At 35.9% G+C, this 144179-nt stretch overlaps 11 protein-coding genes and 4 pseudogenes across 17 annotated transcripts in view; 10 read left to right on the forward strand and 5 right to left on the reverse strand.

Moving 5' to 3' along the window:
* Positions 1-2282: 2282 nt before the first annotated feature.
* On the reverse strand, positions 2283-4231 carry LOC147478724 (uncharacterized; annotated as a pseudogene). Its single transcript, XR_015208296.1, has 2 exons — positions 4039-4231; positions 2283-3342 (listed from the first exon to the last, which is right to left on the reverse strand). The product of XR_015208296.1 is annotated as an uncharacterized LOC147478724 (transcript).
* A 1073-nt stretch (positions 4232-5304) lies between these two features.
* LOC147478725 (uncharacterized) lies at positions 5305-8756 on the forward strand. Its single transcript, XM_086584568.1, has one exon. It carries the CDS (start codon positions 5508-5510, stop codon positions 6846-6848), a length of 1341 nt encoding a protein of 446 aa, XP_086440694.1. The 5' UTR covers positions 5305-5507; the 3' UTR covers positions 6849-8756.
* On the reverse strand, positions 7921-10442 carry LOC147478726 (Tetratricopeptide repeat (TPR)-like superfamily protein). The gene has a single exon (XM_086584567.1). It carries the CDS (start codon positions 10377-10379, stop codon positions 8640-8642), a length of 1740 nt encoding a protein of 579 aa, XP_086440693.1. The 5' UTR covers positions 10380-10442; the 3' UTR covers positions 7921-8639.
* Positions 10443-13648: 3206 nt separating this feature from the next.
* LOC147478727 (DNA damage-binding protein 1-like) lies at positions 13649-27523 on the forward strand. Its single transcript, XM_086584946.1, is given in 20 exon segments — positions 13649-13806; positions 14495-14543; positions 15057-15116; positions 15209-15300; positions 15875-15926; positions 16605-16667; positions 16812-16861; positions 18766-18841; positions 19165-19374; positions 19488-19594; positions 19776-19884; positions 20239-20439; positions 20528-20743; positions 21400-21510; positions 22449-22724; positions 23454-23728; positions 23817-24168; positions 25425-25709; positions 26688-27069; positions 27072-27523. Coding segments are annotated over 20 exon segments (3267 nt in total). The 5' UTR covers positions 13649-13702; the 3' UTR covers positions 27269-27523.
* A 3120-nt stretch (positions 27524-30643) lies between these two features.
* Positions 30644-34681, forward strand: LOC147478728 (Phototropic-responsive NPH3 family protein). The gene is made up of 4 exons (XM_086583174.1): positions 30644-31423; positions 32037-32106; positions 32291-33517; positions 33835-34681. The coding sequence occupies exons 1-4, from the start codon at positions 31365-31367 to the stop codon at positions 34375-34377; spliced, it is 1899 nt and encodes a 632-aa protein (XP_086439300.1). The 5' UTR covers positions 30644-31364; the 3' UTR covers positions 34378-34681.
* A 960-nt stretch (positions 34682-35641) lies between these two features.
* Positions 35642-39536, forward strand: LOC147478729 (cationic amino acid transporter 1-like). Its single transcript, XM_086581865.1, has 3 exons — positions 35642-35966; positions 37066-37507; positions 37876-39536. The coding sequence occupies exons 2-3, from the start codon at positions 37108-37110 to the stop codon at positions 39219-39221; spliced, it is 1746 nt and encodes a 581-aa protein (XP_086437991.1). The 5' UTR covers positions 35642-35966; positions 37066-37107; the 3' UTR covers positions 39222-39536.
* A 111-nt stretch (positions 39537-39647) lies between these two features.
* AIR9 (Outer arm dynein light chain 1 protein) lies at positions 39648-65424 on the reverse strand. Of its 3 annotated transcripts, XM_086581862.1 has the most exons (38): positions 65251-65424; positions 64056-65036; positions 63812-63883; positions 62570-62635; positions 61375-61446; positions 61204-61269; positions 60388-60450; positions 60220-60285; positions 59989-60088; positions 59707-59808; positions 59363-59595; positions 59134-59248; positions 58575-58695; positions 58261-58436; positions 57789-57924; positions 57068-57168; positions 56910-56957; positions 52018-52202; positions 51740-51857; positions 50753-50880; positions 49758-49926; positions 48638-48756; positions 48250-48418; positions 47141-47225; positions 46948-47024; positions 46715-46834; positions 46324-46519; positions 46127-46248; positions 45442-45649; positions 44989-45062; positions 44102-44240; positions 43839-44020; positions 43000-43155; positions 42220-42351; positions 42005-42063; positions 41050-41082; positions 40811-40939; positions 39648-40098 (listed from the first exon to the last, which is right to left on the reverse strand). In XM_086581862.1, exons 2-38 carry the CDS (start codon positions 64905-64907, stop codon positions 39922-39924), a joined length of 5166 nt encoding a protein of 1721 aa, XP_086437988.1. In that variant the 5' UTR covers positions 64908-65036; positions 65251-65424; the 3' UTR covers positions 39648-39921. The 3 variants fall into 3 exon arrangements, with proteins under 3 accessions (XP_086437988.1, XP_086437989.1, XP_086437990.1); XM_086581863.1 differs by lacking the exons at positions 63812-63883; positions 65251-65424; XM_086581864.1 differs by lacking the exons at positions 51740-51857; positions 52018-52202; positions 65251-65424.
* Positions 65425-68320: 2896 nt separating this feature from the next.
* Positions 68321-69280, forward strand: LOC147478731 (cytosolic sulfotransferase 5 pseudogene; annotated as a pseudogene).
* A 371-nt stretch (positions 69281-69651) lies between these two features.
* Positions 69652-72117, reverse strand: ACD11 (Glycolipid transfer protein (GLTP) family protein). The gene is made up of 4 exons (XM_086582174.1): positions 71782-72117; positions 71542-71714; positions 70499-70644; positions 69652-70079 (listed from the first exon to the last, which is right to left on the reverse strand). Exons 1-4 carry the CDS (start codon positions 71971-71973, stop codon positions 69973-69975), a joined length of 618 nt encoding a protein of 205 aa, XP_086438300.1. The 5' UTR covers positions 71974-72117; the 3' UTR covers positions 69652-69972.
* Positions 72118-77344: 5227 nt separating this feature from the next.
* CPSF30 (cleavage and polyadenylation specificity factor 30) lies at positions 77345-85759 on the reverse strand. The gene is made up of 7 exons (XM_086583205.1): positions 85194-85759; positions 84275-84646; positions 82196-82358; positions 81963-82073; positions 79656-79724; positions 79168-79254; positions 77345-78722 (listed from the first exon to the last, which is right to left on the reverse strand). The coding sequence occupies exons 1-7, from the start codon at positions 85637-85639 to the stop codon at positions 77877-77879; spliced, it is 2094 nt and encodes a 697-aa protein (XP_086439331.1). The 5' UTR covers positions 85640-85759; the 3' UTR covers positions 77345-77876.
* A 2646-nt stretch (positions 85760-88405) lies between these two features.
* On the forward strand, positions 88406-95730 carry LOC147478734 (glutamate receptor 2.2-like). Its single transcript, XM_086586290.1, has 9 exons — positions 88406-88423; positions 89130-89310; positions 89407-90719; positions 92414-92476; positions 92998-93173; positions 93262-93363; positions 94095-94185; positions 94390-95012; positions 95350-95730. The coding sequence occupies exons 1-5, from the start codon at positions 88406-88408 to the stop codon at positions 93058-93060; spliced, it is 1638 nt and encodes a 545-aa protein (XP_086442416.1). The 3' UTR covers positions 93061-93173; positions 93262-93363; positions 94095-94185; positions 94390-95012; positions 95350-95730.
* A 9108-nt stretch (positions 95731-104838) lies between these two features.
* On the forward strand, positions 104839-105828 carry LOC147478735 (glutathione S-transferase U17-like; annotated as a pseudogene). The gene is made up of 2 exons (XR_015208992.1): positions 104839-105222; positions 105305-105828. The product of XR_015208992.1 is annotated as a glutathione S-transferase U17-like (transcript).
* Positions 105829-109123: 3295 nt separating this feature from the next.
* LOC147478736 (general transcription and DNA repair factor IIH subunit TFB1-1 pseudogene) lies at positions 109124-114869 on the forward strand (annotated as a pseudogene).
* A 14152-nt stretch (positions 114870-129021) lies between these two features.
* Positions 129022-131713, forward strand: LOC147478737 (caffeic acid 3-O-methyltransferase-like). Its single transcript, XM_086583750.1, has 4 exons — positions 129022-129504; positions 130625-130935; positions 131130-131194; positions 131303-131713. The coding sequence occupies exons 1-4, from the start codon at positions 129092-129094 to the stop codon at positions 131597-131599; spliced, it is 1086 nt and encodes a 361-aa protein (XP_086439876.1). The 5' UTR covers positions 129022-129091; the 3' UTR covers positions 131600-131713.
* A 12290-nt stretch (positions 131714-144003) lies between these two features.
* LOC147478738 (putative disease resistance protein At4g27220) overlaps positions 144004-144179 on the forward strand; it is a 5588-nt gene continuing 5412 nt past the window's right edge. For 2 of the 3 annotated variants that reach the window (XM_086583256.1, XM_086583258.1), the window contains exon 1: positions 144004-144179. This exon is cut by the window's right edge and continues 3 nt beyond it. The gene's annotated coding sequence lies outside the window, so the exon portion shown is untranslated. The other variant, XM_086583257.1, reaches the window with a different exon arrangement.

The following is a 144179-nucleotide window of genomic DNA, read 5'->3' on the forward strand; positions in this document are numbered from 1 at the left end:
GTTAGGCTTGGGCTAAAAATTTAAAGACCGACTAGGGCTTGGTCCCGGGCTCTAGTTGAAACATTTGAAACTTGGGTTGGACTCGGGTTAGGCCTCAACCCGACCCAACCCTCCCAAGTTCCACCCCTAGAAATAAGGAAATTTGGAGGCCTTCTAAATCTGAGGCCTTAGGCGGCTGCCTAAGTCGCCTTATGGATGAGCCGGCACAGCTTGTTGGTGTCCCAAGTTTCAACTGTCACGGAAAATAAATACGTAATAACAATTCCTTCATTTGAATGGTCGTCGTTTCCAGATGAGTAATCAATCAAACGACTTAAAGCTGGGTTTTTTTTATTTATACTAACCTTTTGGGCATGCTCAATGAGCGTGAATCAGATAGGTGGTCTTGAATAATTTGGTAGAGTTACATGTTTTTTGAGCTTTTTCGTTCATTTGGTAATCAGATAAATTCAAAAATTATCACCATTTGACAATATGTCATTATCTATATATACTAGAATAACTGCAATGCAATCGGGGAGTGAGCGGAGGGTGGAGAAGAAAGAGAGAGAGAGTTGGGGAAGAGAGAAAGAGTTAGGTTTGGTTGAGGAGGGTTATGGGCGAAGGAGAGTCATGGGAGAGGGAACAATTGAAGAGGGGTGTGCGTGAACGGGGGAGTAGTGGCGGGGAAGAGGTCGGCTGGGGAGAGAGAGAGTGAAGTTGTGAAGAAGGAAAAGGAAGACCAAACATGCAACATTTTGCCTAACTTTTCAAACCCAACTCAAAAACGTTTGCTACCGCTCACTTGACTAGTATATTGCTAAGCAGTGAGGGCGTGAGCGGAGAGGGAGAGGGAGGAGTGGAGAGAGAGAGTGCGTGGAGAGGAAAAGGGAGAGGGATGAAGAAAAGAGAAAAGATGAGGACAAATAGACAAAAACCAACCAAACACATTTTTGTCCATTACCCCTTTCCTTTTCGTAACGTTAAGCTCCGCTAACTTGATTATTTAACAACTAATTATCCATATTATAGTAGTCAGCCTTTTTTTGGTTTCAAGATGTATGAAAAACAAATTTCTCATTGCTCAATGAGTAAGTTTCTTATTGAAAAATAAATAAATAAATAAATAAAGAAGAAAAAGCAAATTAAAACATCGTGTACAGAATTCCTAATTGACATATAATTAGAAGTGGAAGTAGGAGAAGGTAGGTTCTGTACACTTTCTTGTAGTTGGGCTATACATCATTGCAACTAGATGAAGAAATTGCCAAGTTATATGATGACTCAAGCCCTTCACTTAACAGGAAATCTTTCCACTTGTGGTGGTTGGCCCTGACTTCTTCACCAACTTCACTCCCTCGATCCATCACAACTTCACTGTTTTGCACATACTCTCTTTTGTAAACCAACCATCTTCCTCCTTCCCATCCACATCCACAACAACTTTTAGTTCTCTAGTCATAGACTTGGCATTTACAAATTGATCCCCAGCATGGGGCACCAAAATTATTTGGCCACCAAGGATTCCCACATAGACACAAAGCCACAATGACTCACAAAACAACCCACTAAAGGGTGACTCAAGATAAGTTCTTGTTGAACCCAGTCTACATGAACTTCCCCTCTTTCACCGATTCTATCTTTAAACCCCTCTGGCAAAGCTTCCTCCATTGTTATCAGTAAATGGTTAGAATAAAGACTATATAGAGTTGTACATAATTAAGCAAGTTGTACATGGTACACGGTCATAAGATTGTTAGAGCTTGATGCATATATCCACCATCATACTCTTATTTAAACCCTTACTGATAGGATGAGAATAGAATGAAAAGAATATATTACTTGATTAATTTCTACAGAGTACACAGTATAGAGTTTACAAGTTCCTAAATCTATCAATCCGTTATATATTGTTACTATACATGTGAGTAGAAATTTAGAAACAAATTAGAAACAATCTGTACAAGCGATGGGTATTGTCCATTGAATGAGAAGGGGAATGTGCCCTTGAGTTGTACTGAATTATAGGGCGTGCGCCCTCTTACTTCTATTACTCCCCCTCAAGTTGGAGAGTGAATGTCAAGAACTCCCAACTTGCCAATTAATCTTAGGAAGTTGTCCTTGCTGAGAGGCTTAGTGAATGTGTCAGCAACTTCAGTGTCAATGTGTCATGAGTATATCATATTAACTTCAGGGTGCCCTAGGAGGTAATGTCTGAGCTTTTCTGAACAACAAATATGAGTGACAAGCATGTTTTCTCGATTGGAGAGTAGTTGAGCTTGGCTCCTTATGGCCTTCGATAATGACAATCACAAAGTAATTAGTACTTTTTTAACCCTTTTTATGTACAGAGTTTGTTGCTTACAAACCCAAGCAACTAGGTGCTCAAGAAATGAAATATGACACTCCATTGTCACCTAAATAGGCTCATTGAACTCAACATTACACAAGAGAAAGATTAACACATCACCATCCACAACATAATACATGCAATAACTAACATTATGTCCCTGTTGAGGACAAAACTCGAGGTAAGCTAAAACTCCGTTGTCTGTGTTGCACAGTCACTTTTCTTTTGGTACAACAGATGAAACTTTTGTTTCCAAGTCTCGTAGCATCTGTTCTAATGCAGACAACTCTTCCTCCATCTCCACATTTTCCTTTCCAGTATTGCGTTGTTGAAAAGCATGAATGCGTTCGAGGCCTCTGACTATTTCTTCAGTCACTTCCTTCATCTTTGCACGGTATCTCGCATTTTCTTCTTGTGCTTCCTTCATTTTTCTTTTTGCTGATCGATAGCCATCAAGGGATTTAAGGAGCTGCTCAGAGAGCTTTTTATTACGATCTTGGAGATGTTCACTCCCTGGGGAGTCACCACCAACAACCTTTTTATCTTTGTGTTTAGAAGCACAAATTTGAACCTTCTCCAACAGCATTGCACTTTGCTCCTTAAGATCATTAAATTGCTCTTCCATGCTATTCAGTTCCTGAACTTTTTTAGCAAGTTCAGCTGACATAATCGATTTTTCCTTCCCCAAGCTTGAAAACATCTTCTCTAGGCTTTTTCGTACAACTAAGCAATCACTGAGCTCTTTTTGTAACTTCTGCTTCTCATCCAGTACTGGTTCTGGCGGCTTCTTGTCCTTGGGCATCTGAGTAGGCTTAAGATCAGTGAAGCATCGACGAATTCAGCTTCCCTTTTCTTGCCAGAAGATTGTGACTTTTGGATTCGGTGTTTAACATCATCAAGGATGGTGAGCATTCCAGCAACTCTTTGCATTTTTCGACCTCCATCTTCTTTAGGGGAAGCACTGTTATGGTCTTGGATTATTTTCAATAGTAGCTTCACATTTGTTGTTAGGCCTACAAAATGGACAATGCCCATAGTGATCAAGTATATAACAAAGCAAACACACAATATGAAGTTCTAACATGGAGTTCTAATTAACAACTGCTCTTATCTAAATTCTAAACTGCCTTATAATGAATCATCGGGAGGAACTTTATATCAATGACACAGATGACAGATGGTATAGCACAAACTTCAGGTGAAACTTTGTACAGACTTGACAATCATTGCTTCTTATGGAATTCAAAATTCAACTAATGCCCATAAATCCATAATTAGTTATTTTGTATTATAACATGTATTTACATCTTTCCAGGCCCATAAGATATTCGACACTATAACTCAAATTACAGCAAAAATCTGCCTAGGTACAGTCCTATACCTTCTTGTACGTCGAGCACAAAATTGACTTAGATATGTGCGTACTCAAACCGTATAAATGTCTAGGATGAGCAAACTATGGAAGCAAAATGTTGGATGACAATGTGAAACATCTCCAGAATAATCAACCAGCTAATTTGCATCAGGTGTTTAATAATGATAGATGCAAATCAAATTCTGTCAAGTGCAAATGTGTGCGCGGTCCTAAATAATTCATATCACGAAGAAAAAAACAAAGGCCGCAAATTTGGTTCATGTCATGCTGATGAATCAAAAATTTAAAATGCAGTTCATGACATGAATGTAATAGAGAGAATGAGATTGATTACCATCTAAATTAGAATCATCTGAATGCTCGGCATTAGTACGTAGTGGGATTAATTCAGGTGACGAAAATGATTGATTCATATTGAACAAAAAAACTTGAAAAAACAGACAAGTGAAAAAAAAATTATATTAAATAAATTTCAAGCTAATATTTGAAACTTGAATGAAAGCAACAAAATGTAGAAGAGACAGAGAACCAAGAGATTTTCTTTCTCGTTTTATCACCTTTGTCTTTTTGGCTACTAGACAGTTACACTCTGTTAGGAAGGGTTGGTCAAGAGTTGTTACATTCCGAAATATAATGGTTGATTTCAACAGTATCTAGATTAGCCCAATGGACTTCCATGAATTCGGGGAATATATTTAGCTAGAGTACCAAATCCAACATACATTCACCAAATCCCAAATTTGGTATGAAGATTTTGCAAAATGATCTTTAATTAGTTAATAGCAAAATGATCTAGAAACCTGAGAATAACCTTATCATACTTGGAAACTTTTGGCATCCTCCAATATCTCCACTCCAAGTAATAAGGGGCACATATAAGTTACCAATGAATGAGTTCTTGTGTGAATGAGAATTCTTTTTTGAAATTGGAGAACAACTATTGTGAATCAATCAACAGTTGCAGGAATGGGTATTGAGTGTTGTTCATGCCTAAAGACTACACTGGAGCAACTTAAGCATGATCCACCATTCATCCAAGTTATGTGATTGTAGCTTATGGCGATAAAAACATAAATCTACATAAATTATGGTGCTTTCAAAGTACGTCCTTGATGATTTTTTTTTTCCTTTTCTAAGGTCACATATCAAAATAAAAATATTAAGGGATCGACTCCAAAAAATTAACGGCGAAGCTTGAATTCCGTTCTGTTGCTAAAGTTAGCTCCTTTCTAATTGATTGGGTTGCTGATGTTGGTGTTAATACTAATGGAGTGATTGCATGTGAATTTTCTTCGTGGGTTGTGACAGTCTTTCAAGATCTTTCATCTACAGCCATGGGTTATTGTTTTTTGGGTGTGTACTGTGTAGCTTCTAGCAGGTGGTCAGTTGATGCTAAATGCCAGGTGAATTGACACCGTTTCTACGGAGAGCTTGCGACAATTTTCTTCCTATTTCCAAAATCTTCTACTTCAAATTTCTGGCAAAATTCAATAGAGTTCAGTACCTAGTGGGTTAGTGCTCGGTTAGTGGGGTCCAATGAATCTATATTCTTTGCTTTGAATTTGATTTGGGTAGTGATGGTGGTTGAAATTGGCTGAAGTTGCTGTTGATCGATTGTTTATTTTTTGGTCTAGTAAATTGAAAATTTTGCTAAAGCTTCTGCACTCAAGACTTTCCAGGATGTACGGATTGATTTTGACATAGGTGGTTATGGCTTTGGATAGAATTTCATGCAGACAATCAATTGGCATTTCATTCAGAGTGTTCATAAACATGTGCAGATCAACAATTCCTTAAGGAGCCATGAGTGTCATATGCTGGAATTGTCGGGGTATGGGTCTGCCCTCGACAATTCATACTCTCAAAGACCATATTAGTAGAAGCAGACCGTTATGTGTGTTTTTATGTGAAACTATGTCCACGGTTGCCAAGTCAGAATTACTGATTTCTCAGCTAGGAGGAGGATGGAAGTATTTTGTTGTTCCCCCTCTAGGTAGATCAGGAGGGTTATGGATGTTATGGGATCCAGCTCTAAATGTTGATGTTTTATTTCACGATCAGTGGATCATCCACTTGCAAATTAACGAAGATTCTTCTACTTGGTTCTTGAGTGGGATTTATGGAAATGCTAAAGCTTCTGTTCGAAAGTACCAATGGCAGACCCTTCCTTTGATTGCTCCTCCAAATTTGCTTTGGTTATGTATGGGCGACTTCAACGATATCTTGTATCGTGAGGAAAAGAGTGGTGGTAACCCTGTGGGAAATCAAGAATCTAAACATTTCATGGAAATGGTTAATATTTGTGGTCTGATTGATTTGGGTTTTAATGATCCAATTTATACTTGGTGTAATAATCAACAGGGGAGGAATAGGGTTTTCAAAAGGATTGATAGATTCCTTGCTAATGCCCAATGGAGAGTTCTTCATCCAAATGCTAAAGTTTTTCACAAACCAAACTTGGAGTCTAATCATAAAATCCTTCTCTTACATCTCAACTCAGCTCAATCAAAACTCAGAAGTCCTTTCAGATTCGAAGTAATGTGGCTATCTGATCCAACTTGTAAATCAGTGATTCACAATGCTATGAACAATCATGTTGAACAACCACAAAATTGCACTCTTGACAGAGTTGCTGACTTTATCGAACCGGTCACTCGAACATGGAATGCGGAGTTAGTCAATACTTGGTGGCCTCCTGAATATGCTCACAAGATTTTATCTACACCATTGGCACTTGAATTCCATGATGATGAGTTAATCTGGGAAGCAAACAAATATGGTCTATATACAGTTAAATCAGCCTACAACTGTTTGCTTAGACAGTGTGATCCAAGCTTGGTTAACCGCATTTCTAACTTCAGTAAGATTTGGAAGCAGAAATTACCGCAAAAAATCAAATTCTTCCTGTGGCAGGGCCTAAACCAAGTGATACCAACTACTGACCTCCTTAGAAGATGCAAGTTCGGGGTGGACAAAACATGTGCATTCTGCGATTCCGATGAGTCACAGTTACATCTTTTTATCCACTGTCCTTTTGCAAGGGCAGTTTGGTTGGGTCTTAACCTACACCAAAAGGTTTTAGAACCTAATATGGTGGACTTCAAAACTTGGCTTTCAGAGATTTTACAAACTCTTTGGCAGTAGGACGACGATTTAAGTTTAACCTTTGCAATGGGTTTATGGCAAATTTGGAAGGATCGTAATGAGAATAGATTTAAATGCAAGCAGTCACGCCCCCCCCCCGTGCAATGTCTTTTCCGAATTAGAAGACTGGTGGAAGATATAAGCAAAGCCTTTTGTATAGAAGATCAGAGCCCAAAATTGAAAAACACTTCTGTAATGGTAATGTGGTCTTTCCCACCTTTGGGTTGGTTCAAACTGAATTCTGATGGATCATGCATTGGGAACTCAGGACCAGCTGGAGCTGGTTGTGTCATAAGAGACGATATTGGTCACTTCATGGCTGGAATCGCCGATCCTATAAGGGTCGGCTCTTCTTTGTTGGCTGAATTCTATGCTTTAAAGTTGGGACTCATGGTGGTCGTTGCATGAAGCTAAATAGAGTGGTGATTGAAGTGGACTCTAAAGCACTATTTCAGATGATCACTAGTACAGCTAGTCATTGTCCAGTGGAGGTTTCAGTGTTACTCAAAGACTTGGCTCAAATTCCTACCACAACTTTAAGCTAATAGGGTTGCTGATGCACTTGCTGGCCATGCTTCTTCAATAGCTATGGATGATCAATGGTGGACCAACTACATACCGACTAGACCATTGGATTATCAGCAAATCTCCAACGTTGTTCCTTCTACCTGTTCATTTTGGTGGCTGCATCCACCATCTTTTGTTTTTGAATGTTTAGATTCTGATCTTCATGGTGTAAAGTTTAAAAGAATGATCAGACAATAAAATGTTGCCTTAACCAAAAAAAAACAGGAACCTTATCTGAATTTCAGAAGAGAAATCCCAGATAACTTGGAGGTATGACAGTTTACACCAAAGTCGGATGTACAATGACGCGAGCCATACTCAATCAAATGCATTTTGTTTCGATTTACGTTGACCTTTTCTTTGCGTCAACGTTTACAAGTCTATATAACCATTCGATAACCCTTTTACTTTGGTCCATGCATCTGTACGATCTTCAAAATAGGCCACTCGATCCAAGTTTGGGTACCTGTCCTACCTGGAGAAATGCCATAACATTCTTTCTCCATACTTAATCAGCCCAGGTTTGGGTATCTGTCAATACCTGGAAAAATTCGGACCTACAATCTGGATACAGGTTATCCCTAAAAGTCTGTATTATACACCTGAAATTCACTGAACGCCTTCGCTATACTACCTCAACTGAGATGACATTCTTCACCGACGAAATTGGATTTCATCAACCATAATGCTCATCATTACTAAGATTGGAATGATAACTTGCTCAGAGGATAACCAATGCATTCCCCTCCCCTCCCCTCCCATTGAACCACCATTTCCTATATCCCTTTCACAAACGCATTGTGCAAACAATGGGACCTTGAGCACAAACAGAACGCCAGAGGTCTCATAGGACCAAGGGATTATTATGACACTCCATGAAGTTTTCGACAGTCCTCATGGTTCATGTTCACAACAATAGAATTGTGCATAGAAATGAAGTTATGTCCCTGTTCACATTCCCCTCAACTAATACCAATTCACACAGATATATCTGGCTGCCCTTCGATTACACATTTCTCCCTGGCAAATGCTCACTTCTTTGCTTCCCTGTGTAGAATTCCTTTCACTCTTAAGCATTTGTCACTAACAGAGGCTCCAACCCGCCCCATCATAAATGAACAAGTAGCACACCAATAATATGGGAACTTCGATGTCCGCAACCCGTAAAACTTATGAACCATGAAAAAAATGGTGTTGACTTCTTTTCACCACCAAATGAGCAATTCACCAGTAATCATTACAGGAACAAGTTCCGCCTTTAAAATGGTGAAATCGGCTACGATCTCTGACAACTATTTCTCTATCGAAGGCCTTTGAAATAAGTTTGATTGCTATGTGGCAATCTTGACACACCCTTAGGTTTTTCACAATCCGAACTGGGGTCTTAGGAGCAGTGTTAATGAGTGCAAAAGCAATTGCAATTTTCTCACTATGATAAGATAGTGTGTTCTCTTTCTCTTCCTCCTCTATATCTGCAAGCACATTTGAAGTGCGAGGCACATATCCTTCCAGCTTCAACTTCTTCATGATCTCCTCTAACATCTTATATATCTGCTCAGTTTGGGGATGCGCCTTATCACCCATGACAAATTCGTGAACACAATTCTGCAGTTCAACTAAACTGTGCCCAGGGCTTTTTTTCACTCCTTCCTTCAACATTGTCCTCCTCACCTTTTGCACATCAGTCCACCTTCTCTCAGATGCATACAGGTTGGAGAGAAGCACAAAGTCACCACTGTGTTTAGGCTCTAACTGAAGAAGCCGGGCTCGTACAGCCTCCCCCAGCGTCAAATGCCCATGTATCGTGCACGCACCCAACAACGTCCTCCAAATAACAGCATTGGGCTGTAATGGCATATCCTGAATAAACTTGTGTGCTTCTTGTACCAAACCTGCTCTACCAAGTAGATCAACCAAACAACCATAGTGTTCTACTTTAGGAGTGATACCATATTCCTCTCTCATCCTCTTGAAGTATCCAAACCCTTCATCTACCATTCCACAATGACTACACGCATATAAAACTCCAACAAAAGTAATCTCACTGGGCAACAACCCCTCTCTCTCCAAATCCCCGAAAAGCTTAAGCGCTTCCTTACCAAACCCATTAACAGCTAACCCCACAATCAAAGAAGTCCAAGACACAACACTTCTAACCACCATCTCATTAAAAACCTTATAAGCTTCCCAAATACTTCCACACTTTGCGTACAAATCTATCAAAGCATTTCCAGCATGCAAATTATCATGCAACCCAACTTTCGCCATATAAACATGAGCCCTTCTACCCAAAGCCAAAGCACCTAGCTCAGCACATGCAGTAAGCAAACTAACCATAGTAAAACCATCAGGCTTAACCCCTTCCTCAAAACTCATTTCCCTAAACAAAGTCAATGCTTCATTAGGCCTACCATTAATAGAAAACCCATTAATCACAGAATTCCAAGTAACCAAATTTCTCTCACACATCAACTCAAACAACTTATACGCATTCTCCGCAAGTCCACATGAACTATAAAAATGAAGCAAAGTATTCTTAACAAACACCAACTCCTCATACCCATTTCTCACCACAACTCCATGCACCATTTCCCCTTCTTTAACTGCCATTAACTTAGCACAAGCTTTAAGTAAAAAAGGGTAAGTATGAGTATCACTCTCAATACCCAAACCATGCATTTCAGCATATAAGCCCAGAGCTGGAAATGGGTTTTCACTCTCAGCATAACCTCTTATCATTGTATTCCACGTAAAAATATTTGGGTTTTGTATTTGTGTGAAAATGTTATGTGAATATAACATTGGGAAATATGTAAGTGACACTAGTTTGAATATAAGGTGTTTCCCCATTTCTTGGTTTGTTATGGGGACACCATTTTTTAGGGAAAATGCATGGATTTGTTTTAGTTTTGATAGTGTTGATGCTGATGTTAGTAATAATGCAATACATTTTTTTATGAACATATGAACGTTTTTTTTTTTTCTAGTCGAGGCCTAAAAAGTGTTATGTTTTTTTCTTTGGTTAGGATTTTGGGACACGTGAGGTCCAATAGTGTGTTTCAATGTTTTTGGGCTTTTTGGGTAAGGGTGGAATTTGAGCATCTTAGGCCTTTACTTATATGAGCCCAGAGCTCGAGCTCAAATAAAGCTAACAAATGGGGTGGTTCAAATAGCTATTTATAAAATAAAATAATCGGGGGCTCGAGCTCTCATCCTCGAGCTCAATTTAAAGCTTCGTGTAATTAAGCGGTAGAGCTTGAGCATGGTAAAACTCGGCTTGTTTAGGTCGAATTCCACCCTTACTTTTGGGACACTTGAAATATTGGGTTGATAATTTGAAATTATGCAAGAGAACATCTTAGGTCTCTTAGTAGGATAACATGGGTTGGATCGAGATCTAAAACCCAATTTTTGTTGGTCTTGGGCTAACATGTTAGATCCGTGGTTCAGGTTTGGTTTTGTAAAATAAAAACCCGAGTCGGTTTTGGATTGGGCTCGAGTTAGAATTGTTAGGAATATACAACTTAAAAAATTACCAAACTAAAAACCTTTTGTCTTGTAAACTTGTACTTTTAATTAAATCCGGTAGGTGTAGATACACTATGTCCTTAAGCAAGGTTGATGGGAAACTATCTCCCAAGATAGAGCGGATTTCCTTCTATATATATGACACAACATAGTATTTGACTAAGAACGTATATCTTTCTCCAAATTTTTCCACTATTTATAGGTATAAAAAATAAAAAGTCACATGTTTGAAAATCTCTTGCAATGATTCTTGTTTTGAACCGAATGCACATTTCGAAGGTCACAGAGAAAAGGTTTTTCTCACATTACGCATCTTGTTTGAAAAAAACCCATTTCATGTAATCAACAAACTAAATATTTCAATTTCGGGCCATTTCATCTTAGCTTCCCTTTCAAACAAACAAATCTCTTTGATTTCATTATAATATTTCAATTTTGGTGTTTTTGGCCTCCTAATTCCAAAAAAAAAACCTGAAAAGTTTGACCAACCCAATATAATCCGACCTAACCCGAATTGGTCTAGCTAGAACTTGGGTTGAAAATTTAAAGACTGGCTAGGGTTTGATCCCGGGCTTAGGTTGAAGTATTTGAAACTCGGGTTATGCCTCAACCCAACCCAACCCACCCGAGTTCCACCCCTACCTCATAGATAGATAGTCTTGTTTTTAGGTGGCACCAATTCTTGAGAAAGAAATATGCCATGTGGACATAGCTAAATAGCCTGGGCATATGCCCGGGTCCAAAATCTTATTATTATTAGCACGACGAGTCGGTGGTATCATCAGTTATGCTTGTTGATCAAGTTTGCTATAACATTGCTTGTAAAGTAAAGGAATGCTTGTTCGTTTCCAATTTCTTATTCAGTTTACTTTTCTTTAGGATGGTTAGTAAAAATTTCAATTGCAACTCTCATTCTCGTTATACTGAGAGGTTTATCTTGGTTGATGGTTTTAAGGTAAAGGAGAAGTATGCTGAATTATATAGGGCCATTAATTCTTTCCTTTAACAAGGTGCAATAACTACAGCATGGATTCCACAAGAATTTCAGGTTCCCCGTTCTTGTTTGAATGATGTTGTCTTCCCAAATGTTGGAGCTCGAGTTATCACTGGTTCTTGTGAGGACAAAAAGTTGGAGCTCGAGTTATCACTGGTTCAGGTGCGTTGATGCAACTGATTTGAATTCCCATATACGTACCGAGTTGTTTTATGCGATATGTACATGTGAATCTCTCTATCTCTATCTCTGTGAAGCATATTGCCTTTAGTCTCAAAATAGATTACCCTTGTTTATTGTTGAAGTTATCCGACCTTGAGCTCATTCCTTGTTCAGCTTGTTAGTTTTTGTTTTTCTTTTCAATGTTTTGGTTAATTCTTTCCTTTATAAACAGGTTATTGAAGAGAAAAAATTGAGGAACAAATCAGTGAGAGGAGGCGTGTCATGTGGAGCATGTGGTCAGGTCAGTGAAATTAGCATTATTTGTGTTATTGCCATTGTTCGTAAAATGTCATAACAACTTGCTACTGGTTTTGCTCAGACGGGACACATACAGACCAACAAGAAATGCCCCTAGTATAAACATTTGGACATACAGGTCAAGAGTACCCATGGGAAATCTAACCTTGATCCTTCTTCTCATCCCAATCACAAGACATTGATGGAGAAGTCAACACTAAGGGACTATGTTCATGAGAAGAATACACCCCATGTCAAAGAAAATGAAAATGATATGGAACCTTTTATCGAAGACCTTGAAAAGTTAATTTATTATTATGTCGAGTTCGATTCATTGGAAAAATACTTGATTTAAGAGACTATTGGGGAGAAGAGGTATAATTAATCTTTCCTTCCTATACATATTACATTCTATTGTTCTTGTTGTATTGTATGTGCAAACTTGTTTCTATACGTGTTTTCTTTTATTGGTTAATCTAATCTTTCCTTCCTATACATATTACATTCTTATTGTTTTATAAGCTCCTCCGTTCCCAATTACTCATTATTGTATGTAACCGCAATTGTTGACAATCTCACTTAATAATTACACTTAACAAAATTGCACACAAACCCTCTATATGTGTCTTCTTTTATTGGTTATTGGTTCCATATATATGGTAGTTTAGAGGTGTGTCATATATATCCTTTTAGAACTCTAGCTCTCTGAATTTTATTAGTGTTTGGTGCATTTAAGGGTTTTATCGGGGTATACGGTGACCCACAGCATATACGGCTTGTGGGTCACCGTTTGACTATGTACATGGCCCCGTCGGAAACAAGATACTCCAATGCGGTTGAATGTGTATAAATCAACATAGAAGTTTATATACAAATATTGGTTTTTCCACCGTATGCAACAATGGGTGGACGGTACCCAAAACATTTGAAAATGGTTCAAATTTTGTGGGAAATTGAAATCTAAAATATTTCTATTGCTTTATAATTTTATATAGATTTTAGATCTTTAATTATTTTGGGTTTTGTTTAATGAAACGATGAAAGGTTGAAAAAAGGACCCATCATACTCAAAATTCATCCCCATCTACTCAAACCATACTTAAATACTTAATTCCACAGTCAAAACTCTAAGGAGTAAATCACAATTAAACAAAATACTAAATAAGCCCTTTACTTACAATCCTCCCAATAACAAGGACTCAACTAAAACTAAAAACACTCCCAAGTCCCAATAAATAAACACAACACTTTAACCTTTCTTCTGCAACATCAAATTTTTTTGGCTCTAGAAATTTCCAGAAGAAGAATGAGTTCATGGAACTACGCAGTAACTGCTCACAAACCAACTAACGTCACTCATTCTTGCGTTGGCAATTTCACTAGCCCACATGAGCTCAATCTCATTATAGCGTACGTTTTTTTTTTTTTTTTTTTTTTTTGTTTAGTTTTTTTTTTTTTTTTTTTCTAGTATTGGGTTTTGAGTTTAATGAATGAGCTTATGTCAAAAATCAAAACTTTTGCATTGATACTATAATGAATATATTTTTTAGAAAAAAATATAGTGGTGGAATAGTGGATTTAGTTTATTTTGATGAATTGTGAAAAAGGCCCAGCCTTTTATTTGCCCATTAGAGTTGTTGAAACAGCTAAATGTTATTGGATTAGCTTTTGAGGAATAAGTGTAATATGAATTTGTGCATTTGGCAGTGAATACTCTGGTATCATCACCCAAAGGTTTTACCGACTTTGCTAGTCGGAATGTAGCTATAAGCCTATAATGTCCTATAATTACCAATTTTGTGTATAATTGTTAAACTTGAATCTAGGAATTTATTGCCACATGTGGACCACTCTTGCTGGAGTCTTATTCATATATTCATCCATGCTGCTAAATATCCGAAAATGGGAGAATGGCGAATAAAAAACTCCAAACCCAAATAGCAATAGTGCATTTAGAATGAGAGCTCACCAAAGCTAAATGTTTCTTACAATATAGAAAGAGCACAAGTGACAGCCATTGGTTGTTGGTGAGGATGATTGTTTTATTCAAAATTGATTTCATTCAGTTAATATTTGTTCTTACTTCTGTTTCACACAGGAAATGCACACGTATCGAGATTCATTTGCTTACTCCTCAAGGATTGCAGGTGACTTTTACTAATTATAAAGTTTTCACTAAGAGCCTTACAGCTTCTACAACTGGATAGTTCTTCTCTTTGTTTGTTATTCTAGTGTCTTAGTCTGGAGAAAGGTTGGGACCTATGTCTAGAAATGTGTAGGATAGTCATGTTTTTCTTCATCATATAGTAGTATTGTGCTACTTGAAACTTCATCGTTTACTGGACTTTTCCAACGTTTTTGTTGAGTCGTCATATCTTTCGATAGCACTTGATAAGTCATATACATGGTTAGTTTATGTACAGGGAATATACATACAAATCAAATACGTGCATAATTTGCATATAATACAGATATTGCTAAATGCATATATAGATATCTACGTCTATGTATAAATAACATTCGATAGTAAAATGATATTGTCATACATAGGTACATGTATTTTTATATATTTAGAACATACATTTCTCTTGCATTTGTCGTGGATTATTGGACTTGAGTGTAAGGAATCAACCAGTAAGTTATTGTATAATTGCTCGCAGGCTATGGTGGATGTTCCGATATATGGAAGGATCGCTACAGTTGAGCTTTTCCGTCCTTATGTAAGTTTTTTTTTAGTTGATGGCTAATAGTTATTTTGTGATACTGTTTTGCTCAGTGATCTGTCTCATTTTATTCCTTTGTATCTACACAGGGTGAAGCTCAAGATTTTCTATTTATAGCTACAGAAAGATATAAGTTTTGTGTTCTTCAATGGGATGCAGAAACGTCTGACCTAATCACCAGGTTATAATTTTTTTTTTTTTTTTTTTTTTTTTTTGCTTGGTAATTTACTTTTTCAGTGCTACTATTGTTGTTTGGGCCATGCGATTATTTTTCATTTGTCTTGTTTCTCTAGTCTTGTATAATGGTATGCATCTCTCCTCTAACATCTGCATGTAACACATTGTTTTTTTCTTGTCACAACCCAGATTTGAATTAGTTGTATATATATATATATACATATATATATGCAATTTGTTTGTCAAACGAATTACAAATGGGTGTCATTTTAAGTTAGTAATTTATCGTACACTTATTCCCCAATGTTCCCATCGTCCTACTCCCTGAGTCCCTGGAATAGATAATATCTGTTTACTCCTAGGAATTTGTTGATCTGAATCTCAGAGAAGGAACATTGTCTATATGCATTTGGAATGATAATTCTTCCCACTCAATAGGTGGAAATATAATTGTTCCTGGATATTGGGAAATCCTGGGGTGTTATCTCTTTGTTATCTATTTTATATTGCTGCCAAATCATTTGACAAGTTTATGAACCAAAATCATACATAAAAGTTGTGCTTTCCATTGCATGCAGAGCAATGGGAGATGTCTCTGATCGGATTGGTCGCCCTACAGACAATGGACAGGTATGTCTCTACCCAATTGTTGTACCTTCTTCTTCTGTGCTTGCTTGCTATTAGACCGACACATCTTACTCCTTCCCCTCTGCGTTGATCTTTTTCTCCCTCCTAATAATGTTTATTATGGTAGATTTGAATACATTGCCAAACACTCTTCCTGGTTGTCTGCTGAAAACCACAGTTGAGTGTAAAAAGTTGATGCTTATCAAATTGACAATAGTAGATTGATGGTTATCAAAGGTTGCTCCTTTTGTGTACACTATCATGTTAGGGAACTAGTCTGCTGCTGTTATTAGGAAACTATAATTATTTCAATTAGGAGTTGCAATTGATTTAGGAAGTTGAGTCCAAGTCTGCTATAATTCTCTAGTTAAAGAGAATAAGTGTAATGTCGGACCAAGTCAGAAAGATTGAAAAAAGTAATTAGTTTTCAGTTCAGAAATAATATGAGTTTAGGGTAGTTCTATCTCTAATCAAAAGATCAATAGGTGGCTTATGATCTCCAATTCAAAAGATCATACTAGGGACCTTGATTAATTTGGTTAAGGAGTTTATTATATAACATTTCTCTGTTCATGTATCATTATTTTCTCTAAAGCAAAGCGATCTCCTCTTGCACATGCAAGTTTTTTTTTTATGGCATTGACACCCCTATATTCACATTAATTCCCTTTCTTGTTTTAGATTGGCATAATAGATCCTGATTGTAGATTGATTGGTCTTCATCTATACGATGGCTTATTTAAGGTATGTAGTTTCCGACAAAAGTACCTTTTCTCCTTTTCTTCTCGAGTTTCTGTTGGAAGCATTCAGGAATTGTCTTTGAATTGAGAGTTTTCGAGACTTTACAAAAAAAATTATGATGATTCCGAAAAATTCAATTGTGTACAGGTTATTCCCTTCGATAACAGAGGACAGCTCAAGGAAGCATTTAACATTAGGTATTCTTTCTTTATTCATCTATTTCCAGTTTGTTTACTTACTATATTTCTTGGTGGAGATGTACTTGCTGTTTGTGTCATATAGGTCAGCTTCATGATAGTGATTGCCTGGTTATATAACTGTGTTATCCTATGCAAGTTTGTTGATTGGTTTGATCACTGGACACTTGAGATTTGCTTCAAGTAATATGTAGCCCTGCAGTTTCCAGTATTAGTAATTCAGTATTGGGATTGTGTTGTATTTACTGTTGGAGCTATTCGCATGAAATGTTTTATAAATTATAATCCAGGCATCTTAGATTTCGTATTATGTTTGAATAAATCCTGTGTTTTCTGGAAAAGAGTTTTTGGATTGTATGAAGCTTCTCAAATGCTGTTCCAGTCCATTTAGAGTTAATTTGGCTAGTGTTTTGTTTAGAAGGCTGAAATCTCAAAACCTGGTTAAGATGTTTTAGTTACCATGCAAGTTTGGAGTATCCCGCTTTAAAAAAAAAGGTTTAGATAGAGTATCATTGAAACCTTAGAGGGGCATTGTGTATGGGTGGAACGATTTTGTGAAAGGTATCACCCTAAACACCCGCTACCATCAAATCTATTTCCTTTTGGGAAGACATTTGGGTAGGAGAAGTCATTGCAAGAGAAATTTAGCGATATGTTTGTGTTGGCCACTAACAAGAAAACATTTATGTCGGATTACATGGAAAGAAGAGAACAAAGAATGGAGTGGAATGTGACTTTAAGAAGAGATTTTTAAATGATTAGGAAATGGAATCCTACGAGTCACTTTTGGCTACCTCTTATCAATAGGAGGATAAGTTTGGGAAGGTGGATGGAAGGAATTGGTTGTAGGACAATAGAGGAGTTTTGGGTGCGGTCTTTTTACCACATGTTTGCTAAGGAGTATGCTGTGCACAACCTAGAAGATGAAGAGATATGGATGGATTTGATTCCGTTTAAAGTGGCTTTCTTTTGTTGACTTGCTTTCTTGGGGAGAATGAAAACATTGACGTCTTGAATAGAAGAGGTATGGAGCTCCATAATGTTTGCCCCTCTTGCAAAGTGAGTGAGGAGTACCTTTTCGGAGGATATTTAGGAAATTTTCTTCTTATCATTCCTTAAACATTGGAGGACGCCTTCTAACATCAAGGAAGCGCTAAGTAGTGAACCCATACTAGATCCACTTTCTAGCAAGGTATCATGGATCGCGGAATACCTTTCTAGAGCTATTGTTTGGAACTTGTGGAAGGAGAGGAACACAAAGATATTCAAGCAACTAGAAAAAGACATCCACAAGGTAGTGGAAGAGATCAAAGAAGAGTTACGTGATTGGGCATGTGCTAACTCATGTTTTGGAGTGCTAACCTGCCAAGATTTTATCTATAATTGGGATGCCCTTGTAATATAAAGGGCTTGTAACTGGGTAGAGGGGATCTTCTTGGGCATTGAGTAGCTCCTTGCTACGTGGCCTATTACTTGCAACAGTATAATGTTATCATATTAGTGTGATCAAAAAAGAAAAAAAAAAAAAAAAAAAAAAAGAAAAAAAGAAAGAAAGAAAGAAAGAAAGAAGACAGCTTACAGTATTCCTCCTTGGATTGTAATGTATCCTCATAAAGAAACTTATTTTCATTGGTAAAGAAAAGAATAGAAAAGATTTTTAAATTGGTAATGGAAAAAATAGAGGATGGATGAGTAAACTCTGATCAGCAGGGATGCCCTTAGGATTTATAGCTTTATAATTGAATTGGTCTGCACTCTGTATTATGTTGAAGACCTTGTCTTCCTTATCATGTATGCATCTTCCAAATCAGTTTCTACTTATAAAAAAAAGTAAAAATATAAAACTGAGTTAGTACTATGTTATTTGTTTTAAACTCACATCATCAAATAACTTATAACTGCAGGCTTGAAGAGCTTCAGGTTTTGGATATCAAGTTCCTCTACGGTTGTTCAAAACCTACAATTGTAGTCCTCTACCAGGTCTGAAACTTGTTCGTACATTCTTTTTTTAGCCTGTAAAATAATTCCTGTGATTATTTACTTTCGAAAAATAATACCTGGTATTTCAAGTCCATTTCTCTCTAAATGTGTTTGTGAGGCCATTATTGACTACAAACTTGTCATTGAGACATGTATGAATATAGATTTCAAGGTGGTTTAATCTGGTCTTGGGTTCCTAGCATCTGGAGTTTACCTTTTGGAATTTAATTGACCATCAAGCTGTGTGCATAACAAACTGCTTCGCTGGTAAAACTAGCAGCACAGCTCATTGAAAAATGAATATTTATTATCCTTAATTTCAGGATAGTAAAGATGCTCGACATGTTAAGACTTATGAAGTTGCGCTAAAGGAAAAAGATTTTGTGGAGGGCCCCTGGTCACAGAATAATCTTGATAATGGAGCTGGTCTTATAATCCCTGTTCCAATGCCACTGGGTGGTGTTATAATTATTGGAGAGGAAACAATTGTTTATTGTAGTGCTACTGCATTTAAAGCCATTCCAACCAGACCAGTAAGTCATAAGATTGCTCTAATCTTCCTCTAGTACTACTCTTTCAAGATGTCATATTTCCCATAGAGCTATTTGAGTTGCATTGTGATAGTTCACCCGACTTTCTCTTCCAGTCCATTACAAGAGCCTACGGAAGGGTGGACGCTGATGGTTCACGGTACTTGCTCAGTGATCATGCTGGACTTCTTCATTTACTGGTTATTACCCACGAGAAAGAAAGGTGCTGCACTGTCTCTAGTTTTTGGTTATGTATCATATTTACTTAGAATAGTTATGTTTCTTGTGGCATCAGGTACCCGTGGTCAAATTTTTATTTGTGTCAATTGGCTTACTGCTTTGATATTTTTTACTTTCTCCCTCTCAAATATACTGAGTTTGTCTTATCTGTGTACATCTTGTAGGGTGACAGGTCTCAAAATTGAGCTCTTGGGGGAGACGTCTATTGCATCGACAATATCTTATCTTGACAATGCATTTGTCTTTGTCGGTTCAAATTATGGAGATTCACAGGTACGCATCCTTTTTTTTTATGATAATGTGTGCATATTATATGCTCCTATTATGTGCATTTTCAAGTTTTTTTTTTTTTGATGGGTTTAAAATGTGTGGGCAAGCCTGTTTTTAAAGAGATCAGTAACTCAATAGTGTGTAGCGGGGTTCGAACCCCAGACCTCTGGTATCATCACCCAAAGGTTTTACCAACTTAGCTAGAAGGCACTTACCATATTCAAGGTTTAGAACACTCTTAAGCCGGTTTCTATGTGTAATTCCTTTTTCTCGTTAATTGTGGTTCCTTTTTTTTTTGTAAAGCTATAATTTCGTGTCTAAAGCTAACCTAATCACACACCAATGTTGTGTGTGCAGCTCATAAAGCTGAACCTTCAACCTGATGCCAAAGGATCGTATGTGGAAGTTCTGGAAAGGTATGTTAATTTGGGGCCTATTGTGGATTTCTGTGTGGTTGATCTTGAGAGACAAGGCCAAGGTCAGGTTGTAACTTGTTCTGGTGCTTATAAAGATGGCTCTCTGCGAATAGTTCGAAATGGCATAGGGATCAATGAACAGGTCTGGTATATCCCCTGCCTTTTTGAATTATTTTGGATATATATATTTGATTTTTTTTTTCAAAATAGCATTTTATGATATATTGCAGGCTTCAGTAGAGCTTCAAGGAATCAAAGGGATGTGGTCCCTACGATCGTCTACTGACGATCTATATGATACCTTCTTGGTTGTAAGCTTTATCAGTGAGACACGAATTTTGGCAATGAACAGTGATGATGAGTTAGAGGAGACGGAGATAGAAGGTTTTGATTCACAGGTTCAGACTTTATTTTGTCATGATGCCGTGCACAACCAACTTTTGCAGGTGACAATCCGAGCTAATGCTCATTATTAGTTAAGTTAATTATTTTGTACATGTTCTAAAAAATTGAATTGTGATGTTTTATATATGTTTGTATGGTATTGGAAAATGCGTAAAAGCATATATAAATTCATCGTACCTGTTGAGGCATAGTGGCTATAACATCTGACCTACCTGCCCATGGAAAAAATAGGAGAAACAGTATTGTATCTTTTTTGATATTCTTTCATTCCTGTTATTCTTTAAGAATGTTATTATGTGTCAGAGACACGTGTCGAGTCAATATGCTTGTGTTTTCCTGTAAATGTAGAACAATTTAGTCTCTAAATGTATGTTACATGGACACACCATATTCTAAAAATAATCTGTCAGATACATATCCATGTGTCCGTGTCGGACACACATGGACACATTGTATGTGATATATCTCAATTTTTGACATTTTACCGTGTCAGACACTTTGTCTCTGTGTCGGATACGGACACGTGTGTCCGTGTCAATGTAACATAGCTCTAAATGTTTAGCTTTTATACATATCATTGATACAGCCATACATGTTGATTTTTGCCATATCATGGTAGGCTGATAGGACTTTGTTAGACTTTTGACAAATGAACAATTTTGACATGAGATGCTGAAAAACAAATCTCATTTTGTAGGTGACTGCAAGCTCTGTACGACTAGTCAATTCAACATCTCGCGATCTTTGTCATGACTGGAAAGCACCATCAGGATTTTCAGTGAATGTCGCCACAGCAAATGCAACTCAGGTTTCATCCAGACTTCTTTAGTTATGGTTTTTCACCATCTTAGATTAAGAGTCATGAACTCTGGTTATTTTGAGAGAACTTTGAATAATACCAAAGAAAGCTTGTGTTGCTATCTGGAAATTGATCCTGAAAGTTGTTCTCTCTTTCTAAAAATATCTGTTACCATCATCAAAGAAGTCTGTTGTGCATTAGCTTATGTATGTTATGCACATGTCATCTGGACACAATATATTTTCTTAGCTTAGTCTACACATTGTTCTAAAGGCAAAACAAATTATTGTTGGTGCTTAGCCAAGTAATCCTTTGATTCTGAGACACGAAACCTACCCGCTATTAACTGATTTGGGTCAAGGCTTCGAGGGGCTGGTCGTAAAACCCGTTAAACTCTTTAAGTAAATGGGTTGGGTCTTGTTTAACATCTCAGCCCGATGTTTTAACCCCGCTTAAATATATACATATTTTAAATTTAAATATACAAAATAAAATGACCTTGTCTTACAATGTTTTAGTGTCCAAGTCCTAAGCACCAAAATCACAAGTACATGATCATTAGTTTCTCCTCTCCTTTTTTAAAATTGTTATTATTATTAAAATTAACAATATTATTATTATTATTTTAGGCAAAATTCACTTTGTTTAGTAATATTAATGATTTGTTACATAAATTACTATGTTTTAGTGTCCAAGTCCTAAGTCCAATGTTTTTGTTTCTCTGTATATGTAGCATATCTTATTCCACCTCTATACAATGTACTTTGCTTTCTGTGAACAAAGAGTATAAAGTACAAGAAAGAAAGAAAATTTATTATTTTGGAGAGAAAACAAGTAGTCCTTGACTGCATATGGTTTCTTTTATGTGCCATAATATGCATTTGTATTCTGTGTACAACCAACAAATAAAACTCATTGGTTTTTTGTGCTTTTTTGGTTATTGACAGGTTTTACTTGCAACTGGTGGTGGTCACTTAGTGTACCTAGATATTGGTGATGGGGTATTGACTGAAGTAAAACACGCTCAATTGGAATATGAAGTATCATGCCTAGACATTAATCCCATCGGTGAAAACTCTAATAGTAGTCAGCTGGCTGCGGTTGGAATGTGGACGGACATGAGCGTTAGGATATTTTCCCTTCCTGGTTTGGATCTCATTACAAAGGAGCATTTGGGTGGAGAAGTTATTCCTCGCTCTGTTCTTTTGTGCGCCTTTGAAGGGGTATGCTTATAAATCTCATTCTGTTGTTTTTTGGTTTAGTTGTAGAACACGTAAAAATCCTTTTGGGCTGGCTTCCATTAATCTGATGATTTAATGATTTATACAAGGATACCATTACCGTATTACGAATTGCTTGCCTGCAAGGAATTGTTTATTCTGGGTATAATGAAACTAAGTGCATATTCATAGCAGATGTAGGAACACAATAGAACTGTGGAAACAGTGTAAAAGTTAATAGGTTTAATGGACCAACTTGATATTGGTTTTAGGGGTCTCCTAGATGGTCACAAAGTACAGGCACGAGTTTAAACTTACCAATATAAAAACTCAAACCAGTGAAATTCTTCTTGGGTGGTAATGGAAAATAATACATAAACGGGCTTGAAAGTTTTTGATGCAGTGCAAAAAATATGTCATTCCTTAAATGCGTTAGGGAGATGTTCTTGTTTCCATACTATCGCACTTTATGACAACCCAAAATCTTTGTTTATTTTTCTTTGGTCTGTTTTATGTAAAGCTTTTTTAACTTTTGATAAGACGGTTCTAGACAGCTTTTCTCTCAAAACTTTGATCTTTTCGTGGTAATGGTGGACTGAATTCAATGTTGGGTTACTTGCATACCTGCTGCTTCTGTACTATTTTCTTATGTGTTTTCATAGTTTTGAACTGGTCTTTTCTCTCTTCTATGTTTGTCTGGTAAAAAAACATTTGACATGCTTTCTTCTTCAGGTGTCATACTTATTATGTGCCCTTGGAGACGGACACCTGTTCAATTTTCTTTTAAACTTGAGTACTGGTGAATTATCAGACCGGAAAAAGGTTTCTCTTGGAACGCAACCGATTACTCTGCGCACTTTTTCATCTAAAAACACCACCCACGTGTTTGCTGCTTCAGATAGGCCAACTGTCATCTATAGTAGTAACAAGAAATTACTCTACAGTAATGTAAATTTGAAAGAAGTTAGCCATATGTGCCCTTTCAACTCTGCTGCTTTTCCTGACAGGTACCTCACATCTTTTATCATGAGTAGATCCATTATTATTTAAATGCCATATTAGGATTTTTTATTGGATTCCTCATTGTGTCAACAGCCTTGCTATTGCAAAAGAAGATGAACTTACAATCGGCACTATCGATGATATCCAGAAGCTTCATATACGAACAATTCCCCTTGGGGAGCAACCAAGACGTATCGCTCATCAGGAGCAGTCTCGAACATTTGCCATCTGTTGTATGAAGTATGGCCAGTCAAGCACCGAAGAATCTGAAATGCACTTTGTTCGTTTGCTTGATGACCAAACTTTTGAGTTCATATCAACCTATCCGCTTGACACATACGAGTATGGTTGCTCTATCCTCAGTTGTACCTTTGCAGATGACAGCAATTCATATTACTGTCTGGGAACAGCATATGTTTTGCAGGAAGAAAGTGAACCTTCTAAGGTAAGAGAAACTTCCGATCTGCTTATTGTAGCAAGTAAATGTCAGGAGAAGTGGCATTATACGATAGGTGGTCATGTCATTTGTTCTTTATCACATTCATTTCAACCCATTAATGTGATCTTACCCAAGAAATTGTTGTAACTAGCATTACTATTTACATATCTTTTACTTACCATTCAAAGATAATGGATATTCGAATAAGTATTTAAGATTATCCTTTAAAAGTTATAAATTTTACATATAATCTCAGAAATGTATTTGATCGCAACTGTCTATTGGGAGGCATCACCCCAATGCTTAATCACTGCAATATGCTGTCATATATTGGTTACTTTGAGTATTTCAGCATTCTCTTGTCTTCTCCATGTGAATGTATATACAGGATACCAACTGATCAAGTTGTTTGATAAAGTCAATCATATCAGGGTGCGTAGTTTGCTTCCACTTAGGTGCACAACAAGATTATTATCGAAAAAAAAAGTGCACAACACGATGACAAAATCCCCCCTTCCTCCCCCTCTCCCTCACTTATTTTTTTTGACTTTACCTCATTATAGCCTCCTTTCTCCTCTCTGATAGGGATAAATGCGTTCCTCAAGAATTTGGAGTCTCTAAGCTACTAGTTACGTACATATCCTCATTATTGTTTGGGATTAAATGGGTTCTTGTTAACTGGAAATTAACAATGAAAAGTTCGATTTTGGATAAATAGAATTTTTTTCATTGACCAACATACGGGTGCACCTATAATTGGTCCTGCTTCTTAGGCCAAGGAAATCTGTTGATGTGGGTGGCTTTGCCATATGTCAGAACTGAAGGAATCTATAGCATCTACAACTAAGAAAGTAGAAGTTCAGAGTCATATATGAAGCGAGTTTAGTGTGCTTTGAAGATCTTTTGTTTGAAGTCTATGCTTTCAGTGTATACAATACTTTGATAGAGTTTAAGAGCTTGCTTGTAGCAAACAAATCCTAGAAACGTGAAGGTCTATGCAGTCAAAGGCTCGCCTAGACCCATTGCCTGTTGCCTAGCTCCTAGGCTGACCTCCAGCGCATAGTTAGTGTATGCGCTTTCAACTGCATGTTCATGATGTCTATGTGACAACTCTGTCTAGGTTTCTGAATCTCTCTTCTTCTTCTTCTCTTTTTAGTTATAGATAGTTCATGAGTTGACTAATTTTCGGACTTAATTTATTCTCAAACTGTTTTTATTTTTCTACTTATATTTGGTTTTACTAACTATAGAAACAATTTCAGGGGAGGATACTGGTCTTTGCAGTTGAAGATGGGAAACTACAATTAATTGCAGAGAAGGAAACTAAGGGAGCAGTTTACTCTTTGAATGCCTTCAATGGAAAACTTCTTGCTGCTATCAATCAAAAAATGCAGTTGTACAAGTGGATGTTGCGAGATGATGGTTCACGTGAATTGCAATCTGAGTGTGGACATCATGGACATATAATTGCACTTTATGTCCAAACTCGTGGAGATTTTATTGTTGTTGGTGATCTGATGAAATCTATCAATCTGTTAATATATAAGGTATGTAGCAGTTTTCTTTTATGTGCTTCCTTGGTGTTTGATCTCTTCCCCGTGTCATGAATATGGTTCCTTGTTTTTTGTCTTTATTGTTGTTCATGTGTTGGGAGTGTGATCCATAAGATGTGTGAAGAAATTTGCAAATTTTGCTATCTATTGCACAAGACACGGACTTGTGGTAGCCGTCAGATACGGGAATCAGGTGTTTGACATGACATCTACAAGAAGCGGAATATCGACACACATTACACAGTTTTATTTTAGCTTATTGCGGTTCAGTTTTCTGCTTACACACACACACGCACACACAATGAGAGATAGAGGAATTTATAAACTCAAAAACATGGTAAAAAAAATGGAATCTACATCAGACTATCTAGTGTTAAACATCTCTATCTAGAGCAACCCTCAACTTGAAGTCTTTTTGTTGAAGATTCTGAAATAAAGGGTTCCACCACCTTATATACCGGTATATATGAGTGTGTCAGGATACTCCCCCGTTGCTGATATGGTAAATATATGGCGCTTGTCGTCAAGGCATTGGCTAGTGAAATGTGTTTTGAGTACATCTCTTATCTTACAGTCTTTTCTATATCAAAACTTAAGACATGTTTCCTAGTTTTTGTTCTCCTTTTTCTTATTATGTTTTATATCTTTGAAGTTTTGGTAAATTCCTGATTTCGTGGCTCCATCCACCCTCATATATAAGTGATATTGGACGAAAGTTAAAGGGGTCGGAACTTGTCCTGAATAATACATTGTTCTTATCTAATTGTAAAGTCATCTCGGTACGAACACTTGGCCTAAGTAGTCAAACTATTGGATTATGTACAAACTCCAACTCCAAAAGATTAAAGATGTGACTTGCATGTTGAAACTCTATTTCCATAGATGATTTTTTTCTTCCTTTTCTGGTTGTGACATTTAGTTATGAAAATTAATAAGCGTCTCACTAATTCTTTATTGGACATCCTTCTTCAGCATGAGGAGGGTGCAATTGAAGAGCGTGCTCGCGACCACAATGCAAATTGGATGACTGCCGTTGAGATTCTTGATGATGATGTCTATCTTGGTGCCGAGAATAACTTCAACATCTTTACCGTCAGGAAGAACAGTGAGGGTGCCACTGATGAGGAGCGGGGGCGTTTAGAGGTTGTTGGTGAGTATCACCTTGGTGAGTTTATCAATCGCTTCCGACATGGTTCACTTGTCATGCGCCTTCCAGATTCCGATGTTGGCCAGATTCCGACTGTCATTTATGGCACCGTTAATGGTGTGATTGGGGTCATTGCATCACTTCCACATGAACAATACCTTTTCTTGGAGAAGTTGCAGTCAAACTTGGTGAAGGTCATAAAGGGTGTTGGGGTTTAAGTCATGATCATTGGAGGTCTTTCAACAATGAAAAGAAGACTGCTGATGCAAAAAATTTCTTGGATGGAGATCTTATCGAGTCATTTCTCGATCTCAGTCGGAAGAGGATGGAGGAGATATCGAAGGCAATGAGCGTTTCTGTAGAGGATCTTTGCAAGAGAGTAGAAGAATTGACAAGGTTGCATTGATGTAGTGAGAGTTTGAGTCTTTGAGATATGCTAAACCCCATGCCTTAAGATCTGTGTTGTCAATGTTATCTTCTCCTCAGCTGTATCTTATTACGTCTTTTCCTATTTTGTGTGTTTTGTTCAATATGAAAGAATGTAGGGATTAGGGAAGCTCATAGGTAAATATTAGTCTTTTCCTATTACGTCTTTTCCTTTTTCATCTCTGTACAAATTCTCAGGTGCAAGTAGGAAATGCTAAATAAACGGCTATGTCAATCCTGCTGTGTGCTCAATTCTATTTGGAGTTTGTATGTCCCAGGTCGTGCTTCTGAGTCAAACAAAAGATCAGTTTGGCTTTGGCAGAGTTTGTGAAAATTCTTGTTTTAAGTTTGTGGAATCCACAAATGAGGGGACTAAGGATAACACTGATCGAACACAAGTAATTTCCTTACTAATTGTGGTTTGAGATTAGATTGTCCAACATCCAATTCTGTAAATAGTGAATCTATTAATTCCCACTATAGTTGTTCCGAGCTACTGAAACACCAATGCTGATCGTGATGCAATTCCTTTCTAGTTGGATAAAAAAGATAGGCTTAATTAGTATTATCCCCAAAAAAAATCTTCCACTAGATTTCAAACACACAGTCAATTTGGTTTTATTGTTAAACAAAAATTTCTGCATTATTTTCAAAAACTTTTAATTTTAATTATTTAACTTTTCATGATACAAATGTTTAAACCAAGTCATTAATTCATTATATCTAACGCAAGATTTATGCACTATAACTTTTAAGGTTATTTGACTGATGATACAAATGTTTAGTCATTAATTCATTATACATCTTTTGGATGATGATACTAGAGGTCTGATACTCGAATCCCGCCATCAAAGAATTACTGATCTTATTTAATAACAGGTTTGCCAATATAGAAATTTGAGAATAGAAGAATATCTAACGGAACAAGTTACTATTCAATTTAAACATCAAGGACGTGAAACCAGCTGCTCTCATTAAATATTGAACAGATATACTTCTCTACAACTATAGAGATTTGGTTAGGTTGAGTTGGTCATATTCCTTTGTATGAGTTATTTATGCGTAGCTTTCGAACATCTCGCATAAGAAAATGCATGGGCGTAATGGCATATAAATATTGTACGCTTAGCTGGTTTATAATTGGACTTTCTTCATTGGTAGTATCTCTGTATCTGTCCACATGGCCTAGCTGGACAAAATAGACAGCAGTTACTCAACGCCATCTGTTAGAATTATTGCTATCAATGTTTTCTACTTGGTGCTTCTAAAGCTCAAAATCTTAGCATATAGTTTATTCCTTGTCGATTATTCAAGTAATAGCCGTGGCCCATGGGTGAAGTGCTTGTGTACTTAATAACACTTGCAATCTTTTATATCACATCAATACAACTTAATAATCTTTCATGTTTTGGAAGCAAACTAACAAACTTTGGAAGCAAGACAAAAAAAAATTGCGCTACGAATTATCTATGGTAGATTTTTTTTTTCTACATTGTGCTCAACAAATCATAGAGTAGATATTATCAAATAAACACCATGATATATCTATCTATATCTTTTTTTCTAAATTGCCTTGTGGTAAATTTTGTAGTATTTCATCAGTTGAATTGATATCATCAACTACAAAGTGTCGATATTGCCAAGAGATTCTCAATATGAAAAATTCATCGCGATGTGTCAACACATCGAATATATTTGCAATAGATATTATAAAATAGATATCGTAATATATAATCTCTATCCATAGTTGATATCATGATAATATGATATACTTTTGTATTATGTTTAGACATCAGTTTTTTTTTCTTCTCACCATGTTTTCATACATTGTATTTTGATAAATTGTAGTAATAAATTGCATTATATCACCAGTTGAATTGATACCATCGACCTCAAATTGTTTTATATCCTTGAGATATCCCCCAATATCATGAATTTAGCGCGATGTGTCAACATATCAAATCTCATGAATTTACCACAATGTATCAAATATTGCATGACTGTTGATATTCTCTAATATATTGTGATTTTATTATTATTATTTTTTCTAATCTAACTCCTATAAAGAAAATGAGGGCTTCAACAGTAAATTCATCACGCCATTCATTTTTTTTTCCGATTTTACCCCTTGCCAAACACAAATATTATAATTTATGCCATTTTTTGTTTTATTTTTTTTTATTTTGCCTTTTTATCTAACTCCTATAAAGAAAACGAAGGCTTCATCAGTCCATAAATTAATGAAAAATAAAATAAAATCGGAAATTGTTAAGGTGGCGGAGACACGTACAAAAGACTAGTATATTATGATAGATGGTCAAAGATTCTACATCAGCTAGAGGAGAGTATGACCTGCTAATGAACCCATTGTGAATTTGGATGTTAATATATAGTATATATATATATATTTTATGGTGAAATATCTAGTATATCTATATAATGGAGTGGGTAACTAATTAAGACTTAAGAGGGCTCGCATTACAATTTTTCAACTTGGTTTTACCAAAAAAATCTATCAGCTTAGAGATTTACCGTCAATACTAATAAGTAGCCATACTGATAAATCATATCCGTGGCTGATATCTATAATGCGTTCTTTGTTTCAGAGCAAGTCTTTTACTAATTAAAAATTTTTGATCCTGATATGCAGTGCTGCAATAGTGATTTATATTAAAAAAAGTGTGACTCTTGGTTATTTTTTCGTGACTGTTTTATCTCTGTAATTTTGTTATAACTACAAATTTATCTCTACACTCCAACCAAAATCAAATAAATAAATACTACATATAAAAAAAATTAAATAAGTAATTCAATTTTTAGTAATTATTTTATAGATAGAATAGCACCAGCAATAGACTAGTCTATATAATTAGAGAGCAATTTTTTCTCCCACACATTAATCAACTCCATGATAGGTCTTCATTTACTCCGTCACAGTTTAAATCCAACAATACCATGGACAAGCTTGTAAACTCCTTGCCTATGTATCATCTCTAAATCACATTGTAAAATGTTTTTTTCTTTAATGGTTTCATAAATCAATTGTTTATGAATGACTTAATTTTTACAATCTAGTCTCATAATTAAACTTACATCAAAACAAAATTGCAGTGAAGTTCATATTTGGTCTTCAATCTTTGTTTTTTGCCCAAAAATTATTAGATTAAAATAAAATCGATAAAAAAAAAAAAAAAAAAAAAGAAATGGTACTAGGTAGCACTCTAGCATTCCTCATTTTCTGTTAATAAATTATATACGTTATATTTCAAAATTTAATTTATAACAGTCCATCAAAAACTTAATAACCAATTAACTAACTTGCCAAAACATTAATGATGACTTTGCTCACTGCACTAGTACTAGTCTCTTTTTCTCAGTTTTTTTTTTCCACACCTTCAGAAGGAAAAAAAAAAGCAGCAATAATCACTGTTTTGAGTTCCCAAAGTATTTGTTGTCTCATTCTAACACATGCCCTGTCTTTCATTTTCAACTCTACTCAAAGTGAAAAAGTTCCCATTCCTCAAAAACTACTACTACTACTTCTTCTCCTGCCTTTTTGTTTTCTTCTTGTTTGTTTCTTTCTTTCTTGGGGTTTTTTTTTTTAAGGTAGAAGAAGAACAAGTCTTTGTTGGTTTCTGAAGACTTGTGGTTGGTTGTAAAAGGTTGTAAGTTAAGAAAAAGGAAGTAAAGTGTGTTTTTTTAAGGAATGTTGTGTTGATTTTAGAAGTGGGAGACAAAATTTGGAATCTTTTACTGGATCCAGAGCTGAATATATGGTTACTAGTATTAGAGTTTATAGGTAAAGATTGAAACTTTGTGATTAAAGTGTAGTGGAGTGGTTTGGGGCTGTTAATCAAAAGCTCACATTGGGTGTTTGAGTTTCAGGTGGAGCTACTGTTTGCTTAATCTGTTGTGGTTTGAGGTTTTATGAAGTGGTATAAGAATATGGTTGTTTTGATGGGTTTAAGATTGTTTGGAGTGAATTGGGGCAGAACTTAGTACATTCTGTTATCAACTGAGAAAATAGTAGAGGCAATTTAAGGTTATTTTATTTCAGTTTCATTCAAATTATTGAAATGGCTTGTATGAAGTTGGGATCTAAAGCAGATTCTTTTCAACGGCAAGGGCAGGCATGGTAAGTTCCTTGATCTTTTAGTTTAGTTTTTTGCCGCAATTTACATTGTCCCCTTAGTTTAGATTACTTGGAATTTTGTGAAATATTAGAATTATGCTCAATGCATAACTGTTTTACAGTAGTTATTGTATTGATGTTCAAATGAACTGATATTGAAAAGATGAAAGTTCTCTTAGAATCATGGTTTTGTAAAATTGTGAACTATACTAGTTTGATATTTCACATTTTACAGCACACATTCATCTAGGCTTTTAACAGATTGACATTTCAAGGTTGAGAACTGTCACTTATACTCAAAGTAGATGTACCTTATCAGGCCTAGATTCTTCTTTCAAGTTGTTGCATTGAAGTTTTTTTTTTCCTGTAAGGCAAATACTTGTTACTTTTTTTAACCATAAAAAATGACACAAATAAGAGACAGGGTTTCACCACATAAAATCTGGAGTTGACCTACTGGTTGAAAACGTGTGCATCAGATTTAGCTAAATGGTTCCTAAAGCCAACTGATTTCTTTTGCTCCCTTTTTTTGTACAAATAGATTGTACATACTTTTTAAACTCGTCATGAAGTCAAAATCTTCATTAACTGACCTTGCTCCGCTGACAAATCATAGGTTATGTACAACTGGCCTCCCAAGTGATGTTGTTGTTGAAGTTGGAGAAATGTCCTTTCATCTTCATAAGGTTAGTTTTCTTTCACATACAGGCTTGTGTTATTTTGTTCTTGGCAAGTTTCATCTAGACTATAGAAAACCACGACTTAGTTTGCTGTTGTACCTTGGACCTACCGATTTCATAGGGCTTTCGTACAATATTAGACTTGATATTGTTACATTATTTACGTTTACATATGAATGATTGCTTGCAGTTCCCATTGCTTTCTCGAAGTGGTGTTTTGGAAAGATTGATTGCAGAGACACCAGATGGAGGAGAAGAGGGTTGTGTTGTACACCTTCCTGACATTCCCGGTGGTGCTAAAACATTTGAGCTAGTTGCCAAGTTCTGTTATGGTGTAAAACTTGAGCTCACTTCTTCAAATGTTGTATATCTCCGCTGTGCAGCCGAGCATCTGGAGATGACTGAAGATTATGGGGATGACAATCTAGTTGCACTGACTGAGCTTTTTCTCGCTCAGGTCGTGCTTCGTGGCTGGAAAGATTCTCTGAAGGCACTCCATACTTGTGAGGATGTCCTACCGCAGGCTGAAAATCTCCAGATTGTGAAGAGGTGCATTGAATCACTAGCGACAAAGGCATCCTCAGATCCAAATTTGTTTGGTTGGCCCATGGTGGAGCACAGTCGGCCCATGCAGAGCCCTGGTGGGAGTGTCTTGTGGAATGGCATAAGCACGGGAGCCAGGCCAAGAAACTTGAAATCTGACTGGTGGTATGCAGATGTATCAATTTTAAGTCTGCCGATGTATAAAAGGCTGATCTCAGTCATGGAATCTCGAGGCATCAATCAGGAGATCATTTCTGGTTCCCTCACTTCTTATGCAAAAAGATACCTACCTGGGTTAAACAGGCGACAGGTTGTCAGTGAGGCTACTACCCATCTCGCCCCTGTGGCTATGGGGGCTGTAGCATCTGAGGAAGATCAAAAACTGCTACTGGAAGAGATTGATAATTTACTGCCCATGCAGAAAGGCCTAACTACAACCAAGTTCCTCTTTGGGCTGCTTCGCACTGCCATGATACTTCGTGCAAGCTCCTCTAGCATATCAAATTTAGAGAGAAGGATTGGGATGCAGCTGGACCAGGCAACATTAGAAGATCTCCTAATGCCCAATTTCTCACATACAATGGAAACACTGTATAATGTTGAGTGTGTACAGCGGATTCTTGAGCACTTCCTGGCCATGGATCAGGTGACTGGTGGGGCCTCTCCGTGCTGTGCAGATGATGACCAGTTGATTGGCTCACCATCTCTCACTCCAATCACAATGGTAGCAAAGCTTATTGATGGTTACCTTGCAGAGGTTGCTCCTGACATTAATTTGAAACTGCCAAAAATTTTGTCATTGGCCGCAGCTGTACCTGACTATGCGAGGCCATTGGATGATGGGCTTTATCGGGCAATCGACATATATCTCAAGGTAATGAATCATAACTTCCACTAAGAGTGGTTGTCTGTACTTAAACAAGTAGGTTTCATCCCTATTCATGTTCCCTATGCATGTTATCAGTGGATTGTGAATGCATATTGATAAAGGCACGATGTACTAAATGGACTCAGTAGTGAGTCATCAAATATGCATCTAAATGGACTCAGTAGTGAGTTATTAAAAATCAGATTATTTCTCAAGTGATTAGTATTTGAAAACAGCTTGACGTATTTGAGCAGTTTGTAGCATATCCTCTTCAGTCAATTGCCATAACCATATGTATAAACACTGATGTTGTAAATCTACAGGCACACCCATGGCTCACGGAATCTGAGAAGGAGCAGGTATGCAGGCTGATGGACTGCCAAAAACTATCATTAGAAGCTTGCACGCATGCTGCCCAGAATGAAAGGCTTCCCCTCAGAGTAGTAGTCCAAGTACTCTTTTTTGAGCAGCTCCAGTTGAGGACATCAATTGCAGGCTGCTTCTTAGTCTCTGAGAACCTAGATGGATCTAGGCAGTTGAGGAGTGGGTTTGCTGGGTCAAACGAAGGTGGTGGGTGGGCAACTGCTGTTAGGGAAAACCAGGTACTAAAGGTAGGGATGGATAGTATGAGGATGCGGGTATCTGAACTAGAGAAAGAGTGTACAAACATGAAGCAGGAGATTGAAAAGTTGGGCAAGGGAAAGACTGGTAGTAGCACATGGGGAAACGTCTCCAAGAAGTTTGGGTTTAGGATCAAGTCGCAGATGTGCAGTGCTGAAGAGGGATCTGTGAGTAACCAGCACAAGGATGGTAATTTGAAGATTGAAAGGGTTAGGAAACATAAACACTTGTCTAAAGATGAGTGACTTTCGTAGTTGTTCATATACTTGTCTTTTGGATGGCTGTTGGCCTGCACCTCACTATTGTTGCGTCCATTGTTTTTGTTGCGTTATGTTCTCCTTTTGGTTTCTATTACCTCTGCCATGTAAGTAGATGTGGGATTTATAGATGGTCTGGTGTGGTTTGTGTTTCTTGTTACACCAAGTTCCACAAGTCCCCCTCTCAAGCCCCCTCCCACTCCCTCTCCCGCACAAGTATAGTGTATGTTACTCAGTTGGAAATGGACTTATCGTGGTTTTACATTTTATTTTATAATATTTACATTTTCAATTTCCTGACAAGTAGGGAATGCATGCTCTTTTCTGTTGTGGTGTTACATTATTCTCTATAATATTTGCATTTTCAATTCCCCAGTCAAGTGGGGAATGCTTGCTCACTTGACCTTGAACCTTTTAGTACCTTCTTGTTTAAGTGTGTAATGGTACTTTTGGCATTTTAGTTCTCGTTGAAAAATTCAGGATATGGGTATTTAGTTTCAATTTTTAGATATGTATCTGATAATATATTTTTTTTTTGGATATTTGAATCCATTGTTTCATGTGGAATATCATAGATATATCAAAATATCTGGATATTGTGGATATTTTTTGATATATCATGATATATTATTTATATTTATTTTTGGGTAATTTATAAATATTAAATAAAATTGTTATATATACAAAAATATTTCTAAATATCGTAAAAAGTATCATAAAATATCACAAATATTACAAATATCGTTTAAATATTTGGAGATATTTTGCGATATTTTGTATATATAACAACATTTTATTTATATATTTTTTTTATATTTAAATAAATATCTCCAAATATCATGATATATTAATAAATGTACTATGTTTCTTGGTACTTTTATTTGTTCTATTTTAAATATAAATTCAGAGCCGGTTTGGAATTAAACAATTTTAAATATTTCTGATAAAAGTAATTCTCTGATCTAGTTTGTGAGTCCATCTCTTATCATGTGGATAACAATTCTGGATACCTGTTGGTGAAATGTAGTCCTGACCTTAACTCCAGGTGTTTGCTTTACTAGGAGTTGAAGTTGAAATTGAAATTGTACAAACGGGAATTATAAGATTCCTTAGATTTACCGAATCAGCGTTTAGATTAACACGTTAAGATTCCAACAAAAAAGGAATAAAAAATAAAGAATAGATAAGAATAGGCAAGTAATTTTAATATGGAAAAAATGTTTTCATATTGGGAAAATGATCTGGATTCTTCATAATATAATCAAACTTTAATAATGCAGCTAAAAACTGCAAGTGTAAAACGTGAGATATTCTATACTCCAAGATTCTGTTTCAGTTCCCATATTCTCTCCTACTCTCTCTCTCACGTACTTTTTGTTCACTATGGACTTGGTGCAGTTGCAACTTTCATGCCAAGTTTTTTAAACTTCTGTACTTCAGTGTTCAATCAATATCATCTTTTTTTGCACACTTACATTTTCTCTCTGAAAATAAGATTTATATAACAGATCAAGTTGAAGTAGGGGCACTAGGGGATTATTTCAGAGAACATATCATTTTGTTGAAGTTAATACAAGGTGAGGATCATATGTTGAACCATTTTTTTTTTTCAGTACTATTACATAAGAATGGTTCACGTTCCATGGTATGTCATCTTTTTTCTCTTTGTCCGAAATATCAGATTGCAGAGGATGCAATTTGTTTTCATTCATAATGCATATAACGATAAACTTTGCAGATTTGATTAGGTGATTCAAATATTCAATGGCAATTATAATTCTGATTATTTGTCAAGTTGCATAATGTTAGATATTCGTACTTGAAAAAAAAAGATGCTTCCATAAAATTTTACTGCCCTATATGATTACCAAAAAATTAATAAAAAATAGGATCTGTTGCTAATATTATAACCAACAAAGAAGTACTACTTGATGAACATATGCCTGCACACACGCGTTATGATTAATACCAAGGGCATGCTTATTTGCATAATTATGATTAATACCTGAAGTAGAGCAGTGCCATACAGAGTTTGACCTATACATTATACATGTTGTGGGCAACGTTCTGACATGTCATAGAACCATGATTTGTTTTTGCACATTTTGAATTGAAATATAAGCATGGGGTGGTTCAGAACCTTTTCTTCTGTACTAGTGGATGTAATAAAACAAAAACTGGCTGGGCAGAACATAGTTAGGAGATGTTTAGACTTTAGAGGGCTTTGGTGGTCTCCTGTGTGGGTGCAGGTCTCTGGTATGCATAATTTCCTATCAAAGTTTAGGTTCTAGGTACGTAGGTTAACACCCTTCGCCCTTCAGCCTAAACATTCAACATAATCATCACATCTGCTTGCTACAGAACAACTGTTGAAAACCGGATAGGCTCTATATTAGAAATGCCACACGCCCACACTCACAACCTGAGTATCCTACATGGCAATATATGAGTTGGCCTAAAGTCAATAAAATCTCAGTAGTAAATAGTAACCTGTTGAAAACCGGATAGGCTCTACATTAGAAATGCCACACGCCCACACTCACAACCTGAGTATCCTACATGGCAATATATGAGTTGGCCTAAAGTCAATAAAATCTCAGTAGTAAATAGTAACGTTACTTGTACTTCTCCTTACTGCAAACTAGAACATACTCAAACTCGTATAATTTCTTTCAGGTGGACTTAAGAAGAGTGGAGGACTGAAGAGTGAAAAGAAAGATGGAGGAAAGTAAATGTGGGTGTTGCGGGTGGTGTTGTTGTAGTAAAGAAGATTTCTTCCCAGAAGAATCTTTCAAGAGTTGGAAGTCTTATGGGAATGCATTGAAAGAAACAAAATCAAGACTCACAGACAGATTCTTGGCAAGATCACAAGATGAAGAGGAAGTGAACCAGATGCGTGCGCGTAGTAAGAATGAGATGAAGAAATCGCTAACTTGGTGGGACTTATTGTGGTTTGGCATTGGTTCAGTCATGGGTGCTGGAATCTTTGTTCTTACTGGACAAGAGGCCAATGGTCATGCTGGTCCAGCTGTGGTGCTTTCCTTTGCCGTTTCTGGTTTTGCTGCATTGCTTTCTGTCTTCTGTTACACTGAGTTTGCAGTTGATATTCCTGTTGCAGGTGAGTTGTTAAGTAGGTACAGATATTTGACCAACTTTGAACTTTGATTAAGATAGTTGTGTACTTGTGTTGACGAAGGTGGTCACTTCAACTGGAGTTGATATTAACTCACTCTTTTTTGCCTTAATTTATAGAGAGAAACTGGGTAAGTTAATTTAAGCTGCACATAGATCAAATGATCCGGTTGTCTAAATTGTAGACCGTCCTTATTTCCATGGCAACTACATCAGCATGCAGAAACGTGAAAATTTTGTCCTAGGAATACATATGCACCGGTTGTCATGTTGTATAAATTCTGTAGTGTGATCTGCAATAGATGCAAATTCCTTTCCCTGATCAAAGTTGAATGTGGTCTGCTCATTGTACAGGAGGATCATTTGCCTACATAAGGGTGGAGCTCGGAGACTTTGTTGCTTTTGTCGCTGCTGGTAATATTCTCTTCGAATATGTTGTGTCCGGAGCTGGAGTAGCTCGTTCATTTACATCATACTTTGCCACCTTAATCAACTTCCACCCCGATGATCTCCGCATAACTGTTGAAGCCCTCCCCCAAAATTACAATCAACTCGATCCCATAGCTGTTGCAGTTTCAGTCATCATATGTGTCTTCGTCTGTTATAGCACCAAAATGTCTTCTCGCTTCAACACCATTGTTACCATTTTCCACGTTGTCCTTGTTGTTTTCATTATTGTGGCTGGCCTTACCAAGGCCAATATAACCAATTTAACCAACAACTTTGCTCCATTTGGTGTACGAGGTGTCTTCACTGCCTCGGCGGTGCTCTTCTTTGCCTATATTGGATTTGATGGGGTGGCAACGTTGGCTGAAGAGACAAAAAATCCTGTTCGCGACATCCCAATTGGGCTACTCGGCTCTATGTCGATCACTATAGTCATGTATTGTCTGCTTGCTATGACCTTGTGTCTTATGCAGCCGTACACTTCAATTGACGAAAATGCACCATACTCTGTAGCATTTCAGGCAGTTGGGATGAATTGGGCAAAGTACCTTGTTTCCTTCGGCGCAGCTAAGGCGATGTTCACTGTTTTACTAGGGAATTTAATTGGCCAATCTCGATACTTCACCCACATTGGGAGAACACACATGGCACCACCTTGGCTTGCTATCATAAATGAGAAAACTGGAACACCCATCAATGCCACCATTGTCATGACCCTTGCTAACTGCATTATAGGTTTCTTCACTGATCTTGGTGTACTAAGCAGCCTACTTTCTATCTCCACCCTCTTCATATTCTCGTTAGTTGCACTTGCTTTACTAGTCAGACGGTATTACGTTCCTGGTGAGACATCAGACAATGACAGGAATAAGCTCATTGGTTTCTTAGTACTGATAGTAGGATCATCTGCAGCAACAGCTGCATATTGGGGAATAAGCAAGAATGGCTGGATAGGTTACATTGTGACTGTTTCGATCTGGTTCTTATCTACACTGGGGTTAAAGCTGATGGTGAAGGAGTCTAGGAAGCCAAAGCTGTGGGGAACACCTTTGGTTCCATGGTTGCCTTCTGCTAGTATTGCTATGAATGTGTTCTTGTTGGGTTCGGTAGAAGGAGCCTCATTTATCAGGTTTGCAGTGTGGTCAGCCATCTTGCTCATCTACTACTTTCTTGTTGGACTCCATGCATCATACGACTCAGCCAAGGAGGCTGGTCAAGAGAAAAATGTTGCCGATCAGAGGGAAATGCCGTGAATGTCAAAGTTGCCAATGTTATTTCTTCACAATATAGACTGGAGAGTACATTTTTATTTGTAAGGCAAGAACCTTTCGACTCAATGGCTCTTTCATACAGAGAAAATATTTGGTCTTTAGCTCAAGTTCAACCCTGAATATAGAAGTAGGAACTTACGTAGAAATATCTTGATCTTTTTCAATCAACAGTAGTAATAGTATATTAGTAGTAGCAGTAGTAGTAGAAGTAACTGGTATCAGGATTGTTCTACAAAAAATGTGTTCCACTTTTCCAGGGAACTATTCTCCTGCTTATGAATTGTACTTCCTCTTTCTTTTCTTTTGAAACTTTGTAAGTAGCGAGAAATATTTTTCATCTCTAGATGCAGAGTGCTAAGGATAATTAACAATAATTTATGCATAGACAGCAGCTACGATTCCAGGACATTGCAAAGAACTAAAAACATTCATTAAAATTTTTTTGTTGGTCTTGTTACCTGTTACTTTACAAAGAAACAAATGAAACACCTACACTTCTTACGCCACGCTCCACACCGACAAAAAATTAATTACAACAATTATATGAATATATTGATAATCACACAGAATTCTGCAGTTACGAGGTATATTGATGCAATCACATACCTTCAAATCTATATGTATTTTCTGATAAATAACTGTTCCCCTCTCAAAACCTTTTTATCGCTTTTCTGTACCAATTTTATGTCTCAATTTTGAGAAGTGAATTGAGGGAAGTGCTGTTGAATCTCTGTCCAAAACCTCGGATCACAAGGACAATTATATCTCTCATCTGCCGCGTCTGCACCATTAGGTCCACTTCATTTTCGCTGTCCACTACTATCCTTAGACGATGCTGATCGTTTCGAAAAACCTCCACCTGTAGGATGTCGATAGTCATCTAAATTGTATGTATGTGCATTATTCAAAGCGAAATTGTATCTCTCAATTTTTTTTAAATAAAAAAAAAAAAAAAAACTTAAACCACTATACAAAAAAAATTGAAACTAAACAACCATCGTTTATAAAACCTTAAATCGGTCGAACTATGAGAAACCAATTACACAACGCATTGCACATTCAGGGCCAGATGATACATGTCATTTTTCCAAATCTTTTATAATCATGGACTTACATCCATTCAGTATCTGCTATTTCACTAAGGGATAAAAATATGGGTTAACTAGTATTACCCCCCCCACTAGATGAGCCAATTAGGATTTCCCCCCCACTAGATGGGAAATTAGGGTCTCCCCCCTAAATACACAAAAAAAAAAAGTCAAAGTGGGTTGACTGAAATTTTTTTGTGTGTATTTAGGGGAGAGACCCTAATTTCCCATCTAGTGGGGGGGAAATCCTAATTGGCTCATCTAGTGGGGGGGGGTAATACTAGTTCACCCTAAAAATATTGATGAAGATGGTAGAACTGGCAAACGAATTGGTCAAAAAGGTTTAGCCACATAAAAGTATCCATTATGAGTATAATTATAAAATGGATAAAATTGGTAGTTAGAAAGCAGTCGTTTATACTATGATCCTTAGTCTACTAGTCTTCCTTGACTTGTTTATACCGAATGCAGAAAGAGACTTACATGAAAAGGAGGAGTATAAGTTCCGCGGATTTCGGTGACCGGGAAAGAAGTCTTTGAACCAGGTTTTACAACCTTCACTCTCTTCCTGTTGACTTCTAAAACTCTCCTTTCAAGACTTCCAACAAGGGCCTGCAACCCCATAAAGGAAGAAGACTTTTTAGTCTTATATCACAATCATTTTCTATCTCACGTACAGTCAAGCAGAGCACACATACGCAAACTAGAAAAAAGACGCTTACCTTCTTCGGCGATCGGTCTTTATCACATAAAACCTGCGTATAGTAAAAAAGAAAAGTTTATATCCAATGAAATCACATCGCACAAGACTAAGTGGTACATCTGTACTCATGCGGCATCCTTTGAAGACAGATTAATATTGCTTTCTTATACTTAAGAAAACTTCATACAAACATATGATAGAAAATCTATCATCAACTTATTGTGTTTCATATATGACATGGATAATCTGTCCATACAGATTCATCACACTTTAAAAAGGAAGAAAAAAATGATTAAGTGCACGTACATGAATATAAAAAAAACCTAAGTGTTACTGAAAAACACATAGAAGTTGGAAAATTCCACCAGTTGCTAACCTATTATAATCCTCCAGGCCTTCAAACCTAAACACACAAAAGAATAGAAAACAAGAGTTTTGTTTCTTGAGCTTGGATTTAATCTGTTTACCCGAGTTAACCAAGACGTTCTCTTTAGCTAATAATAACAAATAAATGAATAAATAACTATCCCGAATTAAACGTCTAGAGGAGTTTTAAACAATTTGAATAATAAAAGTTTAGTGGGATATTGTGAAACAAAATGTTCTTTAATTTGTATATATCGATAAATCTTGACTTGTTCTGGGGATGCCACCATTAACTAAATCTCAAGAAACTGGGTTTTTGGCGCAGGGCATGCTTTCCTCAGTTTTATTTCACACTTCATCCCTTTTGCATTTAAGTCTGACAAGGATAAATACTTTGAACCACATCTGACAATACAACAAAACTCGAGCTCAAATAATAGCTCTTGAGTCTCCAATGACCCATTCTTTACATAGTTAAAAAGTAGGAACCATGTCATAAGAAGTTTGTACACCGTCTTTCACAGCATCATCAGTGGTCCCGTAGGAAAGAATTAGGTAACAAAAGGTGGATCTCAATCTCAATTCTGCAGAGAGAGAGAGAGAGTTACCTCAAACTTCACAGATCCAAGCTCCACCTTCTGCTTCACCTCTTTGAGGATATCAGGCTCTGCAAATAGTGCAAGAAACTGAGACAATCTTTTGTGGGTGTATCTATTTATGTATATGGATAATAGCATATATCAAGCAAACAACAAAGCAAAGCTTAAGTTGATAACTTCCTAACAATGTTAGGAAAGAAATTCAAAGGCCCGTCGAAAATTACCAACAGCAATTGGGTCTGTTGATGCAGAAACAGGTTGCCCTTCAACCCCATCTTCTCTAACTGGAGTATATAATGCCACCAACCGGTAGCTCACATCATCGACATTAGCTTCATACATTCTCCCTGTCTCACCTGCAGCAGCACAGTCACTTTTGCACTCAGACTTTAAATTTAGAATAGATGAATAGCAACTCTCAGAAGATACACCAAATATAATTGATGTATGATAAGTTGTGTTTCGTTTGAAGGGGTGACTTGTAAAACATGAAAAGGTAATTGGTGAATCATTTGAAGTGGTGACTAAAATTATAAAATATCATTTTTTATTTTACAAGGAAGATCAATTCTGGTACTTTGTTGGTATGTATAGTAGTATAGTACAAATATGTCCAAATGAAATCAATTGATCGGTAATGTAAAGTCAAAATTTAGAGATGCTCCCATGCATAGGGTTGGTTACTATAACCCAAAGCCACCCATTACAGTTCCAAAAAATAAAATCGACTATACAAACCAGTTTCTTCTTTATTATTATAATAATAATAAGTACTACCATTTTTTATTCATTTTTTACTATTTTTATTATTATTTTTTGATTTCTTATTTTTATCGTGGAAAATTCTAATACATGTGCAGTGTGTGAGTGTGCTTGCTTAGGGGCAGATAGTGGTCCTAACTAGACGAGATACATTGCATCATAATATCCAAGTTGGCTATAGACATATAGTTGAATTACCAATACCATCTCATATTCGGACAATGTATAGACATCTGGCTTACCAGGTATAGAGATAAGATCAGGACTCCCAACCATAGCTCTAAGCCACTGGATCCGGCTTTTGCCCTCCTTTCCTCCACTGTAAACGCCACGGACAGCATATAGATTGGTGTGGAAACCCCTCCCCTCAATTTCCAGTTTATCAATTTTGGGAATCCCTGAAATGCAAAAAACCCTTGAGTAACAAAGTGATAATAACTATGATCAATTATCCAAAGATAATTGCACTCTAACATAGAGAACAATCATGCTATGAAACGATTCAACAAAGCAGCAAAAGACCAACATGCAACATGGAAGTGAACAGAAGAAATAATAGAAACTTTTGTAAAACACAAATAATAAAATAGTTCAAAATTTCAGGACAACCAAAGGATATAGCTTAGGAACCCTACTTACAGGGTGGGAAGAAAAAATCACCCCTCCACAACACTCCACAATTTACTTGGGATTGCAAGTTGCAATATCTAATATTATTCATTGTTTGCATTCCACCAGAAAGTCATTGTGATGTAGTGGTATGTCACAGATTTTACAGTATATATAACATGAGGTCGAAAATATTGAGGCATTGTATATACACCAAGGTGGCAAGACATCTACACTTAGTCGATATTGTATTTGCTTTTACAAAAGCAAACAACGGAGTAGAAGACAATGCTTCAGTTGCCAGACAACCTCCACATTAATAGCTCAGATACACAGGCATGTACAACAATAGAACATCAGAGTTGATATATACAAAAAGTTAGGCAGGCATGATCTGTGGTCCTTCTTTGAAAATCCAGGTGCTGCAATGAACTCATTAAAATGAGTAATAACATGTAACATATATGGATACCTGGCAAAACAGGCGCCGTTTGTGCTAATATAGGCCCACTGGACCTTCCAAACACATCACTCACAATGCACTCACATCTTAAGCAACGGCCTATATCCTCCAACCGTACCTTATATGAACAAGAACGTTGTGAAGACAATGGCTCAAAATAATCAGCTTCTCCGTTATCAGTAGAACCGAACCTGCACAAGAAGTAAATGGTTAACCGGAAAACTTGTAAATTTACACGTAAAAGCCACGTAAACTGGTCTGATGCAATATACCATTGGTACTCGATGTCTTTTTTGTACTTTCTCCAAACAAGTCGTTGAATCTCACTGTCTGGAATTACTTCAACAGCAGTGAGTCTTTCTCCTTCTATTGCCTTTCCAGTGAGAGTAAGCATCTCAATTTTTGGAAGCTCTGAAAAGGAAGAACAGTATAATATTACGTATGATTTCAGTGATTGACAAAGCAAATTGAGTAGATCTTATTCTTCAGAATAGTAGAATACAGTATTTAAATCAGAAACTTGCACAGAGCATCCAAAGAGCTCGTGGGGCCATGGAATGATTCGATGCCAAGCACCATCCAGTGCACTGATCAATTCAATTTACTGACATCTTAGAATGGAGAGCAAGTGTGTGTATAACATACACAATGGGGTTGGCCTTTCTCTGTACGTTATATGTTCACGGGTAGGTTCAGGTCGGGTTTGGGACTAAACCGACAACTGAACAGACCCTATCGGTTTATATGTTACACTAACTGAACTGAACCGACTGTGTTATACTAACCCAACCCAACCCAACCCAACCAATTTCCAACCTAAACAATACCTGAACCGACCGGTTTTCGCATATTCTTAAATTAAATATGTATATTCTAAAATATTATATATAGCGGGTCGGGTTTGGGACTAAACTGATGACCCAAACCGACCCTATCGGTTTTCACATATTCTGAACCGAACCAACCCGACTGATAAGCATAACCGACCACTTTGGTTTGGTCAGTTCTGTCGGTTTTATGCACACCCCCTACTACAAAGAAAAATACCTATCTAAGTGAAGGCAGGCAACAGAGGTAAGAGAAAGAGAAAAGACATAAGAGTAACTAATTCACTTTTGGATAATCTTAAAGTTACTGTCACAAAATGTTTCATGTTTACCTGGTAAAATAACGCCAGTAGGCTCAGATAATCTGAGTTCCCCAATGATCGAATCTGAACGAACTGGCGTGTAACTGCAAATCACATTTGATGCTTCTTAGAATATGTAGGTACACGCAGATGTTAATATTTCTAGCTAAGAGCACCTTAAAGATCTTTAATAACAATAAATAACATACAAATAGACCAAGAAAACCACAAGAGTCAAATGAAATTGCTGCAGCAGCATATGTGCAATACTGAAAACTGAAAGTGGGAAAACAGAGTGAAAGGTGCAACCACTTGGTAACTAGGAAAAACTGTATAGGCTAATACAACACAACCAACTACTAACTACTAATGTTTTCACGTTTGTATTAGCCTAAAAAAACAATGCTTTCCGTTCAACATATCTTTGCATTAATAATCATACATACACTCCCAATTATAAAAACAGTGGGACAGGTTACTTACCCAAACAACAAGCGACAGGTGTAGTCCAGATCATTAACTTCGTAAGTGGTTGAGTTAGCTCCATTAATCAGAGAAATTGTTCCTTCATTAGTTTCTCTGTACCAGCTAAACAGGCTTGATCCCTCAAATCCACCATAATATTCGCCTAGTCCGATATATACACCGGAAGACAACTCTTGAACTCGAACATTAGATACTACTGGAAGAGCTGCAATATTGTAGTAAATGTTAATGTCTTGCAGGATAACACATACATAAATAAATGAATTCCAATGCATACTCTTATCAGATGAAGTAGTGGCCAGTTAAAAATAAACCATTACATGACATGGACATGCACAAGGTGTCCATCGGACGACCTCTAATGAATTTTTTCTCTGTTTTTCTATTGTTTCTACTCTTTTTATTGAGACAAATAATCTGTTTTATTTGAGAAGAGATACATAAAACGGTTTAATCAGTCTCACTTTAAAATAGAAGAAACGAGACCAAATAAATAGAGGTTTTCCCACACTCCAGGTACATCAGATGTATAAGTAAAAAAGGTATTGTGATTTACATCCGGCCCCAAATATTTGAGCCTGCATGCAGGTAAAATTAGTTGGCTGGTGGGGTACTGGTAAATGAGATTTCAACTTGTGGTATAGTAAACAGAGATTTCATAAATAACATCAATAAGATATACCTGCGCTGACTGGATTACTGCATATTGTGACTAATGGTTCGCCATGCTTCCCATCAGTACGAGCGGGCACCCAATATAAAACCAAATAAGATCCAACATCTTCCAATGACGGGGTATAAGTTCTGCAAGAATCATCCGATATCCATTTGTAAAGACTTTCGAGGAAAAAACATTTAAAAAACATGAGACACACTTACACTGATCCACCACAGGTAACAACATCTTCACAAGCACTAGAAATATTCTTCAAATCAGATCCCTCTATCTTAATCTTTGTTCTGTACCATGTGAACACTCCACGGCCTTCCTTTCCACCATAATAAGACTTCTGAGGAACCACTTCTACATCCTCCCAACAGTCTGGCAGTATGAGTTCCAAGCCCACAGGATCAGCTGTACCAAGGAACAGACACCAAAATTACTTAAGAAAACTCAAAACCAACGAGATTGAGAAAGCAACAATTGAAAAAACAAAGTAAAAGACAAGGATGAAGATATAACCATTTTCATCAATTCTCAATCAGGTGAATTAACTAAATATGACAACTAACAGTGCAGGCAATAATTTTCAATTGAAAAGACAGTTACCAGGACTGATCACATCCGAGAGAACACGCTTAGGGGTCCCTCCTAAACCATCTGTCCTCACGGGTGTGTAGACAAGCTCTATGCATCTACCGACATCTTCAACAGTTAAATCCAGATACTCTACAGAGAAGATAAATCAAATTAGTGCAGTCTTACATGGACTTTTGCTTCACACAAGTTATGCATAGTAGTAACACCTAATTATGAACTATCTAAGAGCTGCATACACTGACCATCATCAACACTTAGCTTCTCCTTTATACCGTTATTGCTTATCCTAAACCATTCATGAATGCAAGCTCCTTTTTCACTGGATGGTAACAAATCAGAAGAATTAGAATCTCGAATAAGTTCAGTAACATATTTTTTTATCGTACCATAACATGAAATTTACGAAATTTGATAGAGGTACGAGAGCAAGCTTACCCTCCACTATATGTGGCCATAGGGCTAAGACGTTTTCCTTCGACCATTGGTCCTTGAAATTCAAGGGACTGACAAATTGGCGGGCCTACATCATTTAAAACACATTGGTAAGAAATATACTTCCTTAGGATCCCTCCTTAGAATAACATTTATGAAAGATGGGCATCCAAAATAAAACCAATTGGTGATAAGTGGAGCAGCCCCAGGAACTTTATATTATTATGCGAGGCTTTTACATATCCCACGTAGGACTTAACATCTCAACATCATTTAACTGAGATTTTAGCATTTCTGGTATATCTTCAGAACTAGATTTTAACTCTTTTAGACAGAAAATTTCATATTTTAGACAGATTTTAACTACAAAAGTTTGCTTCTTTGTGTGGGCTCTTTTCTGGGGAAGAACTTTAACAACAGGCAATCTAAGAAAGAGGGTGCAAATTATGGTGAACCGGTGTGTGATGTGTGCTCAAGAAGAAGAGAGTATCGAACATCTCCTTTTGGATTGCAGCATGGCTAAGAAGATGTGGGAATATTTTCTTTCCTCTCTTCACATTCCGCTAGATGCATCTCTTGGGTTGAGAAGTATGTTTTTTAAGAAGCCATATGTGGGTTTATCCCCTATGGGAATTTTGCTGAGTAAAACCATTGCTCATGCTATCACATGGACCATTTGGCTGGAAAGAAATCAAAAGATATTCGAGGATAAGTTTTGTGATTTAAATAGTACTATTAATAATTGCAAATACATCATTTGGGGTTGGGTATCACATCTTCCTACTGTTAGGAATTTGTGTTTTGATTCTATTGTAACTGATTGGGAAGCTATAGTACAACTGTGATGTAACTATTATAAGGGTAGTGTGAACCTCTCACACTGATATTCTATTATAATATTGTTTTATCAACCAAAAAAAATGACAGAAAACTTCATATGAAATCATTCAAATTATCTATCACCGGTTCTAGATATTGGATCTCTACAACACACTACTGTAACTAGAAAGTCGTGTGACATCAAAAGGTGGGGTTTCTTGTAGAGGTTGTGAAGATCTAATTTCTACATCCAGAATTAGATGATCCAATCTCTCAACGTATAAATTGCTTACCAGGTACAACAGGTCCAATTCGTTCAGAAAGAACAATAGCACCACGTGCCAAGTCACTTCTTACTGGCTCACAAGATACCGAAACACTAAAGCCAATATCCTCGATTGACAGTGTATATGAAGCAGTATTCACACCTTCAATTTCAGTCTGTGTTCCATCTGTCATAATCTGTAAACGTGTGTTAAGAGAAATTTATCAATATTATAATAAAGTATCAGCTTTAGGTTAAGTACCAAGAAAAAAAATACAAAGCTATTCATCCAATAAATAATTCAAAGTGAATGGTCTCTATATACTGCTACATCAGAGCCAGAACAAATATAAACAAAGAAACAAGTAAAAGGATTTACAAAGTAATTACAGAAGGATACATGGTTAAGAACATACCCGGAACCAATGAATAATCGACGACCCCTCTTCCCCTCCCCAGTATTTTTTGTCAATGTGTAACATGGTCCCTTCAATAGCATTTCCCAATATTTGTAGAGAAATCAATTTGGGGCTTCCTATACATTGAACCACACGTCACATAAGAAACAAATCGAACAGTGCTTAGAAACCAAAAGACATCAACAGAATTTAGCAGACAGTTCTGACTCTAGAGTATATAAAAAGCAAATCAAAATTTCCTCTACATTTAGCTACAGTATAAAGATTAGGCGCAGTGTTGGTGTCACTATCATATAATTTTGCAAGACCACTTGCATTTCAAAATTGAAGTATATACAAATATAGAAGGAAACAACAATCATAGCAGTCAAAGGTGTTAAGTGAACAACGCTTACTTGGCTTACTCTTTTGCCAACATTTTGATATACTTACACCCGATTTTCAAACAACAGGACATGGAGAAACAAAAGACTATGAGGAAGTAACCCTATATTTCAATGGACAGTGATGATAAATGTATAGATAAGCAAAGGACCACCATTCCTTCATCTGAAGGTTATATTTATCCAAATTCTTACCTTCCCATATGCATAATAGATTAGAGTTTTCGTACAATAGATTAAAGTTCCTTCATCCTACCTTTGCACAATAGATTATATCCCTTGTATGAAACTATCATAATTTCGGCTACTGGACATATTCAAATGGTTTTTGCAAGGATTCAACCTCTAGATATACTTTTAATCCAGTTTTTTCAAACAACAGGATACAACAACAAACGCACTATCATTGAGTGGCAGCATGCGACATCCGAGGAAGAAAACATATGTTTCTATGGACAATAGTCTTTAACTTAAACATAGAGAAGACACGGACATTTCTTCATCTACTTGGTTTAAACCCTTTATTTATCTTTATGCCTACCTTCATATGTGCATAATCAGAGTTTTTAAATGAAAATCAGAATCTCTGGTACTTGGACTTTGAAGACCTTAATTATGGTTCACATTTCTGAATATACAGGCAAGAAGCTATATATTTAAACGTAGTATACAGAATTCAGTTGCACAAGGAATTTGCATGTTCAAATATTATTGGCAAAAGGAAGTGTAGTCACCAGGACAAACCCGTTCTGGTCCAAACGAAGTCCAAGGATCACCAACAGCACCATCATCACGTACTGGAGTACATCTGAAGGAAATGAACTTGCCAATAGCGTCTTTTCTGATTCGGTACTGAAGACACCCAGATGCCTCAGGTACTAAAGCGCCCGAGTCATTTTCGGACTACATAAAATCAAGGGCCATAGATAAAGGAAGGAAACATGACGATACAATTTATAAGACAAGTGAATGGAAGAACATCTTTTTTTTTTCGACTTTATGATTATATATATATATATACACATCACATTTTACTGATAAAAAAAAAAGGTGAATGGAAGAACATCAGGAATGATAATAAGAAAATGCAAACTTGATCTTATAAGAGAATCATATTCACCAAAAATCAGCCCCAAATTTGTTGAGTGGGCTCACTTTTGAAATCTCAATATGGATTAATGTCAACTTTCAAACAATTTGTTCTGTGTATGCACGCAGGGGAGAGGCTGATCAATTCTCACTTATAAGTACAGGCACAAGGAAACAAATTCTGCATTTTAATATTGCCATCAGACATCTGAGTATCATGTTGTATGGGATGTATCCAAGAGACAATGTAAGAGTTCACTGCTGTGATGTGTATCGATACAAGTGCTAGCCAATATCGATGGACCTCTTAAGAGGCTAATACGGAGGGTATGGCTGTTAGTTTTAATGGCAATACACGTCGATGGAATGTTAAAGGCTTCTTCATGACACAATGCTAAAACCTTGCATCCATGACAAACACCAACAAACCAACACACTTAATCTTATTACACAAATGGCCATGAGATAGATGCTTAATTTGATGTATCTGTCACCTTCACATATAGCAGACTGGGAAGCAGGAACACTAAATGAACTAGGGAGCAAACTCTTATAAGCAGTAGCAATCCGTAGACACTCTCTTCCCACATGATGATAGCCCTAAGTTTATCCATTAAAAAAATGTTAATATATGAATTACCTTGTGAATATACCAGTTGTAAAGACAATTTCCTTCATGGCCCCCTATATATCCATATGAAGCGGTCAATATCTCACCCTCTACATAATCACCAGTGACTGATAAAAAATTCAGGCTGGGGGGAAGAGCTGCAAAAAATTGAGGCTTATAAATCCAATGAAGTTCAATTTTTACCAGGAAGAAACTTATCCAAAATAATCGAAAGACTAGGTATGTAAGGTGATTCTCTCAGTCACATTATTTTCATTACTATACTATCGTGTCGCCATAAAAAAGAAAAAAATATAGTAGAACTAGCAAAGCATCTTTGGACCACCGGTTTTAAAATGGACACAATGAAGTTAAAATACGTATAATTACGTAACTGCAACAGACAGTAGAGGTCAACTTATAGCGTAATACTTGTGTCCTTAAGTATGATTAAAGACGTGGATTTTCCATATTAAACTTCGGTATGTAAAAGTAGTACAATTTCAACGGTATTGAGTTAGATGATTATTATTTTCTTGTTCCCTCTATAATGCGTTTTTCATATCGATAAATGATGATCTACACTCCTACCAAAAAGAAATGGAAACTGCTTGTACATGAAGCAAATCCCTTATTAAGCCAAGGCTGGCTTGGGTGAACGGCACACAGTTACACAGTAGTGTTTAAACATATAGCATGACTAGAACTTACCAAGGAAACAAATATATTTATGTGTCTTGAATTTAATTTAGTTAGCATACCTGGCCCTGATAAAGACAGAACTGACAGGTAACATAGGTAGTAATAATATCTGGTCATTCTTTCGTATGTCAACATATCTGACAAATGAACCAATTATCTTGGTTTTATATGCAGTACGAGGAGCAACAATTGAAGGTCTATTCAGCAAATTATCCTCATCACTGATCAGACTCTACTTGCCATTCATTTCAACAACACAACATTGTCACAGACTTCCTTTGCAGTGATATAAAAGTAAACCACATGTTCACTTACTTTCAACAGCCATTTCAGAGATAAGAAAGGCAGGTTCACCAGATTCACCATCTGGAGCCATAGGAGTAAACTTGGTGACAATGTAGTGGCCAACAGCTCCTAGGGGTATGCGAAAAGCCTGAAGAAAGGTGAATTCCTGTCAGCATGACCTATATATATAGTCTCCAATCAGAGTGGAAACACACTTGACACAAATTCCGAGAGAATAAATGCGCATTTAATAGAAACCATGACGGAAGATGCCCTGGTGGTTACATATGGACAAGTTAAGTTTTTACCTTTGCAATTTTGGAACTACTTAAAGGCTCAAGAAAGTTCTCAGCCACCAACTTTGAAGAGCTTGTTTTGAACCACTGCACTCGACTAGATCCTTCAGTTCCCCCACTGACAATAGCAGTAACAGTAACCTTATTCCCTTCTCTAAGATCTCCAATTATCTTCAAACTAGTAACTCTTGGGGGGGCTGGAATTCACAAAAGACAAGTACTTAGAAGTTCGAATGTGAACAATAAACTACGATACTGAAGCGCACCATTTCCTGTGAACCAACCAAAATCTAAAGTTTATATACAAAATAATGGAAGTATAAACACTAATTCCGCAAAACAAAACTTGGTTAAGACTCTGACCAAAACTTAACAATGTTAATGGAAACATTATTATTTTTATGATAAAGGAAAATTTGACTTTATTGATATTACCAAAATCACACGATTTCATCAACACTTATATCATGAGCCAGGAGCTATTTCTTTAAGACAAAAACAAAAAATTCAAAACAGTAAAAGACGAGACACCACCTGGACACCAGAGGGTTACCGGACCAAATCACTTAGTGGAAGCATAACAGGGAACTAAATCATTTCAAATGCGTCAAGATTGGAGTCGACTTTGTGGAGTGGAGTTCATCACTCAAGGGTAAAAGATTCTAACCAAACTTATATTAAGGCCTTTAACACTATAAATTCACACACCAAGAATGAGGCCAAGCTTATCATGTGTGGGAGCTAACATGATGTTCATCAAACACATATAAAATATAAAAGTTCCCATGAATGCATCATGATAAAAGACATGACATAGTTTCCTAGATGCTTTAAAGGAAAGATATGGTGCTACAGGAAAGATATTTATCAAAATCAGAACCTATGACCAAAAAATCCCTCGAGTATTGTTGAGATTATTCCACCCCAATTTCTAGGTGTGTCCCGCTTATTTCTCTCCCGAGCATCCTCTCATATTAATAGAATTGACCATTCACATAAGTTCAAGCTTATAGAGAAATTGGCAATTTAACATGGTATTAGAGCACAAGTTTATAAGAGATCTCGGGTTCATATCTTGCAGGTGAAAGTCACACAAAAAATAAAAAAGTGCCCACCTATGTTTATTTTCAGCGTGTCCCGCTATGGGGGAGTGTTGAGATTATTCTACCCCAATTTCTAGGTGCGTCCCGCCTATTTCTCTCCTGAGCCTCCTCTCATATTAATATAATTGATCATTCACATAAGTTTGAACTTATAGAGAAATTGACAATTTAACAAATATTAACCTTGGGGTATGAAATCTATACAACTGTTTTGCTACTCTCTCCTTATTTAAAAAGCCTTTTTTTTTTATCGGTAAACTCAATTTTATTTATTATAGATCCAAAGGTTACACATTACAAATTACATATAGATCTTAGGTAGCAAGTAGCTACTCGATCATACCCACTTGTACACGAACAACAATTCTTTGACTTCTTCCACTATCTTATGTATCCTTTTCTCCTTGTGCTCAAAGATCCTCATATTTCTTTCTTTCCATAAAGTCCACATAATAGCACTAGGAAGATGATTTGCAAGCCACTTGGACTTGTTAGACAAAGAGCCCACAATCAAATTATTTACTAAGGCTTCTCTAACATTTAATGGTGGATCCCAAGGCCTATTGAATGAGAAGAAGAAATCCTTCCAAACATTGCTCGCAAGTGGACAATTGAGAAGAAGGCGATCAATACTTTCATCCACCCTTTTGCAAAGTGAACAAAGAGTTGGGAGGTTCATACCCCTTCGATTAAGATTATCAACCATTTTGATCCTTCCCAAGTAAGTGAGCCAACAAAAGAATACCACTTTGAACGGGATAGACATCTTCCAAATCCTTTTATGTGGGAAATTAAGGATCCTCTCCATAGTGTTGAGATGTTGCAAGGTAAACTCGTTGGCCAAGTTCAAGTAAAAGGATTTTACGGTAAACCCATCTTTCTCCTCCCAAATCCACTTCCTTGAGTCAATCTCTCCAAAGCTACTCCCCTCATGGTAAATAGACTCTAAGAAGGTCTCAAAGTTTTCTATCTCCCAATCATTAAGGCCTCTTCGAAGTGACACATTCCACACCACCCCTTGATTACTTCTCTCCAAATAATCCGATATCAAGGCTTTCTTATTGCACGCCAAGCTATAAATGTCATCAAATTACTCCATAAGTGTGGTTTCCCCCACCCATACATCATCCCAAAATGAAATGGTCTCTCCGGTTCCAGGTAGAAAAATCACGCCTTTCTTAAACTTGTCCCATACGCTTGCAACGCTCCTCCAAAGAGTCCTCTCAAAAGGATTTCTCAGTACCTTCAACGACCATTTATTAACCCCATCTCCATACATATCCACCACCACTATTCGCCATAGATGTTCATCCTCCTCACCATATCTCCAACTCCATTTTGCTAGTAAAACTTTGTTCATGAGCAAGATGTGTTTGCACCCCAACCCTCTTTCTTCCTTTGATAGACAAAGCCTATCCCATTTAACCATGTGCATTTTATTCTTTCCTTCCTCCCCTCCCCATATAAATCTCCTAGATAGCTTCACTAAGTGCCTAGCGACACTTTTAGGAATCGGAAACAAATACACTTTTAGGAATCGGAAACAAAGAAATATAATAATTTGGGATAGTAGATAAAGTAGAGTTCACCAAGGTACATCTTCCCCCAATATAAAGACACTTTGTTTTCCATCCTGCCAATCTACTTTCCACCCTATCAATTACCTTGGCCCAAATATCCTTGGACTTGTTTCTAGCTCCCAACGGAAGGCCCAAATATAGTGTAGGAAAGACATCCACCTTACAACCCAACACACTAGTAATATCGCCCAACCTTTCCACCACCCCCACTCCATAGATCCTCGACTTTGACAAATTGATTCTATGCCCGAAAGCCAACTCAAACCACCCAAGTAAGTATTTAAGTGCATTCGCATTATCCATCATCGCACTTGTGAAAAACATAGTATCATCCGCAAATTGGAGGTGTGAGATGGATATAGACTCCATTCTACTTGAAGCTCTAAAACCATCAATGATTCCCCCTTCCACCAACATACTTGTCATTTTACTAAGTACCTCGATAATCATGATAAAAAGGAAAGATGATAGATGATCACCTTGTCTCAATCCTCTAGAACTCTGGAAAAATCCATGTGGAACTCCATTGATGAGGGTGGAAAACCACACCATAGAAATGCATACACGAATCCATCTTCTCCACCTAGCTCCAAACCCCATCTTCTCCATAACAAAATCCAAGAAATTCCACGACACATGGTCATAAGCTTTCATGATGTCCACCTTGAGAACCATACCTCCACCACTCAATTTTTCTTTCGAATCCATTATCTCATTTGCAACCAAAGAACGATCAAGTATTTGTCATTTTCTAATAAATGCATTTCGGAAGCTTAAAATAATACCTCCCATAACCGCTTTCAACCTTGTAGCAAGAACTTTAGTGATGATTTTGTACAAAGATCCAAGAAGACTAATAGATCTATAGTCTTTCAACTCCTCCGCTCCTTTCTTCGGGATTAGTGTAATAAAAGTTGTATTAAAGCGCCAATCTAGGTAGTTATCTCCATGAAACTCTTCTACCACCTTCATTACATCCTCCTTTAAAAAGTGCCAACACCTCTTGAAAAATGCAATAGGAAACCCATCCAGGCCCGGTGTTTTATCCCCACCAAGCATATCCACCGCATCTTTCACCTCTTGTTCAAGAATTGGAGACTCCAATCTTTCTTTATCTTCTAGCGAAATGCTATCAAAGTTAATCCCTTCCACTCTAGGCCGTCATCGATGAGGTTCTTTATAAAGTTTCACATAGAACTCCACCACATGATTTGCAATGACTTCCTTATCCTCCTCTAGCACACCCCCAATCCTAAGTTTTGAGAGATTGTTAATTCTTCCTCTAGTCCTTGCCATTTTATGAAAATACTTAGTATTTCTCTCCCCTTCCTTCACCTCAACCACCCTTGATTTTTGTCTCCAAGACACTTCCTCCATCAAAGTGTAGTAAGTACATTTTTTATTTCTTTTCTTCTTGCCACCTCATCTCTAGTTAGTGTACCCCCTTCCTCCTTACGGTCCAATTTGGCCACTTCCTCCAATTTCAAGCCAATTCTAATATCCACCCTACCAAAAGTCTCCTTATTCCATGTCTTGAGGTTTACTTTCAAACTATTCAACTTTTTCCAAAACACAAACCCCGCATTCCCATTAAAATGGAAAGGCGCCCACCAACCTTCCATCAAAGGAATGAGAGCATCATCTTTGAACCACATCATCTCAAATTTGAAAGGCCTAGACCCTCCTACTTTCTCCTCACAATCTAATAAAATTGGACAATGATCCGAAATAGGTTTCGGTAATGCATGCAAAGACTCTTTTGAAAACATCTCCTCCCACTCCGGACTCACAATAAACCTATCAATGCAACTCAATGAAGGATTACCCTCACCCCTCGAGAAAGCCGCCCATAGGAATATCAACAAGATAATTCCTATTGACAAAAGAAGAAAACTCCCTCATAAACCTATCTTCTCCGCTAACCCCCCCTTCTTTCCTTATTTAAATAGCTATATAGCAATATAATACATTACTGAGAATTTAAAACTAAATATCATTATTTTACACCATGAAGAATAAATATCAGAAATCCTTATATTTGCAAATTGTACTAAACACACACTTAACAATTCTAATTCATATGACAAAGCATATATATGCCATCAATTAAAGAAAGTAACTAATAGCTATATAGAAATGAAGAACTTCCACTAAGGTCCTTGAAACAATATCGATTGTATTATGCTTTCGCACCTATACTTATCATACAAGTTGAAATTACCTCGTCTCACAACCTGGGACACCACTGATGCCGATTCCCCTTCATGTCCTGAAAAATAGAAGGAAAAAAGGCAAACACATAATTTATATCTTCATGCAATGAATAATACTGCAAACATTTCTTCTATAAATCAAAATTGCTTAACAAGAAGAGCATACCCTCAAAGTTGATTGGTATATACACAAATACCAATCGACAACCTACATCGTCCTTGGTTATAGTATAGTCAGCAGTACCAGTTGAAACCAATATAAACTCACTGCAAAAGGTTACATATACTCCAATAAGAAACAAAGATTCTTTCAAAATGGGATTGCGAATGAATGAAGTTATATACTCGGCAGAAGAAATATTATACAACCATTCATATGGAATAAATCCATGCAAAAAGTTACATATACTCCAATAAGAAACAAAGATTCTTTCAAAATGGGATTGCTAATGAATGAAGTTATATACTCGGTAGAAGAAATATTATACAACCATTCATATGGAATAAATCCATGAAGGTTCAATTACGCTCTCCAAGACTAATCCAAGTCGAAGTGAGTTTACGGAACACTTTCATCAATGAATAATTGGAAATTTCAGTTTATCTTTTTGGCATTAATTACAGTAGACACAAGGATATGTGAAGAAGGAGAACTACAATTCTTGTATAATAGCAAGAGAATAAGTTTTTTTGAATTTCATTTTTTTTTAACTGGTACAATTAAACTCCATTCATTCAATTTGAAACAGTTACGTATTACAATTCACATAAAATGATCTTAGGCAGAAAGAAACAAGAGTATAAACGTAAAATAGCCCAATCTTAAAAGAATTCTTGCGTAATAAACTAATTATGTAGCGACATAAAAAGAAGCAAGAAATACCAACCTAGTTTCTTTATTCTCGCGCAACCACTCAAACCTGCTCGGCCCTTCTTTACCTCCAAAATACTCTCCAGACCCTTTGACTGTATTTCCTTCAACAATATCTCCAAGAATCTGCACATTATTGACGGATGGAGCAGCTGCCAAGTGAACAGCATCATATGATCACCAAGATCCATTATAATCATACACTCACGAAGTCTAGGTTTAGCAAGTCCAGCAATAAGTAAATGGTTACAAAACAAGTTAAACTGAGGAAACAATAGACTGAGAACGTCAATGGACGGAATCTACCATGATCACATTTGTGACATTGGTTTACCAGCAGAGATATTTAAAGAAACAAAATATTGAAAGATCCCATCAATAGGCTCTTACATACACAAATTGCACACACTTCTAGAGATGCTAGAATAATAAGATTATGTATACTTCCATGAATATAATGTAAACTTGAAAGATCCAAAGCTTCACACCTGCTTTTACAAAATCCGTCATTGCATACTGAGGTTCTCCTTTAGCCCCTTCTTCTGTCATGGGCGTATGCATGAAAACCAAACTTGAATCAATGTCATCAGTTGTCAACCGGTATTCTATATCTTCAGCTCCAACTATTACAACAGGACTGCTATTCCATCTTCGCCTCAGCCAACTGGAACATTTTAGACGAAAAAATCACCAAACATATTATTCATTGCATGAATACAAGTCTATCACTAGAAGATCAAGGATTCAAGAGTAATGATGTTTCAAGAAACCAACTCATTAAGAATTGCTAAATAAATTTCACCTGGAAACACCTTTCCCTGGAGTTCCACCACACCATGCAACCTCGGCAAAACCTTTGATGATGTTTCCCTCTACAAGTTCACCATTCACACTCAGGTTCAAAACCTTTGGGATTCCAGTTCCTGAGCAAATAAGTGATGTCTGAATTAACAGAAAGCTTTCACATAAGTCATGAGTGTCAATATGTGCTGTAAATAAGCTCTTATTTCAGCACGCCAAGACTTATATGTTCAAAATTCCATGCAATTTTGTTCCCACCCATTTTTGGTAAACCTTTCTGTCAGTTATTTTTTTATTTCTAGTTTTTTTTAATGGTAACACGTTGTTGTGCTTCTGTTCTCCATCAGTCTTATACTTTTTAAACTAGAATATTGTTACAACTATATGTTTGAAAGACTAAACATTGGATGCTTAAAAGCATGAAAAAATATGTATGGTTTAGCAATGTTTAACAAAATAAATTCTTGTGAGAATCGAACATTGAGACAAACACACAAAATCAATGCATATATAATGGTAAATACGGATTCTTAGCAGTCATCATAAGAAAGAACTTGTACCAATGGAAACTGGAGAAGACACAGCGAATATTGGTGGATACTCCGTCTCTCTTAAAATAGGAGTGCATTCAACTTTCAGAAATTTATCAATATCGTCATGCTTTGGCCAGTATACCTGGTAATTAACCAAGTTTATAAGAACATACCAACAAGGACTCGTGAACCAATGCATAAAAGTGGAAGTGTTATAACCTAGTAGCACTTCTGTGAGTTCTGTCAATATTCTTACCTCTGCAACTGCATCAGCAATACGCACAAAATTTATAGGAGTCCTATCTCCTACAAACCATTGGTATTTTAGAATCAAGTTTGAATCACTACTCTGGGCTTGGTCTTTGGCAAAAACAAAGTGGCAGTGACAAGCATCTTCTTCATATGGATTATCAACAGATGCATCGTTAAGCATATATCCTGGTGGCAAACTATCCTTCCATTCTTCAACAAGAAATCTGAATGTCGAATCTGTGGAAAAGAGATAAAAACCACGTTGGCAGTTGTTTATGACAGACTAACTCTTTTATTTTTTATTTTTTTGCTAATTTAGTCAAGTAACAAAACTCCCATAAATTTTACCTACAGCAAGCTCTGGACGACAAAACTCCCAGCCATTTCTAATGCACAAAGCGGTATGAGCAGGATAGCGCTTTGCAATTTCTAGCTCCTCACGAGAAAGATCTATTATGTGGTTTAGGAATTAGCACATAAAACAATCATTAATAATATCAAAATACACATATATTTACAAGAAACAGAGGATGGAGAAATGGGAGAAAGTGCCAGAAAGGAAGGAAATAATAAACTATAGAACACGATTCATATTTAGGAAACTTTATAAAACTGAACTTCTAAACATACCTCTATCGTTGAACTTTTTCAGCGTAGGGCCAATGAGCAATATAGAAGCTGCTTCCAAGTGAGGCATCTCAAGGATAGGATTCTCCTCGACTCGCAAATGCTGCAGCAAAGACAGATAGAAACTTGAGAGTATAAGAGCATGCATTTCTTTCAACTCTAGTCTTCTATAAACAGTTTGAGTAACGCCCTAACTTTGCTCCCTTGATTAGGATACAAAATAAGAAAACTAACCTCAAGAACTGGTAGATGAGGGAAACCTTTGAGAGTTGATATTCTATTTTTGCTGGCGGCTAATACCTGCACAAACACCAAGAAGAAAAAAAAAAGGGGGGAAAAAAGTTAGATGAGCAAAGCAATAGGCAGTTAGGCACCAATAAAATCAGAGAAAATTTAGCTAACCTGCAGTCGAGGCTGACTTGCCATTGAAAGAGACTTTAACTTATTTTGAGCAACTGAGAGGAACTGAAAAAGAACACAGTTCAGAAACACTAGGGTGGAAATGCAAATAGTGACCTAATAATGGCCATGATTTTTAATCTTAGGAATAAAAAAAATGTTTAGGTATATACAAGCATGAAGCATTTGATACATATAACTAAAGTACATCAAATTTTATTGGTTGGAGGAGAGAGGTCCGTGTTTTCTGTTTTTTTACCAACAAGTGATTGCTACATGAAATTCTTATTCAAGTTGTTTTTTATTCGTCTTTTTTATGTTAATGTTTTTTTTTTTGGGTAAGTACCACTTAACATTCAAGTTACGATGGTATGATACAATATTGATGTTAACATTTCCTATCTAGCTTACAACATTTTATTTTCTTACAACCTAATATACAGTAAAAACTTGCAGCACTTTGATGCACTATAAGAACGAACTAGTGTTGACTAAAACGGACATATGGGTTGCATATTATAGGGTATTGTCAAAGGAATGATGGCAATTCCAAACTGTTAAGCAAGTCTGTGTTCTCTTTATCCAACAATTTCAACAATATTACACAGATGGGCTCAAGGAGATTGCAAATAAAAGCACCACCAGTCCACCACTGATCTTGAGTGGATACGGAGTAGCAAACAGAGACACATGAGGATGACTCATTTCAAGGTCTTTTTATTTTTTATTTATTTATTTATTTTATTTTTTAGTACAAAAGTAAGAAAACATGGAGATTCAAGAGCATACTAACATAGAACCAGTGCATGCAACGCATACCTCCAAATTGGGAAGTTGAGGAAGGCTCATTAGAGATGTGATTTGATTCCCAGCAAGATAGAGTTGCTGCATGAATAAGATATATTTCACATTATTCTGACATGCCACGATCCCTGATAAGTGTTATATGATAATACTCCTTTTTTAACTATGTGATAGAGATACACAAACCTGAAGCATTTTGCAATTCTCAAGCGGTTCAAACCCAGGTCCTTTAAAATCGTTAAAACTCAAATCAAGAACCTGGAAGGAAAACAAATGTTCTCTCAATAATGAACGTTTGTGCAAGATTTGGTTTTACTTACATCCAAAACAAAATATATAAAAGTAATAATAAGTATTAGCAAGAGAGAGAGAGACCATATTTTGTGAGACACCACAGATCAGCACTACTAATGTAATTGGTAAAAGATAAACAATACTCATAGTTAGGCGGTACCTAAAGGGATTGCACCACCAGAAAATGTGTACCAGGGTTGTAAAGCATGGCTAAGATAGACCATATTGTAACAGCTCATGTTACATCTGCCAACCACTTGGCATTTAGTAAGTCACAAGCAAGGGTATGTTCGCAATCACACCCATGTCCATAAGAGACCTCGGACCTTGTACGTAACTTTCTTTTTTTTTTGGCGGACGACCATGTGCCTCAAGAGTCTATCCATTTCATGTCAAGCATCTAAACTCCACAAATGCTGAATAGTCACTTCAGGCTACCCTTTCCCAAAATTTCTGGGTGAAGGACACATGTGTATACAAAAGAGACAAGGGTACATACTACATACAGATGTGCCCATAACACAATAACATCTCTCATTAGCAAGAACCAAAAACATACCACCACCAAAATATCATATTTTCTTATTTTCTTTCCTGTGACAGTGTCTGAAAATGAGTTCTCCCGGTTACAATTGAATCTCAAATTACAAAGCAATCATATTCCCCATTTTGTTTTTTAAGCATTTCATGCATAAATTGCATACTACAACACCATTTTATTTTCTCGGTAATGCACTAATAACATTTGAAATACATGACTTTTGATAAAATTGTTTAGTAAGCAACACATACTCTGATACTCCAATGACCTAGGCTTTCTCTCAATGAATTATCATGTCATTATCAGAACAGTACGGGAGAGTATGCAAAACATATGGCTCAAATTATGCATGAGTCATGCAGTTGTATAAAATAACACAAGTGTGTGAAAGAAAGGATTTGCAAAACGCAAAATATCTAGGTGAAAACTATAAGTGGTGACGGGGTGACTTAAGAAACTAGCTTATCATGCATTTGATAAGCAACCAAAGTACAAATAATTAGGCTACCAAGTAATAGCCAAAAGAATAATGATGCAAAAACAAACCTTAACCCGCGTCAAAATCTCAATTCCCTCCAAGGAAGATAGCAGATTGTCCCTCAGATAAACAAACTACAAAAGAAGAAGAAGAAAGAACATTTAGTATGAGGATTCTTCTTGTTGACAACAACTTCTACATTGACAATAGAAAAATTAAGCATACATAAGTTATACAAGCATAAAGATAGAATGGCTTCTATCGATCAACACATATATAGAATATCTTTTACGTAGTATACGATGTCTGTATACATGGAAACCAGGAGTATTATCCATAACTCCAGACAAATGATAAGAAAGCAACATGCAGCTATTTTTGGGGCTCGAAAATGAGACAAGTTACTTAAATAGTTAAATTCCACTCAAAGTTGGCTCACTTATAGCTTTCTCAAGCTCGTTCTTGTAACTATAAGAGCGAGCCTTCACAAATTATAAGGTTCCTTTGGAAAAAGAAGCAGAGTGCCCAAGCCTAAACATACTGACACTTGGATGACTCAGCTCGAAAACCTTCCCTACAAGGTAAGTTAAACTGAGCCACTCTGGCTTGCTCAAAGCTGAACCTGAGCATGATTTATTTGGAAAATGCACCAAGTCTGCATACTGAAGCTCAGTTCATTAGGCTTGAATTCCGTCCCTAGCATTCATAAGGGCAATTTGCAGTTTTGATGCATTCGTAGCATTTATTTATTTATTTTATTTTCCACTCTTGCAATGGATGCTTTACATGACTCACTCAATTTCCGATACAAGGATAAGCCCAAATGATATAAATGTAGGTAATGCAATGACTAAATGAATCTAATCCTATCAATTCCATGAATGAAAATGACATTAGACAAGAAAAAACACAAAGAATCCAGTCATGCAAAATACGCAGAAAATTCTACTACTCCTAGCAATATACCACAACCTTGCATACCACCATCAAACTCAACAAACATTTATTCCCAAACATACAGGAATAGTTATTGTACATACACTTAAAATAAACAGCAGGAATGGAAGAGTATATCTAAGCCGATAAGAACATTAATTAAAACTGCAAGTTCTGAAAAATCTCAAATGCCTATTTCTGATGGCTAAGAGATATTAAAATGCCTAGTTCTTCAGGTTCATAAATAGATAAATAAAAAACCTACTAAACACTGAAAGGCGCCAAAGCATGCATATGAATTGAAGTATTTTCCTCGGTTGAGTATAAACATTGAACTTTAGATAATTGTGACTTCAGATAGAATCTCCACTAACCTCTAACTTTGGCGACAAATGTAACCCATTGGCGGTGAGACTGCGAACTCTGTGACCTCTAAGATCAACCCGCTAACATAATGAGACAGGATGTAGAAATAACAACAGTCAGACCATCATTGCATAATCGCTTGCGAGAACTTTTTTCGCACCACAATTGAAAAAGGTGAAAACATCAAAGGCGATAACCCAACTTAATGAACAATATGCACATATGGTAAATTTTGGAGGCTATAGTGCATACCACATCATCCCCAGCTTTAGTCTCCACCTGCGGGAGGACAATGAAGCGAGAATCACGACTCTCAGGAGTTGATCCCTTCCTTCGGCTAGATAAAGTAGATCCCCTGTCCACTGATGACGACAGGGAACTAAACTTTGAGCTACTGCTGATTGAAGGCGAACGAGGTGATGGAGAATTGACCTTAGAACCAGTCTTCCGTAAAGTGCTACTGCTACTACTGTCAAGAGAGGATGATGAAAGTTTCTTTGGCGTGGAACCCGACATAGATTCTCTAAGAGATGGTTTCCTAACTAAACCTTTCCTGCTTACATCTGAACTTGACAATGAGCTTGATGTTCTTGTAAGAGGTGAAACAGGTGATTGCTTTTTAGTTTCTGAAACATTCGCTTTACTCACAGTTCTAGTACTCAGTGAAGGCAAAGAAGCTCGTCTAGGCTCAACAGAAGACCTCTTTACAGAGTCCGAATCCAAAGTAGTAGTTTTCTTTCCCACAACTGAAGCAGCATTATCAATTTTTTTATCTGAAACCGACTGTTTCCCAACTATTCCTCCAGTACTGCTTCTTCTCTTCACAGGATCTGCATTTGAGCTTAAAGAAGTTTTACTTACAACTGGTTTCACCGCATTCGAGCTAGTATTCAATACACATCCTCCTTCTACACTTTTCCGACTAGAAACGGTCGATCCAATACTCTTATTAGCAACAGAACTAACACCAGGTTTCACAATTTTCTTCACAGTTTTCTTAACACTTTCAGCTGAACTAACATCCACACTGGGTTTCTCCGAAAAAACCGAAACATCCCCAGTTTTCACTTCAACTTCACTAGAATCAACTTCAAGATCCTCCATTTCACTCAAAACTCACAACAAAACACTTCTATTCACATCAATTTTCAAATTTTTCAAAGAATCTCAAACAATCCAACATACCTAAGTTCAATTCCACCAAATGTATCATTCAAAGTACTTCAAAACCACCTATATTCATGGAAAAAAACACTTAAAACAGCTAAATGAAGTATATTTAAGTACTTAAACTGAAATTAAGAAACAGCATTCTATTAAATTTCAAATATTTAGATGATCTTTAGCAATCATGTTAACAATGTAACTAACTATCAAAAAAAATGTTAAAAAATTCTTAAAAATTCTTTTTAAAAAAAAAGGAAATGAAGAAATTGTACTATGTTACCTTGATTAGTTCATTCTGTAGATCAAATGGGCAGTTGGGCTTTTGAGAAAGATCTTTTTTTTTAAGAAAATGAGTGAAAGAGAGGAGAGAGAGAGAGTGAAGAGTGTTGAAGAAAATGGAAAGAGAGAGAGAGAGAGAGAGAGAGAGAGAAAGGAAGAGAGAGATTCCTAAAGAATAATGCGAAATGACTGAAGTGTCCTTGGGACAGAGTGAAGGTTGTTTTGAAAATAGAAAGAAAGTGGGAAAAAAGACAGGAAATGTGGATGTGTTTGGTGGGAAATTAGATCTGTTTTCTTTCTAAAATTCTAGATTAAGTCTAATTTTTAGCTTTATTAGTGTTTGGTGAAGTGTCTGGGACCCTCCAAGAACTGCCTAATCTTTTTTCTTTGGACCCATGACTAATGGTGGAACTGCCTAAACAAGCCGAGCTTTTTTCTTTGGACCCAAATGACCATTTTTAAACGATGCTGTCTTTTTTCTTTATTTTCTTTATGTTGTTTATATATTTTACCTCATTTGTTTTTTATTCGGGGCGTTAAACCCGAAATGAAACTAAACGAGCCAAGCCTGCCGCCCCTCTCTCAAATTCCACCCTTACCTATGACCATTTTGATGATGTCTTCTTTTCTTTATTTTCTTTTCATTTATATATTTTACCTCGATTTTTATGGGGCGTTAAACCCCGCATGCAGAACCGGCCTACATATAGACCGGATGCTAGCATCCATGCGGGCAGCTATGCCCGCATCCAGTAAGTCCTAAGGATACTCAAACGCCTGACAGACGGGTGTTTGTGTACTCCACAGTCCACACCAAGGGCTGGGATCGGAATGAATAATTTTTGGTGTGGAGGAAATTGACAGGGCAACGGAATGGATTTAATATTCCTATATTTGATGTTAACAGTAATCCAATACTTCTATAGTGAGAACTTGTAAGTCTTAACTGTGTTGGTGTTCGGTGACTGTCTGGGACCCTCGAGAAAGTGATATATTTTGGAGTTGGATAACTCTCCTGATAATGGTTTCTGAGAAGTTGACACAGCATTGAATTGGGGTTTTGTACTTTTGTTTATGCACAAAATTGGTCCAAGGTCTATTTTTGAGGAAAATCACTTTCAAAATAAATTGGTCCAAAATATATGTGAGTGATTATTTTCGGTTGGATCGGGCTGTTTATTATTTTGAGTAATTAAAAAAAAATATAAGAACTATTTTTTCCCCTAATCTGTCTTAGAGAGTCGCTCTTTGTTTTTGTATTTGCTAACCATATATTCCAAATTATCATAGATAGTTCTACCAAATTACCCAAAATATATATATCCACCAAATTTAAGACTTACAACAAGCAAGAACCCGATGTATGTTTTGCTAAAGAGGAAATATTCCTGTTGATAGACCATACAAGTGTTCTTAGAGAGCTAAATGCCATACAGTATAGGATCCAAGGTCTTTAGTACACTCCATTTTATTCTTCAAAAAGAGACCTGAAAAAAGATAAAGAAAAAGAAAAGGTTTTGATTTTAAATACACTATTTTACGGTTCTATGCACATGGGTTTGCAAGGGACATGTACAAGACATACTCATAAAAATAGTACATGTTTTCATGTTTGTTTTTAACAGGAATACAGGATAGAACTGCAACATTCTTCGAGTATTTACACTGTTTTTTTGGCCAAGTTCGTCGAGTATTTTACACACAAGCCTGCTGTACAGTCACTCAGTCAGACGTTTTCTCTTGCACAGATTTAGAATCAAAAGTACCGTTATCCAACAGATGTAACAGTCATATTTAACATTTCAATGGTCTCTTTAATTGTGGTCAATTGTAGCAGTTTCAAGTATCGACACCTCGACCCAAGCTAATGTTGTGCACTTGTACCATGCCATTAAGAGATAAAGCGGGGCCATTGCCAAAAGTGCGGCACATTAATTTCCCAAGTAAAAGAGATTCTCCACCTTGCTTTCTGTACCCAAGGCATTACTTTCTCTGGATGCCATAGCAGCGGCTCTTGCACCAGTTGGTCCTCAACAACTTTTTTTGTACTGCAATAACAATTGCTGTACATTCTGTTTCACCATTTGTGAGTTGTGACAACATCATAACTTAATCACATATCCAAAAGAGAGACCCACACGACATCCATAATCACGACTGCAGTTGGAGGCCTGCTTCCTACACCCAAAGAATCATCAGGCATACCAACCACGCCAACGTCTTCTAGCACCTCCTTTTTTAATGTTACTCTGCTGACACACCTTATCCTCAAAGACAGTTTTGTTCGTGGTTTTTCAAACCTGTACTACTATTTTATGAGATGGAACAACTGCAGCATGCCTTCTTGATACACAGTTTCGATGTAAACTAAACACTACTTTACAAATCTTAAGACACCACCCTGTTACATTCTTAGTGAAAGCAATAGGTTTAGGCGTTTAGTAGGAAGTGTTGAGCTTAGATAGTCAGATTCATCGTAGGAATAGTCCCTGACTCGTAAGTCATAATCCTTCAGCTTCAAGGAACAGAAAATGTAAATACTCTAACAATGCATATTCTATTTCTAAAATTTGAATGTAACTACTTAACTATTTTTTTAGCTGGCCTGCTCCAGTGGTCTTAGAATAATCCCTATAATATAATAGTGTACAGTCTTTCTCTTGGTGCTTTTTTGTTTGTAAAGAACATTGGATTCCCAGACTTCCTAAATAGCAGTTTATAAGGGCTGCCGGCCAATCTAACAAGTTCAATATGAAAGTGCCAACATTCAGATAGAATGAATTTGCCATTGACTGATTAATGGTATCTATTCTGTGTAAGAATAGGTCAGTCATACTAAAATAAAATAAATTTCTACACCATTCCTGACCATAAACTCCTTTTTTTTTTTTTTATCAGAGACCATAAACTCTACTAACTAGGAAGACAAGAGACAAAATAACAGAAACTCTTTATTATAATTCAAAAACATATGCAACCCTCCAATATAAAGAGTAGCAACTTGTAAAGGTTTTGCAGTGTATATAGTTGTTTGAAAGAGCAATTTCCCAGTCTCAAGCTTACTCCAATTCATGGCGGACGTATTTGCACAACTTTGTACCACACCCAGTTCACCAGATACATCTGCTTTCCTAACTAAACTCCCTAAAGTAAAATGGTTGCAGAAGTATGATCTCTACCAATGGGAAGGTTCATGGTACTTCCCAGCGCATATTGAAAGCACTCTCTCTTTTCAATCCCATTTTGAAGCATGCGATGATGATGTTATTATTGCATCTCCACCTAAAGCCGGCACAACTTGGCTCAAGGCGCTTCTTTATTGCATCATGAATGGATGTAAGAATGATGATGAAGATGATTTGGCGACCCGAAATCCTCATAGTTTAGTGAAAAGCTTGGAAGGCCTTGTTTACGTGTTGAATAAAACTCCTGATCTTTCAGCTTTCCCTTCTCCTAGAATATTTCATACCCACTTGCCTTACAATGCATTGCCAGATTCCATTAAAAACTCCAAATGCAAGATAATTTATATAGCTAGAAACCCCAAAGACACGTTTGTGTCACTATGGCACTTCATGAATACATTGAGGCCTGATCAAGATATATATCCACTTGATCAAGCATTTCAAGACTTCTGCAGAGGAATTCATTTTTTTGGGCCTTACACTGATAATGTCTTAGAATATTGGAACAAGAGCTTAGAGTTTCCAAAGAAGATACATTTCATGAAGTTTGAGGACTTGAAGAAAGATCCAAAGGAAAAAGTCAAGAAATTAGCTGAATTTCTTGAGAGGCCTTTTACTAAGGATGAAGAGGTTGATCAGGTATTGTGGAGGTGTAGCATTGAGAGGCTTAAGAATTTGGACGTGAATGTAAATGGGAGTTTCCCTTTTGGATTGCACCATAGTTCTTTTTTCAGGCTTGGGGTTGTTGGGGATTGGAAGAATTGCGTTACCAAGGAGATGAGTGAACAACTCGACCAGATTGTTTGTTCAAAATTGGAGGGATCTGGCCTAAATCTTGATATATGATTTAGAAAAATGACTTTATGTTTGAACTATTAGAACACTGCTGGTGTTCCTCACGTTTGTGTTTGTGTGTTTTTCCGCTCTTTACTTTGATTTTGTGTCTTTTAATAGAAGTTTTCATGTAGTCCGGATGTCTCGTTTAATTTGTGAGTTCTTCTTACTAGAAATGTTTGCTGCTAAAGCGAGAATGAATTTTCTTTGGCAGATATCTATTGCTCAAGAGCTTTATTCAGAGTTTTCAGACCAACAACAAAGACCTTTTCCTTACTTCAACAATCAGGAACAAACCAAAGACATTATTAATTATTTATCTGAAGTCTGAACTACAACTAATAATAAGAAGAATATAGACAGGCAACAAGAAGAGAGATTCATTTTATCAATAAATCCTGTAATTGCTTCCATTATTTATACTGAGAATGGATGCCAGTTGCTTAACTGCCTTCTCAATTGTTTATGAATTTTTTTTATATAATTCCTAGCGGATCGTATCATTACCTTACATATACCAAAAACCACTACATCTATAAGTTAGAGTGCATCTTATTACAACCAATAAGTTAACATTAGAAATAACCGTTTATGATTCCTGTTGATTAACAGGACGAGTAAGGGTTCAGAGACAAATCCAGCTTACCAGCAAAGATGTGAACGATCCAGCCCATTCAGTCTGAGGCATCAAGTCAATTCATGTTTTACCAGTCAACACCCAGTTCTTTTGAATGAAATAGTTTGTCAATGTACGCAATGACAGGAGCTGATGCAACAACATAACTCTGCATCTGTACCTTTGCCGATGCCTCTGAAAACATCAAACAACATCAAATGAACCACCTTTCCAGTGACCAGTTTAAACGAATGTTTGAAACTCAAACAAACAGGCAGATAAATATTGAGTCTAAAGTGACTTCAACGTTAGTTATGTATTTCAAATAACACAATCGAGTGTCTTAGCTCTGCTGATTTGAACCATAAATCATGAAATGGCTATAGGTTATATTCAAAGTAAGCGGTCACTAAGTACGACAACTGAAGCCTGAGGTAGCACAGCCCAGCATTCAAGCATTTGGTCAATCTCATAGGCTAAGAAATTCGGAAGAAATCTAAAGTACATGTATCTTAAGAGTGGATGCACTTATAACATTTACAGCACAGACTCATGGTACTTATGATTTGTTTGTGTGTGACGTAGTAATTAACTAACTACAGGAATGCACTTACCATCTTCATTAAGCTTCTTCAAGAGCTGTGCCTTTGTGGGAAGGGCATACATCCCTGCAGCGACAGCTTTCCTGATAGCCCATCCATGGTGGGGTGCAAAGACCTGAGCATAAGCTGTAGATGCTGGACCCTTCAGAGAATTACCCCTGCCACACAAAACCAAATGATTACTACGAAGGACTCAAGGAGTCCGCTGATTTCGCTACAGAATATCATCTACAAATCAGCGTCATATGACCAAAACATGCATCCAGGGACAGGGATACATTAGAAGCATGTAGTGTCTTCCCTGCTCTAGGAAAGGAGTCGTAGAATTTGTGTTGATACAGGTGGATGCTGCATGTCAGCAACGCCTCTGAAGCAGTACATCTATGGTCATTATCCAGGGGAACAAAACAGTTCCCACAATTGAGATTAACCACCTAGTGAATGAGGTAAACAATTATTCTAGCTGATTTTGATCTCATTATGAACAGCCCATGGAAAAAAATCACCAACACGACTGAGATTAGCAGGTATACAAGTAGCTTATCCAAACTCCTTTGAAGTACTAAATGACGGATACTAATGAAAGGAATGATTTCAAGTGCAATATCACTAATCAGTCGTCCAGACCTATCACACAATCAAATCCTAGCACATGATATTATCCCTGTCACTGAATATATGCCTATACTCAGTAGCTTATTTCTAATTATCAAATATATTCCTACATCTTTGAGATGATTTTCTTCGGCACTAAATGCAAAGGAAGTTGTCAGGAGGTGCAACTAGGTCGCATAAGAAGTGCACTTAACCAATTTCCTCTCAATATCAATAAAAACCATAATAAAACAGCTTGATATATCGCGCAATGACAACACGGGGATCCCAATATCAGTTTTTACAATGACCAGAACAGTTACAAGTAATCAAATTTGCTGTTCAAAACGGACTCATGGCACATGCTCAATTGTCAATTTAATTCAACTATGTATCAATAAAACAATAATTCTAATTTCTATAACTAAATAAAGAGATGAAGTAAAAGAGATAATACATACTCCAAAACAAGAATCTGTTCAAAAAGAACTCTAACCATATCAAGTCCACGTTTCACCCTCAAAAGATTTCTAGTATGACTACCAGCTTTCTTAACAGTATTCTCACGAACATCTCCATCAATCATAACTTGTAAACTACCAATAGATTTTGAAGCTTCACACAAATCTTCAACCTTAAAAAGAAACAATCTTTATAACAAATAAAGTTAAAAAAACAAGAAAAGAGGTGGGGGCACTAACCTTGTTGACGTAATCCATTTCAGCAAATTTAAAAGCTATGCCTAAACAACCAAAGAGAGGTGAAACTAATGAACATGCATGTGAGAATGGTGCAACTTCGAGGTCTGGTTGTTGTGTATTACTATTTAGCTTTGTTTCTAGTTGTTTGAATGCTTCTGCTATTTTCTTTAGCTGTTTTTCTTGGTTTGCCATTGAAGAAAGAAAGAATGTGAGAGACAACTCTCTCTCTCTCTCTCTCTCTCTCTCTTCTTTCTCTCTTTTTGCTGGATTCGTTGGCTTTATAGTTAGTTGGTTGTTATTTTTTTTTTACTTTTTCTCTTTTTTTTTTTTTGTTGTAAAATGCACAGGGGGTTCTAGAAATATATGTTAAAAAAACACTTAAATAAACTCAAATAGTTAGGACATTTCTAATGGAGGGTGTAAATTATTTAAAGTGTAAAATTTACACTCTAAATATAAAAAATATGTTTCCAATAAGGGGTGTAAATCCCAGGTGATAAGCTAATAAGGGCATCTCCAATGGGGGGTGTAAACCGTATAGAATGGAAATTTTACACCCCAAATATAAAAAAACTCTCTCCAATAGGGGTGCTATACCGTAGGTAATAGTGTATTAGCTAATAGAGAGGGTGAAATATTCCCCCTCTCGCTATTAGTTAATAAAAAGCTCGGACGTCACTTAAAATAACGTCTGTTTAACTTAAAAACTCGGACGTCACTTCAACATAGGGGTGGGAATTTGGCCCTAACGACCCTAACCCGGCCCTGCCCGACCCGACCCTAAGCCCTCACAACTAAAGCCCTCATAGAGTTTAGGGGCCCCCCTACCCTAATGCCTTCTAGTAAGGCTAGGGCTAAGATTCTAAAACATAGGCCGACCCCTAATTCAAATTCTCAAATAAATTAATACTAACCGACTCGCTTCACACTTTCACTATAAATACACATACCATAATTGTCAAACTCTTTTTTTAAATATTTTCAATTAAAATAACATTGTCCTTTAAATTTATCACTTACACCCAAGGGTATTTCCAATAATTTGTCTTATATAACAAAAATTTGTCAACTTAATGTACCTACGAAGAACAATGAAAGCACTAAATTTAATAAAAATAATACTTTATTCCTTTGATCATCAAGTCAAAGTCCATAACTTATTATTCTCAATTTCTTTTCTCACTTATTTCTTATATAAATTATATTTTTATTCACATCCAAGCCAAGTCTAAAACTAAAGATTTCCTTCCACACCATTAAAGCAAAATACTGAGCAGACATTTGTAACATAGAAACCAAAACAACCTTTGTCGGGAAAAATGACATTTGTAATCTCAAACCTTTCTCCATCACTTGTTCAAAAGCCAATATTTTCATTTCCATATACAAAGCTTGAATCACTTTTAAATTAGAAGAAAGGTAATATTATATTTGTTTGAATCTATTATAGAAATAATTTATGATATTACAAATAATTTAACAACTTCCATGACCCTTTAACCAAAACTATTATGTTTCTTCTTTATATCTATTACTTCTTCCTTTAAAATGATAATATAATTATTTGTCTATGTATTTCAATTTAAAATGTAATTTTAGTGAGGTTTGAGTCTGAGGAAGAACAAATTCCAAACTCTCGATGTACTTCATCATTAGATTGTGGATGTGCATTTTAAATTTTTGGACTTATATAAAGATTATTACTAGATTGGTTGGACTTTGAGTTTGTAGATTATTATGACATTTTTGTAATATAAATGAGTTTTAAAAATGATGTAGTAAAAAAAAATAAAAATATATAGGCCCGGCCCTAAAGCCTTTAAAGAGGGCTTAGGGTAGGGTAAAGGCTTGAGGTTTAGACTTGTGACCCGGCCCGACCCGACCCTATGCTGATTTTAGGGCCGGCCCGACCCGGCCTTAATATTTGAAGGGCTTTAAATGTTTAGGGCCGGGCTAGCCCGACCTGGCCCATTGCCCACCCCTACTTCAACACACGTTTGAAGCTTTATTTTTTAACTGGGACGTTACTTGGAGTGACGTCCCAGTTTAAATTAAAGAGGAGGGACGTCCGAGTTTAAAATATATTTTTTTTACACTCTTCCATTGGAGAGTATAGAGTGTTGATATTTATGAGTTATACAATACTATACAATTAGAGGTGTAAAATCCTAATGGCACCTACGTGGAGCCTAGGTGGAGGTGTAATTTTACACCCCCCATTGGAGATGCCCTAATAGAGGGGGTGGAGAATTCCCCATACGGCTATTAATTAATAAACATCTCAGGTGTCACTTGAAGTAACGTCCCAATTAAAAAGAAATCTGGACGTCACTTAAACTCACGTATGTTTTATTTTTTTTTATAATTATAACATTTGCGACGGGTAAAGACCATTATTTATTGGTTGACCCAGTTTTAATAAACTACGGACGTTACTCAAAGTTTTAATTAATGGATTTTTCAATGCAAATTGCCTTCTTTTTACCCCAACCCACCCTTTAAAGTCAGTAAAAAAAAAGCGTTCGATTTTAAAAGGGATTATGACCCAAATTTGGTTATTGCATTTATTGCAAGTGAAGGTACAAATGAAGTAGGAAGAATCATGCAGGCACTCGCTTACCATAATAAGGAGAAGCAACGAATCGCCCTATCCCGAACATAGGATCACGAATTTTTTATATGGGTTCTTTCATTTCCTACATTCGGAAGGGGTAAGAAAGAAAAGCATCTCTCGGCTCCATCAAAGCGCAAATAGGAGGTAGAGGCGGTATAGGTTATTGGGTGGGTAATCTTTGTTTTCTTTGAAATAGTTGCGACATGCCCCTCGCCGGATAGGGCTAGTTTCTGAGACTCCTGGTCCGCGGCAGTGCCTTCAGTCTCGAAGTAAGGTTTGGCCGGGGGAATGAATCACTCTTGCTCAGGTTCAATAGGGAAAACCGTTATGTGTGTTTTATTTTATTTTTGGTTAAACCCCTTGCGACGGACTTTGACCGTCGATTTTTCTCAATTTTTTAATTTTACAAACTCTTAAATTTTGTTGCATTGGATACCATTTTGGATGTTAAAACTATTAATGTATAAGAGGGGCCATAAAATCCTAGTGGCACCTACGTGGCACTTATAAGGCTAATTTTTTTTTTAGATATGATCTCATAACTATTCTAAACATTACCACAAATAGTAAAATAAATAAAAAAATTTCTAAACTTGCCAAATATGGTATAAAAATAGTGAAAATGAACGGTCTACAATTAGCCAAATTTTATAATTGTGTTGACTACATTTGACAAATTTATAAATTTTTGAATTTTTTGATTATTTGTGACAATGTTTAAAAAAGTTAGATAACATATTTACAAAAAATTAGTCTAATCTAAAACTTATAAATACCTTAACGATTTTGAGTCATACATATATATCGGTGATTTCGAGATCATACTAGCCTGAAAATCACAAACCGATATATAAGGTCATAAGGCTAGTCACTAACAAGTGGAGTACTAAAAAAAATAAACTATAGTTAGATTTATTACTATATAACTGAGAGGTAGTGGGGCGTGAGGGTGGAGGGAGGGAGAGATGGGTTTGTGGGTAGGGAGAGAGAAAGAGTTGGGTTTGGTTGTGGAGGGTTGAGCAAGTGAAAAGGAAATTTAGGGGTAGATACCAACGAAGTGGGTTTTTTTATGCCATTTGGAGAGTCAGACCAAGAGTTTGCTACCGTCACGGACTAAGGGACACCCAAAGTCCCAAACTACATAAAAAATAAAAATAGAAACAACGACAAATTAAATTTTTTCTCGTAAAATAACTGGTTCTTTTTCTTCATAAGAATTAAAAAAAAAAAAACAATAATAATAAACCTAACAAAAAAAAATATGATACTCATTTATAGATTTCATTAAAAACTTTTTGAATAATTGAGTAACATAATTTTGAATTTTGTCGTAAGCTATCTATTTTCTTTTATATTATAGAAAAAATTAAAGATGTGAACAAAAAAAAAATTGTTGCTTAAAATTTTAGCTTGGAGATTGGTTGAGCTTTCTATCTGAGTAACTAGTAAAAACTTTAATGGATTAACATCCAATATGCGTGTTGATATTTAAAAACACATCCTACAGTTCTACTACACATTACGATTGAATGAAAAGAGTTTGTGTTAGTTTTAACAATGAAAAATTGCATGTTTGTGTAGAATTGATTTTTTGTGTTTGTGTGTGTGTTTAAAAAAAAACAAAAAAAAACTAGTAACATATTATGATTGAATGAAATGAGTTTGTGGGGTTTTAAAAAAAAAAAAAAAATGTTTTGGTAGAAATTGAAAGAGTTTGTTTTTGTTTTTTTGTTTGCCTTTCTTGGTAAGTTTTAACTAGGATTTAGTTAAGATGTAGTTAATTATTAGTTGGATCACCCTTAGTAAAATTGGTGGTGTCAACATGACGACCTATATATAATGTTATAATGTGATGCTTTCGGCTACCGGACTCTGACCATAGACGGCGCAAAAAATAATTTTACTTTAATCATTTCGAAGATATTAAATGTGAGTTGTATAGACACTATAAGTTTGTACAATTTCGGCTAGTTAGTCTAAATGTTGTTTGTATGTTAACAAAACAAAATTGATTTTTTAACAAAGAACTTTAGAAAAGAAATGTAAATTTAAATGATAAAAATAAAAAAGGAAAGATAAGATGGTGTTATCTTACTTTTGAAATCTATTTACTTCAAAGAGAATTGTTCATTGAACAGTGGATCTTTCCGATTATACCCATCTGATTTCAAATATTATCATTATTGTTCAAAAGATAATTGTATAATAATATATGTGAGGGAGGGGTAAAACTGTCCATTTGTACAATGAAATTCAGACGTGTCTCTCTTGATTTATCACATTGCTCTCAATTTTACAAACAATTATGAGATTGCCACTGATTGAAAGTTAGATTTTTGTGCTGCCGGCCCAAACCAGCTGACCGCACACTGCTAGTTAACTAGTTTTTATAAAGAAAAACTCTTGTATAATGGTGTGAAAGATGCGCAACTAGTGGAGAAAAAAAACTCTGGTTCCGATGGAGTTCTAGAGAGAGAGAAAGAGAAGGGTTTGAGAAGTATTTTGTGAGTATTTTTAGTTTGAGAAAGAAAGAGAGAGATATGACGGTTTAATTAATCAATAAAGAAAATAAAATAAAACACAAATAAAAAAAGGCTAAATCATTTAATGGCAAAGTACTAATCCAAAGGCCCAGATTACCTGCGCACCATACGACCTGCGCACTGAAAACATGTTCATAAGTTTACATGTCTGTCAGTGTAGACTTACTGACAAGTTTTGCCACTGGAGGAGAATTTGGGCTGTTAGTGGTGGGTAATACCGTAATAGTGGGTTTTCAGAGAGTTCTACGGAAAGATCAAAGATCTCCGAAGGTTTGGCCATTTAGATAGGTATCCTACGTAAATCAGGATATTGAACAATGAAAACACATTATAGCTGGAGTATCTAGTCACTACATCATTATTAAACAAATGTAAAAATACCAATCCACAAATCAAAACTAATAAGTTCATCTGCAAATTTTCATCATATATATCTATAACAATTAATGAAGATACATTCATCTGCAAATTTTCTCCCCAAGTTTGGGAATAATATACACAAGCTTCCAGCATCTCTATAAAAATAAAGTGTTTTAACCTAGTAAACTATTCAAAGAGTGGCAGTCAGGTGTCACAGAATTAATCAGACTTGAGGATATAATCAGACTTGAGGCCGTTCACAGAATTATTGAACTCTGCCTGTAGCTCCACGTGCAGCGCTACACCTGATGCTGTCTGATGAATATATGAACAATGTCACCAGAGCTTGGTTTCCGGCACAGGACACCTAACCAGCCACCATGCCACTCAATGTTTCTTACAAAAAGAGGTGCAAATATGGAACTAGAGAGATGAAAAACTCAAAAATGTTTAAGCAAGAAGAAAACTAATCAGCATCACTATTTGTGTTCTCTGCTGCAGGACTGTATTGGTGAATTATGCATTCCTCTGCTCACTATTCGCATCTCCACGCTAACTGCAAATGCTCCCTCTAGGCCTCACCGCTTCTTTCCCTCCACGTGCCTCGACCTCCTAGGAGCTTCATCCTCGCTCTCACTGTCACCACTTCTGTTTCCCCCACCAAACAGATCTTTGCTTTGGCCTTTGAAGCCTGACTGATATCTTGTTTCATCATCTCGTGCACCACTGGTGCTTTCCATCTCATTACCTTTGCCCTGATCTGGACCAGCACTGTGTCTTTCATTCCAATCGTTTGTTGGTCTCCTTTGATCCTTCTTTGCCCAATTTGCATCTGGTGGTGATGGTCCTGCTGGGCCGAATGGGGGCATAATAGGTGGCCGAGTTGGACGAAAAGGCCCTGCACCCCCCATCCCCATCCCACCCATGAATGGAGTCCGCCCTGGGCCCATCATTCCAAGACCATTGGGAGGAAAGAAAGGTCCAGGTTGTGAAGGGCGTCCGTGATTAAAGCCCATTGCAGGATTTTGACCAATGGCACTGAAGTCGCCAGAAAACCTAGGGCCATAAGGTGCAAAAGGACGGGGAAAAAAATCTTGCATTGGTAACCTATCGGGTGGAACAGACCCATAACTAAAACCATCAGCACCCATCATAACAGGTGGGAAACCACGGACCCCAGGGATTGGTCTCCCTCCATAAGCAGGGTGCATGTGCGGGGGCCACATTCCCCCTCTACCTCGTCCTCTCCCTTGGCCTGGACCAAGAGCTTGGCCAGGACTCTCCTCCTCTTCCTCACTTTCCTCTTCTTCCTCGTCTTCATTGTCTTCAAAAGGAACAATGTCGGGATTCTCAGCCCCATCATCTGGATTGACTCCCATTGCTTTCTCTTCCTTCCTTTTCGACTCTGCTGCAACTGATATTGCCTGATAAAGAAAAGGGGATTTCATTCAGAAGATTACATTGCAATCATGAAATACCTATGAGGCAATAGACCATCAGGTTCAAGTCAAAGTGATACAATGTCCCAGAAATTTTAGGTATACAATATAATAAAATAACAATGCAAAGGTCTAGCTCATGCTTTAGATGATAGGATCTCTTCATATAAGCAAACAACACATGTTCTACGAACATGTGCACCACGTGCAATTAGTGCTTTTATGTAAGAAAAAGTGCAAACGACACCATGGAACTCCAACTATTAACAAAGAACGCTTCATTAAATAAGTCGAATGCAAAATTCAAAAAATTAATGGAATTGACCATAAGTTTCATCTTAACTAAATAGTGATACAATACGAAGAAGAAGAAGTAACCAAAATAATAAGATAAAGACCTTCTAATATAAAATCAAATAACAAAGCATACCATAAGTTCACTATCCGGTTCAAGATAAAGAAGAGATGCCAACTGTTGGCCAATAAAGGGCTCAAGCTCCTGGCAGTCTCGACTTATCTGCAGTAAAAAACAGAGAAATAAAAGTTGTCAAAATTTGAGGTCATGACAGGATTTTCCATACAACTTGTGTATAAACTAGACCAAATCATTACAAACAAAAAGGAGAGTCTGTGTGGGGACACTTTAAATGCTATTCGCCTATTCTACAGGTGGTTTGGAAGGAAAGAAATGAGAATCTTCAAATCAATGGAACATAAAAACTAGACCAAATCATTACAAACAAAAAGGAGAGTCTGTGTGGGGTCACTTTAAATGCTATTCGCCTATTCTACAGGTGGTTTGGAAGGAAAGAAATGAGAATCTTCAAATCAATGGAACATAAAATGGTTCACCTCATCAACTATTGCTGCAGGAAAGATAAACACAGGAAGGGAACATTTAAATTACTCATTTCGTACCTTTACTGGTAAGTTATCATTGCGCGGGTTCCTCAAATGACGGGTTTTGTGGAAGGACAACTCACACAGCTGCAATTACAGACATACAAAGCTAGTAAGTTTTCAAAATATACAAAAAATGAAAATTGTATGTTTTCATACTGTAGAACATGTTTACATTCAAGATTAGAACAGAAGAGGAAGATAATATATTATCCAAAATTTTAAAATTACGACATCACGTTCTCATTGTTGAAAGAATTTTCTATAATTATGAGTTTCATCCTTTCAGGTACTCCAGAAAATGACATGAAAATGCATACTCTAATAATGTTTTCCAACAGGAGATGATAATTCCAAATTGCCAATTATAAATGCTGTGCAAGAGAGGTCCATCGTAGGAATTTTGGTGGTATTAGTGTGACTAGGGCTGTCAATGGTTTCGATAACCCGATAACTGACCCGAACCAAACTGATAAAAAACAGTTTGGGTTTTGGAAATTTAGTTTGCCCTCGACTGAACCGAAACGATAAGATGTTGGTTTGGTTTCAGGTTTGCCCCTCCACCGAACCGATATGAACCCGAACCGATAAGATGACATTTTAGTAATATTTATGATTAATTTTGTATAGGTTTTATCAATTGTGTGTCTAAAATTAATTGATTTGATTTAGGATATTGATTTTATAGTTTTCAGTTCGGGTCAATTCGGTTTCAGTTTGTAATATATCCTATCGGGTCGGGTGAAATATAATATTATTGGTTCGGTTCAGTTTCGGATTTTCCAGAATCCGACCCAAACCGATCCATTAAGAGCCCTAAGTGTGACCCCCTCTTTCATGATATCTCCTAATGACAATCTTGTGACTGAGGCACACCAACAAAAAAAGGTTTTTCAAACGACAATGCCAATTGTAAATGCTGTCCAACAGGGGTCCATCGAAGGCATTAGGCCATTTGGGTATTATAATGTGACTCTATTTTCCACGATTATAATGCGACTCTCTCTTTCACGATATCTCTTAATAACAATCTTTGTTAAGCAAAGAAAAAGGGTGTCCCGTAAAGTAGCCATCTCAGACAAGATTGTGTGCTCTTCTCCTCCCTACTGCGCAAAGTAATCTCCACTAATAATTTTTACCTCTTTTTCTATGATTTATTATGGGTTCTTTCTTCTTTTCTTCTTTCATATGCATTTGTATTTTACTTCAACTGGTGATTTTGAGTTGCCACAACCATCTCGTTGTAAGGGTCCACAAGCAATCCACTTTTCCAAGGTGGAAAAGGCACTAAGGCATGGTCTGGAAACGCTGCGTCCCCCTACTGTCTCTATGAAAAGTGTCACAGGTTTCCTATCTAAGGCACATCACAAACAGGTGCTGCACATAGGTAATCAGCCCACACTCAATTCATTGATTTCTGGTTCTTTAAAGGTAATGCATCTATCTCAGTGTCAACACTGACATTGCTCTCATGTTATACAAATTTCTTATAAGCTAAAGCTGACACTGAAATATATATTTACCCAAAAAAAAAAAGTGTTACAGTTTTAGTAGAGTTCCTCAGGCTGTTCAACTCATCAGTCATCACTAGTTGGTTTTGAGTTGGATGCTCCTAAAGTTTAAGAGTATATTAACGGGAAAGAAGAAGAAAAAGGAAAACCAAAAGCAAGGGATCCTCCCTCCATGACCATGGAAATCATTTTTCCAGAAGCAGACACACATTACAACTTACTAGAGGTAATTCTGAGGGAGTTTAGATCCCATCAAGACCAACAGTCCAACAGGGTATTATCAAGATAATAAAGAAATCCGAACTCCATTTTCGCAGTCTAAAATAAGGCCAGTAAAGCCATATTACATTTCCTAATAATAAACATAGAGGCATAAAGATCAAGATTTGCAACCACTCTTAATCAGCAAAATGTGTAAGTCATACACAAGGCTTTCAACTTAAATAGATAAAACAATAATGGAAGGTGAGGAAAACACAAACGTGGGGCATGGGACTGTATACCTTGGTAAACAGTTTCAACCAATAGTTATGTAACTTTGGACGTTCTTGGTATTAAGACACAAAAGGCTGATTTGTCAAACCCAAGCAGAAAAAAATTATATATAGAGAGAAAAGGAACGAAGTAGGGGAAATGTATTTGATATAATTGTGCAGTTCAGTTTTTGGTATTTCTATTGTCACCCTAAAGCATACAAAAGCATATGGACTTTAATCGGCTACAGAACAGTGTCTGCATGAGGAAGAAAGGAAGACATTTCATATGAGGAAAGGCAACAGTAAAAATATGGTACAAGAGCAGAAGAAAACAGAACCTTCAACCATTTGACAGAGAAATTTCGTCCATAATGTGCAGTTCCATGTGCATATTTCCAGTTACCACCGCCAGCAATTTCACCAATTTTTGAAGTCATTTTGGCACATCCCTTGAATCACCAAAAGGTCATAGTTAGAGTGCAAACAGACTATCAATACTTGGCACATACAGACCACATAAAGTACCATAATTAACAATTGACAAGAACTCATGATTAAATTTAAAACGTACTTGGAAATGACGAGTTCGATTGACTGAGAAAATCAAAATCACATTCTCTACAGAATCAAATGCTTCATTAAGCTTGGCCTCGTTGCTCCTTTGAGTGGCCCACACTCCTTGTTGCGCAGATAATTCTAGGTTCTCGCGGTTGCAACTTTTAACAACGAAATACCTGATTTCATATCCAGAAGAAACTATTTAGATATGCATCTCACAGAAACCACTTGAAGAAATAAAGGGTATACAATGAGGTTTAAAGAGGAAAATACAATACCGTAACGATTTGGACATCAACTGATAGTTTTTCTTTACATTAAATGAAAGATTTCATTTACATATCCAAATCAGTTATGTATTCAACCAAAAGGTAAACTTGGAGGCTCATCTATATGCATATATTTTTTTCAATAGTCAATCTATATGCCTATGTTTGAACTATCTCATTAGTGAACACATATGTCCACTAATCCCTCCACAATAAGTGTCTGTTTTACTAGTAATTGCGTATCAGTTCTGTCAGGGCAGTTGTCCTGTCAGAATAATTCTAACAGCTATAAGCCAGGCACATGCACACAAAGGACATATCACGTTAATAAGGGACAGCACTTCCAAAATTCCATACTCATGCCAAACTCCGGCAGATGAGTCGAAGATTCTTACTGCCACCAGAAATACTAAAAGCACAACCACTACATACTTGGAAAGTAGCTGTTGACAAACGACTTAATGGCCCACTTCTTAGGGAGAAGCACATTGCCTGTCAGTAAAAACTGGGCAAGGGAATTCCAAAGCTTTACCTATTCACTTCAAGAGAGAAAACAACAGATACTATACGCCTCCCCCCTTTATCTTCCTCTCATCAGACACGCACACAGACACACACACATTAGCAGTTTCCCATGCCAACATCAATTAGATCAATGCATATAATTTAACTTAATCAATGTGCCTCTGAGACACCACATGGACTCTGACACACATGTCATGCCAAGAGAAAGGAAAATTTTCAGAAGTTCCTATTTACAATGTCATCTGAAAGATCTGAGTGAGCATTTTCCATAAATACCAATGCATAAACATTGACATCTGTAAAAGCCACACTATGGCTTTTCAAAAATGTAGAAGATGTTTTCAAAACAGATTTTTTCCTTCCCACCACATCTACTAACTCTTTCTCTACCTATGTTACATGAACACGCCACATTTTAAATATAATCTGTGTCAGATACGTATCCACGTGTCTGTGTCAGACACATTGTATGTGATATACTTCAACTTTCAATATTTAGCCGTTTCGGACACTTCGTATCCGTGTTGGATACGGACAAACGTATCCGTGTTGATGAAACTCAGTTCTCTACCATTAGCACAAATTGCTCTTTTGTTTCCTCATTCTTTCTACCATTCAGAGTTTTTGTATATATGGCTATGACACTGAGTAGGGTGTGAATCCTTCTCCAACATCAACTTTATATCTTATTCTACTGTGAAACATATCTAAGAAATTAACTAAGGAAAGTAATCTCAAGCCTTCATCTAGGACAAGGTTATGTTTTTTGAGGCAATCAAAGTCATAGAAGTTGGAAAACTTCAAATACAATTTTGACGTTAATTGTCATTCCAAGACCAAAACTTTATTCCAGACACACAATACTACATAATTACATACCTACCTTTTTTTTGGAAGAATCTATTACATACATATATGCACATAGATATAGATAAAAATAAACCGACATTAAAGGATATGATAATTATTTAAAAACATAAAGTCTATACTATGTGTAGGACGTAATCACTCCCAATTTATTGATAAGTACTTTGGTCAAGTTGAAAAATAACAAGATAACCAGATCACATGTATACATTTTCCCCTAATGATCTGTATCAAAAACTGATAAATATGATGTCTCGTGAAGAAGAATGGGAGATACAATGTATAACATATATGTATCCATAATTCCCAGTATAAGTATTAAAGACGACTACAATCACCAACAAAAAACTTCAATAAAGGTTTTTACAACTGAAGCACCATGATAACTTAAACTGAAACCATAACCGAGAAACTAAAAGCTCTGAACAAACCGAGACAATCCCGGAGGAAGGGGTGAAGCCATTCTGTTGCCTTGACCATCAGGAAGATTCGGCAACTGAGTTTGGTTAACCTGCTGCTCTGGAGGCTGTGGAATTTGGGGTTGCTGCTGCTGAATAATGGTGGACTCTGCCGTTGTAGATTGTTTGAAACCTTGATTAACCATGCTAGAACCTTGTGGTACCTGATATCGTTCTGCTTGTTGGCCATATCCCCCATTTCTAGGCTGAAAAAATCTGTTATTTGTACCACTACTCAGATGCTGAATCTTTTGGAAGACTTCTTCCACAGGAGGGGGAGGTCCAGGCAGCTTTGCATGTCTATACCGGCAATCAGGACCATTTGGACAAAATCCTAACCTATACCTGCAGTACAAGAACAAATAATTAGAAACATAAAAAGATGCAAACAACATAGGTGTTTCAGTTTCCTATACAAGTAGAAAAATAAATATAATACGCCACTTTTAGCAAGCGCAAATTCCCATCAAAGTCATGCACCTAAAGATGTTCAGACATGTATTAACTAGCACACAGGAAAACAAGTATTTCAAATGCTTTGGACGCACATGACGCTCATAAGTAGCACTAAATTTCTTTTCCTAAGATCATCATAATACAAATGTCAAAAAAGAGCTAACCACCATAAACCTGGTACACAAATCCAGTCAAGTGGTCTCATTATCCCAACACGACAAATCCCTAGAACATGTAGTCCCTTGTAAACAGGTTCAATACAGTTTAAGAAAATGCTTTATCGACCATCACATTAACACGACATTATCAATCAAACTCTTCTAAACTCATATTCAAAACTAACTACACTTAAAAATCAATCTTTATCCATCGTAAAACCAATTAAAACAATCCAAACAACACATTAACAAAAAAGGGGGTATAATAAGCAACTTACATATTGCATTCTTTGACTTCCTCATTAGTATGTTTATAAACACAATCCTGCTCCCTACATTCACCATACAATCGAAAAAACCGACAAACGGGCATTCTAGCTTTATCATACTGATGTAAAAAACCACAAGCATCACCTTTCATACATAAACCTCTAAGCCAATGTCTACAAACTGTTTGTCTAAAACTTCTTCTACTACCTCCCCCAATATTATTGTTATTATTATTAATATTAACAACTTGGCCTTGTTCAGAAAAGTTGTTATTGTTGGTGTTTATAAGTTGGGGCTGGTTTAAAGACTGTGGAAAGTGAGAATCTGTTGGGATTTGAGGTTGTTGGGCTTGTTGTTGTAATGAAGATGAGTTGGTTTGTTGATGGTTTGTTTGTGTTGTTGTTTCTAGACCACCTTCGAAATCGAAATTTAAACCACCTTCTTGTTCCTCCATTGGTTAAAAATGAGTACTACTCAAATTGGGTTTTGAAGTTTTGGTGAAAAGACAAGATTTTTATTAGTCTGGGTTTTGAGGTTTTGAAGAATTTGTATTCAACTGAAAAAGAAGAAGAAAAGAGGTTAATACTGGTTTTTTTGTTGGGTTTGGGTGTTTGTATGGGCTTGGGTTAAGTCTAGTGGACTGTCAATGGGTTTTGATAACCCGAACCGATCCAAACAAAACCGATAAAAAATAGTTTGGGTTTTGATAATTTAGTTTGCCCACTACTGATCCGAAACCGAACCAATATAAATCCGTTTCGGATTTGGTTCGCAATATATTTAATCAGTTCGCTTTTAAATTAGATGTAATATTATCGATTCGGTTTAGTTTCGGATTCCCAATTTTCTTTTCGATTTGGATTCGGATTTTCCAAAACCCGATCACGTGCAACGCACGTGCCCGTTTACTAGAAAAATGTGCGTATTATGTTGGCACAGGAAATTTATGCATTCAATTTTACTGAAACCGTGGAAACTTCAGGCAAGACTGCTGCATCTAACAGAATCCGCATAATTTACCAGGTAATAGACTTTAATTATGTTCAGTAAAATGCTTAACTTACATTTATTGTTATATTTAGTTTAAATAAAAGTTTGATGAAAGAATATGTGTTGTGCTGTGGTGTTATGGATGTGGTAGTGTATGGTGTGTTCTGGTTTGGTGGAGGTGGTAGTGTGGGCGTGTTTTGTATTTTGTGTGTATGTGTATGCTGGCAGGCCATGTGCTAGAGTGTTGTGTTTGTGACGTGCTGTTGTGGTGTGATCTGGTCTGGTTTGGTGGAAAGCAGACATTGGCAAATACAATGGCTGAAATACTGAAGTTTGTTAAAAATACGTTATGTAACAGCAGATAAAAAGTGAAGGATCGCATGGGAAAGGGAGTCTATGGTATGGGCATTTACAAAAAGTAATATTGGAAATCCGCTCTCAAGCAATACCTCGTATGAAGGCGTGAATGCAGACTAAATGTAACACTCGTAGCTCCCTCCTACAACTCTATCTGTGTATTCGCAAGGTGTTGTAAAAAAAAAATTGACATTTGTATGTAAAATAGTAGTAAGTATAAATGACACAATACCGTTTAAAAACTGATGTACACCGAAATGAGTACATAATTATAGAGATCTTGCAATGTTGAATTACGCCAAAAACATACAGATTGAGTTCATGGGTATAACATGTGGAAAAAAAAACTTTTGGTTGCAGCAAGAACAAATGTTTTCGGCGTCAAACTCTTCGAGATTCACGGAGCTCGAGAGGGACAGCAGCGTGAAGAGTGATTATGGTTTTGTAGTTTCCCAGCTTCTTCTTATACGTCTAACTGGAGCTTCTTCTTAAAGAATCTCATCAATACGTCTCACTGGAGCATAAATCATTTAACTTGTTTGAGAGTATGAAGAACTATTTATGAAGTACTCCTATACTCAGTTGACCCAGGAAGAAGCTCCTTAAAGTATACACTACTCTCTAAGCTCCAACGAAAACCGACTGGAAGGCCCAGGAATGGGAAAAAAAAAAAAAAAAAACAGACTTATCCCTTCGATCCTCACTGCTTGAAGTTCAATCCCCTCAATCGTCAAAAAACTCTTCCTTCAAAATTCAAGTACTAACTGCTTCAACTACCGCTCGTATGGTTCCTTCAAACTATAACCGTTTCTTAAGCGAAATTGGCAATATACATACAAACAACAATCCATTGTCAAAGCCTCACTTATTCTCTTCCTTCCTTTTCTCAATCTTTGGCATCAACAAATAGCCATCTTTTGGCAATCAACAAATATTCATTTAAATCCATTTTAAAAAATTGTTTGATAATGATTTTTCTTTCAATTTGTAGTTTTCAAGACTGTACATCAACAACAGTGTACTTTTTCTTATTCACATATTTCCAAAACTTTAAAAATATGACCATTTTTAACTCTACTAAAATTATTTCCAACCCAATCCATCATGAAGCAAAAGATTGATGAATGGCATTTTTTTCATAATAGGGACCAAAGAACCAACATTTTTTCATTATGTTAGTCAAGTGGAATCCCGAAATTTTGCAAAATTTTGAATGTGTAAATTGGTGCTAATCACATTTTTAGAATAGGGACCAATAAACAATGTAAGAATTGATCAAATTAATGTGCGACTAACATAAGGATGACACAGATGTAATTCAGCGATGTAGCTAGCATCCATAATTTCTTCCTTTTGACACCTCCATACAAATGGATTGAAAAAATTCAACCCTCCATCATTTGAATAATTCAATCTCCATACACATGAAATGGATCCACATTATATTAAAATCTTTTAATTTGTAATTTTGCAACATAGCCATCTTACCGAAAACTATTATTTACACATTCAATTCAGTCCACATATTATATCCAACTTAAATGTGAACGTTCCTAAATAAAACAAACAAAAAATGGCTTTTTTTAGCTACCAACCCTCCAAGCTTCCTACTTATTTAAGCCGATCCAAATAATTAATGACAAAAAAATAAAAAAAATAAAAAAAAATGGAATCACTAGATCATTCTGGAGACAATAAAAATAAAATGTTACTCTTATTGCATTTTTTGTTAGCTATTTTATTCTTCAGTTTAGAATATCAATTATATTGCACAACATGATGTAATATTCTTATATCTTACAGGTAATTAATACACTCATATAAATCCAACAATGTTCCTCCATCAATTATAAATGCTCCACAAAAGAATTACATGACTAGCAGCACAGAGGTAAACTTCATCAACATAATACCTATTTTTTAGGTAAATTAGTTTGTGCCATATACAATACTAATTACATACTAACTAAATTACATGCGGTTAAATATCTCTTCAAATATATTTATTCGCAACGCATTGCAGAGCAGCAAAAATCGAATCAAACAAAGACTAAAACTAGCGTATTCAACCGTTTTTTTTCTCTTATTGAAGTTCTTTGAATATAAACCATTTTACATACTCCATTCAGACAAATGTAATATGTCATATTTTACATTATACATAATTCTTTCCTTTGATTTTTCTACCCCAATTTTCTTTCCTAGCACGTGCAACGCACGTGCCCGTTTCTCCAATATATGTTTAGGGTATTTCCCATAAGGGCAAAAGGATTAAAAAAAAAAAAAAACAAAAAATAACAACCACTTCTTTTTTTGGTACCCGCCTGTTTTGAGTGAAAATTTATTTCCGCACTCTTCTTCTTCATATACCCAGAGTTCCTCTAAAACTAGACTATAAAAGAACTCGTGGATGATTTTATAGAAGAAATACATTTGCTGTTTCAAGTCATATACAATATTCATTTCTAATTTCTATATAAACAACTTTCCAGTTTTTCCCAGCAAGTAATTTTGCGGTGTTTTAATATAACTACATGATAACTATAAAACTAGGCTATTCATGATAACTACAAAACTAGGTTGGTTCTTCATACCAGAGATTCCAAACTGGTATTATCTTTGCTGCATTTTCAGGTACTTTTTGTTCTTCCCCTGTCAATTATGATAACTGTTTTTATGCAATCTGGAAAATAAAAGCCAATATTCTACTATGGTCTAAAGAGCACCTTCGGTTGAAAAATCCTCTTATTTCAAATGTTTATGGTACCAAAGCAATAGGTATTCTCATATTTCTAGATCTTTAATCTTTTTCGCAGAAATACTTCCTGGTTAAATTTTCATTATGTCACTTCCTTCGCGGTGTTAATGTTACAGCAACAGATCTCTTAGAAAGTTCGAAAGTGCAAGCGATCATAGGGCCTCAAAAGTCTGAACATACTGAATTTATCGCCGATCTGGGTTACAAGGTTCATATACCAATAATATCATTCTCTGCAACTATTCCTTCAATTTATTCACGAAGTCCTTATTTTGTTCGAACTGCTCCTGATGAACAAAGTCAAGTAAAAGCTATTGCATCCAGCACCCAGGCCTTTGAATGGAGAAAAGTCATCCTCATCCATGAAAACAGTGACTACGGAAATAGATTGGTACCAGATTTGATCAATGCCTTCCAAGATATAAACACTCGTATCATTTATAGAAGCTTCATTTCTCCTTTTGCAACAGAAGATCAAATCATTGAAGAGTTGCAGAAGTTGATGATAATGCAAACTAGTGTTTTCATAGTACATATGTCAGCACCTTTTGGTGTCAAATTCTTTTTGAAGGCAAAAGATTTGGGAATGATGAATGAAGGGTATGTATGGATACTCACAAGCGGGCTAATGAACGTCTTAGATGTATTGGAACCTACTGTACTTGATTCTATGCAAGGTGCATTGGGAGTAGTCCCATACATTGCAAGATCAGAAAAGCTTGACAACTTCAATACAAGATGGAAAAGAGAGTCGTTCATCGGAAAAGAAATGATCAATTTTGGGCTATGGGCATATGACACTATATGGGCACTCGCAATGGCAGCTGAGAGAGTGGGAGATATGAAACCCAACTCCCTCAGGCTGGAATCAGATGGAAACTTTATTGATGTCCTGGGAGTCTCCCAGACAGGACCAAAGCTGCTTGAAGAGATCTTAAAGATAAAATTTGAAGGACTGAGTGGAGAATTCCATGTTGTCAATGGACAGTTACAACCCTCAGCCTTTCGAATACTCAATGTTGTTGGTAAAGGTGGGAGAGATGTCGGCTTCTGGACATCAAAACATGGAATTTTGAGGGACCTAATGAACTTAAATAGTGAAGGACCATACTCAACTTCAGCCGAGCATTTCCGAGTTATTATTTGGCCAGGAGAATCAACAACTGTACCAAAGGATTGGGCGATCCCAATGAATGGGAAGAAACTCAGAATTGGTGTTCCTGTGCCAGAAGGCTTCAGTGAGTTGGTGAACGTGGAAAAGGACCCTTATACCAACTCCACGAGAGTCAGTGGGTATTGTATAGACGTGTTCAAATATGCCATAGAGTCACTGCCATATACTCTTCTTTGTGAGTTTGCGCCTTTTCAAAGAGAAGATGGGAAAAGTGCTGGCAGTTACAATGATCTTATATACCAAGTCCACCTTAAGGTAAATTTTCTTAATATTTACTATATCGACATAACATACAGCTCCATAGATTGTTCTCATTTACTTCATTTTTCGAGGTGGGAATGATCAGAACTATGACGTTGTGGTGGGAGATATAGTAATAACAGCCAACCGGTTGTTATATGTTTGTATATGTTCATTGTAGTAATCCAAAGTATAATAGTCTTCTGCGTTCTCCCATTCGTCAAAATTTGATTTTGAATTTTTTTCTTCATTCTCCTTATTCAGTTGGTATTCATCCTCATTACTTTGGTATGATTGATTCAAATCAAAAGAGGGTGTTTGCATGTTTATTGATGAGATAAAAGAATAAGAGGTTATTGGAAAAGAAAAGAAAAGGGGAAAAAAAAATGCGGTTTTTTTTTTTTTGAATCACGTAGAGTAAATGACTTGTTTTAGTCAATAAATACGTTGGGTATGTCTAATAAAAAAGAAAGGTAATTTAGGAAGCTAAATATGTCTAGAATAATTTTTTATTTATTTATTTTAAAGTTGGGGTACGAGAGTGTTTTGTTGGGTATGTCCAAGATTACCCTAAAATTTTCACAAAACTCATGTACAATGGTAAATTTGTTATTCAACAAAAAAACGGTTAAAAAACACAAAAAATTCCGCGTTCACAAAAGGCGCCGTTTCACCCCCATTTTCCATCTCTCTCACTTCTCCATCTCTGTTTCCTTCTATTCCAAACTCCAATTTTTTCTCTTCTCCTTTGTATCATTTTTATATTTTCTTCTCTTTCTTTTAGTATCTTTATATCCCCAACCTCCACTATTTTCTCTCCCTCCTTTTTGTTTGAATTGCGCTGACACAATGGATGAGGTTAGTTTGAACAACTTTACTTTTTCCATGTCTTCTATTCCTTTCTAAGCCGGTTTATATGGCCGGACTTCATATTATTCTTCTAATTTTGCTTACTGCCCTTCATCTCGATTCGATCCCAAATACCGTCAAGGATAAGCACTGGGTTTTATAGATGTTGCCTTAATCTTGGGTTTGAGAGTGAAAAATATCCCCGACTCGTTTCGTTTTAAGGTGCCTCTAAATTTAGGCAGCGGTATTTCAAGGATGATGTGGTGTCCGCTGAGAAAATTCTTGCAGCAAGGGATAAGGCAAAGGGCAATGCGAATGTTAAAGACGTTTATCGGTTGAATCGGCTTTGTGTGTTAGAAGTGTTCATTGTTCCTAGCCTTTTGAGGATGATCGACGTGAAATATGTTGATTTAGCTGAAGACTTAAAGGCTTTTGATGCATTTCCATGGGGAAGAGTTTTGTTCGATTTGCTAGAGGCTTTACTTGAGAAATCTTCCAAGTTTCTCTAGGAAGATACAAGATCATCATATACATTATACGGGTGCACGTTGGTCTTTGTGATTTGGGCTTAATTATCTTCATATTCCTTCACTGGGTCCGCAGAAAATCAACATTGAAGATTTCCCCAGAGTTCGCGGTTGGTATAACCTTCCCTAGATGGTCATGCAATCTATCACAGTTGAGAATATTCTCCGGGGGAAGGAACTAAATGTCATACAACATCTTGCTCTAACTAAATTTGAGAAAGACAATAATATTGTGCAAGAAGCCATAGCGGTGAGTTTATCTGTAGTGATAATATTCGAACTTGGGTATATATTTCTACATTTTATCTGCACTTACAACCCATTTCATTGCAGTTAGAAAGCAGGGAAACTTTGGCCCCAGATGTTTTAGCAAATGAAAGCGAGGTGGTTCAAAAGGTAATGCCATGTACCCAAGTTTATAAAGAAAGTTAAATACGCAGGGAAAACAAGAGCTTATGTGGGGGTGTTCAACAACTTGAAGAGGCAGAATATTTAGTTGGTGAATCAAAGAAGTAACATTACTGGAAAACAAGTGTAATTTAGCATAGAGTTCTCTTTAGCACACACCATTTCATAATATCATGAAACCATGAGGTAGATAGAAGTATGGCTAACTTATTTAGTGGAACTCTTGGATGTTAACTTGACTCCACCATCCAGTTCCTGTGGTAAATTTACAATTACATATATACATTTATCTAACCTTGCATGCACATATACACTTTTATTATTCTCAAACTATTTGTGTTTACATGTTCTGATTATTTAAAAATTGGCCCTGATCTGATTTTTATGTAGAATGCCTTCCTCAAGGGTAACTCAAAATAACTCATCCTATGAAGTTCAAAATATAATAAGTGAACATTCAAAATATATGATGAGTGTTGATAAAGTTCTATCCTGGGAAATCTTTGTAGGTTCGCTATGCCCCGCATATGCCCCACTTATCTTGCAAGGTCTCACATGCACTTTTTCTGTAGGCATGAAATCTGGTATTATTGGTAGAACAGGCAGTGGCAAAACAACACTCATTCAAACAGTATTCTGCTTAGTTGAACCTACTGCTGCTGGACAGATCTGGTTAATTAAGGGGGTAAGATATGGTTTATTGTTAGTAATTACATCATACTCTGAGATATACTAAGAAGCCAACTCTTAAAAATTTGGTTCCATTTTTTCAGCTGAGCAACTATTCCTCAATGAAGGTAGTTATGTACTGCAAGCCTCACTTTGCCCAGCTCTTTAAGGAGTCTGCGAATTTCAACTGGAACTTCCAGTCACATGTACCTTCTTAATAACGTCGTTCGAATTTTCGTTTAATTTTTTACAAGCTGTCCTTCTGTTTATTCACTCATTGCATTTTGATTTTCAGCACTAACAAAGTAGGTTTCAAAGTTAACTCCAAAATTGGTGATTTTCCTCAAACACACCACTGTTATTGGACACGTTACTTGATGAAAGTTTTGATGGTTTATGTTTCTCATTTAATTTATTCTTTTTTCTTAACTTTTAGATTTAACCCATGACTACATAATATTTTTTTCCATGCTGTACTGCTTTTAGATGATGACACTAGCAATGCTTAATATTGAACTTCTTTGCAGTTCCTCTGATAGTTTGTATCATTATTAATTTTTTTCTGTTTTATTATTTATTTTCCTAATTTTTTTTACGTAGTGCGCTCAGTGGTGTGTATTTATTCCTATACGTCTCATTTTTAAAACATTTAACCCATGACTATCGCCATAATTAATATAAAAAAGTTTTTAGCTCCACCAATGCAAAATCCTTTCTTGCATTGCTGGTCCCAAGCCCAGATAAAAGAGGAGGGGAAACAACTTTACTATGCTTTTCTATGTTCTTTGATGTACAAAGGCGGAATCACACGACTAATAGCTAAAACAAAAAACAAAGACATGAATAGTTCATTCAGTTTTACTCTTTACTTTTTTAGAAATGTTTACATCTTGCTTGGAATTATGCTTTGAGAACGTATCTTTCTGTTTTTTCGCAGGAGTGTACATGCCATATTTGACACTTGAAAAGTAATGCTATGTACAACCAATCTAGGTGATGCTATGTGGATATTGGCTGCCACATTATCTGTATGGATTCAGTAACTACATGAATTAAGAATTTGTTCTCCTCAAAGCAGAAAACAGCGCGCAACACTACATGTACACCTACGTACATGAATTAAGAATTTGTTCAATAAAATACAATCAAAGTTTGACGATTATGTTCCTGCATGCATGTATTTGTAGATAGACTTATATCTTAATTATATTTGTATTTTTATGGATGTGCAGAAATATGTTCGTTCAATCTACCACCTACGTCTTGGTTTTGCCTACTTGGCTTCTCGACCATATACATCAAAATGGTATTTATGGTTGGTGTGGCCTGTAACGACTTTCCTGGTGTTGGTGTTCTGGATTTTCAACTACACGTTTACAGTGGAAAAAATCAAATTATACAAACTCAACATGCAAGTGTGGGCTATCCCAAGATATAGTTTTCATGTAGGCTGTCATATTTCTTCCAACCAGCTTATAATTGTGACTATGATTAGTATTTTAAGCTTAATGGTTCTTGATTTGTGTGTGGACGTACATAGTACACGTTAGAATCTAAAAAAAAAGCATATCAATAGCTTGATTGAGAAAGCTATACAGGCACTGCATTGAAAGGAACAAAAGTCATAACACTTGACCTACTAAACCAGGTTAGTTTTTTAGTAGCATCTTAAACCAGATACGATTTCTTTTTGTAAGTTACTATGCGTCGGTTAATTGCCTTATACTTCTTTCGACAAGGAGAGGACCTAAACAAAAATGGATGGACAAGTTCTTCATGGCCAGGAGCTGACAGTTGTGTTTGCTGAGGAAACCAGAAAGAAACCTGGTGAGATGAGGGCAAGGGAATGACAGAGGTAAACTTGGGATTTATGTTTTTTTTTTTTTTTTAAATTCTTTGATACTGTATTTTCCTAGGTTTGTTGCTTTGGTTCATGATTTGTTTGATAAGTGTGTTGTGTAAGAGTTGTGATGTACGAGCATATATAGCCCATTAGGTATATCATAGAACAACTGTTACGCTTAAGGAGCAAACCCTTAATGTGTTTTTGGGATTTGATTTATGCGTTTCCATACAATTTGTGGATTGGCCTTTTTTGGAATTCAAGTGTGTATAGTTCTATTTGCCCATCATCTGACCAGTTTTTCTTATATTCTCCGCGTGCTTACCTCTTACTTTTAAATTTCGCGCAGTTTGTTCAAGATATACAAGTCATTGCATCACGACTCATGGATCGGAATGATTTCAGAACTGAAGGAATGACTATAGTTCTTGGTGTACATTGAGAATGCATGGCTATAGTTCCTGTATATTGGAAATGATATATGTCTTTAACCTGATTCACAATCAACTTGCAGTTCAAGCTTTTGTAGGGTATGTCATGCCTTGGTAGCTTGAAGCAAAATGGCTAAGAGAAATTAAAAAGTTTTAGGAATGAAGGATTAGGTACTCATAAATGGCATGAAGCCAAACGATAACCAAGTAGGGAACAACGTCAGGCCATACTTTGTTACAAGAACAGAGATTCCTTTCACTGTAAATGGTAATGTTAATGGAAAAGCTAATATTTGCCAGCTATTCTCTTGGCGAAAATGTTCCACGAGACTACCATTTGGGTCAATATTTATATAATTCTCTGCATCCTTGCAATGAACCATGCTACAGTAAGCCCATGTCAAGAGACTCTGCACAAACACCATTCATCCAATGCAGTCAATAGGCAAAATATTTGAAATCAATGCTACATTAAATGACCATTCACCCAATGCAATCAATACACAATGCTCCTCAGAAAACCAAGCCACCACTACCAAGTACAATGACATGTCACCAACCAAGTCACAGCGTTACCACCAAATGGCAGTCGACGACAGGTGCCAGCGTGGCACTACTTATGATTTTGCAAATGCTTATGCCTTATGATTACCCACAAAAGCAACCAGCTTTTTAATCATGTTTAATACTGTAAAAATATAGTGTATTGACATGCACCCATGCAAAATCGAACTACAGACCTTCAGTTTACAAGACTGATCTACCACTGAGCTATACGGCCTGTTGTTTGCCTTGCCAATTATTGTTTATAATGATTTTTAATAAACATTCCATTCCATGTTTCAAAGTTCAAATGAAACTTCGGCACAGAACCTAATCACCCAAGTGCAAAGTCTTCATCTAAAGTTCAGCATCCGTAGCAATCCATGATTCCATGAATCGAATATGTCCTGCCATTGGTGAGCAATATTCAATAATGAGTTAGTACATAATGGCCCAAACCAACTCATTATTTTACAATACTCAAGCCCAGAACAATATATAAAAATGGCCCAACCCAGTCCATCATGAAATGCTTAATATATGGTGGACCGAGTGATTATTATTTTGAAAAAAGGTGCGTAAAATGGGATGTGCAGGACTGCAAGGCAAGCTGATCCAATTTATCCAATCTAGGGACTAGGGAGGCATACAATTATACAAATTAAAACCGTTGACTATAGTTATTCATGAAATGCTTTCGAAATTAGCGATGTCGTGGCCTTGATAAAAAATCGAATCGAACAAAGAATACAACTAACATATTGAAGTTTTTTTTTTCTTATTGAAGTTTTTTGAATCTAAAACATTTTACATAATCCATTCAAACAAATGTAATATGTTACTATTCTAATTTACATGCGTTCATTCCTTTGATTTTTTCCACCCCAATTTTGTAGATGAGGTTTTTATTCAACATGACACCTCTGACATACAGAAGTTCCGTCTATTAGAATCAATATTAAACTTTTTTATACCAGTCCAACAATTTTTCCTTAATGAAAAACTTTAGCATTTTTTCCAGTACACCAATCTGTATTATGGATGTTTATATAATCAAAATTGTTGCCGCTTGACAAACTGTTTTTATAATCATCTACGAATAGCATAGCCGCTTGACAAACTGCACTCCTTCAACATGCACTCTGCACCTTCTTCATTATCTTAATCAAGTGGAAGCCCGAAACCTGCCAAAGTTATGCATGTACATCAATAGAATGTGCGACTAACAATAGGGTGAAACAGATGTAATTCAGCGATGCAACCTCCATATAGATGGTTTGAAAAAAACAACACTCCATCATTTGAATCATTCAATCTCAATACACATAAAATAAGATCCACATTATATAAATAGCTTTCAAATGGTTATCTTGCCACATAGTCATCTTCAAGAAATCTATTATTTACACATTCAATTCACTCCATATATTATATCCGACTTAATAGCTCTATAGAACAAATATTAACAATGTCCAATGTATTTTTTTCTAATAATTATATATTAACTTAATTACAAGCAGTTAAATACCTATTCGAATATATTTATTCGCAACATACAAGAGCATCAAATATCGAATCGTACAAAGAATACAACTAGCGTATTAAAGTGTTTTTTTCCTTATTGAATTTTTTTGTGAGACCTCGACCTATATTAATCTAAACCCTATACGTGCGTTCATTCCTTTAATTTTCTCCACCCCAATTTCCTTTCCTAGCATGTGCAACGCACTTGCCCGTTTACTAGTGTTACATAAAGAAAACACGCATGAGGTGTGATTACCTCGTGGGTTTCGCCTTAACACCCGGATCAGCTAATACAAGCTAGAAGACCTTCACACCCGGTCGAAGTCTGACCATCACTTTTTTTTTCTCTCTCATTTTGATTATAGAACCAACCATCTTTTAATAACAATTACAGACAAGTAAGTGTACAGTTTTATTTCATTTTTCAACAACCACTTGTGATCTTTGCTAATGTTAAAAGTTCAATGTTTGTGCTTCCCTAGACTTCTCCTATCGAAGAAGATAAACTCCCTAAGAGCATTTCCAATGGGGGTGTAAACCGTATATAGTGAAAAGTTTACACCCCAAGTGTCAAAAAACTCTTTCCAATGGGGGTGTTATGCCGCAGGTAATAGACTATTAGTTGATAGAGGGGGTGGGGAATTTCCCATCTCGCTATCAATTGATAAATAGTCCAGATGACACTCGAACACACGTCTGCGTAAAAAAAACTTTCGGGCATCACCTATCTAGTTCTAAAGTCACAATTTGAAAATTTTAAACTTGGACGACACTTCAAGTGACGTCCCTTTTTAATTCCAGTAATTTAAAGAGAGACGTCACTTGAAGTGTCGTCCGAGTTTAAAATTAAACTTTTTTTACACTTCTCCATTGGGAACAGTAGAGAGTGGATATTTATGAGCTATACAATAATTTGTAATTGGGGTTATAAAATCCTAATGGCACCTAGGTGGAGCCTATGTAGAGGTGTAATTTTACACCCCCCATTGGTGATGCCCTAAGAAAAAAGGAGATGGTTTAGTATGTAGTTCGAGGATAGGGACTCTATGACCATAGTGACATGGTATGCTGGGAGACCTTTGTTTTTACTAGAATCACTTTTCCATCAAGAATAGACAATAGACCATGGTCGAAAAGTAAACAAGCTTAAGTTGATATCTCATTTTGTTCTCTTTCTTTCAATGTTAATATGAACAATTGTTCATGAATGTTTCTAAATCACTAAAATTTCATATATATGAGCAAGTCCAATGGGAGCTGCTAAATTGGGTGCGGTGCCACATAGGCCTTTTAAAAAACTTTCGGGCATCACCTATTGGACTTGTATACCGTATAGAGTGGAAAATTTACACCCCAAGTGTCAAAAAACTCTTTCCAATGAGGGTGTTATGCCGTAGGTAATAGACTATTAGTTGATAGAGGGGGTGGGGAATTTCCCATCTCGCCGCTATCAGTTGATAAATAGTCCGGATGACACTCGAACACACGTTTGCGTAAAAAAACTTTCAGGCATCACCTATCTAGTTCTAAAGTCACAATTTGAAAATTTTAAACTTGGACGACACTTCAAGTGACGTCCCTTTTTAATTCCAGTAATTTAAAGAGAGACGTCACTTGAAGTGTCGTCCGAGTTTAAAATTAAACTTTTTTTACACTTCTCCATTGGGAACAGTAGAGAGTGGATATTTATGAGCTATATAATAATTTGTAATTGGGGTTATAAAATCCTAATGACACCTAGGTGGAGCTTATGTAGAGGTGTAATTTTACACCCCCCATTGGTGATGCCCTAAGAAAAAAGGAGATGGTTTAGTATGTAGTTCGAGGATAGGGACTCTATGACCATAGTGACATGGTATGTTGGGAGACCTTTGTTTTTACTAGAATCACTTTTCCATCAAGAATAGACAATAGACCATGGTCGAAAAGTAAACAAGCTTAAGTTGATATCTCATTTTGTTCTCTTTCTTTCAGTGTTAATATGAACAATTGTTCATGAACGTTTCTAAATCACTAAAATTTCATATATATGAGCAAGTCCAATGGGAGCTGCTAAATTGGGTTGCGGTGCCACATAGGCCTTTTAGCTTGCCCAACTAAATTTGGTTGTCCAAAATCAAAAAATCATTCCAATTGCCCTTTTCCGTTTTGAAGTGCTAAACGATATGGATGGCATAGTTTCTGTCGTCCATCCATTATTTTGTAACTTCAGTCGAATTGTTTTTGGACAGACGACACAATTTCTGTCGTTCGTCGAAATTTAACACACGGACGGCAGAAACTATGCCATCTGTCTCCCGAAACTTATTATGGCAGCTGCTAGACAAGGCCACAAATTTGGTTGGGTTTATCACACCAGTTATATTTAAGACTCTTCTAGCAACTCCATTGAAATGACATTTTGGTGTTTAAGGTGCTATATGGCCTTTTAGCAGCCCATATAACACTCCATTGGACTTGCTCTAAGACGGTATATGTGTGTAGATATATTATTACATTGTTACCAAGCCGGTACGGGTTTAAAACGCCGTACTTGAAAAAAACTTAGTTCATGTTTTCAACGGAACGTCTCGGAAAAAAAACATAAAAAAAAGCGTAAAAATACGTGGGGCATAAAAAACGGGTTTAAAACTGCAAAACAAGTTTAAAACGTATAATACGTAAAAGAAACAGTAAAAACCGATGATAAATAATATGATAGATAAGGAGTTTGATTTTATATAAGAGTGGAAAAAAGAATGGGCAAATAAAACAAAATTAATAATAATACAAATAAAAGAAAATTCAAATACATGAAGGTATCAAGTTATCAATTACTCATCCAAATACTAGAAGTTTTAGATTCAGTACCAAAACACGATCCTAAATAAGATACTACTAATTACAAAAAAAAAGTTTTAAACGGAAGATTTTCAAAATCTCGCGATTAAAACGTTTTTTAAGTTTAAAACGCGATATTTTGAAAAACTCGGGTTCTAAACGGTTATAAGACGTCTTACCAATTTAACGGGTTTTAAACACGTTTTTTTTTTCAAAAAAACACCGAACTTGGTGACAATGGATATATATCAATATGAATCTTAGGGAACATTGCCTAAAGAGATGCATCATGGCACATTCCAAGCACTGGCTCTTTAAAAATTAAAACAAATGGTCCAAGAACTTGAAATGATTTTTTTTCACTCCTAATATCAACAGATCCAATAGATCGATCTGTTGGTATTACCGCACAGTTTGGAACAACACCGTATCGTTAGATCGGTTCAAGATATTCACTCGATGTGGGACCACCACCTTCTCTCGTGAAAGGAAAACCACGTCGCCATCTTAGTATAATCTAATTATATTCGTTTTTAGTATGGTTTTATTTAGGGTCTTTATTTAGGTTTTGGTACTCCAAAATAATTGGTATTTGGGGTTTGGTTTGCAATAATCGACTTATTAGGTTTTAGTCCTCCTGACTAACAGTCAACCAAGTTGACTGTTTGTTGGCTGTTAGTATTTTGTGAATACCCATCATACCCTTACGTGTGTGAGGCATGTGTCAACTCAGGAGGACCAAAGCCTAATGAGTTGATTAGTGTGGATCAAACCCCAAATACCAATTATTTAGGATGACCAAAACCTAAAAAAGCCCGAAAGAAAGTAGAAGGAGTCTAGTTTAGTTTCCCACTTTTTTCCTACCGTATTTTTGAGATTGTGATAATACACGTGTCTGTATAACAATGATTTAGATCAAGTTAATCTATGTAGTATGGCTGTCAAGTTACTGTGTAAAGAAATCATGAAGTACGATTAGGTTCAAGAAAGCAATAAAACAAAAATATCTTCACCCACACTCAAAAGCTTGTAAGAAATAATATTCACCGTCAATATAGAAAGATATAACTGCATGACCAGCCTTCACAAAATACCTACAACATCACGTGTGAGTCCTTGTAATAATTGATTCCGCATAAAGAGAACTGTCCCAAATTTAACAGCTATTGAATCAGAAGAAAATGACACTACTCGGTAGATGTTGCACCTCGATGTCCTGAACTAAAGTTATATATCAATGTAACGAACACAACGTTGTTCCGAAGGAACAGTGATGCCTCAAGAAAACGTGAAGTATATCACTAAAAAAGTAATCATATATAGAGACACAAAAAGAAAGGTTTTTAAGGTTTTGGTCCTCCTAACTAATAAATATTTAGGGTTTGGTCCTCCTGAGTTGACATGTGCCTCGCACACGTAAGGGTATGATGGGTATTCACAAAATACTAACAGCCACAAACAGTCAACCAAGGTTAGGAGGACTAAAACCTAATAAGCCGATTAGTGCGCCCCAAACCCAACCCGAATGGACCCGTGCACAGTCCTATTTAGGAGGACCAAAACCTAAGGCTAATTCCAATGGTGCGGCAAAACACCAAATATGACGGAAATTGTGCTCCAACGGTGCATCAAAACGCTAACCCGCTATCGGTATAAGTTTATTTATCTATACCGCCAGTTTTAACGATATAGCGTATGGCGTGCGAGTGGCGGCTAAAGAAATCTAAGGTACAAGCCAGTAGGAGTGGCGGCCATAATTTGAAAAAACATTTCCTACACGCCACTCACAATAGCGGCTAGGAAATGTGTCTCTACCAAATTCATTTTCAAAAATTTAGTTTTTCTAATTACCTTTCTATCCATAGTCTTTTACATTTTGGTTTAGGTGACAAAGAGAGAGGGAAATAGAATTGAAGAAAGGGGCAAAAGGGGAGGTGATGTAGATGCATAACATAATTGGAGCTTTTAGATGCTTGGAAATGAAGATTTTAGCTTATGGAAAGGTTACTTAACAAGTTCTATTAATCAGAGTGTGTTGTTAGGGTCAATATAGCAATATAAAAATAGGATAAATAATATGGACGAAAATAAGGATTTAATTAAGTTTAGTAAGTTATTTATTAGGTTTAGGAAACTAGGGTTTCTTGATGAATTATGTTTTCTTAGGCTATAAATAATTGTAATCGCCTCATTAGAGGATAGTTTTTTGGTTATTAGAAATATTGATTACAGAGCTGAGAGCTCTTTATTTTGTGTTCTTGTTTGTGAGCTATTTTAGATCTAAGCACCACTCTAATACTACATTATTTGGTATCTAGAGCCAGGTACGTTCTTGCATCATGGGCTGTAAAAGAAGAAAACATGGTGGAATAGTACAAGAATCTGCTCTAGAACGCGTGATGAAGCGAGATCAATTGGCCGAACTTACACGACGGGTTCAAGTGCTCACTTGACAAGTGATAGCTTTGCAGCAGCAGTCAGAGCACCGTCAATCTCCATCCCCTGTTATTGCGGATGATTGGGAAGACGAAGATAAAGAACATTCTTTTGCTGACTTTGATTGCGAGGAATTTCTTTATGATGCTTACAACTTATGATTCCAAAAGATTGGATTCCGAGTTGAAGGTAAAAAATTCTAACACTTCAAACTTTGTTGATGGGGTTGAAAAAAAAAATTATCTTTATTCTTGAAGTTGAAGAAAAATTGGATTTTATCGATTGGGATTTACCCCCTGTGTTTGATAAGGAGTCTGTTGAAGATGAGATGTGATGTATTATCAAATTGATTCTGGTTATGATTCAACTGTTGATAAAAGGATTACAGTATCATTACAACTACCAGATTTTGAAAAAAAGATTGTTATGGAGCAATCATCATCTCTTGTTTATGTTGATCCTTTTTTGTTGTGTGCGAAGGTCTCCTCTAGATCCAGATTGGTATATGAGTCGTCTTCTTTTGATTCGTTTGTGAAGGAAAAGTGTAGACTGTCTCAAAGTGAATATGGAAAAGAAACAATATCTATGATACTACTATTGCTCAATAAAACTCGAGGACGAGTTTCCTCTAACAGTGGGAGAATGATGCAGATGCATAACATAATTGGAGCTTTTAGATGATTGGAAATGAAGATTTTAGTTTATGGAAAGGTTACTTAACAAGTTCTATTAATCAAAGTGTGTTGTCAGGGTCAATATAGCAATGTAAAAATAGGATAAATAATATGGACGAAAATAAGAATTTAATTAAGTTTAGTAAGTTATTTATTAGGTTTAGAAAACTAGGGTTTCTTGATTAGTTATGTTTTCTTAGGCTATAAATAATTGTAATCGCCTCATTAGAGGATAGGTTTTTTGTTATTAAAAATATTGATTATAGAGTTGAGAGCTTTTTATTTTGTGTTCTTGTTTGTGAGCTATTTTAGATCTAAGCACCATGCTAATACTATATTAGGAGGGGACATAAAAACCATTTGACACACGCCTATAGCCCTATATCAATAGCGGCTACAAATTTGCTTTGGATTTTTTCACTAGTGGTGGTATCCACCAATTTCTTTTTACTTTTCTTTTGTTTTTTTGTTTGTGGGCTTTGGCCACACACCTATAGTCATTGTTCTAAAAAAACGCTAGGCAGTAGTCGGGCGGTGGGAGAGCGCCTAGCGCCTAGGCTTTCTAGGTGGCGCCTAGACGGGTTAGGTGCTAGGCGGTTTTTTTTCCTAATATATCTTATAATATATATAGTAATGCACACCTATACTACAAGAAATGAAGAAAATCATTTACCATAACTCAAAAAATAAACACAAATAAAGATACTTAAAAAATGCGTAATAGTTGAAGAAGATCGACTTCATATAAAAACATACTCTTTCTTTTAGTGACAATATAATTTAAATTGGGCTTTAGTTTTTTAAACTCATTCAAATCTTAAACCTACATAGGTTTTTAATTTGTCAACATTAAAAAAAAAAAAAAAAAAAAAAAAAAAAAAAAAACTTGATTGGACGCCTAATCGGTCCACCACCTAGCCAAAACGACTTGGGCCTAAGTGAGTCAGTTGGGCACCCCCTGACGCCTAGAGACTCTAGACCGATTTTTGGAACAGTATTTGTAGTAGTGGCGGCTAATTGAAAAACCATTGGGCCTAGTTATGCTATCCCAGCACAGTGCTATGGTGACATATGTCACATCAAACCATTGTACTTATTTAGCCTAGTCGACAACATTTTTTATTCTTTTCATAATTGAGAAGTTGGTGACAACATTTTTTATTTAGCCTAGTCGACAACATTTTTTATTCTTTTCATAATTGAGAAGTTGGTGGCCCCCACTATAGTGGATATTTCAAATAGATCCAACGGTGTTGTTTCCGAGTGCCAACAGATCGATCTCTTGATATAGGAAGGAATTGCTCTTTTTTCATGGCGTCATTACATACGTTCATATAGGCCCCATTACATACGTTCATCTGACCATTCAATCACATGACATATATATATACCCCCATTCCATATGGTTCTTCTCATTACATCTTCAAACAACAAAAACCAGATCACTTCAGTTGAGTTTGTGTAATGGCAGCAAGTAATGTGAAGGTTTTGGGTGCATGGCCTAGTCCATATACCATGCGGGTAAGAATTGCTCTTAATTTGAAAAATGTGGACTATGAGTACCTTGAGCGGAACCCTGAACGTGGGCCCCCTGAACTTAGCGAACTTATACACAAAACCAACCCAGTCCACAAGATGGTCCCGGTTCTGATTCATAATAATAAGCCCATTTGTGAGTCACTCATTATTGTTCAATACATCGATGAGGCTTTCACGTCTGGTCCTTCTATCCTTCCTTCTGATCCTTATGATCGTTCCGTTGCTCGGTTCTGGGGTGCCTACATAGATGATAAGGTACGTAATGACACTAGTTATGGTCCATTAGAAGTACAAAAAACATTACATCTAAGAATTTATTGTTGCTTCTATTTTGCAGTGGTACAGCTCATTATTTGGGACTCTTCAAAATAAAGACTGAGGAAGAGATAAAACAACTATAGAAGGATTGTCCACAACATTTGAATTACTAGAAGAGGCATTTGAGAAGATTAGCAAAGGAAAGGACTTCTTTGGTGGAGATACAATTGGGTACATTGATATAGCATTTGGGACCAACTTAGCGTGGGTCAGGGTGTTCGAGAAGCTCAACCTTGTTAAGTTACTCGATGAAACAAAGACGCCCAATCTTTATGCATGGTCTAAGAAGTTTTGCTCCGTTCCTGCGGTTAAGGCGGGTATATTTCCTGAGACTGATAAGCTCTTGGAGTTCGTTAAAACGCTGATTGCCAAATACGATGGATTGCTACATCATAGAGAGAATGTGTAATCATAGGGAGTGTAAGACAGTAAGAGTGATCGAGTGGTTGTGATTAGTGTAATTATCTCGCGTTCAAATGTTGTTTGTTTGGAATAAAAAACGCGTACATAAAGGTGGTGTGTTGAATAAAACTTGTTGGCATCTTTTCCTTTTTTTTTCCTGATAAATTCTTCAGTTCATTCGTTCTAAGAAACAAAAGATAGGACTGGGTGCCCATCATACAAGCATGTGAATCCCTCGTTATTGTTGGGGATTACACCAATACCAATCGGTTCCCCCCACTACACAGATAATTTGTATGAACACACTTCAACTCCAGATAAATCTCAAATATCACAAACTACCTATACTAACATGCCCAACTCGCTAAACAACTATTAACAAATGGATAATAATGTAAAAGCGGTAAAAGCAAACCACAACACAAAGATTTACCGTGGTTCGGCCAATGATGCCTACTTCCACAAGAGTCAGTTCTTAATAACGTGGGAAGGAAGATTACAATATTTCCTTTCAGTCTCTCACCTTACTAGATCACTCTTATCTCTTTCTGAGGGTTGTATCTTTGTAAAGGTTCTCTCTTTTGTTTTAGTCTTGATTCCAATCCTTTCCTGGCTTGTTTGGTTTTGTTAGGTTTTCTTCAATCTTGTGCCCACCAAAAAATAGACGAAATAAGAATGCCAATGATATCTTGACTCGAGCGCTGGTCGCCTCTCTATGGCGGTTGGCCCTATTCTATTGGAACCACGAAGCGAAATGAGCCCTCTTTGAGCTTTGGCCGCGACTATCGAACTGGAACTTCAGAAGTCGGCGCTTCATCCTCCATCCGGCGGCTCGACATTTCAACGCCGAATTAAGCCGTTTCTCTCCGGCTTTGTTTTCTCTCCTCATGTGAGGGATAACTCAATGAGCTATTGTTCACAAGCCATTTGTGAATCCCTCGTTATTGTTCAATATATTGGTGAGGTCTTCACCTCGGGTTTTCTATTCTTCCTTCGCCGATGCCTATGATCGCCGCCATCGCCGGGTTACGGGCTGCTTACATTGATGACAAGGTATTCTTGCGTGCTTAGAAGTGCAAAAAAAAAAAAAACTCGTCTAATAATTTATTGTTGCTTGTATTTTGCGATGGTTCAAAATTTCATATATTATTGGCTTACTCTTAAAGCTAAGACCGAGGAAAGAGAAGAAAAACTATAGAAGGAGTGCCCAATTTTGAATTATTAGAACGGGCATTTGAGAAGATTAGCTAAGGAAAGGACTTTTCGCGGTAGATATCTGATTGGGCATAGTACAAAATATCCCCTTATATATCCCGATATTTGGGGATATCTATCCATATTCCGAAAAAGATATATAAATATCACGATATGTTCGTAGATATATCATTTGCAAATATCGGTGATATTTCAACGATATTTAGATATTTGGAGATATTTTATGATATTTTGTGTATATAATAATTTTATTTAATATTTACTATTATATTTCAAATAAATATAAATAATGTATCATGATATATCAAGAAATATCCACAATATCTACGATATTTTTCGATATTTTGGATATATCCACGATATTTGCATGTGAAACAATGTCAAATATCCCCAAAGAAGGAGATATATCCACGATACATATCCAGAAATTGAATATCGATAAATATCCATATCCTGATATTTTGTACTATGCAGTTGGGTACATCTATGGGTCCATTATTTTTAACTCAAAGTTTGACTCAATTTCTTAGTCATAGGGTTTTCTTAATCTGAGTTGATATTTTCTTTAGTAGTGAGTCAATAGGACCCACGCACTTTACATTTTAAACTTTTTTTTCTCTGGTTGAGATGATTGATGAGACAGATTTAAGCTTTGTTATAGCAAATTCATATATGTATAATTTTAGAAGTTGTAAGTAGTCAAGTCTCTACATCAAATACCATTAATATTGAGTAGTTGAGAATGCTTCCAGTGATCCACGTCGGTCTCTTTTTTCTCTCGAGACCCGACACATAAGATTTTTCATAAAAAGTAATTCTAAAGCTTTTTTGCCGATTTGGTAACCCAAAATAGATAAAAACTTATTTCCATATTCTCTTTTCAATTCTATAAAACACTCTTTTCAATTCTACAAAATACTTCCAACTCTGCAAAAAAAAAAAAAATTATCTCTTCAAACCCTCTCTCTTATTCATTTCTTCTTCCAAAATTAAACTAAGAAATTGTTCAAGATGGAACACTTTCTGTCTCTCCTTCACACTTCTCAAAACAAAATGAATTTTGCATAATGAGTTTATTTTTATCTGATTCTGCTTGGTCAGCCACAAAATTTCGGAAATCAAGTAAGTATTTCTTTTCCTCCCTTTGTTTCAATTTCCCCTTTTGCTGCCCAATCGCACTAGACATTAGTGATATCAAAGTTCCAATGTGGACCTTGGTCCTGATAGACAACTGATTGTTAGAATTTGGTTGACACTCTGACCCTGTTGTGTTGGGTTGCCTCGATCCTATGCCAGTCACTCGCTCGACCAATATTTCTGGAGCGCAGTAGATATAGGTTTTCGTATGAGATTTCCCGTAAGCATGGTTTTGCTTTCTTCCTTCTCTATGTGTTTTGGGTTTGAGGGGAGGGGAACAAGTTTGCCGTTAGTATGGTGGACCTTGGTCTTGAGAGATGATTAGACAACCTGTTAGTTTGGTTTGGTTGCCTCTACGCTCATATAAGTTGTGATTGGTTTGCCTCGAACTTGATTGCTATCGGCGAAGATAACTATGTACAAGCTGCAAAAATCGGGGATAGTCTTACGTTTTCTCAAGAGGATAGCAAGGCTTCAGTTTTGGCAACAAATGCTTGCTTTTATAACCGCTTTTTGAAAGGGGATCTTCTTGGAATGCAAGCACTCGGGCAAAAAGGGACAATGTTTGTTGTGTGCATCGTGGTGTGAGTGGAATATCTGTTTCTGAGATGATCGTTTCTCGGCAACACCTCTAAAATCCCTCCCCCATCTTTTGCTAAGGAACTTCGGGAAAAGATATTCGATAACACCACCTTTCCTTCCGAAAGTACTATATGAGCGAGGTTGAGAAATAAAAAGATATACAAAACTATTTTTCATAGGTTTTGCTAATATCTTTCCTTCTATGTGCGCAGGTGTGTGAATGAAATAAAGGTTAGACCATTTTTCTACAAGTATAGTGGACCTACTTTGGAAGTGGAGGCTCTCGTCACACGCGTGGTTGGCGTCGTTCGTGGTGATTGTAGTATAATGTTCGAACTCCGGTGATCCCGTTGGATCAATTATAAGAAAGACATGGCAACTCGGCGGTGGTTATGAGGGCCAAGTATAAGACTTCAAGAAAGGATCCCGTGTTGTGGTGCTTATAATCATGGAAGACAAATTTTCATTTACACTTGATGATCCTAATGTGTCGTGAAACTTAATGTTGGGGTTCGGCTCAATTCAAAAGCACCGGTTTATGAAGGAAGGAAACCACAAACAAGCCCTTCTAAATCTTACAATAGATCCTTCTATTAAAGGCGGGAGGTTGCATTTTTAGTTTGAGAAGTTCTCTCGAGCACGATGTTTGCCGTGATTTTGTGAGCAAAGTCCTTACTAAGCTTCAAGCTACCAAATCATCTCGAGAAGGATCCTAAACCGGTTTAAAAAATCGGTGATGAACAACTTAGTATCATTGAGATAGAACTTCAATGAAGCCGCTTCAAGAGGATAGTAACCTGCGAAATTACATAAGCAATTTGTCATCGGTGGTGTGTTGACCTAAACCAATTCGGGCAACAAGAAAGGAGTTGCTTACTGGCGATGTCAAAAAGGCTCCAAAACAACAAATGGGATTTAAAAGGGCTATGATTGCGGATGTCGGACCATTGGTGATGGTCGAGCAACAAAGTCACATTTAACTTGACCCCGAGATCATCCATCGATTTTTCTTTGAAAACCAACAGTTCACAAGGCATATCTGAATTTTGTTCCTCGCAAGATGTCAAAAATGGACTTTTAGACCAAATATTGTCGAAAGGAATATCTGCTTAGGACAAGAAATGTTGTTTTCTTGCAGCAGCTGAACCCCATCAAGATGAGGAGCTTGTTGTTTTTCTTAAGCATGATGAAATATTGGCAAATGAAGTTCACGGAAGCTTAGATGAGTTGATCCAACCTTAGACATGGAAGGCGATCAAGGTGATGATTACATTTTTCTTTTGGGTTCTCCATTCTACCGATTCTAAAAGGCATGTGACAATTTTTCCCTTTGAATAATGCAGTCATGTAGCTCCTTCGGTATGTATCGGCTCAAAATGTTGTCCGGTCCATAGAAAGAGAAACATCAAGGACTTCTCCTCGAACCAAGAAGCCGAGTTTTCTTCTTTTATATATAATTTGATTGATTACCCTTTACATAGTTTTTTCAATAATATATTTTCTTTTTTTTTGTTTGTTTGTTTGTTTGTTTTGTTTGTTTGTTTTTTTTGCCAATTAGCAACCAACAATTGTTATCTACTTAAGCAAAAATGAAAACCAATCATAAACAACCTTTATATCATTATATGTGTTGTTGTATTTTATGACTTTCGGTTATACACGATAATGATGTTGATGATACTAACTAAAACACATGTTTAGTACAAAAGCTCTGATTAATTCTGGTAGTATTTTCTACAAAGAATGGTTGGTAAATATAAGGCATTGATCTACCCTGAATTCTAGATAGGCAAAGTAGGTTTCTTTAGATGCTAGGTTTTCCAAACCACAAAGAATACATCAGTTGACACAGCCATGTATGATTAGGCTGTACTCAAATATTGAAAGTCGAAAATATTTATAAAGGCAAGTAGGCAAATAGAAATCAGGGTTGAAATTTTCGAAAGTAATTTGTAAGTTTTATTGTAAATCAGATTTTTCTCATATGAAAGAGTCTACATAATGAAAGGTTTAATCACCCATCCTACAACAAAGAACTTCAATGTTTTCTTTTAAAATAGAAAAATGGGTGAGAAACAGCCATAACAGACTAACAGCATAATCCTAAATGGTATGTTCTTCTAAAGCGAGCTCATTTCCGTCGCTAAAGATACTTGCTATTCCCATTGATTGTTCGAAGTACATTGCGACGTGGGATTGTGGGAGTAAACATTAAAAGAAACTGTTCAACCTATTTGATGATAAAACAAACAATAAATCGGTGCTCTAGATTGAAGACATATTGGAGGTGGAAACTGGAAACTGACCAATCAAAGGGATTAGGTACTACTCTTTTAGTCTTTCTCAATAGGCTGCATTCCTATGCAGAAAACTTCAAAAGGTGCAACCATGAAGGAGCCTAAGAGGAAAAAATGTCTTACCATTGTGAAATATTCTCCAAGTACAGTGTAAGTCTGACTGCCTATATTCAGTAAACATGAGTGTCTCAATACTGGATTATATTTTAAGGACTAGCCGAAAATCAAAACATGATGCCCCTTCTAATACTTTTTAAGAAGTATGATACCAATCAATTCCATTCATTCACCATTGGTTCATCCCTTGATTTTTGATATTGCATAGTAATGTTTTCTTGCTTTCACACATACTGTTTGCTTCGGAAGGAGGTGGAGAGCAGAAGTTGTATCCATTGAGACCCACCCAGAATATCCTCTTGCATTCCACAATGTGAAGGTTTTAGTTTCCTGCCATTTGCATGAATCTCATGAATCTCATGGACTGAATCTCTCAATTTCTCTCACATAATTTTTTTTGTTTTGTTTTTAATTATAGATTGCGGTTTGAACAGAAGAAGAAAGGTGTTTTTCAAGTCTCTTTAACAATTGTAAACATATCCAGTTTTCTACTCACTTTTAGCTTAATAGATTAGCAATTTACTTTATTCCTAAAAAAAATTAAAACCACTTTAATAGACATTCGCGCTATAAATTATTTATGTTCGAATTTGTTGCAGATTTTATCACTCTTGCATCAAACCCTATCGTGCAACCTAACAGAGGTATCAATTTTTTCTTTATTTTTCCAATATCTTCTTCTTTGTTTCTTCCCTGCATTTCATTTCACTACAGTAATTCCGAGTTATGTGCCTTCACCAACGGCTGTACACTTTTCTAGATTGTTGAATACTTTCCTTGATATATTTAGTTTGATAATTCATAGTTGCTGCTATGAATTAATTTGATGAAAAGTCCGTTCGAGCTAATAACCTTTGATTTGAATGTTTATATAGTTTTGATATTCAATAACATCTATAAATGAATGTATTGGTTTAATTTGTTGTTGGTGCTTTCCACGCATTATGGTGATGCCATGTTAACGAGATTTTTAGTAGCAAGGTTGATGAACCCAATGAAAGCAGATTAAGATGTTGGTTTCATGGAAGAAATGGAGGGAAGAGTTTGTACCATTGGGTTTTATTCCCGATTCCGAAGGGCCTGATTAGTTAAAAGCTAAAAAAATTATTTGCAAGGACCAACCCCAATTCAAGAGTAAGTATACCCTTTTTTCCCCTGCCTATTATTGTGCAGGAATTTAGTAGTCCCCTTTATGTTTTGGGGTGGTTTAACTTACCACGTATGCACTAGCTAAACTACTAACACTACCACTTGATTGTGTACTATTGTATTAACAGTCTTCCCCACGACAATCATCAAATCCTATAAAATGCCCTAGAGAGCCAACCAAAGACATAAGGGCGCTTTAGACCCTGTCTAACTCCTGCACTTAGACAAGCACATAGCCACCTCGATAATTCAACTATCTTGATCTATTATAAGTATACTTGTAATTCGCAAACAAAACTGAAACAAAGTACAGAAATTGAAATGAAGAATACAAGCTTTTGTTTCATAGAAAAATAAGCTTCACCAAATCACCCGATTATATCAAGAACTGCTCTTATCATATTACAATCTCGAACGAGCGTTATTAAAAAAAAATGGCTACTATTATTCATATTTTTTTATACCAAAAGGAAATACAAAATGACAAAGAAAACTACTAACAAACTATAAGAAGAAGAAAAAAAGCTGAAACAGGAGCATACTTCCTAGGCCAGCTATGACATAATATGATCTCCACGATGATCGGCAAGGCAATCGCAAAGCATCAACCTAAAAAGGTGGTTTTGGGGAGATGATAACCCATTGTTCCATACCACACTTTTCAGGTATGTAAGGCGCCTTGACATTTATATTTCCCATCCTTATCCGCTCAGCCCGAGAAGTGTGAATAACTTTTGCCTATAATTCCACGAACGAAATTCAAAACATCCCCAGTGGTCCAAGTCATGTGAAACAGTTCACCGCTTGAGTTGCCTCCTTGCCAAAGTTGGGTTTTTTGGGGGATGTAAACTTTGTAACTCACCTGCCACATAAATGAAAACGGGTATGAGTGCTCAAGCTTGGTATAATATTATCTGTGGCATCCATATTTTTTTCTTTAATCAAAGTAGTTTTGCTTCACATTTGTTTGATTGTCTCTAGGTGGGAAAAGGTGAAACACACGCAGCTTTTGGTGTGTACCATTATTTAACAACTTATATAGAACGTATTTTCGAAATATGTTTTTACCTTTCCCAACCTGTTTTTTTTCTTATAATGAAACCCGGCCATAATCCAACCAATGTTGAGAAAATTCCCTGGAACTTGAATATCATATCTATAGCTTCACCACTAACACCATTTTATATCCAACAACACTTGAATTTAAGCAAAAAAATATAGAAACAATGGAGTCAAGATTTCTTTCAATGCTCATTGTTTTGATTGCAAGTAAAAGTTATCTTTTACCTTCTACTACATTCCAATCCACTATGGATTGCAACTAAAAGTTAAAAAAATTATTCCTCTTTCCCTTTATGCAATATTTTCAATGCAATTGCATTTCTAATGTTTTAGTGTCTTAGTTTCAAGAAAAACCACCATTTCATAATACCGTTTCTTCTTGCCAAAACTTAGAATAACTTCGAAAGCAACTTATCCTTGTCTTGATCACATAATGGAACAAAAATAGTCTAATTAAGCAAATCAATACTTTAACATAGAAAGAGTACCTATTACCCTGTAAGGTTTTGAAGGCATTAGACACAGAATCTTTGTACTATCTGGCGATACCATCACGTGCTACAACACCTTATACCTGCAATAAAGTAAGGAAACCACCACCAGCCAGTACTTGGTTATTAGAATTGCTAGACTTTACAATCTAATTTACACATGTGACATATCATCAAACGATTAATTTTGTAATGAAAAAAAAAAAACTTGGATTAGTACTCACGGACTCAACTTGAAGCCATTCGAAAGTCATGGTTAGAATAAGAATAACAAAACAACATTAGTTCTTCTTCACTATCTCTACCAATATTTTAGAAATCATTTTGGAGGTTTTACATTTTGCTTCTGTAACCGAAATGACCGAGCGTGTATATCGGGTTTCCTAGCACACTCTCTGCATCGTATTTGATAATATGAATCTCGAGGGTGTAAATCTCCAAGGAAGAATCTTCTCTGACCTGGATAAAGAGTCCCACACGATGCTTTGATGTTGGGATTTCAGAACAACATGCTGTCACATTTGCTGCAGGATTGGCTTGTGAAGGCCTTAAGCATTTCTGTGCCATCTACTCATCATTTTTGCAGAGAGCTTATAAGCGGGGGCATTTTTCATTTTTAGTATTAGTTTATTCTTTAGACATGATCTTATTGCTAAATATGGAGTTAATCTCTAACATAAAAAATAAATATTGTAGCATATAACTCACGACAAAGGGATAAATAAGTGACGTTGCAGATTTACATCAAGCAGAAACTGTGCTCATTAACAATATACATGATGGACAACATGAATCAGAAGGACAGGTCAAGTTCATAACAGAAGCCTGGGCACAAATAATTGATTGCGGTATGCTCAAGTGGACCTATGCCTATGGATATTACCTACACGAAGATGAACACCGCAAAGAGGCGCTCTTTGAGTACCTTCAAGGTGAGGCTGAGTTTTGGTTAGAACGTCTTCATGAATGTGCAGAGAATGGATTAAAAAGGTTCCTTGATGCTAAGGAACCGGAAGATTACCGGGAGTTCCGCACAAAGCTAACCGATCCGACGAGGGTGACTAAGCATTACTTTGCAAACTGGTCCGAAAGCTTCGAGAATGGAATGACCTTAGGTGATGTGGACGGATAAGCGCCAAATGGCTTGGGATGGAATGACGAGTTGCAAGGTGGGATGGGTGAGGAAATAACCCGAGTGGTCGGCATCACTGGAAGACCAAAGCTCTTAGGATTACTTATCCTTGCCGGATGTACATCCAAAGACCGATAAATGCTTCGACTCTCCTGCTTAATTAATGCTTCGGCGGTTTGGGGACAAAAATAGTGCCATAGAGATCAAAGCGATAAATGGATCTTAAATTCTTAGGCTCTGTTTGATAGGTCATAAGAGCTATGGCAAAGACAAATTTCGTCACCATTAATATTAAAATGTAGATTCTTTTTTTCCTATAAATATAAAATGTGGTTCGTTATGCATTCAAATTGAACTCAGTGGCAACTGCCAAGCATGAGTAGAGGAACTCTTAGGGCACGACAGTGGAGCACGTCAGTGTATACAGTTTGTAATGGGCGACAAACTGCACCGAAATGTATGAATCTTTCTTTGGGGTTAATTTTTCAGCAATTATTAATAGGATGTGATCGGGAAGGTCTAACCAATCAACGCTATCATCGGCGAGCAGTTCTTCTAACACCTTTGTCCATGTATGAGTAAATGAATTTGTTGCAGCATATGGGCGCAATGTAAATGTGTAGATTTGTTTAAACTGTTTTGGGTTGTTAGGGAGAGAGGCGGGCTGGATTTTGTATCGAAGAACGGGTTATGGGGTTCTGTTGGTTAGGAGATTGGATTGAATTTAGGTGTTGCTGTAAAACTGTTTTATGACTGAGAGGGACAACCACATACCCTAAGAGGACTGCTCTTATCATATTACAATCTCACTGAACGTTATTAAAAGAAATGGCTACTATTATTCATATTTTTTTATATCAAAAGGAAATACAAAATGACAAAAAAAAACTACTAACAAACTATAAGAAGAAGAAAAACTGAAACGGGAGCAACCTAAAAAGGTGGTTTTGGGGGAGAAGATAACCCATTGTTTCATACCACACTTTCAGGTATGTAAGACGCCTTGACATTTATATTTCCCAGTCCTTATCTGCTGCAGTGAAGTGTGAATAACTTTTGCATGTAATTCCACGAACGAAATTCATTTTTCTATTATTTATTCAAGTGGACTTGGGGCTATTGAATCATTAGTTATCAATGTGCATATATTATTTATTAAAGTGGATTTTGGGCTTTTGAATCGTAAATTATCAATGTAGCAGGCTCGGCCGCAGGCGGGCTAATTGGCTAGTTTGTCTATAGCATTCCGATGACTTTGTACGAGTGAGACGTATTTTTCTATGACTGTGTTGGTTGAGCAGAAAGATGCTTAAGTATATTGAAGGCAAAAATCTTTGGTGTTTCAGTCGCACCATTTAGTTGACTAATTGGGGGCCAAGATGCAATATCAATTAGGACCAAGACGATTCACAGTTGAGTGTCCTAGCTGAAAACCTCACACCAGTGTGTTAACAAGTTGGGGAAGTAGAGGAAAAAAGTTAAAACCTTTTGTAAGTGGTGTTTGACTCTTTGGTCTTCTATTCAATTCATCGTCAATGATTGCCTTAATTTAAACTTTTCTGCCGCCGCGAAGATGTTTTCCTTTCTGTTTTTTAGTTACTGTGTTTTATTTTGCATTCATTGGTTTCAATTTGAGTTTTAACAAAGAAGAACTGAAGAAGACGAGATGGGAAAGAAAAACAAAAGGAAAAAAAAGTTAAAAATGTAAAGTGCGTGGGTCCTAATGACGTCACTACCAAAGAGAATATCAACTGGTTAATCTGATTAATTTGAACCGTTAAGATTATTTCAATCAAAGGTCTAAAAATTGAGTTAAATATGAGTAAAAAAAAGTTGAGTCCCATGAACCGGATACTTTATTTATTCTTTTTAGATGACGTCCATATGGGACCAATCCTACTTTTTTTATCTTTACTAGCTACTGTGCACGTGGTACCCACGTGGGATCTACAGATTTTTTTTTAAGTTTATAAATATTAAATTACTATTTTATCCCTTAAAAATTAAAAAAATAATAAAAAAATATAAAATGACCAAAATACCCCTACGTCCACACACATTCACTATTCACTCGACCCCTCGTTTTTCTATATATTAAAGATTTCTATTTTGAGGTCTATTTTTGAGGTCCTATTCCCTCATTTATCTATATATATATATATATATATATATATATATATATAGTTCTATCCTCTTCAATTGAGAAAGAGTTTCTAGAGTGTCCACGTGTCATGGCTAATTAAGAAAAAGTATGAGACAAAATAGGATTTATCTTTATATATATACTAGATTTTAGACCCGGGCATACGCTCGGGATCTATTAAATATTTTGTGTGCTGAAAAGGCTTTACAAAATGTCTCACACAAATTTTCGAATTAAAATATATTTTTATTAAAAATAAATAGAAATACGTTAATGACCAGTGATTATGGTGCATAAGTACTTGAAAACTAAGGGATCAAATTGAGATAGCATATTCACTTTGTGGTTTAGGATATTAATCCGTAATTTTTAAATAGAATTATCTTAAACTCGGTCTAGCTTGTATAATAGTTTTCTTAGATTTATAGTGATTTAGCGGCAAATTTTCGAATCAGAATATATTTTTATTGAAAATAAACCGAAATATGTTAATGAAAGCAAATGATTATGGTGTATAAGTACTTGGAAACTAAGGGATTAAATTGAGATAACCTTTTCACTTTATGGTTTAGAATATTAATCCATAATTTTCAAATAGAATTATCTTAAACTTAATCTAGCTTGTATAATAGTTTTATTAGATTTATGGTGATTTAGGTGTAAATCATCACCATTCAACTTATGTACTAATGTGTACAAATCACTAAAACAGATTGATTATTTTCATATCATCAAAAATACACTACCCTCATTTGAAAAGATTTATCACATGAACGTGTCCTATGAACGGGTGTCATTATATTAAATTATTCTAAAAATATTAGCAACTATGCATAACTATGAAAAAAAAAAAAAAAATTATATTAATTACTCATTTAAATTTCTTGCACCATTCTCTATAAAAGGAAGCACTAAACCTTGATAAAACTCATCGACTTCTTTTTTATTGTTAGGTTTAATAATATAAGTTTGATTAAAGTTTTGTGAGAATGTCCAATGCGCCAAAATAATATTGAAGCTGCTTGAATAGCAAGACATTCCCAATCACAATAAAAAAATTATAATAAATACTATTTAAAATGCAAAACTATATTTGTCGAGACATTTATTCTCTACATATAATACAAATATGTTTTAGGGTTATTAGTTCAATGCATTTGCATCAAGTTTTTGATTTTCCATTAATTATATATTCTTTGAGATTAGTTTAATGTAATGCGTTGCATCCAGGTTTAAATTTTTCATTAATTATTCTTTAAGGCTAGTTCAATGCGATTGCATCAAGTTTCCAATTTTCATTAATTATTATTTGAGGTTAGTTCAAGGTACCCAATTGTATTCACTTTATGATTTTCAGTTAGTTATTCATTAAGGTTAATTCAAGCAGTTGCATCCAATTTTCGATGTTTAGTTTAATTAGTCTTTGAGATTAGTTTATTGTATTTGCATCCATGTTCCAATCTCCCGTTAATTACTCTTTTGAGGTTAGTTTAATACATCCTCAGATCCGGATTCCGATTTCCTATTAATTGTTTTTCTAGGTTAGTTCGATAGTTTACAATTTCTATACGGTTTACATATATGTAAGGGTCTGTTTTTATAAATTCACTTTCGTTTTGGGTTCCTAATTACTCGTAATTATTCATGTGAGAAGGCTAAAAAAGTGGACATTTATGCTTTGAGGTCAGTGCGATGCAGTTACATCCGACTTCCGATTTCTAGTTAACTATTTTTTGAGGTTATTTCAATGCATTTGCATCCAATTTTTTATTTTCCATTAGTTAATCTCTGATTTTAGTTTAATGCAATTGCATCCAGTTTTTGGTTTTCCGTTAATTATTCTTTGAGGTTAGTTCAATGCAGTTGCATCCGATTTTCGATTTTATGTTAATTGTTTTTTGAGATTAGTTCAATGCATTTGCATCAAGTTTCCGATTTCCCATTAATTATTTTTTTAGGTTAGTTCAATGCAGTTACATCAAATTTATAATTTCCGTTAATTATTCATTAAGGTTAGTTGATCTTGGTTTCATCCATTTTTCAATGTTTAGTTAATTAGTCTTTGAGATTACTTCATTGCATTTGGATCCAGCTTTTCAATTTCCGCTAATAACTCTTTAAGGTTAGTTCAATGCATCCGCATCTAGTTTATGATTATTTATGCTTTGAGGTTAGTTCGATACAATTATATCCGGTTTCTGATTTTCCGTTAACTATTCTTTGAGGTTATTTCAATGCATTTGCATTTAGTTTCCAATTTCCCACTAATTATTCTATGAGGTTAGTTCAATGCAGTTGCATTCAGTTTTTTATTTTTGTTTATTATTTTTTGAGTTAAGTTCAATGCATTTGCATCAAGTTTTTGGTTTCCCATTAATTATTATTTGAGGTTTGTTTGATGTATTTGCATACTATTTCCGATTTTTCGTTAAATATTTTTCAAATATTTGCATCCAATTTCTAATTTCCCATTAATTATTCTCTGTCGTTAGTTTAATGCAATTTGTATAAAGTTTCTAATTTTCCGTTAATTACTCTTTGAGCTCAGTTATGTATTTGAATCCAGTTTTCGATTTCCTTATAATTATCTAATGTGGTGTGTAATACCAAGTTCTACCGATCCATCTCAGAGTGTCATTGCAAACACGACATAAAAAGTAAATTATGCTTAATTTACTATGTGGGATCATCGAAGATTATTCAGTTTTCGATTTCCAGTTAATTATTCTTTAAATTATGCATGACTCACTATATGGAATTGATCTTCAAAGATTATCTACGAACGGGTGTTGTTATATTAATTATTCTGAAAAATATTTGTAAATATGCAGAACTATTATATATTAATATTATATTTATCACTAAACCAAATTTCTTATAACGTGAAAACCTCACTCTCCATTAAAAAAAACTTGCATTTGATAAAATCCTTCAACTTCATTTTGTTGTTTAATAATAGAAGTTTGATTGATGTTTTGTGAGATTGCCTAATAAAGCCGAAGTTCATATATATTGAAGCTACTTGAATACTGAAAAGAGATAAGATAAACACCATTTTAAATACAAAACTATATTTATCGAGACATTCCCACAACATATAACCCAACTATGTTTTGAGGTTAGTTCAATGCATTTGCATCCAGGTTTGGACGATTTTCCGTTATTTATATTTTGAGGTTAGTTTAATGCGTTGCATCCAATTTCCAATTCTCGTTATTTATTTTTTGAGATCAATTCAATGCCGTTGCATCCAGGTTTCGATTTACCGTTAATTATTTTTTTTTGGTTAATTTAATACATTTGCATCCAATTTCCAATTTCACGCTAATTGTTCTTCAAGGTCGGCCTCGATGCATTTGCATCCATTTTTTGATTTCTATTAATTATTACGTGAGATTAATTTAATGTATTTGCATCCAGTTTACGATTTCGTTTATTATTTGATAAAGTTGTATTTGCATATAGTTTCCGATTTCCCGTTAATTATTTTTTAAGATTAGTTCCACGCATTTGCATTATGTTTATAATTTATAATTAATTTTTCTTTGAGGTTAGTTCAATGCAGTTGTATTCAATTTCCGACTTCCTGTTAATTTAATCTTTGAGGGTTAGCTCAATGTATTTGCATCCAGTTTCCGATTTTATGACAATTATTTTTTAATGTTAGTTTGATGTATTTGCATCCAAGTTTTGATTTTTTGTTAATTATTCTTTGAGGTTAGTTTAATGTAGTTGTATCCATATTCCGATTTTCTATTAATTAATTTTTAAGATTAGTTTAATGCTTGTATTTGCATCCAGTTTCCGATTTTCCGTTAAATATTATTTGAGGTTAGTTCGATACATTTGCATCCAGTTTTTGGTTCCCCATTAATTGTTTTTTTTTACGTTAGTTTCATTCAATATTATACATATTTTAAAATATTTGTCATTATTGCTTTGTCGTTATTATTATTTTTTTCATTTTCTATTATATATTTTGTGATGTTATTTTTAGTATAATTGTTACGCGTTAAAGATATATTCGAAATAAGTCGGTGTTTTATCATAGTCTCATTGTCACACCCCGAATTTCGACAGAATTCGGAAAAACATTATTTGTCCCCGACTCTTCGATCTCCGAGGTGTGACGCACTCTCCACTTCCAAAACCCATAAACAGTTTTTAAATATGGATAATTAAAACCAATAAAATTTTTAACTTAAACAAATCATCTTCATTATAAAACAATTTACAAATGAAAATGCAAATAACCTTATCTCAACCGAAAATCTATATCACCTCAAAGGAAAACAAGGCCTATCTTGAAATGCGACGCCACGCAAAACCACAAGCAAAGAACCAACCTTCTTCAACACTAAACCTCACAAAACTTATCAACTAGGTTCATTGAATGAACACACCCGATAAGCAAACATGCAAATCGGGTCAACATTATAAACAATCTTTGGTGTGAGTAGCCCTAAAAATACAACCTATAATATACATATATATATACACAACCCATAAGGCGCTTAGTTCCTCCAATCGGTTTTTAACTTTCAACGACTATTATAACATCCTTAAGAATAATAATTAAGGCAAGTAGTTCCTCCACTGAGGCGCCTTAACTTCCAACAACTAATATGACATTCTTAACTACAATAAGTAAGGCAGGTAGTTCCTCCACTGAGGCGCCTTAATTTCCCACTAACCACACAACAAACTATACGCATAATAAATAAGGCATGTAGTTCCTCCATCGAGGCGCCTTAGGTTCTAACGAAACTATAACCAGCCAACCATATACAAATCATCTATCTAGAGATACATCAGTAACAAACATATTACCATAATTATATTAATTAAGGTTTTCTTTGCGTGTCCCTAAAATCACGTCGTATCTATGTCTGACCTAGTTTCCCTGGCTACCACAATCGCTACCCAACGCCGAACATGTACATCCACATGCCTCCCCTTATATAATGAACCACTCGTGCGTAACCACCACCCCGAAATGGATGCCGCGACACCGTAAAAATCTCACACGGAAGCAATTATATAAGTAACGCCACTATTCGGCAAAATATTTATGATCATCGTCTATTTTGCTAACGGAATAATCAAACCACTATTATTCGCTTTTCCCGGGGGTACCGCCATTCAAATTTTAACCGAACGCATGGTCACAAGGGCGCCATTCCATTCGTTATTAAAGCGCCCGAAGGGGCCAATCACATGAGTTGTGGTAGTCGTTTCTAGGATTTTTCGTTATGTAATTTATTCAGTGTCATACATTAATGACTCATAAACATTTCTACTATATCACGCAAGTGTGTCAATTACCTTATTGCACTAAGCCATAATATCTAGAAATATCTCAATTATATCTCATAGTCACTTTCATTCTTTCACGTGCCAATGTCTTATTGCACTACACCACACTCCCGTGGGCAAATATTCACCAATGCTATATTAGCATCTCACATATAAAATAATGGAGTGTATATACATTTCTCCAAGATATTGCATTAATATAAATATCCCAACATATGATATCATATCATAATGCTTCAACGTATCACATACATTTTTATTATAACGTATTAGGAATATAATGTCTCATAACATCTCAATATCATCACGTGTCAAAATACACAACATCAAGGTCAAATCTTTCTTAGATAATGACCACCAAATATATACTAGCTTCCACAAAGATTTTATTACTATATGTGTCCATATAATATACACATAAAACGTGAAGACAATTAAACAAATCCACATCCACAATCAAAGCCCAATATGCTTTTACACACTACTCACGTCAAATCTAAATTAGATAATTTACCAAACAAGTTATACAATATCCGATGATTTTATTACTATATATATCCATATAAACAAACATATGAAAAAGCGGAAAAGTCAACATTCACAAATCAACGGTCAAAGTCAATCTGGTCAATGATCAAAGTCAACGGTCAAAGGTCAACACCTCATGGTCAAGGTCAAACTCAACCCGTCATGGTCAAAGTCAAACCGTCAGTCAAAGTCAAAGGTGAAAGTCAACCGTCCATGGTCAAAGGTCAAAGTCAACCGTCGATGGTCAAAGTCAAACTGTCCTAGTCAAAAGTCAAACTGTCCAAGTCAAACTCAAACTCAACATGTCTCGGTCAAAGTCAAAGGTGTATGGCTCATGGGCTCAAAAAATAGTTCGGACCTAACCCAACCAAGCCCAAACCTTAACCCGAAAGTCTAAAAGTCCACTTATTTATTTTACGGACCCATTGGATTTATTTTAAGTCCTATGGACCGGGTCTCAAGCTATATTAAAATCGCCCAAAACAGGTTAAGGATCGGGCCCAAAGGAAACTAATTAAACCGGTCCAACACACAAAATGGTTCCTCCCATCAATTTAATCCGAACCGGTCCACAAATTAAAACAAAACCGGCCCAACATCAACCGATCTAACCCATAGACTAAGCCAAATTAATCCGCCCAAACAAAGCTTTTAATTAAACCGGGTCCAAAGTACAAATGGGTTCGCCCCAAAACAAACTCATAGAAACTGCCCAAGAAAACTTAACCTAAACCGGGTCCAAAATACAAAACAAATAGAAAAGGCCCAACCACTTAAAACAAATCGGCCCAACCAAAACAAAACATTTCGCCCCCAAAGTAACCAAGCCCAAAGCCCCAAGTTCGGTTCTGTTTCATCTTCTAGATGCCAACAGCCACCACCACCAAAATCGACCGCCACAATCGGCCACCATCCCTCACTTCATCAAATAGGTTTTGTCACAAATCAAAACCAACCAACTTTAATAAAACGAAAATCGAAAATCATCAAAACCAAAACTCTTCCCTAACTCTAGATCCGGAAATTCGCCACCATTAATGGTGCTTCGAGCTCCACTCGACAGCCCTCACTCGGTCCCCATCACTACAAACCATTCAATCCATACTCCCACTCCCAAATCGCTAGCTCAAACCCGAAAAGTAAAAACGAAAACCAAAACCTCCAAAGAACCCAAAGAAAGCGCGCTCTAATCATTAAAGCCTCCTCAAAGCTTTGGCAAAGACCTTGACAACCTCCCACCAAACAAAACAACAATAACCCCTTTCAAGCCGACAAATTTAAAAACAAGCAAAACGAAGTCGACGCCATTAACGTCATTCGAAGCTTCGACAGAGCTTCAAAGCCCTCAACTCATCCAACGACCCCAAACAAGATTTAATATATATCAACAAGGTTCAATAAACTTCGAACAGTTCCAACCCTTATACTGAAACAAATGCTTGTTTTGGCTCGCCGCCATTAACGGCCTCCAAGCTTAAGCTTTGGCAGTTCAAACCAAATTTTCGAGTTTCAAAGATTTTAAATCCGTTTTAATAACGCTAGTTTTTACCAAAGACAGACCAATATTAATAAAACTTTGAATAATTAACATATTTCGTGAGATAGAAAACTAATCTACTCACCTGAATTAAAACCCAACGAATCCTCCGTAGTCCGAACCGTCATGCTCCACCTCTCCAGCAAACCAGCTTCTCTCTGCCTCCATTTTTAATATCTTATTTTTCTCTGAACCCTATTTTCTAGAAAAATGTGTTTATATACTTGGGTCCGAAACCCAAGCCCAACACCGACTCGGGCCCAAAAACCAGGCCCACGTATCCCGAGTCCGATCCGACGAATTTTGAAAATAAAATAATTTAATTAATTAATTAAATAGAAAAATACGTATTTAAAAATACGGGCGTTACACTCATGGACACTAAAATTGTATGATTTGTAATATGGAATTAGTTTCTACAAATCACTTATTTTTTAGCAATTTTTTTATTTGATCAAATATATAAAAATTAGAACAATAAAAGTGTTTGATTCGTAATATGAAATTACATTCTATAAATCACCTATTTTTTAGCAATTTTTTATTTTTTATTTTATCAAATATATAAGAATTGACAATACACTCAAATTCTCCAAATATAAGAATTAGAAATACACTCAAACTCTCCAAAGAGCTCCAAATATAAGAATTATAAATACACTCAAACTCTCCAAAGAGGTTCAATGTAGGTAGGATTGTAGGCTATTAGAAAATATTATCTTTCATATTATAGTGCCACATAGGATAGAGAAAAATCTAACTCTCATATTAGAGTGACACATAGGAGAGAGAAAATCATCCTTTAAAGGTCTCTGTTTTAGTATATAGATAGTAGATTATAGCTCTATCCTCTTCAATTGGGAAGCGTTTCTAGAGTGTCCACGTGTCATGGCTAATTAAGAAAAAGTAAGAGATAAAATAGAAAACAAATATTTATCTTTATACTTTCATAGAGACTCCAGTTTTTCCTAAACTCTATTACTAAATATAAAAAAGTATGATATAAATAAGAAAACAATCACATATAGAGTTTCACAGACTCTCTAACTTTTCCTAAACACTATAGCTAATTACGAAAAAAACAATCTCATCTAGAGTTTCACAGAATCTCCAACTTTTTCTAAACAATATAGCTAATTACTTAAAAAAAAAAAAAAAGGTGACAAAAACTAAATTGCTAAAAACAATAATTTCCAATCGGAAAAATCCATTTTCCTAAAACACTTTCGATTTGATGTGCCATCCACTATGTGATTTAGACATTTATTCAGTTAAGGATTCAAAAAATCACAATTACGGCCACAATAATTATGACATATTCCAATTCTTTAGATATATATTATAGTTATACCCTCACCAATCTATTTTTTTGGAACACTCGCAGGAACTCCAGTTTTTTCTAAACTCTATTACTATTTATAAAAAAAATAGGATATAAATAAGAAAACAATCCCATATAAAGTTTTAGAGAGTCTCTAACTTTTCCTAAACACTATAACTAATTATGAAAAAATAATCCCATCTATAGTGTCACACAATCTCCAACTTTTCCTAAACAATATAGCTAATTACGAAAAAAAAATATGAGACAAAAAACTAAATTGCTAAAAACAATAGTTTCCACCGAAAATAATTTTCCTAAAACCTTTTCGATTTGATGCGCCATCCACAATGGGATTTAAATATTTATTCATAGTTAAGGATTCCAAAAATCACAATTCTAGCCACAATAATTACGACATATTCCAATTAAATTTCTAAATTTCTAAATTTTCAACACTATATATATATATAAATTTGATGTAACTGCATTGAACTAACCTCAAAAAATAATTAACGGGAAATCGGAAACTGGATGCAAATGCAAGCATTAAATTAATCTTAAAAAATAATTAATAAAAAATCGGAATATGGATACAACTGCATTAAACTAACATCAAATAATAATTAACGAGAAATCAAAACTTGGATGTAAATACATCAAACTAATATAAAAAAAATAATTGTCGGGAAATCAGATCTGGATGGAAATGCATTGAACTAACCCTCAAAGATTAAATTAATGGGAAATAAAAAACTGGATGCAACTGCATTGAACTAACCTCAAAGAAAAATTAATTATAAATTGGAAACATGATGCAAATGTGTGAAACTAATCTTAAAGAATAATTAATGGGAAATCGGAAACCGCCTGCAACTGCACTGAACTAATCTTAAAAAATAAACTATATACAAATGCATTGAACTAACCTCAATAAATAATTAACAAGAAATTGGAAACTGGATGGAAATTCATTAAATTAATATCAAACAATAATTAACAAAAAATCGGAAACTAGATGCAAATGCAACCTTATCAAATAATAAGCGAGAAATAAAAAACTGTATGTAAATGCATTAAACTAATCTCACAGAATAATTAACTGAAAATCAGAAACTGGATGCAAATGCATTGAGCTGACCTCAAAGAACAATTAACAAGGAATTGGAAATTGGATGCAAATGTATTGAAATAACTCAGAAAGAATAATTAACGAAATCGAAACTAGATGCAACCGCATTGAACTAACCTAAAAAAATAATGGAATCCAAATTAGATTCAACCGCATTGACCTAACCTCAAAAATATAAATAACGGAAAATCGAACCTGATGCAAATGCATTGAACTAACCTCAAAACATAGTTGGATTATATGTTGTGAGAATGTCTCGATAAGTATAGTTTTGCATTTAAAATTGTGTTTATCTTATCTCTTTCCGTATGATTGGTAACTTCTTCATTGCTCAAGTAGCTTCAATATATATGAACTTTGCCTTTATTAGGCAATCTCACAAAACTTCAATTAAACTTCTATTATTAAACAACAAAATGAAATTGAAGGGTTTTATCAAATGTGAGTTTTTTTTTAATAGAGAGTGAGGTTTTCACGTTATAAGAAATTTGGATGAGTGACAAATATAATATTAATATATAATAGTTCTGCATATTTGTAAATATTTTTTAGAATAATTAATATAACAACACCCGTTCGTAGATAATCTTTGCAGATTCCATATAGTGAGTCATACATAATTTAAAGAATAATTAATGGGAAATTGGGAACTAGATAATCTTTGATGATCCAACATAATAAATCAAACATAATTTATTTTTTATGTCATGTTTGGAAGGACACTATAGATAGATCAGTAGAAGTTGGTATTACACGTACACCACATTGGATAATTAAAAGAAAATCGAAAACTGGATTCAAATACATAACTAAGCTCAAAGAGTAATTAACGGGAAATCGAAAACTTTATGCAAATGCAATAAACTAAACTCAAAAAGTAATTAACTAGAAATCGAAAACTGGATGCAATTGCATTAAACTAACGCCAGAGAACAACTAACGGAAAATTAGAAAATAGATGCAAATCCTTGAAAAATATTTAATGGGAAATCGTAAACGGTATGCATTAAACATTAAACAAACCTTAAATAATAATTAATAGGAAACCAAAAAGTGGATGCAAATGCATTGAACTAAACTCAAAAAATAATTAACATAAAATCAAAAACCAAATGTAACTGCATTGAACTAACCTCATAGAATAATTGGTGGGAAATCAGAAACTAAATGCAAATATGCACTGAAATAACCTCAAAGAATAGTTAACGAGAAATCAGAAACCGGATGTAATTGCATCGAACTAACCTTAAAGCATAAATAATAAATTGGATGCAAATGCATTAAACTAACCTCAAGAAATAATTAACGGAAATCGAAATTGGATGCAAATTCATTGAACTAACCTCAAACAATAATTAACTTGAAATCGGAACTAGATGCAAATGCAATCTTATCAAATAATAAACGAAAATCGAAAACCGGATGCAAATACATTAAACTAATCTCACAGAATAATTAACCGGAAATCAGAAACTTGATGCAAATGCATTGAATTGACCTCAAAGAACAATTAACATGAAATTGAAAATTGGATGTAGATGTATTGAACTAACCACAAATAATAATTAATGAGAAATCGAAAACTGGATGCAACTGCATTGAAATAACCTATATGGGATTATGAGAAGGGTGATCAAAATTTTAGAAACATTCTTATTCCTAATGAACTTTTTTATGGGTTAAGAGTATTACCTCTTAGATGAGCTAATTAGGATTTCTCTCCCACTAAATGGGTCCTAGCGTAATAATTGTTAACCCATTTTTTATTGATGAACTTGTGGGATGTGAAGGCGATGAGACTGTATACTTAGGTGATAAAGACACAACTACACAAGTCCTGTTTCATATCATAACACCTAGCTGTGCACAATACCCTTGGTGCCTAACTTCCTAGTTGTTTATAAAATGAAGATGCACTTACGTGAAGGGTTCTTCTTCTAACTTCCTAGCTAATTGTTATTGTAGAAGAAAATGTTCTTCCTGACTCCTGAGCACATATCATTAAATTAGATTAATTTGGTGTGTAAAACATGATGACCAAAACGTAAAACATATGCTTTTGTTGACATTATGAACACAAATCGTGAATATATTATATATATCTAAGTCATTCTGCATGTGCTCAAATTACGTAGTAGTTAGCAGCCTCACCAAATTAATATTATCTTTTAAAGTAGGGGCTCATACATAGATACAAGTTGTTATTTATCCATCCAATTAAATTCCTTCTTCCCTACAATTCATCATGGTTTCAGTCCAAAATAACCAAATGAAAACTACCAACGAAGAGGAAGATTTCTCATTTGCCATGCAATTAACAGGAGCAGCCGCTTTGCCAATGGTCATGAGAGTGGCAATTGATCTGGATGTTTTTGAGATCATAGCTAAAGCAGGTCCAGGCGCACAGTTGTCGCCAAAGAGTATTGCATCTCATTTACCTACTCAAAATCCAAATGCCCACAATATGATTGACCGAATCCTGCGCCTTCTGACTAGCTATTCTGTACTAAATTCTTCTCTTGTCACCGGTGACAATGGCCTGGTTGAAAGATTATATGGTTTGGAACCTGTTTGCAAATATTTCGTTCGGAATGAGGATGGTGTTGCAGTTGCTCCATTTATGCTTTTAGTTCAGGACAAAGTCTTCATAGACAGTTGGTAAGTACACCGTACAATACAGTATACCGCCATTTTCAAATTTATTTCCTAAGATGATCGTCTAAGGGAACTCTTGATCGAAACGTTGTTGTAGGTTCCACTTGAAAGATGTAGTTCTTGCAGAGTTTAGACCATTAGAATATTTTTGGCGGTGTAAGTGTGTAACACATGATATACCGAACTTAGGAACTCAGGAAACACATAAACTAATTAATTGCTTAGAGATGCTAGAATATAAATAAAAATATAAAGAAAAACAACTTGCTTAAAAATATGCTTCTTTGGATCTACTGGTTTATTGCGTGGATCTCAATGTTTATATATCTCATAGTTATTATTGAGTATTGACCAGCCTTTAACCTTGTTATTCTATAACAAGTTGTGGCTTTAATATGGCCAATCATTCTATCCACAGAGACATGGAGTAGTCATGGAATGGACCATAAAAGTATGGGCATTATAACTGAAATACTTGGAACGAACTTGTTATCTAGCCCTCCAAATTCTCTCGATCTTCCCTATAGTCAACATGGTTTCAATCCAAAACCAAACCAAGACTACCAATGAAGAGGAAGATTTCTCATTTGCCATGCAATTAACAGGAGCCGCGGCTTTGCCAATGGTCATGAGAGTGGCAATCGATCTCGATGTGTTTGAGATCATAGCTAAAGCAGGTCCAGGTGCACAGTTGTCGCCAAAGAGTATTGCATATCAATTACCTACTCAAAATCCAAATGCCCATAATATGATTGACCGAATCCCCGCGCCTTCTTACTAGCTATTCTGTACTAAATTCTTCTCTTGTCACCGGCGACAATGGCCTAGTTGAAAGATTATATGGTTTGGAACCAGTTTGCAAATATTTCGTTCGAAATGAAGATGGTGTTTCAGTTTCTCCATTTATGCTTTTAGTTCAGGACAAGGTTTTCATAGACAGTTGGTATGTACACGCTAATAAACTATAGTTGATTATGCAACAGCACTATATATATACAGTATGTACACAGCTTCAAATTTGTCTCCTAATGATGATCTAAAAAGATCTTGATGAAACGTGTTGTACGTCTTATTACCTGTCTAATTGATTTGTATTGCACGTTTTTCGCTCGGTTCACCATAGGTTCCACTTGAAAGATGCAGTTCTTGAAGGGGGCATTCCATTCAACAAAGCCCATGGAATGCATGCATTTGAGTACCCAGGGATTGACCCCAAATTTAATCAAGTGTTTAATAGAGCAATGTTCAACCACACCACAATAGTAGTAAAAAAGATACTTGAAGTATACAGAGGATTTGAAGATCTGAAAGAAGTTGTAGATGTTGGTGGTGGCCTTGGAACCACACTTAGCATAATCACTTCAAAATATCCTGCCCTTAGGGGTATTAACTTCGACTTGCCGCACGTTGTTGAACATGCACCATCATATCCAGGTATAATTTTAGTTTGCAATTTAAATGTTTTAGGACCACCTTACATACAGTACTCTTCCAAGCACCTATACACTGCATATCATAGGAATTCGTAGTCTTGATGAGAATATATACTTCACATATACTCCTATTTGCATAGGTAATTACCATGTTCAAATACCTTAATAGAATGGATCGGATTCGCTGCATTGCAGGTGTAGAACACGTCGGAGGAAGTATGTTTGACAGTGTTCCCTGTGGTGAAACCATTTTCATGAAGGCAAGTTGAAATATATGATATCCAATGCCTTTGGCAGCCAAATTGTACATTCATATATGATGATGTGTATGCTGTTTATGTTATAAATACTACTGATTTTACTTGCAGTGGATACTTCATGATTGGAGCGACGACGAATGCATAAAATTGCTGAAGAACTGTTACAAAGCACTGCCAGAACATGGGAAGTTGATCGTTGTGGATGCAATTTTACCTGTTGCACCGGAGTCTGATTCCGCTGCAAAAAGCCTATGCCAGTTAGATGTTAGTATGATGACACAAAATCCAGGAGGTAAAGAACGAAGTGAAAAAGAGTTTGAAAATTTGGCCAAGGGAGCTGGCTTTGCTAGTATCAATAAGGCGTGTTGTGTTTATAATTACTGGGTAATTGAGTTCTGCAAATGATGAAATTCTAACCTTCCAAATTCTTAATAAACCGTCCACTTTGAAATGTAAACTGCTTGATTCATGTTGTTTTAATTTCCATAAAAATTCATCAAGAAATTTGTTCTTGTCCAATTGATGCATTAATGTTACTGTTTTTAAGTGAATAATATATATATATATATATATATATATATATATATATATATATATATATATATATATATATATATATCTTAATATTAAAGCTCCCAAGAAAGGGGTATTTTTCGAGCTCTATTAAAATTCCACGCCATCTCCTATTAAAACGAGAATTTCTCTCCTATTTGAAAAACGGAATTTCACTTATATTATAACGAGAATTCTTCTCATATTAAAACAAATTCTAACACTTTTAATTAAAGCGGAATCCTTCTCCTATTAAAATGAGAATTCCTCCCCTATTGAAAATTAAGCTTAAAATCTAGCCGTGATCTAATTAAAACGGGAATCATTCTCCTATTAAAACATAATCTCTCTCCCAATTGAAAAAACGGGTTTTAAAACTTAATTTAAAACAATTTGTTATAAAATTAAAAATAGTTAGCGACTAAAACAGTAGTCCCAATTTTTTTTAAAAAATATAAATGTTTTCAAAAGATTCCACAAGGGGTATTTTTCGAGCTCTATTAAAATTCCACGCCATCTCCTATTAAAACGAAAATTTCTCTCCTATTTGAAAAACGATAATCTTTTTTTATAATGGGAATTATTCTCCTATTATAACGAGAATTCTTTTCCTATTAAAACAAATTCTAGCACTTCTAATTAAACCGGGAATCATTCTCCTATTAAAATGGGAATTCCTCCACCATTGAAAAGGGAAAATCTAGCATATCTAATTAAAATTTGAATTATTTTTTTATTAAAACAAAGATCTCTCTCCCAATTGAAAAAACGGTTTTTTAAAACTTAATTAAAACAATTTGTTGGAAAATTAAAACGGGTTAGCGACTAAAACCGTAGTCCCAATTTTCTAAAAAAAATCTAAATGCTTTCAAAAGAACCAGTGCGTATGCACGGGCATACAAGCTAGTATGTATATATATATATATATATATATATATATATATATATATATATATATATATATATGTCTTCCTTTATGTTCAGAGCTTACCCTCCCATCCTACCCATTAATCAGGATGTCCATTATCATGTTCATGATTTTACAATGCGAGAAGATATGGACTCTTTTATATGGTGCCCATGGTGGCAGTACGTGGTACAAAATTACAAATGAGCTTTTTCATAGAAGAGCAAGACCAAAAATCATAGCACTAGGCCACTAGCTGGTGGAAGCATATATACTGTTGATAATTGAGACGTTGTGAGTTGTGACGTACCCCACTTTCAATTCATTCACACTCCTTGATGCAAAGACATGTTTACTCAAATTATCTTAAGTTGGCATCATTGATATCCTCCTTTAATTTGTTTTTAAAACTCTTCAATCTTTCTATACATTTTTTTAATACGTTAGTGAGTTGTATAGTTGATCATTTCATTTTCTGAAGAGGAGTGTAGACTGTTCTTACTGGGTCTGTAAAAATTGGGTAAAGAAGATTGGTGTGGGATTGCACATAGTTTTGCTATCTAGAGAACTGCTACTCAGGTAGCAAGCCTAGATAATAATAAGTATTTTGATTTGCAGTGCATATTTTTTTAATTTCGTTCTTGCAATGCTTCTGGTGTTGATTTCTTCTGACAAATAGCAATTATGAAGTACATAATTCTGATAAATAGTAATGATGAATAAATTTTACTTTTCTATTGTATCTTGTGTTGTAATTTACTCTCGATACATAATTCAAAAGTGCAAAAGGCACAGTAAAAAATCACAGAAACCGTAGAATAACCACCAGCTAGCTACAAGTATCTTACAGAAGAATGGCTATGATAATAACAGTATTAAATCCAGCAATTAATGTAATAACTATGCTGACTCTCAAAAACCGACTACCTGACTTATGACTATTGAAGATAAACTATGAAGATGCCACATCTTCCCTTAATAGCAACCTTAATCTTGTCCATTATACTTACTAGCATATGTGCACGCCTTTTGGCGTCAAATTGAATCAGCTATAGAAATAGATATTCTAAAATTTTGTCCTATAAAAACATGTTAAAGGACGAATTTAAATGAGACTCGAAACCATATAGGTTCAAAATAACTTGAATTGAGGACATTAATAAGATTGAACCAGCGACCTTAAGTTGTCAAATACCAAGGTTAATTTGGAGCAAGGTAATCAATTTTCAAGGGTTAATGGTTAAGCCGCCAGAAAGGTTGTATAGATTTTGTCTTCAGCCATTGCTTTACGCTTATGTGGAGGTTTGATTGCATATCGAACTTTAAAGAAAAACGACTAAAAAGGGTATCAAACTTGACACGCTTTGACAGGTTTGTGGATCAATTGAGTAATCTTGATCAAAGTAATCAAACTATCGGGCTAACCTTTCAATTCTACCTTGGAATTTTATGACACAGCTGTGCACATCAATCTTTCAAGCCCTGGCCACTCGTGTTGTTCAATTGCCTCATGTTACCGACCAAAAAGAAAATGAACTCCTGTTAAAAAGGATACCAGTTTCCGGGGAACGAATGTAAATTTTGGAAACAACAGGTCTCTTATTTTTTTATTCTGCCCACCAGGTGTCCGGGCCAGCTGATGGTGCACCTCGAATAATCCCAGGGCACAAAACAACAGGTCTTTAAACTTTAAAGTAGTACTTTCCCTAACATAGAACTATTGAGATCGTGTGGCCCTTTGTAAATATTCCAAGTGTTTTACTTTTACATAAAAATCACTTCTAAGCCATTTGCAAAACCCATAATAATTACAATAAACCAGAAATCTATAATAACACATCACAATAAGTCCATAATGCTATTAGGAAGGGGAAAACAGTTCTCAGAACTACCAGTAGAAAGGTTGTTGACGAAGAATCTTTACACTTCTTTATGTTAGAACTGTTGAGAACGACATATGAATTCAATCAAAAAGCTGGATATTAAAAAGTTCACCGACCGATGTAATTCTTCGGACCCCTGCTTTGCCAAGCATGCATTTTCAGGTCCTAGAGAACCATTACTTGCTTGAAAACCCGTGACACCGAAACCGGTATGCAAGGGAAGGCCTCTTACAAAAATCAAAAGCACTTCAAGTTCTAATAGTGCTTATGTTGATCCTACGGGATCATTTTGACAAAGAAGCAGCAATTGGCATGCCTAAAACCCAATGAAAATACTAAAGAACCACCGCAACAAAGTGACAGAGTCTTTGTATGTTGGACCATCTTTGATTGTCAAAGACGACTTTCCTCGTCGTAAGTGGTATCGCTCTTGATAATCGATACCTCTCTTGTGCTCAGTAATTACTTTTTTTTCCACATTTCATTGTAAGAAGGTGCCGATCTAGAATTAACAATTGTACCTCTAGGATTGCTAAAGTTCCCATGGAAATAATTTTGATCCCCACCATATGGGCTGATTTCTAATTCGCGAAAAATGGGCTTACTCTACGTAATATCTTATTATGTCAATAGCCAAACAAACCATTGGCTAAAAAGGATATAGGAACTTATCACCGAAAGTACTTTCCGAGCTCCTCGATCAATTGGTCCCGCTTGATGGCTCTACCTGCATTAGAATCCGTAAGATAATTGTAATGGTTCATAGAGATGAGAAAAAGATCTTGATCTACAACACAAAACCTAAGCTAGCTATTCTTTACCTTGCTTAGAAGGGCACCGAGACTTTGAGGTAGAGCTCAGAAATCCAAAGTGGATTCACCAATACTTGACAACTAAAGCAACCTTTTTGGACCCTCGGCTCCAAGCAAGTATTCTCGTGATAATTGTGGGATCATCCCTCCGTGAAAAAATCTGCATCATTTAACCACGATCATCTTCAACTTCGTGGATTTTGACGCTAAGGAACCATTTCTTGATCAAGTCCTTCACGATCTATAAGACAATTCATCACCAACTGCATTTCTAACAATCTTGACCAATGACTCTTATGAAAGTCTCCGGTTTAATCTTTTGTAGAAGAAAGATCGTGAATCTTTCCAAATCAACAACTTCTCTCGATTACTCCTTTTAGCGCCATCCCGAGAAAGTATCATGTAACTCGCAAATCGTAGCAACTGAGTATACCGGCAAGAGCCGCTTCACGGGATCAGATCCGCTCTTGCATAGCATCCCTAAGTCTTACTTTCAAATTGATTAAATGTTGATCAAGCCCCCGCCCATGCACTCTAGTAGCTCCTTCTTCCGAATTTAATCTCGATCATTCCTTCCGTTCAAGAACATTTCCCTTCGCAGTCCTTTCAAAGATACATCTCAATGTGGTCTGATTGATCTTGCTGTCCACAACAACCCATGCACCTCCACGCAGCTCTCCCATCATAGGAATGTACACAAAGACAGTCGCTTATAAGTTCGAGGTTCTCGACAATGGTTGATCCAAAATGAAGAATACCTTCAAAAAGTCTCCTGTTTAATCCCACTCTTGCACCACCTTTATTAATCAACCACAAACCAAACAAAAAAATTCAAATCGAACCTGTGGGTTTAGTTTTAGTTTTACAGCCAATCCAAAACACACCCACATCATCAAGTAGAAGATCAAAAATATTACCTTGCAGATTCTTGGGTCCCATTAGGCCCTGAATTGTTTTCTTCGAAGTATTCATCTTTTAAAACTATCCTAATACAACAACAACAAAGAAAGGGGCAAAAAAAAAAATCAGTTTCTTGAAGATGTTTGTTCAAATACCTCAAGAACATATATTGACAAAAGTCACAAAACCACAAACCTTGGATTTCACGAAAGATAATCAAGAACAAATATCTCGAGTCGATAAAGCCTTTCGATAATCCCCGCACTGCAATAGGACCAAATCCATGGAAGGTAAAACCATAAGATTATTACTCAATTATGAAAGAACCCGTGACCGGCTTGAATTTGAGTGAAGAGTTGAGACACCAAAGCAAGTAACACGGCTATAGTCATAGTCACTTGCAAGTACCGCTATAGTCACTTACCCTCGCCAAAAAGGCCAAGAGGGCTGAATTGTAGTAGCATACCTACCACAGGAAGTGTAGCCTCCACTTCACCTGTGCAAAAATCGATTCCAGTCACATAATTTTAGGTTGTCCTAAAACTGATCTTTTAACAAAAGAAAGCAGGAATCAGGCAGCAGTTTTTATCCCCTCGGGCCGGCCTCGCCTCACAGAGGTCAGATCTTACACCCTCAGAGCTAGCTTCTACCCATCAATGGTCAAGGTACTCCTTCCATCTCCTTTTTCTTCTTTTAATTATTTGATAAAAGAAAAATGCATGAAGTTTTTCAATCCATGTAGTAGTCCATTATAGACACTAATAATCTGATCTCATTGCTAGATACATAATCTTATCTCATTGCTAGATACGCTAATAATCTGATCGCATTTCAATACTTCACCAAGATGGCCATTGGATTAGTACCCAAAACCTAATGATAGCATTGCTATGTTCAAACATTTAATCTTAATACTTCTACCAATGGGATTGATTATGTTCAAACATTTAATCTTAATACTTCTACCAGGTATGAAAACTCAAGTTTAAGTGACTTTATCTTATTAAGCCCAAATGACATTGTTCTGTGCTTTTGGTCAATGCTGATGCCACAACCAAGGAACTTAACAAAGGTATAGCAAGAGTCAACCAAAAGGTGAAGCTAATAAAATCAATGACAAATGGCGAACCTTTAAGTAACGCCTCAGGTAAAAAATGTAAACAGCACTTAAAATGCAGTGCTTCTCTATAGCAATTCTTTCTTGTAAAGAACCTCTGCCAGGTTCAAGTACTGCACAAAACAAAATTTGATACGGACAGCCGACCTACAGAAGGAAAGAAGTGTGTATAATTAGCAATAGCAATAAGTTTGACACGTCAGAATTCAGACAAAAATGGGATGAAAAAAATGCATGAACATGAATTGTACCTTCAAATTCAAAGGTTATATGCACGCGATGTTAAACATGCATAGTGCACATCCTCTGGGCGTCAAATTGAACCGGTCTTAGTTTAGAATGACATCAATATATGTTACACACAAAAAGTATAACAGTGCATAATTAATTAAATTACATTAGTAAAACAGAGTAATTAAGTTAAAAGTACCAACATATAAAGCTTGTTTTTCTAAATGTTTCACTTGAATAACTCTAACATGCACACCATCAGCTCCAATTTTCATATTGTTATCTTTCGAGCAATGAACTTCAACAATTTGAACCTCCAAGAAAAAAAGTGTTTGCTCCCAACAAATGTAGTAACTCCATTGCTATCACCTGTTATCTCAATCAGATAGAAGACATCAATCTATAACTTGAGTTCCATCAGTGATTTTTTGCCAGTGAATTTGAATGTAGAGTATCAAAATTAGAAATCTCTACAATTTAAAACTAAATATCAAATGACAAACACATTAATATGCTCGAAAACTTTTGATTGTGAATCATTATGCATGAAGAATTATTGTTTTCAAAATGCAATACTCGGTAACCTGATAAAGTTTTCGGACCACTGGAAAATATCCAGCTAGAGTGTTCACTTTGAATAACACAAATGAATCAAGGAGCTGATCTGTTGGCAACGCCTAAGTATTTTTTGTTCAAGGCCTACAACACATAACACCCTTAGAAACCCGAGAAAAGAAACAATGAAAGCATTTGATACCCCTCGAACTAAACTTACTATCGACATGTAAGATTTCAAGCAAATATTTTGAACTGCTGATTAGAATAACCGGTCGATTTGAACTCTTATTTATTTGGGTTTGTTGGGTTTTAGATGCAAACAAACCATCGTTCATTGTTGGGTTTCTTTTCAACTTCCTGGTTTGGTTAGTTGATGAAAACTGCCCAAATGTCACCTCATAAGCTAACATATATATTAGGGTTCTCTAACTTATGGGAGTATCATTAAATGGAACACGGCCCAAAACTCGGATTGATAAGACATAAACAGTTTCCTCGCAAATCATGGTGATGCAATAAGCTATGTTTCCCCGTAAGTGTGATGTCTAGACCATAACTGGCTCCATAGAGGCAACCCTGACACGCCCACATCGATCTTTGTCTAAGGATGGCAGTGTAATTTTAAAGAATATTTGGTAGCACAATAGATAACTCCAAAACACAAACCTAGTATGACCTATGCCAAGGATGGCCGCAAAGGTACGAAAAAGAGATTATATTATCTTGAAGCAATATCACTATGTCCGCCTTGTCCAAGCGTCATTTCAAAGAGAGTTCAAAAGGTAAAAGAAGGAATCAATCCTTTCAACCTATTTCTCAAACCTGGAAAAATCATTCATAATAGTGACTTTAGTGTAAAGGGAGACCATACAATTTTATTTTGATAGCTTTAATTTAGGTAAACACCAAATATGCGTATAAAGATCCGATTACCGCTTTTCATCTTTAGATGCTACTGCTAAATATGTCAAACAATCTAGATCGGTTCTGATAGAGCACCTATTTAAAGATTATTTTGTTTTATTAAGCTGTTTTTTCACTTCCTTAAAACATTAGATAAATAGGGTGAATTTAATTAGTTCAAGTTATAGGCCTCAACTTGATCAAGTTATGATTATATAGCCCCATTGTCGTGGGCAGTTGCATGCAGAGATGGGACACCAACTCTACACATGGTAAGAAACGTTTGAATTTTTTTGTATTTTAACCAAATTGAAACCGCCACTGAATAAAATCAATACGCTAGCATCGCGCTGAGCCCCCTTGGCATTTGTTTGGGACAGACTTGTTAATCCGGACACGTCCAACAATATTTACATAAACCGCATGTGACAATCAAGCATCACATCTTCCGTGTTGTTAGAGTATATAAAATAAAGAGAAACAGAGGGATATAGAGGTAAGACGATTATAACACTTTTAATCCCCACAGAACACGTAAAAGCATATAATTATCCCCTTGGTAAAACATTGATACCTTTTGACTGTATCTGAAGTCGCATTTAGGAAGGAAATGCAATGGAAGATTGAAAGTGGCAGGAGCTCTCACAAGAAGAAACAGTTTTGTTGGGCCTACACCTAAAAAAAATATTAACCAAGAAGAGTAGTATGCTTGTAACTTCAATGTAGTAGAAATCAGCGCCGTGCTAATAACTTGCCTGCATAGGAAACAGATCCCGCACCGTCTGAGACAAATGCTCGGATAGCCTGAGCACATAATAACATCAAATTTTAGACAGAGAATAATTAGAGTTACTCTCCTAGCAACCCAAAAATCTAATAGTAGAAAGAACCTTCCGTGAAAGAGTCTCGGCAGCTTTGCTTTTATTGTAGTCGATTGTATGATCCGCAACGGCTTCAATGTGAGAATAACATGTTGATCAAGGAATTATGTGCTTCACCGTGATTCTTCTTGTAAAATATTAGTAGGGTAGCGTGGTCTAAAATTTGCTTTCCACCTGAAATTCTGAATACGCATACTTCCAAGGACCTCAAGGTACAGAAAATGCACCAATCCTTCAAAGAGTAACTGACAAACAGTTAAAGTCATCCTAACTGGCTCATTCATGAATCATGACAATGCATTATGGCTCCCTACAACATACGAGTTTTAGTGGGATTGGGAAACTACTCCCCACCAAAATTAGTTAGTGATTCTTACAAAGAAATCAACAACACAGCAGAATCAACCTATTTAAAACCAGATTTATCAATACCTAATTCTAATTACAAATTTTCATTCAATAACCTATTATATACAGATTCTACTATGTTGTTGATTTCACTTTTCATCCCATCAGTTGATCTAATCACTCCCCACAACGCATCAGATATTTGGCCCACATCGTTTTTCAGAAATAACATCACGTAATGGTTAAATCCTAAACATCATTATGTCCAATCATATAAGAGAAACATGAAGTCCTACAACAAACAATCGGCTTAGCAAACATCAAGAACTTATTATGTACTTCGATGTAGTAAATACCAGAAACAAAGGCTATATGCCTATATTCCCATTGTGAGCCTACCCAATCTCTTCGTGAATGGCATCGAAGTTGTCTAGGTTTCAAATTCTCAGCTCTTTCAATGATTAAAGTGCTGCCAATTGCCTCACTTTCAAGACAATATTATTCCGTGGAAGTTCGCTAAAATACATAACATCAACCAACTTTACCAATGTAACGAAATTCCATCACATAAAATTAATAATAATTGAATTAAACCATAAGAAAGGGGTGGGGTAAAAAGATACGTTTTCTTTGAGCTTTTGAATGATTTTGAGACGTGGTTTATCTAAATCCCGTCATCTTTAAGTTTTGCAAGAAACTCCTCCGCTTTATTCTTACCTCACCACCACTGTCCATTCTTTCTTTATCGACCGACTTCTCCCCTTCGGACTTCAACTTTTTAAACTATAAGAGCTCAAGCCCAAATACGATGTGGAAAAAAAAAAATCTTATCGCTCCTCGTTATTGCTTCGACGTCGCCATTTTCCTCGAGTGAATGGGAACACACACTTTGGAAGACAAAAATATAGTTTGCAATAGAATGAGAGTAGTAGTTGAAAAAATTTATGCCAAAACGTAAGAGATGGGAGAGAAGGGATAAATAGGATCGAAAAGGAGGGAAGTTGAAAGAACTCAAAGATTAATGGTATTTAAGTGGGTATTAATGGTATTTAAGTGGGTATTAATGGCAAGGCAACACCGCGTACATGTCAATATAGGCGGGATTTGGTTTTTGCCCCTGAATTGACATAAAACTCCTTTGTCCGTGGTGTGTTGTAATTGAAGGGTATAAATAGAAATAAAAAATTAAATGACGAAATAGTTCTTTTTAAAGACATTGAATAATATTTTTTTGTATTTAATCAGGGGTATTAGGTGGTAGAAAAAAGGCTGGTCTAATTTAAAAGGCCAGGTTAATTATGGTGTATTTTACTAATAGAGATATGTGATGGTCCTTTTGTTTCTTCAAGCCACTATTTCAACTGAAGTCTTGATATCATCTTGTTCTCATTTATATCTTTAAACTTCTCTCAGATCAATTTCATCCTTTACGCGCCGTCTGAAAAATATAATCGAGGTATGTAAAGTCCTTTTCTTTATTTAGTTTTAATGCCAGGCAAAGCATATAACTGTTCTTAGTTGTTAACATGCATTTATTTGTTTTCCTACTAAGAAAAATGTAGGATTACCATACATATGGTCCCTTACATATTTGATAGAACTCGATCTAGCCTAGTTTCAGTTCTCTCCACTATCTTGCTTTCGGTCAAGTCACTCCAACTAGATTTTTCCTTGAGAAGATTCCAATATTTATTATTTAAATATTATTGTTGCGGATCAGACTAGAACCCAAAAATCCCAGAAACTAACATCTCCCATGGCCCATACCATGTTGAGAACCAGTTGCTCTAAAAGCTCGAACTTGTAGAAGAAAAAAGGAGGCTTCGACATAGTATACAAAAGATTGAACACATGGTAGCACATACCATACCACGAACAATAGAGTTGACGCCCCACAAACAAATATATATGGAGTACTGTAGAATTAAACAACCAATTAAAAAGAGACAAAACACAAGAATTTATAGTGGTTTGGTGCCAATGTGACAACCTCCGTCCCACGGAGAAGAAATGTTTATTGCTTGATTGATTTTTAGGGTTCCATTACAGAGATATATATAGGCACAACACAAGTGCACAAAATTGTATATATATTCTAAGAATGGAGTCTTCCCTTTATAGAAATAGTCGAACTTGTCATGAACCGACTGAAGATGCCAAGACGCTTCTCTTCATCATGTGCAACTGAAGCTCGCATGGGCTGTCTCTTTCTTCTCTCACACTCTAAGTTGGTACTGAAATGTAGTGCTGATTTTGAAGACTATGCCGTCTAGTGCCCTGACTTGCAGGGTAACTTTTCAGTGAAATCTGCATATGAAGAGATTCGATCAAGAAAGCCAGTGGTTGAATGGTACAAGACTATATGGAGTGGATGTATCCACCCTCTACATCAACACTAGCCTGGAAAATCATACAAAGGAGAATATCAACTGATGATCGTATAGAACAAACTGGTATTCCTTTACCTCTTGTTGTCGATTGTGTGGAGCTGAGACTGAAACTAATAAACATATGTTCTGGCAATGCAAGTTCTCTAAACAGTTGTGGAGCTGGATTAAACAGGTTTTCACATCAGTATAACCTACAAGACGTTCTAAAGTCTAGTCAGAGATGGAGCTCTAGGATACAAGATTTGTGGAAATCTAGTATTGCTTCATGTCTAGTGAGCATCTGGAAAGAAATAAATAATTAAGGTTCACTTTGATGGTAAGAAACTGAGGCTTGTGGACTGCAAACAGTATGTAAGACTATAACTCAAGGTTACAAGTAAACTCTCAAGAGGTCACTGCTATAATAACCCGTTGGAACTTGGCATTCAAATTTTTTGGAATGTGGCTATTAGACTACGTAGGGCACCACAAGTTAAACATTGTAATTGGATCCCATGTACCCGAGCCAGATACAATCAAACTTAACACAGATGGTGCATCAATGGGAAATCCTGGACCCTTTGGAATTGGCGTCTCTTTCAGAGGAAGCAGATGTCAATTCTTTTACACACAACATGAACATAGGTCATGGAGATAACTACAGAGCTAAGTGTATGGCCATCCTTGTAGGTGTAGAGATAACACTTCGAAAGGGGCGGAGAAAAATCTGGATCGAAACCGACTCTGAAGCAGCAGCTCAAGCTTTTGAAACTGGTTTAGTGTCATGGATATGATGCTGCAACATAGATGGCTAACATGCACTGAGAACTTGCATAGGTGGAGAATCTCAACAATTTGGAGAGAGGGAAACTTCACAGATGATTTACTTGTAAAACAGGGTGCCACACTAAACCATACTTGATACACCATACTTGTTTATGGTTATAGTCATCAAGTAGGAGCATGCAATAGTGGTTAGCATGTTGGCCACCCTATACAATATTTTTTGTTTTTTGTTTCAAGTTTTACTATATTCTTACTTACCAAGTAGAGAAATAAAATTAAATAAAAAAAAATTAAATCACCACTAGGCACTAGCTAGTAGTAAAAAATTTAAACTTAAGTGTGGCTCGCCTCAACAGACTAAAGCAATTGCAAAAGCAAAAGACAAAAGCAAATGCAAAATAAAAGAGCAATGGCTATTCTAATGAGATTGTATAATGGTTGTCTGTTTCACCAGTATTAAAATTCTTTATCCCGGGGCCCATGGTGGCACTAGCACTAGCACCAGTTGGTTACAACTCCTTTTGGAAGGTGCAAAGACGTTTCATCATCTCAAAGACTCAATAGGGAACCATAGTCAATCAGAGTCTTCACGCAAATTTTCTCAAGTTGTACCATCTTTCTACTTCAACGTACTCCTCTTCTTCAGCAGTCAGCCAAACCAAAAAAAAAAAACTACTACTACTTCATCAGCAGCTACCAAGGCCTAGGCTATTACTATCAGTTTTCAAATTGTGGTAA

This window comes from Coptis chinensis, chromosome 9, assembly GCF_015680905.1.
Source record: "Coptis chinensis isolate HL-2020 chromosome 9, ASM1568090v1, whole genome shotgun sequence".
NCBI lineage: Eukaryota > Viridiplantae > Streptophyta > Magnoliopsida > Ranunculales > Ranunculaceae > Coptis > Coptis chinensis.

Excerpts from the sequence above, each read along its gene's own strand:
- LOC147478728 (XM_086583174.1), top strand. The coding sequence starts at position 31,365 with ATGGCTTGTATGAAGTTGGGATCTAAAGCAGATTCTTTTCAACGGCAA. Across the intron at positions 32,107-32,290 it reads TGTCCTTTCATCTTCATAAG|TTCCCATTGCTTTCTCGAAG; the intron begins GTTAGTTTTCTT and ends GATTGCTTGCAG. Across the intron at positions 33,518-33,834 it reads CAATCGACATATATCTCAAG|GCACACCCATGGCTCACGGA; the intron begins GTAATGAATCAT and ends GTAAATCTACAG.
- LOC147478734 (XM_086586290.1), top strand. Across the intron at positions 89,311-89,406 it reads TTATGGTACCAAAGCAATAG|CAACAGATCTCTTAGAAAGT; the intron begins GTATTCTCATAT and ends TTAATGTTACAG. Across the intron at positions 90,720-92,413 it reads TATACCAAGTCCACCTTAAG|TTAGAAAGCAGGGAAACTTT; the intron begins GTAAATTTTCTT and ends ATTTCATTGCAG.
- LOC147478726 (XM_086584567.1), bottom strand. The coding sequence starts at position 10,379 with ATGTTCATAAAAAAATGTATTGCATTATTACTAACATCAGCATCAACA.
- ACD11 (XM_086582174.1), bottom strand. The coding sequence starts at position 71,973 with ATGGCAAACCAAGAAAAACAGCTAAAGAAAATAGCAGAAGCATTCAAA. Across the intron at positions 70,645-71,541 it reads GAACAGATTCTTGTTTTGGA|GGGTAATTCTCTGAAGGGTC; the intron begins GTATGTATTATC and ends TTTGTGTGGCAG. Across the intron at positions 70,080-70,498 it reads GAAGAAGCTTAATGAAGATG|AGGCATCGGCAAAGGTACAG; the intron begins GTAAGTGCATTC and ends TGATGTTTTCAG.
- AIR9 (XM_086581862.1), bottom strand. The coding sequence starts at position 64,907 with ATGGAGGATCTTGAAGTTGATTCTAGTGAAGTTGAAGTGAAAACTGGG. Across the intron at positions 61,447-62,569 it reads AGATTTTGACGCGGGTTAAG|GTTCTTGATTTGAGTTTTAA; the intron begins GTTTGTTTTTGC and ends TTTTCCTTCCAG. Across the intron at positions 45,063-45,441 it reads ACCTGTCGCTTGTTGTTTGG|TTACACGCCAGTTCGTTCAG; the intron begins GTAAGTAACCTG and ends TGTGATTTGCAG.
- LOC147478725 (XM_086584568.1), top strand. The coding sequence starts at position 5,508 with ATGAGTGTCATATGCTGGAATTGTCGGGGTATGGGTCTGCCCTCGACA.
- CPSF30 (XM_086583205.1), bottom strand. The coding sequence starts at position 85,639 with ATGGAGGAACAAGAAGGTGGTTTAAATTTCGATTTCGAAGGTGGTCTA. Across the intron at positions 82,074-82,195 it reads ATCGAACTCGTCATTTCCAA|GGATGTGCCAAAATGACTTC; the intron begins GTACGTTTTAAA and ends TGGTGATTCAAG. Across the intron at positions 79,255-79,655 it reads ATGATAACTTACCAGTAAAG|ATAAGTCGAGACTGCCAGGA; the intron begins GTACGAAATGAG and ends TTTTTACTGCAG.
- LOC147478729 (XM_086581865.1), top strand. The coding sequence starts at position 37,108 with ATGGAGGAAAGTAAATGTGGGTGTTGCGGGTGGTGTTGTTGTAGTAAA. Across the intron at positions 37,508-37,875 it reads AGTTGATATTCCTGTTGCAG|GAGGATCATTTGCCTACATA; the intron begins GTGAGTTGTTAA and ends CTCATTGTACAG.
- LOC147478737 (XM_086583750.1), top strand. The coding sequence starts at position 129,092 with ATGGTTTCAGTCCAAAATAACCAAATGAAAACTACCAACGAAGAGGAA. Across the intron at positions 129,505-130,624 it reads AAAGTCTTCATAGACAGTTG|GTTCCACTTGAAAGATGCAG; the intron begins GTAAGTACACCG and ends GGTTCACCATAG. Across the intron at positions 130,936-131,129 it reads ACATGCACCATCATATCCAG|GTGTAGAACACGTCGGAGGA; the intron begins GTATAATTTTAG and ends GCTGCATTGCAG.